We start from the raw sequence: 116,505 nt of genomic DNA, 5'->3' as shown, positions 1-116,505 counted from the left end.
TCTTTTTTTTCTTTTTCTTCTTTTTTTTTTTTTTTTGAGGCAGAGTTTTGCTCTTGTTGCCCAGGCTAGAGTGCAATGGTATGATCTTGGCTCACTGCAACCTCCACCTCCTGGGTTCAAGCGATTCTCCTGCCTCAGCCTCCCAAGTAGTTGGGATTACAGGCATGCACCACCACACCTGGCTAATTTTGTATTTTTAGTAGAGATGGGGTTTCACAATGTTGGTCAGGCTGGTCATGGACTCCTGACCTCAGCTGACGAACCTACCTCAGCCTCCCAAAGTACTGGGATTATAGGCCATGCCTGGCCCACCCTGTTACTTTACAAAATGATCTCCTGTTTGGTAAGAAATCTCGAAGGGCACATCACAGAAGGCCCAGAGAGTCTATGAGAAGCACAGCCACTGTCTAATGATTATGACTGTGGGAGACACACCAGACAGAATGCACTGTGGGGTTGGGCATATAAGGAAACAGCAGGAAGGGCAAGAGTCTTTTTCTTTTCTTTTTTCCTCTTTTTTCTTTTCTTTTTACTTTGTTGCCCAAGCTGGAGTGCAGTGGCATAATCATAACTCACTGCGGCTTCCAACTCACAGACTAAGGTATCCTTTAGCCTCTGCCTCTAAAATAGCTAGGACTACAGGTGCACACAACCGCACCCAGCTAATATTTTTCCTATAGAGATGGGATCTCACTATGTTGCCCAGGCTGGTCTCTAACTCCTGGCCTCATGTGATCCTCCCACCTCAGCCTCCCAAAGTGCTGGTATTACAGGTATGAGCCATTGCACTAGTTGACAGTTTCTTACATAGAGTCCCACACCATGGTGATGGATAGAGTCCACCCAATTTCTCAGTTTGTGCCAACTATCCCGTTAGTTTAACATTTGTTATTACCTTACCTCAGGCAGAGTGGATGAAGTCACAGCTCTTATTAAAGATAAAATCAGTGGTTGTGGTGGGGGAAGATCTGTATATCACACTACACAACCCGTTGTCACATTCATGAGTTGCTCAGGCTGAACCTGATTTATGGCAAGAGCAGATAATGTGCCACATTGACCTATGTTTTCAGAAAGCTCTTGAGAAAAACCATCAGGTGCAATGGTTAATGTAAAAGTTAGTTATGAGATCCACCATAATATGGAGGACCAAATGACCTGGGAAAGAAGACTAATTATTATTCTAAAATGGTGACATTCTTAGGAAGTATATAGATAACTTCTGGGGTTTTGCTTCCAAAAGTGGCTACCTTTTCTTGGACAGCCTCCGATAAGATAAACAAAAAAGTTAAGCAAAATATTTCAAACATCTGTTTGAAGGTGCGGAGGCCAAAGCAACTCGATCTTGGATGCTAATCCGCCATGCTGACATCTGATTAACTTTTTTCTGGCAAGTCCTCTAAGATTGCCAGTTTATCTATTTTACTTTGTGTAAGAGCACATGCACTGTAAATCTTGCCCTTAGGCCAAAACAACTTTGACGTTATTGCACTTTGATTGTTCTACACATGCCTTCTGAGTCACCTCCACACTATGGTATATAAACCCTGGGGCTGGGGATTAATGGTGCAGGGATCCACCATCTTATCTTGCTGCCACCCAAGACACAGGCAAGACTTCTGTTTATAAGTCCCTATTAAATGCTTCTAAGAAACTGGATTTGTCAGTCTTTTTATTCTCTCAGTTCGCTCAGACTTTTGGGAGTAGGTTTGCATAGTCCTGCCCACTGCAAAACAGAAAGACTTGAAAATCTACTAAGGAAGGGAAGATTTGTGGGGCAAACGTCTGGAAGAAGAAAGAAGCCAAGAGAGATTAGCCTAGCCTTTAAGGCCACTTTCCCTGCTTCATGCAGTTGTCAATTCTGAAAGTGAAAGCAGAGGCTGAGGAGCTCGGAAGAACTTTAGAAAGTTGCACTGGGACAGAGGGACAAAACCCAGAGTTCAGGGTCTTCGAAAAAGGATGGGATCTGGTAAACCCCCAGACATATGATCAGGGCCCTGAAAAGCTAGTGGGGTCTATGTAAGGATGAAGTAGAAGTACTCCAATACTCACAGGGCAAAATCTCAGTTCTAAACCAACTCAGTCCCTGATGAGATTGGGGTGATTGCCTGTAGTCCAACTATCTGCCAGAACAACAAGTGACTTCTTTCTGGAAAAATACATCACCCATGAGTGACACATATATGAGGTAAAATTCTGCCTCACTTGTGAAAAATGAATTCAAATTTAAAACAATGAGATTCAATTTATCTTCAGCAAAGCTAACAGATGAGGAAAATAACAAAATCTAGTGATGCTGATGTGAATTTTCTCATACTATATGATTACATTTGGGTTCTGCCAAGAGTGACTTCTAAGCTTGATCTTGCTGCCTTTTTGGGACACGTGACCTCATACCTTCTCAGCTAAGGATGATTGGACCAGGAGCACACACCAGTCCCAAGATAGATGGTGGGCATGAGAGGTCATGAAGATTTGGGGTAGATTGACATTTTACCTTGTTTATATGCCAGTAAGTCAGAAGCAAAAGCTGATTAGCAAAGAACAGCAGTATGAGATGTTGCACAGTTCCCTGAGAGATGAATTGGACAGCTTTAGGGGCCACAGTTCCAGGTCCAGAACCTGTTTTCCCAGCTGTTTTTGTTCTGCTTTTTGATATAAGTGTTTGGATATCTATAAGATGGACAAGTGAAGTCTTAAAATAAAACTTCTTTTATTAAATATGTGTCTTCCAGAACCGCACATTATGTCTCTCTTTTTTTTTTTTTTTTTTTTTTTTGTGGCAGGGTCTTGCTCTGTTCCCCACACTGGAGTGCCGTGGCATGATCACAGCCCACTGCAATCTCCACCTCCCTGGCTCAGGCAATCCTCCCACGTCAGCCTCCCAAGTGGCTGAGCCCACAAATATGTAACGTCACACCCAGCTGATATTTGTAGTTTTTGTAGACATGGGATTTCCAATGGTCTCAAACTCCTGGGCTCAAGCAATCTGCCTTTCTCACCCTCCCAAAATGCTGGAATTACAAGCATGAGCCACCACCCCCAACCCATGTCTACATTTCCTTATACACAATGTTAGCAATTAATAAAAAATAAACAGACCTTCCTAAAATAGATAACAACTTTTTAAAAAGGGGAAAATCAATATTAAAATGACTCATAGGAGATTCAGATGTTAGGGTTATTTGTTACGGAGTTTAAATTACTATAAATTAATTTGGATAAGAATTTATAAGTCAGAGAATTTTAGCAGAGAACTGGAAACTATGAAAAAGAATCAAATGAAAATTCTGGAACTGAATATTCAAAATATATAATTCATAACTCAGTAGATTATATTTAACAGAAGATTAGATAAAATATAGATAGAATTATTGAAAAGAAAATAGGCCAGAAAGAAATTAGGCTAAAGCACAGAAAAACCAAAAAAGAAAATACAGAGCAGAGCCAAGAGATTTATGACACAGTGTAAAGGTCTAAAGTATGTGAAATTAAAGTCCTGCAAAAAGAGGAGAGAGAAAGTGGTGAAGCAATATTTAAAGAGATAATGTTCAAGAATTTTCCAAAACCAATTAAAGACAACAAACTCCAATTCAAAATTGCTACAAAGCTCCAACCAGGACAAATATAAAGAAATCAAACCTAGAAGTAAAACTTCTGAAAAACAAAGACAAAAATCCTTATAAGCTGCCACACATAGATAGAAACTATATGGATAAATTAAAAGCAATTTCTTATGAGTCATTTTTCTATTGATTTTCCCCTTTTAAAACAAGTTATCCTTTTTTAGGAGGGCTGATTATTTTTTATTACCTGAAGGCACTGGAGCATAAACAAAGACAGCCAGATTCAAGCGGAAAGTTGACACTTGGGTCAAGAGAATGGCACAGGTGAATTCCCCATTTTTTACAGTTTATAGCCTAGGTCATGCCACAGTCATCACCTCATGCATGACTAAAACTTTTATAGAAATTTCACAGTATTTCCAAGAACCAAAGGACGAATTTCAAGACAACTCTAGACAATTTCAAGACAGGCCTCTAGAAAGTGAGGGAGAGAATCCCAGAAACAGCTAGAGAGAATTCCCGAATTCTGAGTATAAACTCTACCCAAATCTTCAGGTGGTTCCTGACCACCACACATTTGCAGAGTGAGTTGCAAGCAGCCCAGCTAAAGACAAAACTACTAAAATGAATTTTTAGTTGCCACTCAACAGAGTTTGCGATTTGAATTGAAGCAAATTAATCAACATTCTTTGGAGGAATTTGACATAATCCAGAGTTTCCACACACACACACAAAAAACACACTATGCAAGATAATATTCAGAATTATTTAATTTTTGAAGAACCCAAAAATATAACCCAATCTCCAAAGAGAAGACTATCAGCGAAGACTGGTCCTAAGGTGATCCAGATGTTAGAATTTGTAGACAAGAATTTTAAAGCAGTATCATTACTTGCTCCTCAATAATATAAAGAAAAATGTGATCATAATAAGTGAAATGATAGGAAATCTCAGCAAATAAATAGTAACAAGAAAATACAACTATGAGTGGAAATTCTGGTGCTCAAGAGATATGATACCTTAAAAAAAAAACTTACAGGGGAAATATTTCATGTGAATGAAGATACATCAATGAATGAATACAATATGAAGAACAGAAAAAATGAACATCACTTAGGGATCTATGTGATAATATCAAAGATTTAACATATATATAATTGGAGTTTCAGAAGGAAACAAGGGGAGGGGTGAGAAAAAAATAGAATTAAAGGGACTTCCCCAAAGTTGGTGAAATACATATATGTACATATTTAAGAAGCTCAGAAAACCCAAAAAAGGGTAAATATGAATAAAACCATGCCTAGGCATATCATAGTCAAACTGAGGGTAAATATGAATAAAACCATGCCTAGGCATATCATAGTCAAACTGTTGAGAATCAAAGATAAAAATCAAAAGCAACCAGGATTTTAAAACCCATACATATATACAAGGGAAAGACAATTTCACTACTACTGCCTTCTCATCAAACATAATGAAGGTCAGTACGGAACCAATACCCATAATGTGGTAAAATTAAAAATAAGCTTTTCAACTCAGAATTTCTATATCCAGTGAAAATATACTTCAAGAATAAAGGTGAAATTAAGACAATTTCAAACAACTGAAAATCATGACAATATGTTCCTAGCAGTCTTACAGTACCAGAAATGCCAAAAGAATTTCTTCAGGCTGAAGTAAAATCTTATCAGATATAAATAGTAAGAATACATGTTGATAGAAGGGAAGTAATTTAGTAATAAAAAGTAATCAAAATGAGGATAATAAAAGGAGACAAAAATGAATGTGCACGTATGATAAAGTAGAAAAATGGTAGATTTAAACTCAAATATATCAGTAATTACATTAATTACAAATGGATGAATTACTCTATTTAAAAGACAAAGACACTCAGAACAACAAAAACAACATCCTATGTGCTGCCTTCAAGACACAAATTTTAAATATCAAAATAACGAAATAAAAGAGTAGATAAAGATAGATCATTGCAAACATTAACAAAGAGAAGGCTGGTAAAACAATTCTAATATCAAAGTAGGTTTTAAGGCAACTGACATTTCTCTTTTTTTTTTTCTTATTTTCTTTAATTTGGACAATTTATATTTTACAGCATTAAAAATTTTTGCTTTTGTGTGAAAAAAAAATCCCACAAGCACTTAGAGTATCAAAGAAATGGCATTTCAAAAAGTCTATGCTAGCACTTTTTAAATCTTCTTATGAACATTTGCAAACATGCAATTACCAACACTTGACCGGTATTGTTTCATCTGAATCTTCATGTCTTCCCCATTAGAGGAGCTCACTGTCCCTGTTTTGTTTGTTTGTTTTGCTTTGTTTGTTTTTTTGAGACGAAGGCTCACTCAGTCGCCCAGGCTGGACTAAAGTGGCGCGGTCTCCACTCACTGTAACCTCTGCCTCCCAGGTTCAAGCGATTCTTTGGGCAACTGACATTTCTAAACATAACTCACATTATTAAAGACAAGGGGGGACACTTCATAACGGTAAAATGTTCAATCCATAGAAAATAGAACAATTCTGTTTTATGCACCTAATGATATGGCTTCAAAATATAAGAAGCAAAAAGTTATAGAAGCAAAGAACAAATAGACAAGTCTGCAATCACAGTTGAAGATACTAACACATCTTTCTCAATATCTGATAGAACAAGTAGACAAAGAGACAACATGGATATTCAACATTTAAATGACACACTTACAAAACTTGACCTAATTGACTTATACAACACACTACTTTCAACAATTTCAGATTAGACAATTTGTTAAAGTGTACACAAAACAGTAACAATACCAACCACATGCTGGAACAAAAAGCAAGTCCCAACAGACTTCCAATAAAGTACCAAGACAGCAACTCTAAATCATGGCCTTAGATGTCGGGACAGTGATGACCTTTGGGAAGGAATGCAATGATTGGAAGAGGACAGGAAATGGGTATCTGGGATGGTAATAATGTTCTGTTTCTTATACTGGGTACTGGTCGCATGACTGAATTCTGTTTGTGAAAATGTATTGCACCATGTGAGTTAGTTTACGTGCACTTTTATGTGTATAAATTTATGTGCACTTTTCTGTATGTTCTACTTAATAAGCAGTTAATAGCAGCAACACCTTCCTACAAAACAAAACAAAACAACAAAAAAAAAACCCACAACAAAACTTCAAGCCCAGTGAATTCTTCCAAACATTTAAGGAAGATATAACAGTACCTTTGGAAACTTGTTTTATAACATCAGTGTACCCTAAGAACTTCACAAAACAATGTTGTAAGTCAATTTCTTTTGTAAACTTAGGTGCAAAAGTCTTAGGCAAAATATGATCAAATTCAGCTGAGCAAAAATATAAACATCATCAAGTTGAGTTTATTCTAGGAATGAAAAGTTGGTTAACCTTTGAAAATCAATCAATGCTATCTACTGTATTTACAAAATAAAGGGAAAAATCATATAATAATCTCAGTAGACACAGTAAAAAAGATTTCATATGATTAAGCATTCAGTCATCTGAGAAATGCAAATGAGTAACCCCCCCACCCACCAGAGAAACACTTCTAACCGTAGAATGGCTAAAATTAAAATGACTGACAATACCCAGTTTTGGTGAAGCTGTGGAGCCACTACGTAGCTAGTAGAGTGTACTTTGGTAGAAATTCTATGCAGAATTGTTTGGCATTATATACTAAAGTTGAACATACATATATCCTATGACTCATTCCCCGCTAGGTATATATAGTACTCATCAGAAATGCTCGTATGAGTGCATCTAATGACATTGAAATGAATGTTCAGAGAAAACTACCCCTCAACAGCATAGATGATTATCACAATTTCAAAATCAAATAAAAGAAACCAGACACAATTCATTCCCTGTGATTCTGTTTATTTAAGGTTCAAAAACAGGAAAACTAACTTAAGGTGTTGGAAGTCAGTACACTGGTAACCTCTGAGATGGGGTGAGGAGAGAGTAATGGATGGAAGGTGGATTTCTAAGGTACTGGTACTAATTTGTCCTAGGGTGATGGTTATATAGGTTTCTTCATTTTGTGGCAGTTCCTCAACCTGTATATTTAATATTTGTGCCATTTTCTGGTATATGCATTCTACTTCCATAAAAGAGTTTATATTAACATGATAGCATACAAAGTTACCCATTTTACTGAAGTTCTAAAACCTTTGAATCACTATATAAGTACTGGTCATGTTTCTTGTTCTACATGTAAAGCAGCAACAATTTATCCTGCAACTGTATAAACCCTAATGTAACTCAAGAATGGGGCCAATGAGTACAACATAGAGCTTTAGATGTGGTATGGGAAGCATCCAGATAGATCCCTGAACTGTCACAATGGAATCACAGAGCTGTCAGGGATCTCAAAGAACAGGGGAGAGCAATTTTGGAAAATCCATTATGGGGTAGGGGCTTTGATGAAGGCTTGGTTAACAAATACCCTACAGAACTCCCTAATGTCCCTCTCCCTCATAGAGGGCACCTCCTGGATCACAAGCAATTGAGAAGAAAAGTTTGACACCAAAATAATCATAAGTAACATCTTCTGAGTGCTTTATGTGAGCCAGGCCCTGTTCTAAGCTCTTTGAAGGCAATAACTTCTTAGTTCTCGCTACACTATGAGGTAGGTGTTAGGATATTATTATTCTTACACAAAAATGTAGACGTTATTAATCTCATTACACAGATGAAAGCATGAGAGGCACAGAGTGGTTAAGCTATTTCCCCAGGATCACACATTAAATAATAAGAGGCAGCAAGATTTGAATCCAGGCAATCTGGCTACAGAGCCCATACTCTTAACTTTTATCCACATAGCTAGCTCTTCTAGGCTAATGAGCACCTTCACAAACTGCTTTTGCATATACACTCAGTAAGGGTATCAAATACCATTTTTTTAATGCAGTGGAAGAATGTTCTTTCTACCCAAAGAAAATATTGTGGTTTTTTTCCCTCCGTTGGCTGTGGTTAGAAACTCATCTGTGTGGAAAGCCTTCACTTTGGCAACTTTGTAATAGAAAACCCTTCCTGCAGCCTAGTCACAGGGGAAATGTGGAATCATGCAAAGCTGCTGACCAACTAGAAGCTTCTGACTTAAGAGGAGCTTGGGTGTGACAGTAAGTAATTCTCCTGATCACAGCAGTGGAAGGATCCCTTTCTTGGCAAAGCCCTTTTCTGCTCAAGGCTGGCCCAGTGTCAAACCCTAAGTCCCTGGGAAGAAGGGAGGTTATAGATTGAATGTCATTTTGCAACATCAGAGTTTTCTCATTGGGACCCTGTAAGTTCTAAGCAACTAAATAGAAAGTGTCTAAGGAATGTACTAACAGTTAAGATATTAGCATTTCCTACCATTGGACCCATTTCTTTCTGTAAATATGTGTTTCTGGAAATGATGGTTTAAAGAAACTAAGGGAAGACAAATAGAACACTGACCTGGCTTAGATTGTCCACAGGTGCCAGGCTGTCTGGGGACTCTATGGTTCCAGCCCAGGTAACAGTTAGGTGTTAGCAGATGGCAAAGTGTTTGCTAGAATGATGCTTGAATGAAGCCATCATGAATTTTTGTAACCCGTGCAGTATTTCTGCTTGCCTGGGCAGTGATCTCCACATGTGAGACCTGATAATTATGGCTCATCTCATGCAACTTAATTATATGCAGACTAATTTTAAGGATACTCATAGATGTTGACTTGGTGCCACAAACAACTCAAAAATTTTCAGTCATCAAATAAAGAAGATTCATAAAAATAACTCTTTTTATAGTAAGTCATCACTTCTTGACTTAATTTCTGTTTCTTAGAGGAGAGCTGTTGCAGATTCTCTCAATGGGACAGATTTAGTTTCTGTTGTTTTGATGCTATGTCCCCCAAATGCAGCAACAACCAACAACATATGACTGAGATGCTTTGCCTATTGTTCATGACTTAGCGATCAATAAGATTCTGTGTTCCTTACATAACTTTAAAATATGTTTCATGCTGGGCATGGTGGCTCACACCTATTAATTCCAGCACTTTGGGAGGCTGACATGGGAGGATCACTTGAACCTAGGAGTTTGAGACCAGCCTGGCAACATAGTGATACCTCATCTCTACAAAACCAAATTAATTTAACAAAATAGCTGGGCATGGTGGCATGTGCCTGTAGTCCTAGCTACTCGGGAGACTGAGGCAGGAGGATCCCTTGAGCCCAGTAGTTTGAGGCTGCAGTGAGCTATGATCATGCCACTGTACTTCAGCCTGGGTAATGGAGTGAGACCTTGTCTCTAAATCTATCTATCTATCTATCTATCTATCTATCTATCTATCTATCTATCTATCATCTATCTATCTAAAATATTGACTGGGCACAGTGGCTCAAACCTGTAATCCCAGCACATTGGGAGGCTAAGGCAGGCAGATCACTTGAGACTAGGAATTCGAGACCAGTCTGGCCAACAGGGTGAAACCTCATCTCTACTAATATACATATGTATATATACAGACACACACATATATATACACACACACACATATATATACACATATATATACACACACACACACACATATATATACATATATATATACACACACATACACACACACATCCAGATGTGGTGGCAGGTGCCTGTAACACCAACTACTCGGGAGGCTGAGGCATGAGAATTACTTGAACCCAGGATGTGGTGGCTGCAGTAAGCTGAGATCCTGCCACTGCACTCCAGCCTGGACGGCAGAGTGAGACCCTGTCTCCATTAAAAAACAAAACAGACTATATATTCATCAAAATAATAGATGAACACAGTGATATGAATTGTATAATTCAGAAAGTCTTCTAACAAAAGCCAAGTCATCTGTACCACTCATTCCCAGCCCAATCCACTCCTTAGCATATTTTTAATATTCAATCACTTTCTCATGTTAGTTGATGGCTTATTCTCCAATTATCTCTGTTTACTACTGAAACATTTTATTCATTTGGTTTACTGTGGTCTTGTTCTTGAACATTTTGGACTTTATTCAAATGAAGAATGAGCTGTCAGTGAAACTGCAAATTCACTACTGTTCTTGAGCCTCTCAGGGAGCAGTGGTTGCAGAGCAAGCAACTAACTTGAAATTTAAAAATCAACAGGCACATCCAAGGAGCAGTGGGCCATGAGCACTTCCTTGCCCAGGGCAGATGCTTCTAGATGCCATACAAGTTGGCAAGAAGAATTCAACTAAGATATTTAATTAATTGTTAAAGGCAGAGTATCGGGAGAACCCACTCCCAATGTTTAACGTGAGTTCTTTTCTATTTCCTAAGTGTCTTGGCTGGGTTGGGAAATAAAGGGAAAGGGCACGAGAGAGAGAAATTTAAAGCTGTGTGTCTGGGGGAGCCATCACATGTCGGCAGTATCCATGATGTTCCCCGAGCTGTAAAACCAGTATGTTTTTATTAGAGATTTTCAAAGGGGGAGGGAGTGCATGAATAGGGTGTGGGTCACAGAGATCATATACTTTACAAGGTCATAAAATATCACAAAGCAAATGGAGGCAGGGCGAGATCACAGGACCACCAGATGAGGTGAAATTAAAATTGCTAATGAAGTTTCGGGCACGCATTGTCATTGATAATATCTTATCAGGAAACAGGGTTTGAGAGCAGACAACCTGTCTGACCAAAATTTATTAGGTGGGAATTTTCCTCCTCCTAATAAGCTTGGGAGCACTACAGGAGACTGGGGCTTATTTCATCCCTTTGACCATAAAAGATGGCACGCTTCTAAAGGGGCCATTTATAGGCCTACCCTCAGGGCACATTCTCTTTCTCAGGGATGTTCCTTGCTGAGAAAAATAATTCAGCGATATTTCTCCTATTTGCTTTCGAAAGAGGAGAAATATAGCTCTGTTCCGTCCGGCTCACCAGCGGCCAGTTCAAAGTTACCTCTCTTGTTCCCTGAACATCGCTGTTATCCTGTTCTTCTTTAAGATGCCCAGATTTCATATTGTTCAAACACACATGCTCTACAAACAATTTGTGCAGTTGACACAATCATCACAGGGTCCTAAGGTGACATTCATCCTCCTCAGTTTAGGAAGAAGATGACGGGATTAAGAGATTAAAGACAAGACAGGCATAGGAAATCACAAGGATATTGATTGGGGAAGTGATAAGTGTCCATGAAATCTTCACAATTTATGTTCTTCTGCCGCGGCTTCAGCTGGTCCCTCCGTTCGGAATCCCTGACTTCCCGCAACAGCAGAGTGTGAGCTAGCATAATAATATAGAAACTTCAGAAGGTACAGGATTTGAACCCACTTGCAAGTTCTTCACTAAACCTGACCAAACACTCACAAGAAAAGTTAGGGCAGGTTGAGGATGGTTTATATCATGGCCAAGGAACATTGAGCTTAGGGAGTTAACCTCTTTCACAGCAAGCCTGCTCTCTGTCTGGGGGAAGATGTTTCCTTATCCCTTAGGCTCCTCTCTGCAAACATAACCCCTAGGAGTGGCCGAGACAGGCATGAGAGCCTCACACTCTTAGCATACCCAGCAAGAACTGGTGGGGACCCACATAACCATCTCCCCTCCCAGCATGTCCAGAACCAGTCTCAGAGGACCCTGCATGGGTAGTTTCTTCCATTAAATAAGGAAGTTATCTTTAAATAGGGATGATCCCTTTTCTGCCTGTGATGCCTGGGCCACAGGCTTGCTGCTGAGAATAGGAGGATATGAAATAATGGGAGGGAAAGATTGGAACCTGCCCCTTCCTGCCTTGAGGGATTGTGGGAGGTGATAAGAGAGGAAGTGAGATGGCCTTTCTCAATACAGAAGTAGACATATGGATTAGAGCAGACCAGGAAAATGCTGACAGCATCAGGACTCTGGGAAGGCAACCACCTCAGACACCAACATGGGGCCACCCCAGCCAAGAAAGCCCAGTGGTGCAGTGCAGTGAAGGAGAAGGGGGCTGGAAGCCAGCTGTCCAGAGATGCTCTCTGCTCCATTGTGGTGTGGCTTTGACCCAGACCCAGGATGAGAGTGAACTGGGCCTCATTTCTGTGCCTCCCTAGGTTCACCTGGCCACATGCTCCTGGACCCACTCATGAGGCTGTGGCCAGCCATGGGAAATCCTTTCCATTTCTTCCCCTCATTTCTAATTTTAGGTACCTTGGGCTAGTAAGGCTGTAGTTTGGCCAACTTGACCTGGAGGAGCATGACTTGCCCCAGGTGATGCTATTGACCTTACCTCTTAATGGCCTGCTGTGTGCCCTATGGGAGCTATTGTTGCTGAAGCCAGAGCTCCACCATGTTCAAAGTCAGATGCAACATGGTTCGACTTCCCTCAGTGCTGCCTAGAGAGGCTGGGAGCACAGACGTGCAGAAAAGTTTTGTGCATTACTTTGTATCTGCATTCCCTTGGTCCCTACTTTAGTTACCTTTTTTATTCATTCTGGCTTCCTCAGGATTGACTCCCACCCCACCCTAGTGATACACTGGCTTTTAAGTTTTACTGCAGACTCTTTTTCCAGGCAGCCCAGCCTCAAGTGGCATGTGTGTTGAAGTTAGTTAGGGGTTGGCCTGGGGACCTTGTCAAAGAGGATCTCCACAATGAGTGTCAGATGGCTGTAGGGATGGGAGTAGAAGAAAGTGAGAATCAGACTTCACAGGTCACAGTGCTTGTGGGAGTCTGGGTGGGGGCAGGTCAGTCAGGGGAGGTCACCAGGCCTTGACAAAGCCAGAACAAGTGACAGTTGCTTTTAGCCAGAGACTGACAATAAGATGAGCAGTCACTGAGCAGTCCAGCGACACCTCCTGCAAAGCCACCTCTGAGAAGCCCTATGCTTCAAAGCCTCAAAAACAAAGTGTGCCCTCATATATCCAGATGCCAAGCCCAGGAAAAAAAATGAAGCAGAAACAAGTCAGAGAGGTGAGTCATTCCAGGGAGGCTGCTTTGACCAGTCCTAAAAGAGAGAGTTCAGTGAATTTTTAAGATTAAAATTGGAAATAGAGATGAAACCATTTAGATTGGAAGTGATAGAAATATTTTTCATTGACAAGTCTCAGTTGTTTCTGCTATCCAGGGTGGTGGGGGCCCCAGGAAGACGATCAGTTATAGATGAAAGAAAGAAATTCCATTTCCTCTGCAAATCTGCGTGCCTTGTGAGTAATGTCATGACCCTGCTATAATTCACTGGAGTTGTAGAGGAGAGCCTTTGCTGTTGGCCAGGATTATAGACATGAGGAGCACCCAGAATGGAACTAGATGGGCAGGCAGGAGATGTGAGCATGGCTTTAACCAACTTTGTAACTGGGAGTGAATGGTTTCTTTCTCTTTAAACCTGGCCATTTGACCAGATCTGTGATTCTAAAGTCGGGGTTGCAAACTGCAAATGCCCACAGGGGGCAGGGCAGATAAGGTAAAAGGAAGAAGTGGAACAGATGGGAAATGGGTGAACTGGAGCCCCTTTCCCACCATGTACACAGGGCAGATGCTGCTTGACTCCTTCAGGAATAAAGTTTGGTGTTTGGAGATAATAGATTATGTTTACTAAGGGTTTAGTATGTGCTAAACAAATCAATGATCTCATTTTAAGCTCACAATAACCCTATTCAGGAGGTCCTATTATTATCTCCATTTTTCAGATGAGGAAAATAGCTGGAGTTCCTTCCAATCCTGAGGCACAGAGAGGTTAAATAACTTGATGAAGGTCAAAGAAGTAGAAAGTGGTAGAACTAGGATTCAGACCCAGGCAGTCCAGCTGCAGAGCATGCTTGATCATGACTGCACAGTTTTCCTGATTGTTCATGATTAGTGAGACATTGAGATTTTTAAAAACTTAAAATCTTGCAATTAAAAAATGAAAAGTTAAAAAAAACAAAAACTCAGTGAGCTGCAGAAGACCAAAGTGAAAACTCAGCCAGCTTCAGAAGGTCTGTGGGTTGCCAGCTTGTATTTGGCATTCCAAGGCAATGAGTCATGATATATCCTTGGAAAGCAATGATTTTGTGGGGTTGTTTTCCCCAAATATTCATACCAGAGTTTAAACTTGTAGATTTTCCTTCAGAGTAGTCAAGTCAGGCACCTATGCACTGTTTCAGATAATGCTTCTATGGCTCAAAATATTTTCGAAATTCCACATTTGGAATTGCCTTCAGAAATCTTCACATATCAGTTATATTATTTTGTGGTCAGATCTCATTTGGTGAGATATGGCTGAGAGTGTGTGTGCATGTGCATACACACCTGTGCTTATGCACGCGTGCACGCGTGCGTGCGCGCGCGCGCACACACACACACACACACAGTGTGGCTGCTCATGTTTTGCTGATGGATACACAGAGGCATGTAGAGAATACCACATTTCCAGAACAACAAAGAATTAGTGGAGGTTTCAGAGGTGTTTTAACCAGAGTGACTCCATCTTGAATAGGTGTGAGAGGAATCAACAGGACTAGTTTTGCAAGGTTCAGGCCACAAAGACCTCGCTGATCAAATGAGATGTGGTAAAGAGACTGGCCAAAACCCATCAAAACTAAGATGGCCATAAAAGTGACCTCTGTCATCCTCACTGCTCATTACAAGCTAATTCAAATGTATTAGCATGCTAAAAGACACTCCCACCAGTGCCATGACAGCTTATAAATGCCATGGCAACATGGCAATTGTTGAGGGAACACAAACATTCAGACCACAGCATTCCACCTCTTTCCCCCACTAAATGTATGTCCTTTTCACAGGCAAAATAGATTCATTCCATCTCAATAGCCCCAAAAATCTTAACTCTTCGAGGATCAACTCAAAAGATTAAAGTCTTAATCAAATTTGGATTGATATGGTTTAGATATGTGTTCTTTCTAAGTCTCATGTTCAATTGTTATCCCTAGTGTCAAGAGTTGGGACCTGCTGGGAGGTGTTTGTTTCATGGAGGCAGATCCTTCATGTTGGTGCTGTCCTTGAGATAGTGAGTTCTCATGAGATCTGGTTGTTTAAGTGTGTGGCACTTCCCCCCTCACTCGCTTGCTCCCACTCTGCCATTCGAGATGCCTGTTCCTGCTTTGCCTTCCACCACAAATAAAAGCTCCTTGAGTCCTTCCCAGAAGCTGAGCAGATGCTGGTGCCATGCTTTTTGTACAGCCTGCAGAACCATGAGCCAATTAAACCTCTTCTTTTATAAATTGCTCAGTCTCAGGTATTTGTTTATAGCAATGCAAAAAATGGCCTAATACAGAAAATTGGTATCAAGAACATGGAAGTGTTTTAGGAATTGGGTAGCAGTCAGAGGTTGGAAGAGTTTGAAAGGTTCAGAAGAGAACAGGAAGATGAGGGAAAATTTGGAACATCCTAGGGCCTGGTCAAGTGGTTGTGACCAAAATGTTGATAGTGATATAGGCAGTGAAGTCCAGGCTGCTGAGGTCTCAGATGGAAACGAGAAATTTATTGCAAACTGGAGCGAAGGTCATGTCTGTTATGCCTTAGCAAAGAGTTTGGCTGCATTGTGTTTATGACTGAGGGATCTGTGGAAGTTTGAACTTGAGAGTGATAATTTAGAGTATCTGGTGGAAGAAATTTCTAAGCAGCAAAGCAAGCAAGATATTGCCTGGCTGCTTTCTAACAGCCTAGGCTCAGATGCAGGAACCAATAAATGACTTAAAGTTATAACATATTTAAAAGGACAACAGAGCATAAATATTTGAAAAATTATAGCCTGACCATGTGGTAGAAAGAAAAGCCCATTTTCAGGGGAATAATCCAAGCAGACTGTGGAGCAACCACTTGCTAGAGAAATTTACATAACTAAAAAGGGGCAAGGTGCTGCTAGCCAAGACAGTGGGGAAAAGATCTCAAAGACATGTCAGAGACTTTTTTGACAGCCCCTCCCACCACAGACCCAGAGGCCAAGAATGGAAAAATGTTTCCATGGGTCAGGCCCAGGGTCCCTGCTGCCCTGTGTGGCCTTGGAACACTGCTCCCTGCATCCCAGCAGCTCCAGCCCCAGCCTCAGCTCAAAGAGCTCCAGATATAGCCATAAGCCTTGGTGGCTTCTATGTAGGGTTAAGCCTGCAAATGCTCAGAGTGCAAGAATGAAGGAGGCTTGGCAGCCTCTGCTTAGATATCAGAAGATGTATGTGAAAGCCTAGAAGCCCAGGCAGAAGCTTGCCACAGGGACACAGCCCTCACATAGAACCTCTACTAGGGCAGTGCAGAGGAGAAATGCTGGGTTGGAGACTCCACACAAATTCCCCACTAGGGCACTACCTAGTAGAACTGTGAGAAGGGGACTACCATGCTTCAAACTCAGAATGGCAGATCCACTGGCAGCTTGCATCCTGTGCCTGGAAAAGCCACAATCAACCTGAACCCATGAAAGCAGCCACGGGGGCTGACCCCTGTAAAGCCACAGGGGAGTGGAGATGCCCACACCAGTGTGCCCTGGAGGTGGGACAGGGAGTCAAAAGAGATTATTTTGGAACCTTGAGATGTGATGAATGCCCTTCTGGGTTTTGAACTTAAATGGGGCCTGTAGCCCTTTTCTTTTGGCCAGTGTCTTCCTCTTGGAACAGGAATGTTTACCCAATGCCTGCACTTCCATTGTCTCTTGGAAGTAAAAAACTTGTTTTGATTTTACAGTGCTATCTCCATTCGTTTCCAGATGACACTTTGGACTTTGGACTTTGGACTTGGAACTTTTGAGTTAATGCTGGAATGAGTCAAGACTTTGGGGGAACTATTGAGAAGGATGATTGTGTTTTGCAGTGTAAGAAGGATATGAGATTTGAGGGGCCAGGAGCAGAATAATATAGTTTGTATCTACATCTCCTCTATATCTCATGTTGAATTGTAATTCCCTGTGTTGGAGGTGGGACCTGGGGGGAGTCGTTTGGGTTATGGGGGCAGATCCCTCATGGTTTGGTGTAGTCTTAGAGATAGTGGGTTCTTGTGACGTCTGGTATTCTAAGTGTGTGGCACCTCCCCCCTCACTCTCTTAGTCCTGCTCTGCCATGTGAGATGACTGCTCCTGCTTTGATTTCTACCACAAGTTAAAGCTCCTTGAGGCTTCCCCAGAAGTTCAACAGATGCTAATACCTTGCTTCCTGTACAGCCTGCAGAACCATGAGCCAATTAAATCTATTTTCTTTATACATTAACCATTTTCACATATTTCTTTATTTATATATACTTTAAGTTCTAGGGTACATGTGCACAACGTGCAGGTTTGTTACATATATATACATGTGCCATGTTGGTGTGCTGCACCCATTAGCTCACCATTTACATTAGGTATACCTCCTAGTTCTATCCCCCCTCCCCCACCCCACGACAGGCCCTGGTGTGTGATGCTCCCCACCCTGTGTCCAAGTGTTCTCATTGTTCAATTCCCACCTATCAGTGAGAACATGCAGTGTTTGGTTTGCTGTCCTTGCTATAGTTTGCTGAGAAGGATGGTTTCCAGCTTCATCCATGTCCCTACAAAGGACATGAACTCATCCTTTTTTATGGCTGCATAGTATTCCAAGGTGTATATGTGCCACATTTTCTTAATCCAGTCTATCATTGGTGGACATTTGGGTTGGTTCTAAGTCTTTGCTATGGTGCCTCAATAAACATACGGGTGCATGTGTCTTTATAGCAGCATGATTTATAATCCTTTGGATATATACCCAGTAATGGAATGGCTGGGTCAAATGGTATTTCTATCTAGTACTAGATCCTTGAGGAATCGCCACACTGTCTTCCAAAATGGATTAACTAGTTTACAGTCCCACCAACAGTGTAAAAGTGTTCCTATTTCTCCACATCCTCTCCAGCACCTGCTGTTTCCTGACTTTTTAATGATTGCCATTCTAACTGGTGTGAGATAGTATCTCATTGTGGTTTTGATTTGCATTTCTCTGATGGCTAGTGATGATGAGCATTTTTTCGTGTGTCTGTTGGCTGCATAAGTGTCTTCTTTATCCATATCTTCTAGATTTTCTAGTTTATTTGCATAGAGGTGTTTATAGTATTATCTGATGGTAGTTTGTATTTCTGTGGTGTCGATGGTGATATCCCCTTTATCATTTTTTATTGCGACTATTTGGTTCTTCTCTCTTTTCTTCTTTATTAGTCTTGCTAGTGGTCTATCAATTTTGTTGATCTTTTCAAAAAACCAGTGCCTGGATTCATCGATCTTTTGAAGGGTTTTATGTGTCTCTATCTCCTTCAGTTCTGCTTTGATCTTAGTTATTTCTTGCCTTCTGCTAGCTTTTGAATGTGTTTGCTCTTGCTTCTCTAGTTCTTTTAACTGTGATGTTAGGGTGTCAATTTTAGATCTTTCCAGCTTTCTCTTGTGGGCATTTAGTGCTATAAATTTCCCTCTACACACTGCTTTAAATGTGTCCCGGAGGTTCTGGTATGTTGTGTCTTTGTTCTCATTGGTTTCAAAGAACATCTTTATTTCTGCCTTCATTTCATTATGTACCCAGTAGTCATTCAGGAGCAGGTTGTTTAGTTTCCATGTAGTTGAGTGGTTTTGAGTGAGTTTCTTAATCCTGAGTTCTAGTTTGATTGCACTGTGGTCTGAGAGACAGTTTGTTATAATTTCTGTTCTTTTGCATTTGCTGAGGAGTGCTTTACTTCCAATTATGTGGTCAATTTTGGACTAAGTGTGATGTGGTGCTGAGAAGAATGTATATTCTGTTGATTTGGGGTGGATAGTTCTGTAGATGTCTATTAGGTCTGCTTGGTACAGAGCTGAGTTCAATTCCTGGATATCCTTTTTAACTTTCTTTCTCGTTGATCTGTCTAATGTTGACAGTGGGATGTTAAAGTCTCCCATTATTATTGTGTGGGAGTCTAAGTCTCTTTGTAAGTCTCTAAGGACTTGGTTATGAATCTAGGTGCTTCTGCATTGGGTGCGTATGTATTTAGGATAGTTAGCTCTTCTTGTTGAATTGATCCCTTTACCCTTAAGTAATGGCCTTCTTTGTCTCTTTCGATCTTTCTTGGTTTAAAGTCTGTTTTATCAGAGACTAGTATTGCAACCCCAGCCCTTTTTTATTTTCCATTTGCTTGGTGGATCTTCCTCCATCTCTTTATTTTGAGCCTGTGTGTTTCTCTGCATGTGAGATGGGTCTTGTGAATACAGCACACTGATGGGTCTTGACTCTATCCAATTTGCCAGTCTGTGTCTTTCAACTGGAGCACTTAGCCCATTTACATTTAAGGTTAATATTGTTATGTGTGAACTTTATCCTGTCATTATGATGTTAGATGGTTACTTTGCTCGTTAGTTGATGCAGTTTCTTCCTAGCATTGATGGTCTTTACAATTTGGCATGTTTTTGCAGTGGCTGCTACCGGTTGTTCCTTTCTATGTTTAGTGCTTCCTTCCAGAGCTCTTGTAGGGCAGGCCTGGTGGTGACAAAATGTCTCAGCATTTGCTTGTCTGTAAAGGATTTTATTTCTCCTTCACTTATGAAGCTTAGTTTACCTGGATATGAAATTCTGGGTTGAAAATTCTTTCCTTTAAGAATGTTGAATATTGGCTCCCACTGTCTTCTGGCTTATAGAGTTTCTGCCAAGAGATCCACTGTTAGTCTGGTGGGCTCCCCTTTGTGGGTGACCTGATCTTTCTCTCTGGCTGCCCTTAACATTTTTTCCTTCATTTCAACTTTGGGGAATCTGACTATTATGTGTCTTGGAGTTACTCTTCTCGAGGAGTATCTTTGTGGCATTGTCTGTATTTCCTGAATTTGAATGTTGGCCTGCCTTGCAAGGTTGGGAAAGTTCTCCTGGATAATATCCTGCAGAGTGTTTTCCAACTTGGTTCCATTCTCCCCGTCACTTTCGAGTACACCAATCAGATGTAGATTTGGTCTTTTCACATAGTCCCATATTTCTTGGAGGCTTTGTTCATTTCTTTTTACTCTTTTTTCTCTAAACTTCTCTCCTCTCTTCTTTTCATTCATTTGATCTTCAATCACTGATACCTTTTCTTCCAGTTGATCGAATCGGCTACTGAAGCTTGTGCATTTGTCATGTAGTTCTTGTGCCATGGTTTTCAGCTCCATCAGGTCGTTTAAGGACTTCTCTACACTGATTATTCTAGTTAGCCATTCATCTAATCTTTTTTCAGGTTTTTAGCTTCTTTGTGATGGGTTCGAACTTCCTCCTTTAGCTCGGAGAAGTTTGATCATCTGAAGCCTTCTTCTCTCAATTCATCAAAGTCATTCTCTGTCCAGCTTTGTTCCATTGCTGGTGAGGAGCTGCGTTCCTTTGGAGGGATATTTTTAGAATTTTCAGCTTTTCTGCTCTGTTTTTTCCCCATCTTTGTGGTTTTATCCACCTTTGGTCTTTGATGATGGTGATGTACAGATGGGGTTTTGGTGTGAATGTCCTTTCTGTTTGTTAGTTTTCCTTCCAGCAGTAAGGACTCTCAGCTGCAGGTCTCTTGGAGTTTGCTGGAGGTCCACTCCAGATGCTGTTTCCCTGGATATCAGCAGCAGAGGCTATAGAAGAGCGAATATTGCTGCACAGCAAATGTTGCTGCCTGATCATTCCTCTGGAAGCTTCATCTCAGAGGGATACCTGGCCATGTAGGTTGTCAGTCTGCCCCACTGGGGGATGCCTCCCATTTAAGCTACTCAGGAGTCAGGGGTGCACCTGAGGAGGCATTCTGTCTGTTCTCAGATCTCAAATTCTGTATTGGGAGAACCACTACTCTCTTCAAAGCTGTCAGACAGGGATATTTAAGTCTGCAGAGGTTTCTGCTGCCTTTTGTTTGGCTCTGCACTGCCCCCAGAGGTGGAGTCTACAGAGGCAGGCAGGCCTCCTTGAGTTGCCATGGGCTCCTCCCAGTTGGGGCTTCCCAGCTGCTTTGTTTACCTACTCAAACCTCAGCAATGGCAGGTGCCCCTCCCCCAGCCTCACTGCCACCTTGCAGTTCGATCTCAGACTGCTGTACTAGCAATGAGGGAGGCTCCGTGGGTGTGGGACCCTCTGAGCCAGGAGCAGGATATAATCTCCTGGTGTGCCGTTTGCCAAGACCGTTGGAAAATGCGGTATTAGGGTGGGAGTGATCTGATTTTCCAGGTGCCATCAGTCACAGCTTCCCTTGACTAGGAAAGGAAATTCCCTGACCCCTTCCACTTCCCAGGTGAGGTGATGCCTCGCCCTGCTTTGGCTCATGCTTGGTGGTCTGCATCCAATGTCCTGCACCGACTGTCCGACAAGTCCCAGTGAGATGAACCTGGTACCTCAGTTGGAAATGCAGAAATCACCTGGGTCTTCTGCATCACTCACACTAGGAGCTATAGACTGGAGCTCTTCCTATTTGGTCATCTTGGAACTGCCCCCCCCACCCCACATATTTCTTTATAGCAGTGAAAAAATGGCCTAACACATGAGTGAAACTCAATATTCATCTTGAGGCAAATTGCTCTGATCTGCGAACCTGTGAAATCAAACAAGTTATGGGCTTTCAAAACACAATGGTGGAATAAGCATAGTATAGACATTCCCACTTCAAAGTGGAGAAATAGGATGGAAGAAGGGTGTAACTTTTACAAAATAAATCCAAAATGCAACTGGAAAAACAACATTAAACCTTAAGACTTGATCATCATATTCTCTGACTCCATGTTCTGTCTTCTGTACACCCTGAGGCAGGAGTTGGTCCCCCATGGCTCCAGGTGGCTGGGCTCATATCCATGGCTTTACTGGGCACCGCACACACTGCAGCCTTCATGGGTTGGAGTCATTTACCCGGGGCTCTCCCAGGATTGACTTGCACACCAGAGGGTCTATGCTTCTGAAATCTCAGGGAGGATCCACAAGATAATGTCTCATCATGGGGAGTGGAGGAGGGGATGTTCCCTGTGGGGCCCCACCATTCTGAGAGTTCTCTTCCTGGGTCCTTGAGGCTCTTCAGGGCATCCTTTGAAATCTGGGTAGAGGTAGCCTTCCCCACAAAGCTGCACACTCTGTACACCAGTGGAGTGAGCACTGTGTAGACACTGTCATGGTTACCACCTGTGACTTCTGGAGAGACAGAGAGGTGTCACACCCAGGCCTTTTTGAGTCCCACAGCTGAAACAGCCAAGGAGTGCTGATGTGGTTTGAATTCATGTCCCTGCCCAAATCTCATGTTGAATTATAATCCACAGTGTTGGAGGAGGGGCCTGGTTGGAGGTGATTAGATCACAGGGGCAGTTTTCAATGGTTTATCACCATCCCCCTAGTGTTGTCTTGTAATAGAGTTCTCCCAAGATCTGTTTGTTTAAAAGTGTGTAGCACTTCCTCCCACCCCTCTCTCTTCCTCCTGTTCCAACCATGTAGGACATGCCTCTTTCCTCTTCACCTTCTACCATGATTATACGTTTCCTGAGACCTCCCCAGTCATGCTTTCTGTACAGCCTGTGAAAGTGTGAGTCAATTAAACCTCTTTTCTTTATAAATTATCCAGTCTTAGGCAGTTCTTTATGGCAATGGTAGTGCTGTACTGGAATGTCTGGAGAAGAGCAATGAGATCATTCTCCCCCAAAATGCTGGCATTTTGGGCCTGTGATAGGTGGGCAGACCCAAAGATCTCTGAAATGGCTTCAGGGTCATTGTATCATTGTCTTGATGAACAGCATCTGTTATCCCCCGATCCATACTAATCTCCTTATCACATGATCACTTGGCCACACCCTTGGTCTTCTCTCTTGAACATGCTTCTTCATTCTTTACAACATGGCCAGGCTGAGACTTCTCCAAATCTTTAAGTTTTGCTTCCCTTTTGATTATAAAGTCCATGTTTAATTAGTTTCTCCTCACATTTTACTATAAGCAGTCAAGGGAAGTCCTGTCATGCCCTGAGATGAAATTTCAGGTTGAAATAATGCATCATAAACTTTTTAAAGATGCATCATAAACTGTTATCTTTCAGTGAAAGGAAGTGTTTAACAAACAAGCACTTGTCAATCTGAAATAATCAAAAGAGTCAGGATCCAGTTTTAAAGAGTTTATTCACGTGAAAAGCTAGGAATGGAGATTCTGGGACACAAAACTCCAGAGAAACAGGGTCAGTTCTCCAAAGTTGAAAGTTAATTTCTTGCGTGTATAGGAAGAACACAAAAAAATTTTTAACAGGGTTACAAAATGTTCTATACAAGACTAATTTAAGAATTACAATAAATTAATTAGTTACAGTCTGTCTTCCCCTTGAGGATTGTTTTCTCTTTTTTATATAGCTTGTCTTCATTTCCTTTCCAATTTAAAATAATTTAAGGCAATGTGATAGCCATGAATTCTTTGTTTAAAGAGTAAGAGAGAAGTTGGACTGTCATAAAAGTCAACCTTGGAGAGGAAAGAGGGTCTTCCCTGGTACCCTTAGGCCATTTACAATGTTTTACAAAACAATGCAGGTAAGGGAAAAGGCTTAATCTATAATCAAAGAAACAAAACATTACAGCTTCCTAGGTTACAGCTCCCTGTCACAGTGACTCAGGTTTGATAATCATATTTTTCTAAGGCTCAAAATAACTTACAGTTCCAACATCTTAGATTTTTCAAAAGTTTATTCACTTATTTTTTTAAAAGATGGTGTCTCACTATGTTGCTCAGAAGATGGTGTCTCAAATTCCTGGTCTCAAGTGATCAGGTCCTGCCTTGGCCTCATAACAGCTTAGATTTTGAATTACTTATTCTGACATTTTGCTTGGATATTTCTTCTACCAAATATCCTAGTTCATCACTCTTAGGTTCTACTTTCCACAAAACACTAGAACATAAGTATAATTTAACAAAGTTCAGTGTCACTTTATAATAAGGATGCCCCTGAGGACTATGTTATTGGAAACTGGAGGAGAGGTCATGCTCATTATAAAGTGGATCTTTCTGAGATCTCATCAGAAAGATCTACCATTCGTATTTCTACCAATATTCTGATTATGAAATCCTAGGGAATCTCTAAGAAGATTAAGGTATTTTCTCCAGCTCTCTTCTTTTTCTGACCTTCACCAGAGTCACCCTTTATAGTCCATTCACAGCTATACAGGCTTTTTCTAGCATGCACTTCAAAACTGTTCTAGCCTCGGCTGGGCGCAGTGGCTCACACCTGTAATCCTAGAACTTTGGGAGGCCGAGGCAGGCGGATCACGAGGTCAGGAGATCGAGACCATCCTGGCTAATACGGTGAAACCCCATCTCTACAAAAAATATAAAAAATTAGCCAGGCATGGTGGATGTGCCTGTAGTCCCAGCTACTCAGGGGGCTGAGGCAGGAGAATGGCATGAACCCGAGAGGCGGACCTTGCAGTGAGCCAAGATCACGCCACTGCACTCCAGCCTTGGTGACAGAGTGAGACTCTGTCTCTACTTGGTACTCAGTTACAAAGCTGTATCCACACTTTAAGATACAGTTTACAGTTTATTTATTTATTTATTTATTTATTTATTTTTAAATTTTATTATTATTATACTTTAAGTTCTAGGGTACGTGTGCATAACGTGCAGGTTTGTTACATATGTATACTTGTGCCATGTTGGTGTGCCATTTTACAATTTATTACAGCAGCATCCTATGTCTCAATTTCTATCTCAGTCTGTTCAGGCTGCTATAACTAAATACTTTAGTCTAAAATATTCTGAGCAACATAGTGAGGGGTATGAATATAAACAAGAGAGGGGTAGTTTATAAACAAGAGAAATGTATTGCTCAAAGTTCTGGAAGCTGGAAAGTCCAAGATCAAGGCTCCAGCAGGCTTGATGTCTGGCGAGGGCTGCTCTCGGTTTCATAGATACGGCACCTTCTATGTATCCTCACATGGTGGATATGTTGCCAGAAAAGTAGTCTTGATCCAGACCCCAAAAGAGGGTTTTTGGATCTTGTGCAGAAAGGAATTCAAGGTAAGCCACAGAGTGTGGTGAGAAGAGAAACTACTCAGATACAGGGTAGGGTATCCTCAGAAAACAGGAGGAGGAATGCATGGCCTTTGTTTTATACTCTCCTTATATAGTTGTTTTTTTTTTTTTAATCAACGTAAAAGCTAAGCGAAGTTATGACTATGTGTGAGTGGGCTGACAGCATGAAAAAAATTGTTACTTTGTTGATTTAAAGAAAGTTATCCTTGACATTTTAGTGCATAAGTACATCAAAGAATGACTATAATAATCTTAAAAGCATATATTGTTATGTAATATTCGGACATCTGGACATTCTGCTGTCATAGGAGTTTGCGCTTGTAGTCATTATGAGGCAGCTTCCTTAGCCGTAAACATCTTATGACCATGGGTTGTGACTGGCAGGGAGAGTGCCTTGCTAGTTTTAAGATGGAGTGGGTTTTAAAATGGTGTCATCCTGTCTCTCCTATTCTATTTCCCTAATAGATGGAAAAAATAGGTTTTCTCAAGCCTATTTTATAAGGGAACTAATCCCTCATCACCTCCCAAAGACCCCACCTCTTAATAATATTACATTTGAGATGAAGTTTCAACATATGCTCATTTTGAGGGAACACATTCAGACCACAGCAGAGATACCAAACAAGTAAGAGGTGGATAATAACAATAACAACATGGGATATCGTATCCCAGGTGTTTCCTGGGTATTGCACATACATTATGTCATTTAACTCACTACAATCCCATGGGGTAGGTACTATTGTCATCCCTATTGTATGGATGAGTATCTAGGGCTTAGAGACAGTGGAGTGCTGGTAAATGTTTAACAGTTGGCTTGGGAAGGGAAGGAGATACTGATTTGTACTGTCTCCCAATATCCATGGTGTAAAATATCACTATTGTGAGGTGTTAAGTGAGGTATTTGAGTTAGGTGTTGTCCAGTTTTGACACAGTAAAGGGGTATTTAGATAGGAATGGTGACAAGATTAAGTTTATTACTCACAGATCAGAGAGAGGAAGGCAGCAGAGCCCACAGGGTCAATGGGAAGAGGGGACTTTCCAGGACATGTAACCAGTCAGGGAAAGACAGGGAGGGATCTGTGGGCCGAAGACTTTATGGGAGTCCAAGGTATTACTTAGGTCGTTTCCTGTGACAGAGCTGGACTGGTTCATTTTCAGGTGGGGTAAGGCTAAGTTTGGGAACTTGGGAGTTACATTCTTGGGTTCACCAGACTTAATGCAGAAGTAAGGTAGTCAAGTGGTTCAAGGTATGGCCTTATCTATCTAGAACATGAAACGGAACTGGGTGCAGAGACTGTCTTACAATATGTAGGCCAAAGGTGACAAGCCAGGGACACAACGAGCAGATAGATGCCAAGGTTGCATTAATGTGAAAGAGAGTTATGACAATCACCATAGCTAATTTCAAGCTACCAACATAATGTCACCGAACATAGGATTGGAAAGAGATGCACAAAATTTGCTCCCATGTGCCAGTTAAAGCCATCTTTAGTACCTGTCTGCTTAGTTAAACAATTTCCTCAAAGCACTTCTCTGCACATTAATGGCAAAGCCGGGCTCAATCCTCGGTCTCACCCTGAAACACCTCTTAATCATTGCACTATAGCACCTCTGTGTTAAGTCACCCAGGATTTAAAACAAATCCACTTTGGAATGCCAGCAGTAGCAAAGAAGAGGAAAGGATGGAGGAGAGAAAACACTCAAAAGACAATGTTTTTAATTTTTTTCAACCCAGCAGTCCTAAAAGCAGAGTTCAAAGATCAATGATCAATTAGTATCTAGCTGACAAAAGAGAATATTGCTTTGCGTTTAGCAGAAAATAATGTAAACTATTCTCTAGGAAGAGATTTCTTAGGGAGAATTAAGTAGCAGTACTAACAGAATTCATTTGGAAGGAACTGAGAAAACTTTCATGTTTAATCCGTAGATTTGCACTTAAAGCTGTGGAGTTGAGCACAGAGGGGTAACAATATAACATCTCTTGAGATTATGGGATTAAAGAATCAGGTTTTTATAGGTATTTCAAAGTCAAACTCATTGGGGGTTATAGCAGGGGAGTGCTGGGGGGTGACTCCTAAATTCTTCTGTGTCGCCTTCTATGCTCAAACTTGTTGATGGCAGTAAAAGCTCTGGCTTCATTGAGCCATTGGCACATGGTGCTTAATTTGATGTATATGGTGCTCAGTGTGGCACATTGGAAAGAGCTTCGAAATGGATTCTAATCTCAGCTTTGCCATTACTGGACTGGCTGACTTAGGGTATACTACACTGGGCCTGTTTTTGCCATTTGCAATTCAAAAGGGTTGGACTAGATTGGTTTTTAAAGTCTGTTCCAACTCTATAAGGCTTTAATTTTGTGATACTTAAATGGTTTCATGTCCTAAGCAATATGATTCATGTAGAAACTTTGAAGAAGCAAGATTAACTTGGAAACAGAATAACCATAACAGTAAACATTTCTATGGCACTTCTTAGTGCCAGACACTGTTGTAAGTGCTTTACACATGTTAAGTCATGAAATCTTTACAACAATCTTCTGAAGTAGGTAATATTATTAGCTCCATTTTACAGATGAGGAAACTGAAACAAAAAGTAGTTACATAAGCCAACGCATAGGGGATATTCTAATCCTTACTATGTGGATGAGTAAACTAGGGCTCATAGGCAGTAGTGTGCTGCTAGCTTGTGGCAGAGATGGAACAGGTCCTGTGGGCTGGCAGCAGCCCCATGGATGGACTCAGGAGCACATGCCTAGGGGAACCTGGGAAGGCACAGAAATGAGGCCCAGTCCACCCTCATCCTGGGTCATTGTGGGATAAACCACACCACAGTGGAGCAGAGAGCAGCTGTGGACAGCTGGCTTCCAGCCCCTGTCTCCTTCACTGCACTGCACTGCTGAGCTTCCTTGGCTGTGGTAGCCCCAGGTTGGTGAGGTGGTGGGTGTCTGAGGTGGTCTCCTTCCCAGAGTCCTGATGCTGTCAGCATTTTCCTGGTCTGCTCTAACCCACATGCTTACCTCTGTATTGAGAAAGCCCATCTCACTTCCTCTCTTATCGCCTCCCACAATCCCTCAAGGCCAGAAGGGGCAGAAGGGGCAGGTTCTAACCTTTCCCTCCCATTATTTCATATCTTATCCTCAACAACAAGCCTGTGGTCCAGGCATTATGGGTAGAAAAGGGATCTTCCCTATTCATTGGAAGACACTGTGCATTCAGTCTTCTGAGACTGGTTCTGGAACTGATGGGAGATGCGATGGCCATGTAGGTCCCCGCAAGGTCTTATGGGTGTGCTGAATGTGGGGCTTTCACTCCTGTCTTGGCCACTCCTCAGGGTTATGTTTGCAGGGAGTAGCCTGAGGGATGAGGAAACATCTTCCCCTAGACAGAGAGCAGGCTTGCTGTGAAAGAGTTCTCCCTAAACTCAGTGATTCCTTGGCCATGACACAAATCATTCTCATTCTGCTCCAGTCTATTTGGTGAACTTGATGAGGTTTACTGAAATACTTTGGCAGTTGATGTGTAGCATTTATCACTTTTCTTACTGTACACAGCTTTAATCTGTAGTTGTGGTTGAGCCAGAACATGTACAAAGCCAGGTGGTTAATTATTTCTAGAAAGAACTAGTTGTTTATTGGCTTCCTGGCTCCAGACAATCTGATTCATGATTTAATATGACCTCCTACAGACTAGTTGGAGGAAGATGAAGCACTATGAACTGTGCTTGCTTTTAAAGTTTGCAAGAGTTTTTGTTTATTTGTTTATGCCAGGGGTAGGCAATATTCCTCCAAAAGATTGTTTTAAGGTAGCAAAGTGGACAAAGGTCACGTGTTAGATGCAAGAAGGTATTTGGTAGGCTGACTACACCCACAGTCCCAGTTTTGTGGAATAAGCCACTGTACCAACACAATTATGTAAAACTGCTCTTTACCCTTAAGGAATGGTAAAACTCCCGGCAGACCCATTGATGAGACCACAGAGGATTGTAATAAAAGCCTTCCACTGCTGTGCGACTGAGCCTTTGGGCACGTGTGCCATGCAGAAATTGGGGTTGTGTCAAAGTGTGGGTGAAAAGCCCAGGCAAGTACAGGACTTTGGTTGAAGCACTGGAATGTGCCAAGTAAGGTATGCAGACTCAAGAGACTAAAGTGAAGTCAAGGGTGAGCTAGATACCACCAGGGACCTAGAATCCCCAGGAATCCTTACCCAATTCCTTTAACAATACAATGACAGGTGCATTTCCTTTCACCAAAGCATATAAAAGCTTTGGTCAAAGCAACCACCTTCCAGTGGTGAAAATTGTCAGTATTTGGTAGCTCCTCCTCTACTGAAATTTTATGAAAATGTTTTAAGCAAAGAAAAAGACTGAGACTCAGGCATAGTAAACATTCTGCTGAGCCTTCAAGTTTTTGGAACATGGAGATGCTTCCCATAAAATCACATAAAGTCATTAATAGGGTCAGGCGTGGTGGCTCACACCTGGAATCCTAGCACTTTGGGAGGCTGAGGCGGGCAGATCACGAGGTCAGGAGATTGAGACCATCCTGGCTAACATAGTGAAGCCCTGTCTCTACTAAAAATACAAAAATGTAGCTGGTGTGGTGGCGGGTGCCTGTAGTCCCAGCTACTCGGGAGGCTGAGGCAGGAGAATGGCATGAACCTGGAGGTGGAGGTTGCAGTGAGCTGAGATTGCACCACTGCACTCCAGCCTGGGTGACAGAGTGAGACTCCATCTCAAAAAAATAAATAAATAAAATAGAAAATAAAGTCATTAATAAAGGAGATCGAATGCATTTTTCTTCAGTCCTTTCTGAATTTGGACAGTCTGAGACCTCATTCCCATCACTAATATGTGTGTCCTTTCTAATATAGTATGTTGAAAAGCATTGTTTCTATTTGGTTTATCTGGAGCCCAAATTTATTTGTTGAATCCACAAATGTTGACTGAGCACCAGTATACTGTGTGCCAGGCATTGTCCCTAGCCCAGGAGATGCTGTAGCAACCAAGACAAATAAGATTTTTACCTTTATTGGGAAGACGAATAATATACAAGAAAACACTTCAAAAACCAATAATTCTGTAGATCATTTTAGGGAGTAGGAAGACAGTAAATGCCAAAACATGATAGAGAATGTTTTGAGGTGAGTGTGCTACTTTAGACAGGGTAAAATGGAAAGGTCTGTGTGCACAGGTGAGATTTAACCTGAGATCTTTATTACAATAAGAAACTGGTCTAGGAAATATGGACAGTGCATTCCATGCAGACGAAATGGCAAACATAAAGGCCCTGTAATGGCCCCAGCTGGGATGTTCCGGGGCAGAGAGAAGCCACTGTGGCTGAAGCGGTGAAACAAGGAGAATAGCAGGCTGGCAAGGCGGTGGTGGGGCAGGTCACATAGGGTGTTGTGGCCCCAGGAAGAAGCTGAGTTGAAAGATTTTCTACATGACAGCCACAAGATCTGGCTACCCAGTGGAAAGTTTTGCTTTGTAAAGAAAATGATATTTGTTTGTGAATGGGCATTGTAATGAGAATATACATGCCATAGTAAACTATGTACGTATTCAGGACAGTAAAGGAAGACAAAGTGTTTTAATATAAAAATGAGGATTACTTAATTGTTTTGAGACAATTACTGTCAGCTACAAGGATCAATAAGACAGGCAGTGCCAGTTTGAGGCTGGATAGGCAGTTATTGGGTAGATGTCCTTGCAGAATTAGTTTTGGTGTGTAAGACTTTGATGGAAAGGTTGTGGTATTTGCAGAATCTTTTGTGATAGTTCTTGTTATCTGGCATTCATGCACAAAAACCCTGCATGCCTTCATGGCCTTCTCTGGCTCCATTTTGTCAGGGATTTTAACATAAGTGACTCCATTTTTATTTTGACAACTTTCACAATGGAAACTTGTGTGTGAAGGGCTGGCCTTTCCAGTTCAACTTGCAAAGTCCTTCACGCTGGATCTGTGTGCCATCTGCTGACAGGGAGTCTGTGGGAAGGTAGTACTTCTTGAAAAGTGCAGCCTCCTGCATGCCCATGGAGTTCTTCAGTTTCATGGTTGCTGCTTTAGGGCCTACTGAGATTTGGGCATTCTCCTTTCTCCTTCTTTTTTTTTTTTTTTTTTGAGACAGTCTTACTCTGTTGCCCAGGCTGGAGTGCAGTGGTGTGATCATAGCTCACTACAGCCTCCAGCTCCTGGGCCAAGTGATCCTCTCACTTTAGTCTCCCAGTAGCTGGGATTACAGGCATGTGCCACCATGCCTGGCTAATTTTTTTTTTCTTTTTGTGTAGAGACAGTGTCAGAACATGTGTTGCCAAGGCTGGTCTCAAACTCCAGGGCTCAACTGATCCTCGTGCCTCTGCCTCCCAAAGCACTAGGATAACAGGTGTGAACCACCAACCACACCCAATCCTATTCTTTTGAAATAAATAATATGGCAGAGGTTCCGAGCTAGCAATGTTTTAATGAAGAGTAAAGAAAAGCAATCTGTGCATTCACAGTCAGAATTCACAATTTTTTAAAGGAAAACATTTCATATTTTGTGTGATGATAATCTTATTTTTATACAAAGGAATGCACATTTGCATTTCTTCCGGTGTGTTGAATTTTGCTCATGTATTGCAGTTTGTAACATTACATACTCAAAGATAAAATTTCCGTAAGCTTTCATCTGTAGATTTAGACTGTCCAAAGTGGTTAGGCCTTCATAAACTAAATGTATATAAAAGCTGGTTCATGAGTTTGTAAATCGATTTTTCTTCTACTGACTCACATAGGGCCATAGCCCACTATATTCTAGTAGTTTGGGATGTAATTTAACATCTATTATTTAGATATGTGGCCTAAACAACACATTGGCATTACTTCTGCATAAATCTATATATTACTTTAAAATACAGACAAAAGTCTTGCATTCATATAGTCCCCACCTCCCTAGGCTCTCACTTTTACTTCCTCTCCTCCATCCTTCCCTTCCCAAACATGGAGTTGATCTCTCTGGGCAGCATATGTTTGTACTTTTGGTGTACAAGTTTGCCTTGGTGAGTCTTTCCGAAGGATTCTAAGCTCTTTGAGGGCAGGGCTGTATTGGGGCAGCCCCTACCTCCATTCTCTCTCAAACCTCACTCTCCTCTCATGGCTTGCATTGCATTTTGTGCAGTAGATGTGTTCGATTGAATTGAGTGGTGAATATTTTTCATGTGTGTGTGTACAATTGAGCAAGCCAATGTAGTGCTTATATTATTTTTTTTTAAATGCATCATGGAGTTAACTGAAAGTAATTCCTTCTAGGCCACTGAATCAGCCAGAGTAAGAGTGGCTGCATTTTGAAGTTGTGGGGATGGTAGTGGTGGAAATTACAGCATGCAAGATTCTCAGGAAGCCTCATCTTTTAAAATTCGCCAAGCTTTTACATAATCCACACTCTCCCTGAAAGTGACTCTCTGTTTCTGTGCAAGAAAGCATTTTTGCAAGTATTTTGTATTTTCATGTTTTATTTTGTTTTTCCTTGGCAACTGCAGGCAGTACTGAATGCTCTGGGTTTTCTCCCCATTGGATTTGGGTGTGAGTGAATTTATACTTTTACTGTTTTGTAAATCATTGCCTAGGCTTTAACAGAGGCACTTTTGTAGGCAGGGGTGGTATGTGCTTAGCATCTCATGCAGAACATACCAGACATGTAATCACTTCTTTGCTGCAGTGGATATAACTCAGCAATATTCACTTTCCTCCACCCTAGCTGGAACTGCAGAACCTTTCTGCACATTACATAGAAGGCTTTTTAGTTCATTTTATTTGAATACTAAAGTAGTATTGCCAGATAAAATACATTTCACCCAGTTGGATCTGAATTTCAGATAAACAATGAATAATACATTAGTATAAATAGTCTCCAAATATTGCATGGGAAATACTGAAATACTAAAAAAGTATTTATCATTTATCTGAAATGCAAACTCAACTGGGCATTCTGTGTGTTTATTTGGTAAATCTGGCAGCCCTAATTAAAATCACAGTTGCAGTCAGCACTGCTGGCTGATATTCTCCCTCAGTAAATGGGAAGAAAATGTTTGATGGAACATGCTGGGTTGAAACTGTCTTTAGCAGGAACAATTTCAGAACAAACACACTACAGCTACTTTTTAAAAAGGCAGTTGAAGGCCATTTTTTGCTGTTACTGCTCTTGTGAATGTAGAGATTCCCTGCTGCTGGCTGCAGGGTATGCCCAGGTAAACTCAAGGGAACGACTGTGTGGGAAAGGCATTGTGTGGAACTGGAAAGGGTGAACTGCAGGGAATGGTAGAGAAAGAAGGAGGATTGGGAAGTGCTCATCTTTGAAGCTGGCTATGTAGAGTCAATCTCAGATGTCAGAAAGATGAAAATTCAGGCTGGAACTGTGAACAGCACAGGCCTAAATACAACTGCATGATAACACCCACACATGGTGAAGGGAGCAGTTAGGCCATCAGATATGGCATTGCCGCTACAGGCAGCCAGTTCTCTTGGAAAGGAGTGTCACAGCAAGATGTTACAGCAAGTTACATGTGTACAGATGTACAGCAAGTGTTACAGCAAGATGCTGTAACATTGTGGATAGAATGTTTTCTAACTCCTGAGTGGCAGGGCTTTCCTATTAAGTGGGCAAGCCAGCAGGAGACAAACAGCAGGAGTGATAGATGCAAGGATAAAGATTGTCCTTATTGATGGGAGACATCCAAGGTAAATTCTGGTTGGAAACAAGAACTAGCTGGGTGACCTTGGGCCCATACATTTACTAATCGGTGCTTGGGTTTCCTCACCTACAGAATAGGTTGGTCAGAACGGTGGGCTCTTGAAAGTCTCATTTCATTATACAACTGGAAACTGCTCCAGATTGGAACAGCACTTCTTCACCATCAGTTCAGTTACCTACTTTAATCATAAGAAAGAGCAGAATGACAAGTTTGGGGGAAAAAGGGGGAGGGGGGTAAGATTTGTTATTCCCTGCATAATTCTCAACATTTCTCATCTTCCAGCATCAGAAGCTCATTCTCAGTGGCTGAAGGATGTGTGGATGACATTCAGGGAATTTGGTAAACATGAATGAATTGATGCTGAGGGAAAAGAAAAGATGTACCTATGGTGGTTTTGGTGTTTACAAGGTGTCCATAGATAATATTGTTTCAGATGGAAGATATTTGTGACACAGTATGCATATTTCCCTATGTTTCTGAATTTTATGGACACCTTGTATAACTACTTGATTTCATGTATATATATATGTGTGTGTGTGTATACAGATATATTTTTATATATTTATATTTATATAAATAATTTCTTGTTCAGAGACAGAAAAATATAATTAGAGAGACATAGAAAGAGAGGAGGCACATATGGCAGAAATGTTAGTGAATGTCAAAATAGTCAATGAAGGTATAGCTTTAGGTTTTCCAGAGGTGTATTCAGGTAACTACTACTTACATGGTCATAAAATTGAATTTGTATGCAAAAGCAGCCTTTAAATCAATGAGCTAAAATAAATGACTGCAATATTAAGGACAAGTATAGAGAAAGATGACTTTACATGAATTCAAATAATTTATGGAAAATAGCTAGTATTAATAAAATGTTCTCCTTTCCAATAATAGACACTGAAGGAATAATTTTTGTTGTTTTTGTGGTTCATTTTGGAACTTTATATCTTATTTGAAAAGCATTTCCAATCCCTACACCAACATCTAGGCAACGTTGTAGGGATCATTGGGTCCCATTCCTCTCAACTACATCTGCATGGAGTGAGTCACAGTGCTCAACCTAGAATCAGTTAAGGCTCTGCTAATTCTCCTTGTTTATTAGCTAAAACCTTGCTGCTTTTCATGAAAACTAAGTTTGATGAGATAATTTGCCAGATCAGGATTATTTGAAATTTGGCCTTTCATTGAGTTCTGTTTTATATGTGATACTGTAATGTAGAGGGCAGGATAAATGTGCAAAACGTGATCCTTGCTCTCAGTGACCTTGCCGTCTAGATACTGGAGGACACAGGTGACACTAGTCCGAGAACTGAAGTTTTAGTTCCAGAGATGAAATTGGAAACAGGTTGTTTATCCTCTCCTTTCCCTCCCTCCCTGGCTACCTCCTTCCTTCCTTCCTTCCTTCCTTCCCTCCTTCCCTCCTTCCCTCCTTCCTTCCTTCCCTCCCTCCCTCCTTCCTTTCTTCCCTCTTTCTTCTCCTTCTTTCCTTTCTTCCCTCTCTCCTTTTCTCCTTCTTTCCCTCCTTCCTTCCTTTTCTTTCTTTTTTTTTTGAAGCAGGATTTCACTCTGTCATGCAGGCTGGAGTGTAGTGGCGTGATCTCAACTCACTATAACCTTCATTTCCTGGGCTCAAGCTATCCTCCCACCTCAGCCTCCTGAGTATCTGGGACTACAAGTATGCACCACCGAGCCTGGGTAATTTTCATAGTTTTTGTAGAGACGGGGTTTTGCAATGTTGCCCAGGCTGGTCTCAAATTCCTGGACTCAAGGGATCCACCCGCCCCAGCCTCACAAACTGCTGGGATTACAGGCATGAGCCACCACGCCTGGCCAGGTTCTTTTTTCTCTAAAAGAGTGGACCTTTATGCTACCCCACAAAGAATGAGTAAAACCCAGCAAGTTTCAATGCCATAATTCTAGGCTTTTCAGAGAGAGCATAGTAGAGTATTCGCAAAGAAGGGAAGGTATTCTATGGTGTGTCTGTACCACCATGGCACACATTTACCTATGTAACAATCCTGCATGTTCTGCACTTGTGTCGCAGAACTAAAAGCAAAACAAAACAAAAAAAAAAACAAAAAAAAAAGGAAGAAGAAGAAGGAAAGGGAGAAGGAGTTGTTCTAATAACTTGAGACTTCCAAGCATTAGCAGTGGGACCCAGTGCACATCCTGTTGCCTTGAGCTACTCTGCAGAGAAAGCAGAGAGCCCTGTCTATTTGCAGGGTCAGTGGTGTACTCCTGGCTAAAATCAAGAGAAACCAGGTTTCAAGGCCTGGGTGGCCCCAACATAATAGCACACCTGCCTATAAAAATACAAAGCAGGAAGTCAAATTCACTCTTACATTTCAAACATAACATTAGGGCCTAAATTTAAGCTACTATTGTTTTCCAGTTGCAAACTTTTTTTACTTATTTATTTTTTAGAACAGTATTTATTTATGTATTTATTTTAATTAATTAATTAATTAATTTAAATTTTATTTTAAGTTCCAGGGTGCATGTGCAGGATGCACATAGGTTTGTTACATAGGTAAATGTGTGCAATGGTGCTTTGCTGCACCTATCAACCCGTCACCTAGGTATTAATCCCAGAATGCATTAGCTATTTTTCTTGATGCTCTCCCTCTTGCCACCTCCCCACTCCCACAGGGCCCAGTATGTGTTGTTCCTCACCCTGTGTCCATGTGTTCTCATTTTTCAGCTTCCACTTATAAGTGAGAACATGTGGTGTTTGGTTTTCTGTTCCTGTGCTAGTTTGCTGAGGATAATGGCTTCTGGCTCCATCCATGACCCTGCAAAGGACATGATCTCATTCCCTTTTATGACTGCATAGTATTCCAGGGTGTATATGTGCCACATTTCTTTATCCAGTCTATCATTGATGAGTATTTAGGTTGGTTCTATGTCTTTGGTATTGTGAGTAGTGCTGCAATGAACATATGCGTGCATGTATCTTTATAATAGAATGATTTATATACCTTTGGGTATATACCCAGTAATGAGATTGCTGGGTCAAATGGTATTCCTGGTTCTAGGTCTTTGAGGAATTGCCACACTGTCTTTCACAATGGTTGAACTAATTTACATTCCCACCGACAGTGTAAAAGCATTCCTATTTCTCCACAGGCTCTCCAGCAACTGTTGTTTCTTGATCTTTTAATAATTGTTATTCTGACTGGCATGAGTTGATATCTCATTGTGGTTTTGATTTGCATTGCTCTAATGATCAGTGATGTTGAGCTTTTTTTCATGTGTTTGTTGGCCCCATGAATGTTTTCTTTTCAGAAGTGTCTGTTCATATGCTTTCCCTACTTTTTAGGGAAAGCATATGTTTGTTTTTTTTGCTTGTAAATTTGTTTAAGTTCCTTGTAGACTCTGGATATTAGACTTTTGTCAGATGGATAGATTGCAAAAATTTTCTCCCATTCTGTATGTTGTCTGTTTGTTCTGATGATAGTTTCTTTTGCTGTACAGAAATTCTTTAGTTTAATTCGGTCCCATTTGTCAATTTTTGCTTTTGCTACAATCGTTTTTGACGTTTTCATCCTAAAATCTTTGAATGTGGCTATGTCCTGAATGGCATTACCTAGATTTTCTTCTAGGGTTTTTATAGTTTTGGGCTTTATATCTAAGTCTTAAATCCATCTTGAGTTAATTTTTGTATAAGGTATGAGGAAGGGGTCTAGTTTCAATATCCTGCATATGGCTAGCCAGTTTTCCCAGCACCATTTATTAAATAGGGAATCCTTTCCCCATTGCTTGTTTTTGTCAGGTTTGTTGATCAGATGGTTGTCTGTGTGCAGTTTTATTTTTCAGTTCCCTATTCTGTTCTGTTGGTCTAGGCATCTGTTTTTGTAGCAGTACCATGCTGTTTTGGCTACAGTAGCCTTGTAGTGTAGTTTGAAGTTGGGTAGCATGATGCCTCCAGCTTTTGTTCTTTTTGCTTAGGATTGTCTTGGCTATATGGGCTCTTTTATGGTTCCATATGAATTTTAAAATAGTTTTTTCTGATTCTGTGAAGGATGCCAATGGTAGTTCAGTTGGAATAACATTGAATCTATAAATTACTTTAGGCAGTATGGTCATTTTCACAATATTGATTCTTCCTATCCTTGAGCCTGGGATGTTTTTCTATTTGTGTCCTCCCTGATTTCCTTGAGCAGTGGTTTGTAGTTCTCCTTGAACAGGTCCTTCATTTCCCTTGTTAGCTGTATTCCCAAGTATATTATTCTTTTTTTTTTTCTTTTTTTTTTTGAGATGAAGTCTCACTCTGTTGCCCAGGCTGGAGTGCAGTGGCACAATCTTGGCTCACTGAGACCTCCGCCTCCCAGGTTCAAGCGATTTTCCAGTCTCAGCCTTCCAAGTAGCTGGGACTACAGGTGCATGCCTCCATCCCTGGCAATTTTTTTTTTTTTTTTTTTTTTTTGTATTTTTAGTAGAGATGGGGTTTCACCGTGTTCCACAGGCTGGGTTTGAACTGCTGAGCTCAGGCAATCCACCCGCCCTGCCCTCCCAAAGTGCTAGGATTACAGGTGTGAACCACCATACCCAGCCTATTTTATTCTTTTTGTAGCAATTGTACATAGGAGTTCATTTGTGATTTGGCTGTCTGCTTGCCTGTTGTTGGTGTATAGGAATGCTAGCAATTTTTGTACACTTATTTTATATCCTGAGATTTTGCTGAAGTTGCTTATCAACTTAAAAAGCTTTTGTGCTGAGATGATGGGGTTTTCTAGATATAAGATCATGTCATATGCAAACAAATATAATTTGACTTCCTCTCTACCTATTTGAATATGCTTTATTTCTTTCTCTTGACTGATTGCCCTGGCCAGAAGTTCCAATACTATGTTGTATAGGAGTGGTGTGAGAGGGCATCCTTGTCTTGTGCCTGTTTTCAAAAGTTATGTTTTCAGTGTTTGCCCATTCAGTATGATGTTGGCTATGGGTTTGTCATAAATAGCTCTTATTATTTTGAGGTATGTTCCTTCAATATCTAGTTTATTGAGAGTTTTTAACATGAAGAGATGTTGAATTTTATTGAAGGCTTTTTCTGTGTCTATTGATATAATCATGTGGTTTTTATCTTTAGTTCTGTTTTTGTGATGAATTACTTTTATTGACATGTTTATGTTGAACCAGCCTTGCATCCTGGGCATGAAGCCAACTTTACTGTGGTGGATACACTTTTTGATGTGCTGCTGGGTTCGGTTTGCCAGTACTTTATTGAGGATTTTTGCAACAGTGTTCATCAAGGATATTGGCCTGAAGTTTTCTTTTTTGTTGTATCTCTGCCAAGTTCTAGTATTAGGATGATACTGGCCTCATAAAATAGGTTAGGGAGGAGTCCCTCCTTTTCAGTTGTTTGCAATAGTTTCAGAAGAAATGGTACCAGCTCCTCTATGTACCTCTGATAGAATTCAGCTGTAAATCTGTCTGGTCCTGGGATTTTTTTGATCGGTAGGCTATTTATTACCGCCTCAATTTCAGAACTTATTATTGGTCTATTCAGTGATTCAGCTTCTTCCTGGTTCAGTCTTGGGAAGGTGTGTTTGTCCAGGAATTTATCCATTTCTTCTAGGCTTATTAGTTTATTTGTATAGAGGTGTGTATAGTATTCTCTGATGGTTGTTTGTATTTCTGTAGGGTCAGTGGTGATATCCCCTTTATCATTTTTTATTGTATCTATTTGATTCTTCTCTCTTTTCTTTATTAGTCTAGCTAACAGTCTATCTATTTTATTTTATTTTTTTTCCAAAACAAAAACAGCCCCTGGATCTGTTGATTTTTTTTTTTTTTGAAGGGTTTTTAATGTCTGTATTTCCTGCAGTTCAGCTCTGATCTTGGTTGTTTCTTGTCTTCTGCCACCTTTGGGGTTTGTTTGCTCTTGGTTCTCTAGTTCTTTTAGTTGTGATGTTAGGATGTCGATTTGAGATCTTTCTAGATTTTTGATGTGAGCCTTTAGTGTTATAAATTTCCCTCTTAACACTACTTTAGCTGTGTCTCAGGGGTTCTGGTACATTATCTCTTCTAATTAGTTTGAAAGAACTTCTTGATTATTTCTGCCTTAATTTCAGTATTTCCCAGGAATTATTCAAGAGCAGGTTGTTCAATTTCCATGTAGTTGTGTGGTTTTGAGTGAATTTCTTAATCTTGAGTTCTAATTTGATGTACTGTGGTCTGAGAGACTGTTTGTTATGATTTCAGTTATTATGCTTTTGCTGAGGAGTGTTTTACTTCCAATTATGTGATCAATTTTAGAGTAAGTGCCATGTGGCGTCAAGGAGAATGTATGTTCTCTTGTTTTGGGGTAGAGAGTTTGGTAGGTATCTGTTAGGTCCACTTGATCCAGAGCTGAGTTCAAGTCCTGGATATCTTTGTTAATTTTCTGTCTCAATGATCTGTCTACTGACAGTGGGGTGTTAAAGTCTCCCAATGTTATGGTGGAGAGTCTATATCTCTTTGTAGGTCTCTAAGAATTTGTTTTATGAATCTGGTTGCTCCTGTATTGGTTGCATATATATTTAGGATAGTTAGCACTTCTTATTGAACTAAACCCTTTACCCATTATATAAAGGCATTATGTAATGCTCTTCTTTGTCTTTTTTTTTTTATCTTTGTTGAGTTAAAGTCTGTTTTGTCAGAAATTGGGATTTGCAACCCCTGTTTTTTTCTGCTTTCCATTTGCTTAGTAAATTTTCCTTTATTCCTTTATTTTGAGCCTGTGTGTGTCTTTGTATGTGAGATGGGTCTGTCTAATATAGCACACCAATGGGTCTTGACTGTTTATTCACCTTGCCATTCTGCTGTTTTTTAATTGGGGCATTTATCCCATTTACATTTAAAGTTAATATTGTTATATGTGAATTTGATCCTGTCATCATGATGCTAGCTGGCTATTCTGCAGACTTATGTGGTTGTTTCATAGTGTGATTGATCTGTGTACATCAGTGTGTTTTTGTAGTGGCTGGTAATGGTTTTTCCTTTTCATATTTAGTGCTTCCTTCAGAAGCTCTTGCAAGGCAGGTCTGCTGGTAATGAATTCCCTCAGCATTTGCTTGTCTGAAAAGGATCTTATTTCTCCATCACTTATGAAACTTGGTTTGGCCAGGTATAAAATTCTGGGTTGGAAATTTTTTTCTTTAAAAATGTTGGACATTGGCCCCCAATCTCTTCTGGCTTGTGGGGTTTCTGCAGACAGATCCACTGTTAGTCTGATGGGCTTCCTTTTGTGGGTGACCTGGCCTTTCTCTCTGACTGCCCTTAACATTTTTTCCTTCATTTTGACATTGGAGAATCTGATGATTATTTGTCTTCAGGCTAATTTTTCTCATGGAGTATCTTATTGGGGTTCTCTGGATTTCCTGAATTTGAATGTTGGCCTGTCTTGCTAGATTGGGGAAGTTTTGGATAATATCCTGAAGTATGTTTATCAACTTGGTTTTGTTCTCTCTGTCTCTTTGAGGTACCCCAATAAGTCATAGGTTCAGTCTTTTTACATAATCCCATAGTTCTTGAGGGTTTTGTTTGTTCCTTTTCATTCTTTTTTCTCTAATCTTGTCTGCCTGTCTTACTTCAGCAAAATTGTCTTCAAGGCTGAGATTCTTGCCTCCACTTGGTCTGTCCAGCTATTGATACTTGTGGTTGCACTGTGATTTTATTGTGTTGTGTTTTTCAGCTCCATCAGGTCATTTGTGGTTCTCTCTAAACTGGTTATTCTGATTAAGAGCTCCTGTAACGTTTTATCATCGTTCTTAGCTTCTTTGGATTGGGTTAGAACAAGCTCCTTTTGTCCAGCAAAGTTCATTATTACCCACCTTCTGAAACCTACTTCTGTCAGTTCATCCATCTCAGCTTCAGCCCAGTTCTGTGCCCTAGCTGGAGAGGTGTTGTGATCATTTGAAGGAGAAAAGGCACTCTGGCCTTTTGAGTTTTCAGCAGTTTTGCATTGATTCTTTCTCATCTTTGTGAGCTTATCTTTGAAGCTGCTGACCTTTGGATGGGGTTTGTGTGGGATCTTTTTTGTTGATGTTATTGATGTTATTGCTTTCTGTTGTTTGCTTGTTTTTCTTTTAACAGTCAGGCCCCTCTTCTGTAGGGCTACTGTGGTTTGCTGGAGGTCCATTCCAGACTCTATTTTTCTGGGTCCTTCCCACACTTGAAGGTGTCACCAGAGGAGGCTACAGAACAGCAAAGATGGCTGCCTGCTCCTTTTTCTGGGATCTCCATCCCAGAGGGGCACTGACCTGATGCCATGGGAATGCTCTTGTACAAGGTTTCTGACAACCTCTGTTGTGGGGTCTCACCCAGTCAGGAGGCACAGGATCAGGGACCCGCTTAATGAAGCACTCTGGCTGTCCCTTGGCAGAGTGGGTGCACTGCGTTGGCAGCAAATGCCCCTCGTCCAGACTGCCTGGACTCTTCAGAGCCACCAGGCAGGAAAGACTATGTCCACTGAACCATGGAGAATGTGGCCACCCCTCCCTGCAAAGGGCTCCATCCCAAGGAGGTCAGAGTTCTGTCCTTAAACCCCTGGCTGCAGTTGCTGAAATTCACACAGGGAGGCCCAGTCTGGTGAGGAGGGATGGATCTGGTTCCCACCTAAAGAAGCAATCTGGTCACGATCTGCCATAGCCGCTGTACTGTGGGGAATTCCTCCCAGTCCAAACTGCCCAGTCTCCCTGGTACCTGCAGGGAAAATTGCCGACTGGAGCTGCAGTGATGGCTGCAGCCCCTCTACTCCAGGAATTCAGTCATCTTAGGCAGTCTCCAGCCTGCTGCCTAGAGTCTGCATAGCTATGTTCTTGGGACCCAAGGTCATGGTGACGTGGGCTCATAAGGGGATCTCTTGATCCACAGGTTGCACAGATCAGTGGAGAAAGTGTGGTTTCCCAGGCAAGGTAGCACCATCACTCACCCTTCCTCTTGGCTGGGAGTGGGAGCTTCCCTCTTCCCTGTGCAGGTCCTCGGTGGGCTGTCACTCCACTCCACCCTGCTTTTCCTCACTCTGCATGGGTCCCACCAACCACCTAGTCAGTCTCAGTGAGAGAACCTGGATATCTCATTTGAAGGCACAGGATTCATTCGCCATTTTCGTTCTTTTCCTGTTTACTTTTAATTTAGAAATAAACATTGTACATATTTATCACATGCAGCATTATATTTTGAAATATATACATTGTGGAATAGCTAAATGAAGTTAATTAACATATGCAATACTTCACATACTTATCATTTTTTTGCGGTGAGAACATGTAAAATCTATTCTCTCCGCAATTTTCAAAACTACAATACATTGTTGTTAACTATAGTCACCGTGTTGTGCAATATATCTCTTGAATTTTGTTCTCTAATCTAACTGAAATTTGTATCCTTTGACCAAGGTCTCCTTCACCCTACAACCACCCCATACCCCAATCCATGCTAACCACCATTCTACTCTCTATTATGAATTCAACTTTTCTATGAGTTTTGGGTCTTATATGTAAGTCTTCAACTTTTTTTGGATTCCACATACAAGTGAGATCATATAATATTTCCCCTTCTGTGCCTGGCTTGTTTAGCATCATGTCCTCCAGGTTCATCCATGTTGTCCCAAATGACAGGATTTTCTTCTTTTTATAGTATGAATAGTATTCTATGTTGTATTTTCTTTATCCACTCATTCATTGATGAATACTCAGGTTGATTCCATATCTTGGCTATTGTGAACAATGCCACAGTGAACATGGGAGTGCAGATATTTCTTCAACATATTGGTTTCATTTCCTTTGGATGTGTACCTAGTAGTGTGATTGCTGGATCATATGGTAATTCTATTTTTTATATTTTGAAAAACCTCCATACTATTTTCCTTAATGGCTCTACTAATTTACATTCCCACCAACAGTGTAAAAGGGTTCTCTTTTCTTCACATCTGTTCCAATGTTTGTTATCTTTCACTTTTTTATAACAGCCGTTTTAACTTGTGTGAGGTGATAGCTTTTAATTTGGATTTCTCTGCTGATGAGCAATGCCGAGCATTTTTTCATAGACCTGTTAGCCATTTGTATGTCCTCTTTTGGGAAATGTCTATTCACATTTTTTGCCCATTTAAAAAATTGGGTTATTTGTTTTCTTGCTATTGAGTTGTTTCAGCTCCTTACCTATTTTGGATATGAATCCATATTGTATTTTCTGCAAGTTGTTTATTCACTCTTGATTGTTTCCCTTGCTGTGTAGAAGCTTTTTAATTTGATATAATCTAATCTGTCTCTTTTTGCTTTAGTTGACAGTGCTTTTGGGGCCATATTAAAAAAAATCACTGTCAAGATCAATGTCATGCCATTTTTCCTCTATATTTTCTTATAGTAGTTTTATAGTTTGGGGGTCTTATATCTAAGTCTTTAATATGTTTTGAATTGATTTTTGTATATGGTAGGAGATAGGGGTCTAATTCATTCTTCTATAAGTGACTATCTGATTGTCCCAACACTATTTATTGAAGAGACTGTCATTTGCCCACTGTGTTTTCTTGGCATCTTTGTTGAAAATCAACTAACCATAAATGTGTGCATTTATTTCTGGGCTCTATTCTGCTCCATTGGCCCATATGTCTGTTTTTATGCTAGTACCACATTATTACTATTATTATTATTTCTCAAGATTGCTTTGACTATTCAGAGTTATTTGTGAGTCCATCACATTTTAGGATTGTTTTCTGTTTCTGTGAAAAATGTCCTTGGAATTTTGATACGGATTCCATTGACTGTAAATTGCTTTGAGTAGTATGGACATTTTAACAATATTAATTCTTCTAGTCCATGAATATGGAATATCTTGAGACCATGAACAGGGTCTCTCTCTGTCACCCAGGCTGGGTTGCAGTGGTGGGATTGCCCCTCACTATAACCTTGTACTCCTGGACTTAAATAATCCTCCCACCTCAGCCTCCTGAGTAGCTAGGACTACAGATGCATGCCACCATGCCTGGCTAATGAAGTCATCTTTTAAAATAAAATGTCTGGCATACAGGCTGGAACGTAGGGGACAATTGGAGCAAGTTGGCAATCTCTGTCTTCTTGTGGCTTCTCCACGTGACTAAATTGGTCTTCCTTATATATGGTGGACTTAGGGCATGGTGACTGGCTTCATCCAGAATGAGCATTTCAAGACACCCGGGTGGAAGCTGCAAAGCTTCTTATGACAATCTCAGAAGTGCTGAAGTATCACTTTCTCTGAACTCTATTGGTTAAAGCAGTAACAGGTCATTCCTCACAGAAATAGAAAAAAAAATTAAAAATTAATATCGAAACCACAAAAAGACCTTGAATAGCCAAAGAAATCCTGGACAAAAAGAATAAAGTTGGAAGCATCACACTAGCTCACTTTAAAAAAATGACTACAAAAAAGCTTTGTAGTCAAAGCTATAATAGTCAAAACATCATAATACAATCATAAAAGCAGACACATAAGCCAGTAGAACAGAATAGAAAACCAAGAAATAAACCTACATATGTACAACCAACTGATTTTAGACAGAAGGGCCAAGAACATTCACTGGGGAAAGGAAAACCTCTTCAATAAATGATGCTGGCAAAACTGGATATTTATATGCAGAAAAATGAAGCTAGCCCTCTCTCTCTCACCATATATGAAAATTAACCCAAAATGGATTAAGAATTAAATGACTACAAGACTTAAATGACTAGAAGAATGACTAGAAGAATTAAATGATTAGAAGAAAACATAGGAGAAATGCTTCAGAACATTGGCCTAGGCAAAGATTTCATGGAGAATATCTCAAAAACACAGGCAACAAAAGCAAAAATAGACAAATGAGATTATAACAAACTAAAAACCTTCTGCAAAGCAAAGGAAACAATCAACAGAGTGAATAGACAACTTGCAGAATGGGAGAAAATGCCTGCACACTATTCATCCAACAAGGGATTAATATTTAGAATACACAAGGAACTCCAACAGCTCAAGAGCAAAAAAACAAATAACATGATTAAAAGTGGGCAAATGAGCTGAACAGACGTCTTTAGAAATAAGAAATACAAATGGCTAACAGATATATAAAAAATACTCAACATCACTAATCATGAAGGAAATGCAAATCAAAGCCACAATGAGATATCATCTCATTCCAGTAACAATGGCTGGTATCAAAAACACAAAAATAACAAATAATAGCAAGGATGTGGAGAAAGGGAAACTCTTATACACTGTTGATGGGAATATAAATTAGTACAGCCATTATGGACAGCAGTTGTAGAGGAGCCTCACAAAACTAAAATTAAGCTGAGTGCAGTGGTGTGTGCCCATAGTCTCAGTTACTCTGGAGGCCAAGGTGGGAAAATAGTTTGAGACCTTCAAGTTGGCAGTGTGCAATGATCATGTGTGTGAATAGCCAATGCATTCCACCCTTGAGTCATGTGGCAACATAGTGAGAACCAATTCTTTAAAAAAATAACAAATAAAAAATAGAACTACAATATGATCCAGCAATCTCACTACTGGGTATATATCCAAAGGAAAGGAAATCAGTATGTTGAAGACATAGCTATACTTCCATGTTTATTAAAGCAGCGTTCACAATAACCAAGGTATGGAATCAACCTACATGTCCATCAACAGATGGATAAAGAAATTATGGGGACTGGGTGTGGTGGCTCATGCTATAATCCCAGTATTCTGAGAGATTGAGGCAGGAGAATCACTTGAGGCCAGGAATCCAAGATCAGCCTGGGCAAAAAAGTGAGACCCCATCTCTTCAAAAAGGTTTAAAAAATTAGCCAGGCCTGGTGGCATGATGTACTTGTAGTCCCAGCTACTTGGGAGGCTAAGCCTGGAGGATGGCTTGAGGCTAGGAGTTTGAGGCTGCAGTGAGCTATGATCATGCCACTGCACTGTAAAAAAAAGAAGTGAAAAGAAATTGTGGTACATATACACAATGGAATGCTATTTAGCCAGAAAAAATAACAAAAATGTCATTCATGGCAACATGGATGAGCTCGGAGGACATTGTGTTAAGTGAAATAATTCAAGCACACAAAAAAGATAAATACCACATGTTCTCACTCATATATGGAAGCTAAAATATTTGATTCATTGAAGTAGAGAGTAGAATGGTGGTTCCTAGAAGTTGGGAAGGGTAGAGGATAGTGAGGGAATAGCTAAAGGTTGGTTAATGGAGGAAGAAGCTCTAATGTCCTATAGCACTATAGGAGGACTATAATTAACAACAATTTTATTTATTTATTTTATTATGTAAATTAAGCCATTTATCATAGACTAGTGATGTCTCAAATTGTGGACCTTCTATTGGTCTTCCAATTTCTTCAGTATTCTGATGGCAACTTTACCATGACAGTAGAAGTGGTGTTATAGGTCCAGGCACCACCAGCTACCATTTCCATGCAGGAACCACAGTGCCAGGTTCCCACAGTTTGTCTCTTTATCTTGATTTTGCCACAGAAGGAGCAAGTGTCCTTGGCATGCTGGTAAATTAAAATTTTCTTCACTATTTTCTGGAGGGAGGTACCATAGTGGGTCCTGTATTCCTGTATTTATTGATAATTCTGACTTTCTTATTAGCTTTAATCATTTCACCACCAACTGGGTCTGAGCCCAGACAGCAACAACAATTTATTGTATATTTTCAAATAGCTAGAAGAGTGGATATTGAATATTCCCAAAACAACAACAAAAAATGTTTGAGATGACAGATGTGTTAATTACCCTGATTTGATCATTGCACATTGTATACATGTATTGAAATATCACCCTGTACCCCATAAGTAATTATTATGTCAATTAAAATTAATAATAAAAGGGAAAAAAGCAGTCATAGGTCAGCTAAGATTGGAGGTGAAAGAATAACCTCCCCCTCTCAATGTACCTTGTATGGTCAAAGACAGAGGTAATTCATGATTTCACAAATTCATGTGTTTCTAGAATATGATTAGTTCATATGTGTAGAGAGACTGATGTCTATGTAACCGAGAAGTCATGTTTGATCAGATCAGGTTTCTCCTGGGCAAGGGGAACTAGAAGAGCAGGAACAGAATCACAACTTTCAGCAGGAAAGGGAAAATACCACATCTCAGCTGCTGTTCTGGGACCAGGATTCTTTTAGCTGCATTTTAAGAAAATGAAAAATGACTGCCAGCACGAGGCTCTCTGGGGAGGCCCCCAGTGGTGTCCCAGCCTTGGGCAACTCTTGCTTGGTGCCTGTGCCCTGGGAGCTTCTGGCTTCGAGTTCCTTCAGTGTGCATTGTTCCAGCACCCCCAGCTCTGCTCTCACAAACCTGTGGTCAGTGTTTCCTCTCACTGGTTTAGGTGAATTTTTAGTCTCTACAGTTGTAGTCTCTAGCCATGCCCAGCTGCCTATCTGGAGCATCCAACCTACCAAGGATTGTTTTTCTTAGTGTTCTGGTTACAAAGTTGACTACATGTGGAGTGGTTTTCCCCACTTCATGTACCCCATAAGCTCTGTGACTTTTAGTGTTGATTTTGCAGAATGTGAGGCTTTTCAGTAATGTAAATTTTATATGATAGCAGAAAATTCTGAACTATTTATTCACCATTCATATAAAGCACCAGCCCTTGGAGAGAAGCTGCTTCCATTCTTGGGGTAATATTCTAGACTGGTTTGGAACATTTTTTGCCACAAAGAAATGATGCTTTAGAAATCCTGGAGAAAGATATAAAAACCAACTTAAAGGAGAATCCTATTGGCCAAGTTCTGATAATTTAAGTATACAAAATAAAATAATTATAGTTAATTAAAATATGTTGGGTCATGAAAAGCCAAAGTCAACAGTATTCAAAGAAAAATGAGAGCTTTCTTTTAAAATAACACATGATATACTTGGATAGCATTTCTTCAAATGAGCAAAGATGTTATTGACTTTTAGTTGTATGAATAGTTCAGTATTGTAGATACACACATACACACACAAACACACACACACACACACACACACACACAAGTGGACAAAATACATGTCAGTCAAAGACTAAAAAGATTTTATGCCCAGATATGGGACGTCCTTGTTCATTATGGCAACTGAGATACATTCATCATATGCTGAATTATTAAGACAATCTGCAAAGCCTTAAAATTCACCAACACTTCCATATCACCTAGAAATTATAGGTAGCAGTAAAACATTAAGGTAGGAATTTGAAAAAAATAAACTGGCTAAGATATTTGCAGAAACTAGACTCAGACAGAGGTCTTGTCCTCAAGCTGTCATGAACATGAGATTATCAGGCAACAGAAAGATGGGACTCTTCCCCTTACTCTTGAGTGGACAGGCTCATGAAAGCACTTGCTTTCTTAAGCCTGTGGCCTGCCACTTACATTTATTTGATGGCATATTAATCTAGTGTAAAGCACTAATCAAATTCATCAAACCTTTTCACTCATAAGATGTAAGAACCCTTTCTCCCCCTCCTACATTTATCTCTCTTGGATCTGAAGGTACTCAGATAAAACGTGTATCCTTGAGTGGAGTGGATTTTATCTTTTAAACAGACAAATACATGGACATCTGCTTGCTGGCATTTATTTGCTGTTTTGTGATTCTAGCAGCTATTCCTGGTTACTCTTGGTTACTCCCTTGATTTTTTCCCCTTGTTGTGCATGGTCACCAAAAAGAACTGGACAAAGACTTCCCAGGAAGAAAGAGAGAATCTCAGGCCTCACACCCTGGACCACTGTAGAGGGATAGGGAAAAATTTTGTCCATCTAATCCCAAAATGACTTTATGGAACCTGAAGGGTTTTTAGGGAGGAACATTGAAAAGACAATTCATGCATGGCATTTGCTGCTCTTCAAGGAGAATAAGGTTTTAATGTTTCATATTTTGGGTTTGTGCCCAAAGGACCAAGACATATAATGGTTTTAGGAACATGTGAAGGTAAATTATACCAGAGATTTTCAAAAAGTATTTCTTGGACTAAAATATGCTGATACAGAATTGTTAGGCTCATAAAAACGTGTTTGAGTTACTCTGATAAAGAAAAGGAAAGGGGGAATATGTTTTAATGAAAAAATTAAAAAGGAATATGTTTTAAAAGTCACTTATGTAATAACTAGAGACATAATTGAGACAAGTGAAACTAAAACAGAGGGGAAAACTGGGATAAAGGGACTCTATAGAACTTAGGTAAAGTTTGAGGCAATTTGAGAGCAGAGTCCAAGGGTGAGACATTAAAAATCAGAAAGTGGAAGGCTTCAAATATCACTCACATCAAGTAATTTTAGCCAAGCTTATGGCAGGCATAGTGACAAGGATTTTTAAAATTTGTTTTTGCAAGAAACAAGAGGCTTGCTGAGAAATCTGCAACACCTACACTATAAACTGTGACATTTATGCCACGCTACCAGATGCTTCTTTTGGAAGTCTAAACAAAACAAACAAAAATAGTGGATGCTGTATATTCCTTTTTTCTCTGTGTTGATGGAATAGGAAGTAATTTTTCACTTTATGAAATACCTGCCAGCTCTGAGATGACTTTATGGACTCCACATTGGGAGTGAACTCTTTGCAAAACTGAATTTCACCTGAGTTGGAAGTTGGCCAATAGAAGAGTCTCTAGCAGATCTCAGTAAAGTCATGTGAAGCCTTGTTTCTTTTATAATACACAAAACGGTACAGTGGAGATCCCAGGGAAGAAGGAAGTGATAGATTCTACTTGGGTGGAATGAGGTGAGAAAAACTCATGGAGGAAATAATCCACAAACAGATTATTCAAAGAAGAGCCTCTAACCATGCCCAGCTGCCTATCCGGAGCATCCAAACTACCAAGGATTGTTTTTCTTAGTGTTCTGGTTACAAAGTTGACTACATGTTGAGTGGTTTTCCCCACTTCATGTACCCCATTTGCCAGGCAGATGAGATGGAACTTGGTGGGGAGGCCAGAGGTACCACCCAGAAAGCAGGCAGCAATATAGGCCAAGACATAGTCGAATGATATATATAGTCTGGTGAGTTTGTAACTGTAAGCAGTTATACTTGGTGCACCGGCTTGAACTTTGGATGTTAGGAATGGGGCAAAGCACCATGAAATACAATCTGGGTGGTAAGCAGGGACAGATGCTAGATGTCCTTGTACACTGCACTAAAGTTTGCTCTTTCATTTATTTAATGAATGCATGTATTAAGGACCTACTCAGTTCCAAGTCTTGGGGAGACAGACACAATTTTTTTGTTTGTGTGGCACTTACAGTATTAAAGGGGCAGACAGACATTAAACCTAATCATATGACTAATTATTTATTTTTACTTGTGATAAGCTCTCATGTAGGGAGGCCAATGCTGTGTAATGACAGAATTTGTAACAGGGAAATCTAACTTAGTGTGGGGTCTGAGATGTCCTCCCTGAGGAGACAACAATATGGCGGACACCTAAGTGGGAATGTGTCAGCTAAAGGAGTGCTTGTTTGTGAAAAAGTGCTTTGGGCGGAGCAACATGGACAGGAACGGGGAGATGGACAGGCATATGTATAACCAAGTACCCCCTCTTTTCTAAGAGAAAAAGAATGGATTATGTTTTATTTTTTTCCTTCTTTTCTCTTCCCCCTTTTCCCTTGTTCCTCACTTCTTAGCTCTTTATAAATGAAATTATAACCTTTACCTTCCCTTCACCAGACACTTCCTACAGAGCAAGCTTATCTATTAGCTTGGTGCCAAGGTAATCTGGCAAAAGTAATGGCAAAAACTGCAATTACTTTTGCACCAATCTAAAAACTATGCACCAGAGAGGGAATTCTCCCACCAAGAGATGGCCTCAAGAGACAACAGTCAATTTACAACCTGAAGGGTTCTCGCAACAGAGCTCTCTCTCACCTGGAGTGGATCTCAAGACGGTGGCCACCTTACAACCTAGCTCTGCCCACGATGGTGCCAGCTTGGTAGATACAGCACCAAAGCGAGTCATGCAGACCCTACACCTGCTTGCTCCCTCTCCTGCATGCCATTCATGCCAAGTCCCTGCTTAAAAGCCTCTGCTTTCTGCCCCAAAAGTGAAGCGATATCCTTAAAGGCAGGAATCTGTACTTCTTCCCCTAAGCTATGCTTTTGAATTAAGTCACTTTCTTTATGTCAGACTCAATCTTGTTAATTGGACTCTGCAGGTGGTGAGTGACTGAACCTCTTTCAGTTACATGTGGAGATTTAGGGAAACAAAAAAAACTATAGTCAATGGATGGTGTCTACTCAGGGAAGCCACATAATCATATTTGCATTTTAGAAACCACCCCCTGGCTGCAGTGTGAGGAATAGTAAAGAGATGTAGGGCGGGAGGTGTGATGGTTAATTTTTATGTGCCTACTTGATGGGAAGTGATGCCCAGATGGCTGGTAAAACATGGTTTCTGGGTGTGTCTGTGAAGGTGTTTCTGGAAGAGATTAGCATTTGAGTCAGCAGCCGAATAAAGATCGCTCTCACCTATGTGGGCAGGCAGCACCCAATCCATTGAGGGCCTAAACAGAACAAAAAGGTGGAGAAAAGAGGGCTTTGCTCTGTCTTCTTGAGCTGAGACATTATCTCCTCCTGCTCTTAGACATCAGCACTCCTGGTTCTCAGACATTTGGACTTAGACTGCAACTCACAACACTGGCTCTCCTGGTTCTCAAGTCTTTGGGCTTAAACTGGAACTCTACCATTGGCTTTCCTGGGCTTTGATCTTAGAGACAACAGATTGTGGAACCTCTCAGCCTCCATAATTACATGAGCCAATTCTTCATAATAAGTATTTTTCTATCTGTATGTATCCTATTGATTCTGTTTCTCTGGAGAATAATGACTAATACAGAAAATACAGAAAGCACTGTTACGATAGATCTCAGAGTGTCAAGGTGAAAGCTTGTCAAGGCAAAAGCTGTGGCAATGTGGACAGAGAGGATGGGATATGTTTGGAAGGTACTTAGGAGCTAGAATTGGCTGTAGTTAGTGACTAATGAGTTAGATAAGGGAAAGGAGGAGAGAGACATCAAAAGAATGACTCAAATTTCTGGAAGGAGCAGCCGGGTAGCTAGTGAGATGAGAACACAGAGGATCAGATTCTGTGAGTGGGGAGGGTTAGGGAGAGCTGACGGGTTTCGTTTTGTATACACTTAGTTTGAGGTGCCCATGGAGATAGCTAATAGACAACTGGATGTGAGTGTAAAGCTCCAGAAAGATTTCAAAGCTAAGAGTTATAGAAAGGGGAAATATCAACACTTAGCTAGTGGTTGAAGCCATGATGATTGATAGCTCACATGGAGAAAGTGAACTGAGTGAAAAGACCAGAGGACCAAAGACCAAGCCCTGAGAAACACACATATTTATGAGGTTAGTATAAGAAGAGGGGTCAGAAAAGGAGCCTGAGAAAGAATCACAGAGAGCCAGAAAAATTAGGAGGAAGTGTGCACTGGATATTCTGTTTGCCCCTCCAAATCCACTATCCTTCTCCATCCTGCTCTGTGGCCTGGAAGGCTGCTTGCTGTGGATCACATCAATGCCTCTCTTGTCCTCTGGCTTCAAGAGTTCAGCCACTTGGGGTCATGGCCAGGAGATTGGAGAGTGAGAAGAGAAAGGCTGGGGTGATCACCTTCTGGCTTCCTTCTGCTGTAAATGGATTGTTACTGGCTATGGTCTGCCAAAGACCAGGGCTCCTGCTAGGCAACCTCATGGTTGCAACTTTGCCTTATCTCTACATGTCTAAGGGTGTCAAGGCTGTCCCCTGCTGCTAGCCTATAGGTCCATCACCTTCCCTTGCTAGTTTACCTTAATCCTAGATCTTTGCAAATGATTCCTTCATTAAACTCTCTTCAGTCATCCCTGTTTCTTGTCATCTGTGTACTCCTGAGACCTCATCTTTACAGAGATGTATCACAAAAGCCACTGAAAATGAGTTTCAAGGTGGGAGTAGTCAACGGTGGTCAAAGAAGGAACCTATACTTCTTCCTTAAGCTAAGCTTTGGGGAATGCTGAAGAGGTTTTCCTTGGTGAAGACTGAAGGGCCCATTGTATGTGGCAACTGGAGGTTGTTGGTGACCTTTACTGGCACAGGTCAAAAGAAAAGTGAGCCAAAGTCAGGCTGCAGTGTGCTGAAGAGGCCATGGCGAGTTGCTGACCATCACTTTGAGACACCTAGCTATGAGAGAAGAAGGTGGCATTTTGAGGGAGCTGCAGGGTGGCATTTTCTTTTAGTATCCAAGGGACTTGAGCAGGCTTATCCTGTGGGAAGAATACATTAGATAGGGGGAGGTTGGAAGAGCATGCAAGAGAAACATGAATGGACCCATGACCTTGGGTCATGAGAGGACATGAATGATGGTAGGTGTGCACATAAGAAGTGCACATAGCTATGGAGTAGGTGAGTGAGGAGCTTCTTCCTAAATATTCTCAGTGAAAATTCAAGGACAGTGAAAGTTCAAAATAGCAATTGAGGAGAAATTGATAAGGGGCCCAGAAAAGGTCTAAAGGGTTTGCTGAAATAAATAAATGATTAATGTTACATGACATAAACCAGAATGTAGAATGTGCAGTTGAGTGACAATGTGATGAGATGAAGTCGGAAAGGTAGGGTGTGTCTAGATTATGGAATTTGGTTTTTATACAGGCAGTGGGAGTCATCAAACATTTTTGAGCAGGATCATGATGGGTTAGATATAAGATTATTTAGGGGTGAATGAGGGTCAAGGAGAAGTACTAAAGGTCACAATAATCTAGGTAATAGACAAGGGATGTGCTTTATTTGGGGATTGAGAGCACATGTAACAAAGTTAAGAGTCATTGAGGAATTAGATCTGGTTGGACTAGTGATGATGCCAACAGGTGGACTAGGGGGCTCTTAAGGCCCTTCCACAGAACCCCAACACCTTCAACCTTAGTCTACCCTAAATAAATATACACTGTAAGTAAAAACAGTGTGTATTCTATGCAAACAATGGTTTAACACAAATTGGCTAGCCCTCCTCCATATTATCAAGCCTAAATGTCCACCTGTATAGACATTCAGGAACTTCCACCACACAGAGCTTAGAGGCTGCTCAGATATAGAAAATGAAAAGGAGACAGATAAGTCAGAAATTTTAACTGGGTTTACTGGGTGGATGTTATGATACTGTTGACCAAGAAAGGGAATATGAGAGATTATATTTGTGAAAGGAAAAGATGAATTTGGCCAGACACAGTGGCTCATGCCTGTAATCCCTGCACTTTGACAGGCTGAAGCAGGAGGACTGCTTGAGCCCCAGAGTTCAAGACTAGTCTGGGCAATATAGGGAGATTTTGAGTCTATTACTATTTTGTATAAAAAAACAACAATGAATTTTAGATGGTCAGATGACCTATATGAATTTGGGCAACTAGGGTTAAGAATGCGAGTCTGGAGCTTGGGAGGGAGGTAGGACTTGCCATGCAGGTCTGGCGTATCTGTGTAGAGCCGGTTGCTGAGGCAGTGAGGTTCAAGGAGAAAGGAATCATAAAGAAAGACTAGGAATAAACAAACACCCTTGAGGAGTGCTGTCTTTAAGAGGGCAAGCAGAGGGGGGATATCAAGAAGGAAGATGAGAAAATATTGTGAAGCAGAGGATGAACAGAAGGACACAGCTCATGATGGCTAGAGTGTAGCAAGTCATGCCAAGGAAGGGCTAGGCAAGGATATGCCAGAGAATCTTTTTCTTTATAGAAATCATCAATTCTTTTCTTGAAAATTGATTTTTTAATTTACACTTCGTTCTAAAAAGTGGTCCCACTTCTCTTTTAACATAACTTATTTAAAACCATTTATAATTACTCAGAATTTTCTCAATTTTGCAGTTTCATGATCAGCCTCCAAAAAGTTGTGCTAGTGTGCGTTCAGAATTCATTAAAATCTATCCAGCATTTCCACTTAAGTGCTTCAATATGTATGAAAAAATGTCACTTGAATTCTCTTTGATGATAAAGTTGAACATCCTTGTCTTTGTCATCCTAAAGCTGTTCTTTTCAGAGAGCCAAATCCCATCAGATTGCTCCACGTCTGTATTTGAGAAGGAAAGTTAGAATCATTTTGTCTAACTGCAACAGATTATCTTCTGAATATTTATCCCAACCTATTGATGAAGTGCTCCTGTGTTCTTAGTGAACTGGTTTCATTTGGGAGCTCTTGTAATAATGGTGCATGGTTCTTGGAATGATCTCAAAATATTCCCCTCTTTCTCTTTCACACTGAAGAGCAGGTTCATCCCCACAGGATGTTAACAAGTGTGTTTAGCTTATAACCCTTCTAGAATCATCCTCCTCAAGTGGGCCCACAAAACCCTCATTTGCATCAGTGTCCACCTGGTTGGAATTCATGTTGTCTCCTTCAGGATCTTGTTGTGAAGGTTTTAGTTTTCCCCTGCCATGATCATTAAAGGAATATTGTTTAGAGCTGTGAATATTTCCTTAATGAAAGTTTCTTATTTTAAAATGTCTGAGTCTCTTTCATGGAAGGCAGCCTTATCAGGGTCTGAGGGAACTTCAGCAGAACATGGTGGTGTTTGTTGTAAAACATCCATATTAGAAAATTCTAAGTCTCTAAGTGAGCAATGCCATTCTGCTGCCTTGGATTGAAAAGCTGTGTCATAATTATAAGTAAACATGCCCGGAATCTTATCCCCTAAGGCACTATTCCCCAGTGACCTGGGCCAGGGTGATGGGCCCTCAGATCTGTCAGTGTCAGAGGCATTTTCCAGATGAGTCTTGTACACACCAGAGTCTGGAGTGGAAATGAGAGATTTTTCAAAGTGATCTTCCTGATTCTTGCATTTCCCTGGAATTGTTTGGAAGGTGACATTGTCCTCAAGACTGTCTATAGCCGTCACATTGTCCTTGCTTGCCCCTGAGCTCTCGTCCTGCAGGGGCTCCTCGTCAGGTGCTGCCTCTTCAGTCTTGCTCCTCGCACCTTCTGAACTTATGGAGCTCAGAGTGAACAGAGACCCCTCATCAGAGTCACAGTCACTCTCCAACTCACAGCAAGTGTCAGAAAGAGTGGATTTCTGCACTGGTTCCTTGTTAGCAGGAGTGATATCCAGGCCACCATCCCATCTTGGAGGAAAGACTGATGGGTCCGTGTCTCTTGGGTCACCGTGTGGAACCTCGCTGTAGTGGGCTGAAAGTGCTCCCTCAGCTCTTGCCCCCGAGAGCCTTGGCTGCTGTATGCTCAGCAAATCAATGGACGAACTCACTTGCCTTTCCTTAGAAAATTCCATCTGCAAGTCCCAAAGTGACTGTTCAGTGCCCCCTCTTTCCTTACTGTCTCCAATCCTCTGTGCTTCTGCATGTGTTAGCATTTTACAGAGGGAAGCTGTCATTTCTCCGGAGAGGGACGGGTCTAATTCATTGGAATCATAACAGCTTGAGCCAGAGACAGCGTGAGAGGAGCCAGAGACAGCACGAGACGTGCCAGCTACAGAAGAGACGCCCACTGAATGTGCACTGAGAGACTCTTCCTGGGCCACAGTTTCATAAGTCCGTTCTCCAAGAACATCATTCCTATGGATGTGATCCTGTGTTGCTGACATTAGTTCATGGTTACCAGCATGTGGGTATCTCTGGAGAATGGAATAGACTGCACTATCATTTCCACTTCCTGTCCCGGTGTTGTCCCCGCACTGTCCTGAGCTCTGCGGACTGCCAGGATCCTTCCTGCTGCTTCCCAGAGTTCTATCAGGAATTATGGTGGCATGTGAGTGTGGCTGTGTCGCCCAGAAAGGGGTCTGGTTCTTGTAGAGGCTTAGATGAGGAAATGCTTGGCGCAGATGGGACTCTGGGTGTGGTGTGTGCCCCACAGCTTGGATGTCATCGTAAAAGCCCTCGTTTGAACACGCGTTGTCCAGGCTAGGGCTTTTGTTCTGGCACTTTTGTTGCCACAGTCTGTCAACATAAGGCCTTGTGAAAGCCCCCAGGCAGAAGGCGACAAGGAATGTGATGAACACTGACAGGCACACTGCCAGAGCCAGGTCCTGGGGAGCGTCCTCCTTTCTGCCGGCAGCCTGCACATCGCGCCTGCTTCTAACACTCCTTGGCAGCCATCTCTGCTTCTCCCTGAGACCAGAGCTGGTCCTTGCCTTCTTCCCCAGAGTGGAAACACCCATGTGCCTTCCTCCCTGGGGCCTCTCTGCTTTGCTCCTTATGAGGCTTTTCACGGGATGCAGATGAATGGGAGGAAGGCTGGTTTCCCTGGAAATCCTGTTCTGGGGAGTACCCCCATTGGCCTCCTCACTCCCTGAAAGTGGGATTAAAAAAATACACATTAAGCAAACATTGAAATAAGATTGCAGGGACTTTTCTTCTTTCTTTTTTTCAGAATTGGGGTCTCTGTGACCCAGCATGGAGAGGGGTGGCACAATCATAACTCACTGAAGCCTCAGATTCCTGGGCTCAAGCGATCCTCCTACTTCAGCCCCCAGAGTAGCTGGGACTACAGGTGTGTGCCACCACGCCTGGGCTGCTTTTTTTTTAATTTTCCATTTTACAGAGACAAGGGTTGTAACTACGTTGCCAAGGCTGGTCTCAAACTCTTGGCATCAAGCGATTCTTGTCCCTTGGCCTCCTGAACAGCTGGGACTACAGGTGTGAGCCACTGCCCCCAGCTCCAGATTCTAGGGGTTTCAGAAGCTTCTGTGAGTCCTCCTCAGTCCTTATCTAGCTACATGTTAAAGTGTACATTACATCATGATCAGCAGTTTTAAAATATTGTTCATTCATTCGTTTTTGTTTAATGCCAACAGCATGTTTATGGTTGTATGCATTTATACATGGCTATCAGGCTGAGGTCTGTTGCTGAGAGGTCCTGGAGGTTGTATGTACCTTAGGCTTCCTGCCTCACTGCTGCCTGTGGGAGGAAGAAGCCAGACTAGAGGGACAGCCACATGTACATGGCTTCTCCTTCCTCCATAATCTTACCTACTCCATGTACTAGTAAACAGCAAAAATATTCCGTTTTCTTTATTGGTTCCTGACATTTCGCTCTCTACCCTCAGAATGTCAGTTGTGGAGTGAAACAAATGTAGCTGATGACATTAAGACTTCTCTCTGATCTTCATGAACTTCCTCTAAACCTGGTAGGCATGGCCATGTTCCTACTTGAATGGCAGTCCTGAATAGAACAGAATCTATGACTCATTTTTTTTCATGGACTTTTTTTTTTTATATATATGAGGTTGAGATTTAGCCAAGGTAGTTAATGTAAAAAAAAGCTTCCCAGAATGTTCAACCCCAGTAACATATTCCAGCACTTTGGGAGAGGGGCAAGGAACAAATCAAAGGAAAATATGCTTTTGTAATATGTGTGTGTGTTTTGTGTATATAGAGGATCGCACCTTTAGAATGTTAGCAAACATCTAAAATAATTATATTTCTAATTTTAAAAGTTCTTTCTTTAATAGGTTATTTGTTAGGAATTTGGATAAAACTGTGACATTAAATTTTACTCAATTTTTAATTCTTGTCTAATGCCAACAGCCTGTCTAGGGTTCTTGAGAATAAAGTTTGGTGTGTCAGAACAAAACTCTCTTCTAGTGGAATTCCTCCTTTTGACCAAATCCAATTGATGCTGAGTGAGTTGAACTGTGTTTCTTTGACCACATGAAGAAAATAATTGATGAACAGAGGAAAACAGTTATTTGGCACCAGTGATTTTTCTATGACACAGACTGACTGATGCCAAGGATCAGCACTTTTGCTTTCAGGGGGACTGTCATTATTACAAATAAGACTAAAATGTTTATGTGCATTTTTCAGTATAAACGGAGCCTTTCAGAGAGACGTTACTGACTTACCTATACACCTGTTGCAAATGACATTCCACATTTTCCTCCAGGATTCAGAAATAAAATTTTGAAAGACTGTCACACTATCATCACACTGCCAGTGATTATCAGCCAAGTCAACCACTAGATGGGGAAATTCTAAAGCTATGATCATCATTGGTAGGATGGTGGACAGATCATTGTTGCTGAGGTCTATGACCTGTTTGAGAAGAAAGAAGTTTAGGATGGTCTGTGGATAAAGACATTTAGAGATAAAATAAATGAGTTACAGAAAAATACTGTTTATGTCTCTGTGGAGGCAATATGGATTTGACACTGGTTTACAAGTCACGGAATAGTGGGTTTTAAGTCTCTGTTCTACCCCTAAAAAGTTTACAAGTCTTGACAAATTGTTTACTTTCTATAAGCCTCCCTCCCAGGGTTGCTGGAAGCATTAAATGTATGTGAAAGCTTTAAGTATCATGCCTATATTTGATGCTTAATCATTTTCTCTTCCTTCTTTCCTGAGTGTAATTTGTATTGTTAAATAAAACCTAGATGCTCATGTTATCAAGGTCTAGAATTGGATACCAGGTCAAGAATTTCTAGAACTACACCAATCTTAAAAGCAGCAGAAAATACTGGATGATGAAAATGTAGAACACAGAACTGTGGTTGACCAGAAATCTTATTTATTTATTTTTTCTGGTAGAGATGAAATCTCACTATGTTGCTTAATTGGACTCAAATTCCTGGGCTCCAGTAATCCTCCCAAGGCCTTGGCCTCCCAAAATGCTGGAATTACAGGCATGCACCTGGCCTCAAAGAGAGGTCTTTTGAATCAAATATTATCTCAAGAGTAGTAATACATTTCTCTGCATCCGTGGCTATTCAGTACATGCAGTATGACTAATTTTTCTAGTCTGATCAGAAATCAAGGGGAAAGGGGAACAAGAAGGATCCAGTGTCTCTAGAAACAGAAAGCAGGATCTGTATACGTCGGACATGACAGGAGCATGACATAGCAGGGAAAGCACAGTTAGGAGGAGCTTTAGCTGCCATTTGCAGAGCCCTGCTGGGTCCCAGATATGCCAGTAGGTACTTCACATACATGACCTCTGATCTTAACAATTTCCTCATTTTCACCTATTATACAGAGGAAGAAGCTGGGTTAAGTCACACAGTATATCCTACATAGACCCTAGCACCTAGTACACAGCAGGTACTGTGTAAACAACAGAAAGGAAGGAAGGAATGAATGAAATGGTAGAGCTGAGATCTGATCTGGCTTCATAGTTGTGTGCCTTCCACTGCAGAACATACCCTCTTGGAGTCTGAGCCCCTGCAGCACTTGAGTGAAGGAAGGGCTGTGTTGAGGAGGCCTGGGGCAGAGGCACCAGAGTGGCTCATGAGGTTTGGCGAGAGGCAGATGGTTATTAGGAGAAGAGAAAATCATAAAAATGAAAATACAGTCCTTGCTTTCAAAAAAGAGGATGATGAATAAAAGCTAGAAAGGCTGACTGTTATCAAGGCCAATTGTTTTATAGACACCTGGGAAAAATCAGCACTTACGTTTTGGGTTATGTAAATTCCTAAAGAAGGGCTTATTCAAGCAAATAATCAAACAATGCCACAAACAAGACCATTACATACAGAATCACAATTTTTTTGTGAATTTGGGTAGTAAGCGTGAATTTTCCATTAATGAATAGCCAAGCAGTGTTGACTCTCAAAAGAAGGTTGCCAGAAATTGGAGGTAGGAGACTGTGGGATTGGAAAGAAAAAATATTTGGCTTTAGCCTCATCTTGGTGAGGATCAGTAGCTTTCTTATATATTGCTTGACAACAGATTGAAATATTCTGATTTTTTCAGGTAATTATTTTCTTTTAAGTGCATGTCTGCATTTATTTTTTGTCCTAGCATCTTATTATATTACAAATAATGGAACCAAAAGCAAAACTGGAGGGAGGATAGAAAAATTAATAAAATGACTCAGGAGGAACAATTTCTGAGAGAGGAGTAAAACAGAATGGTACAATTTGGCTAAAGAAATACCCATCTATCAGCATTTGAAAGGGGTATACATTATGGAAAGATTGGGAGAAACATATATAATATTGCTTCACAAATCACTGCATTTAAGAATGGGATAAGATTAGGAAAAGAAGTGCTAATTTGAAATGTCAGTGAAACTTATTTCATCCATCAAAGCATGGTGATGAATTTATGCTTGAAAAATCTATCTGGCTTCTGAAAAGATTTCCACATGGGAAATCACATAGAATAGCGCAAGTATTAAATTCATTGCCCAGAAGACAACAACATCCATTTTGATATTCAGCATTTTTGGTACCAAATATGTTCATCATGTTCCAAAACCAGTTTTTAGAGATATTGCCAAACATGCAGAAGGGATATTAGAGGAGAAGAAATGGTATGATTCTAGGGCAGTTACAGTGCATTGAGAATTACAGCTGTATATAAAACATCCTCGAGGTTGACTTTTAGTCTGGCTGTGGCATCCATTACCTGTGAGCTGCAGAAGACTCATAGAGCACAATAAAATGCACAGGAAATACAACAGATGAAGGGCAAATTACATATGCAAGGAGTATACAATATACTACCGATTAACTACCAAATTAGGTGGACCTTTCCATCTGTCCTCATGACTACTGTAGCAGACACACTCTAGGATGGTCTCCAATGATCCTGCCTCCTTGGTGATCAGGCCCTTGAGTACTCTCCTCCCCTTGGGTGCAGGCAGGACCAGTGATTTGTTTCTAACCAACAGACTATGGAAAACAATGGAATGCCACTTCCATGATGACATTTATGAAGAATTATAACATTCTTGCTAGCAGACTCTCTCCCTCACTGGCTCTGAAACAAGCTGCCATATTGTGAACTGCCCTATGGAGAGGCCCACATGGCATAGAACTGAAGGCAGGCTTTGTCCAACAGCCAGCAAGAAATTGAGCCCTTACTCCAGCAGCCCACAAAGAACTGAACCCTGCCGACGGCCACATGAACTTGGAAGAGAACCCTTTTCTAGCTGGGCTTTTCAGTTAGATGCTAGCCTTTGCCAGCACTTTGATTGCAGCCTCTTGAGAGACCCTTAAGTGGAGACCCCAGGCAAGCCATGCCTGGATTCCTGTCTCATAGAAATTGTGAGATAATCTATGTTGTGGTTTTAAGTTCGTAAGTTTGTAGTAATGTATTATGCAGCAATAGATAACTAATACTCCTATCCATGTCCATCACCAATTTATTCATTCCTTTGTTTATTTGATAAGTATTTTAAAATATGTGTTAGGTACCAGGCATATGCTAAGCATGGGAAAAGAAAACAGATACGATGTATGTCCTCAAAGAGTTTACCATAGGGTAGAAGGGTGTGAGGGCACAGGCATTAACAACTAATCATACCTAAAACTAAGTAATTTCAGCTGGGACAAGTGCAATGAGAGGAAATGTATAGCATATTATAAGTGTTTAGGAAGGGGAATTAATTTAATCTGGAGGCCCAGGGAAGGCCTCCATGAGGAAATAATATTTTAGCAAAACTGACAGGATTAACAGAAGTTGGCTCCAGGCAAAGGACCAGCAAGTGGGGAGGAGTTGAAGTGAAAACAGAGGCAGGAGTGCAGACAGCCAGGGAAGAGGCTTGAAAGGAGACTGGAGAGGCAGTCAGGGGTCAGATCCTTGCAGTGAAACCTTGGAAGGGTTTTAACCAAGAAGTGGCAGAATCAGATTTCTATGTTAAAAGAGCAGGAGACAGTGGCCATTTTAAAATTTCTATACACAGACTACATTTATAAAGTGCTTACTGTATTCTAAGCACTGCTCTAAGCACTGTATATGTATTAAAACAATTCTCACAAAACTCTGAGAGGAACTAAATTATCTTCATTTTTCAGAAGAGAAAAGTGAAACACAGAGAGATTTGATAACTTGCTTAAGATACTGTGGCTGGAAAGTGGCTGAGGTTAAGTTTAAGCGCAGGCAGCTGGCTCAAGGCCACACTCCCCATCACTGCTTCACTAGTCTCCCTTCTGCAGAAGAGGGATTCCAGGAGCCATTCTGGTTGGAAGTGGGGAGTTGGAGGCTTATCTTGCAGCTATGCCTGAATAGCACTTTGCAGAACACTGGGAAAACCTGTTTTCTATGTTGGCATTGCTTAATATGATAGCCACACCAATAGATGACTAACACACCTATCCATGTCCATCAGCCACTTATTCATTCCTTTGTTCATTTAACAAGTATTTAAACATATGTATCAGGTACCAGGCATATGCTAAGCACTGGAAAAAAAACACATATCATATATGTACTCAAAGAGCTTAAACGTGGCTATCGAGCAATTAAAACAGGGGTGGTCCAAACTGGGATGTATGGTAAGTGCAAAATATCCACCAGGTTTTGAAGACTTACTATGAAAAGGGGATATGGGGGGGTGCACCCAAGATGGCCGAATAGGAACAGCTCCAGCCTCCAGCTCCCAGCGTGAGTGACACAGAAGACGGGTGATTTCTGCATTTTCAACTGAAGTACCGGGTTCATCTCACTGGGGCATGTCAGACAGTTGGCACTGGTCTGCGGCTGCAGCCCGACCAGCGAGAGCTGAAGCAGGGCGAGGCATCACCTCACCTGGGAAGTGCAAGGGGGAAGGGAATTCCTTTTCCTAGCCAAAGGAAATTGAGACACACAACACCTGGAAAATCGGGTAATTCCCACCCTAATACTGTGCTTTACCAAGGGTCTTAGCAAATGGCACACCAGGAGATTATATCCCACACCTGGCAGGGAGGGTCCCACGCCCACAGGGCCTCCCTCATTGCTAGCACAGCAGTCTGAGATCTAACTGCAAGGCGGCACCGAGGCTGGGGGAGGGGTGCCCACCATTGCTGAGGCTTAAGTAGGTAAACAAAGCCACTAGGAAGCTCGAATTGGGTGAATCCCACCACAGCTCAAGAAGGCCGGCCTGCCTCTGTAGACTCCTCCTCTGGGGACAGGTCATAGCTAAACAAAAAGCAGCAGAAACCTTGGCAGAGGTAAATGCCCCTGTCTGACAGCTTTGAAGAGAGCAGTGGATCTCCCAGCATGGAGGTTGAGATCTGAGAATGGACAGACTGTCTGCTCAAGTGGGTCCCTGACCCCTGAGTAGCCAAACTGGGAGACATCCCCCACTAGGTGCAGACCAACACCTCACATCTCACACGGTGGGGTACACCCCTGAGACGAAGCTTCCAGAGCAAGAATCAGACAGCAACACTCACTGTTCAGCAATATTCTATCTTCTGCAGCCTCCGCTGTTGCTACCCAGGCAAACAGGGTCTGGAGTGGACCTCAAGCAAACTCCAACAGACCTACAGCTGAGGGTCCTGATTGTCAGAAGTAAAACTAACAAACAGAAAGGACACCCACACCAAAACCCCATCAATACGTCACCATCATCAAAGACCAAAGGCAGATAAAACCACAAAGATGGGGAAAAAGCAGTGCAGAAAAGCTGGAAATTCAAAAAATCAGAGTGCATCTCCGCCTCCAAAGGAACGCAGCTCATCACCAGCAACAGAACAAAGCTGGATGGAGAATGACTTTGACAAGTTGAGAGAAGAAGGCTTCAGTCAATAAAACTTCTCAGAGCTAAAGGAGGAACTATGTAACCAGTGCAAAGAAACTAAAAACCTTGAAAAAAGATTTGACCAATGGCTAACTAGAATAACCAATGTAGAGAAGTCCTTAAAACAATTGATAGAGATGAAAAACATAACACGAGAACTACGTGACAAATGCACAAGCTTCAGTAACCGACTCGATCAACTGGAAGAAAGAGTATCAGCGATTGAAGATCAAATGAATGAAATGAAGTGAGAAGAGAAGTGTAGAGAAAAAAAGAGTAAAAAGAAATGAACAAAGTCTCCAAAAAATATGGGATTATGTGCAAAGACCAAATCTATGTCTGATTGGGGTGCCTCGAAAGTGATGGGGACAATGGAACCAAGTTGGAAAACACTCTGCAGGATATCATCCAGGAGAACTTCCCCAACCTAGTAAGGCAGGCCAACATTCAAATTCAGGAAATACAGAGAACACAACAAAGATACTCCTCGAGAAGAGCAACTCCAAGACACATAATTGTCAGATTCACCAAAGTTGAAATGAAGGAAAAAATGTTAAGGGCAGCCAGAGAGAAAGGTCGGGTTACACACAAAGGGAAGCCCATCCGACTAACAGCAGATCTCTCAGCAGAAACTCTACAAGCCAGAAGAGAGTGGGGGACAATATTCAACATTCTTAAAGAAAAGAATTTTAAACCCAGAATTTCATATCCAGCCAAACTAAGTTTCATAAGTGAAGGAGAAATAAAATCCTTTACAGACAAGCAAATGCTTAGAGATTTTGTCACCACCAGGCGGGCCCTACAAGAGATCCTGAAGGAAGCACTAAACATGGAAAGGAACAACACATACCAGCCATTGCAAAAACATGTCGAAATGTACAGTTCATTGATGCTAGGAAGAAACTGCATCAACTAGCGAGCAAAGTAACCAGCTAATATCATAATGACAGGATCAAGTTCACATATAACAATATTAATCTTAAATATAAATGGACTAAATGGTCCAATTAAAAGACACAGACTGGCAAATTGGATAAAGAGTCAAGACCCATCCGTTTGCTGTATTCAGGAGACCCATCTCACATGCAGAGACACACATAGACTCAAAATAAAGGGATGGAGGAAGATCTACCAAGCAAATGGAGAACAAAAAAAAGCAGGGGTTGCAATCCTAGTCTCTGATAAAACAGACTTTAAACCATCAAAGCTCAAAAGAGACAAAGAAGGCCATTACATAATGGTAAAGGGATTAATTCATCAGGGAGAGCTACCTATCCTAAATATATATGCACACAATACAGGAGCACCCAGATTCATAAAACAAGTCCTTAGAGACTTACAAAGAGACTTAGACTCCCATATAATAATAATGGGAGACTTCAACACCCCACTGTCAACATTAGAGAGATCAATGAGACAGAAAGTCAACAAGGATATCCAGGAATTGAACTCAACTCTGCACCAAGTGGACCTAATAGATATCTACAGAACTCTCCACCCCAAATCAACAGAATATACATTCTTCTCAGCACCACATCGCATTTATTCCAAAATTGACCACAGTTGGAAGTAAAGCACTCCTCCGCAAATGTAAAAGAACAAAATTATAACAAACTGTCTCTCAGACCACAGTGCAATCAAACTAGAACTCAGCACTAGAAACTCAATCAAAACTGCTCAACTACATGGAAACTGAATAACCTGTTCCTGAATAACTACTGGGTACATAATGAAATGAAGGCAGAAATAAAGATGTTCTTTGAAACCAATGAGAACAAAGATACAACATACCAGAATCTCTGGGACACATTTAAAGCAGTGTGTAGAGGGAAATTTATAGCACTAAATGCCCACAAGAGAAAGCTGGAAAGATCTAAAATTGACACCCTAACATCACAATTAAAAGAACTAGAGAAGCAAGAACAAACACATTCAAAAGCTAGCAGAAGGCAAAAAATAACTAAGATTGCAGCAGAACTGAAGGAGATAGAGACACAAAAAACCCTCCAAAAAATCAATGAATCCAGGCACTGGTGTTTTGAAAAGATCAACAAAATTGATAGACCCCTAGCAAGACTAATAAAAAAGAAAAGAGAGAAGAATCAAATAGACGCAGTAAAAAATGATAAAGGGGATATCGCCACTGACCCCACAGAAATACAAACTACCATCAGAGAAGACTATAAACACCTCTACGCAAATAAACTAGAAAATCTAGAAGAAATGGATAATTTCCTGGACACTTACACTCTCCCAAGACTAAACCAGGAAGAAGTTGAATCCCTGAATGGACCTAGAGCAGGCTCTGAAATTGAGGCAATAATTGATAGCCTACCAATGACAAAAAATCCAGGACGAGACGGATTCATAGCTGAATTCCACCAGAGATACAAGGAGGAGTTGGTACCATTCCTTCTGAAACTATTCCAATCAATAGAAAAAGAGGAAATCCTCCCTAACTCATTTTACGAGGCTGACATCATCCTGATACCAAAGCCTGACAGAAATACAGCAAAAAAAGAGAATTTTAGACCAATATCCCTGATGAACATCAATGCAAAAATCCTCATTAAAATACTGGCAAACCGAATCCAGCAGCACTTCAAAAAGCTTATCCACCACGATCAAGTGGGCTTCATCCCTGGGATGCAAGGCTGGGTCAATATATGCAAATCAGTAAATGTAATTCAGCATATAAACAGAACTAAAGACAAAAACCACATGATTATCTCAATAGATGCAGAAAAGGCCTTTGACAAAATTCAACAGCCCTTCATGCTAAAAACGCTCAATAAATTTGGTACTGATGGAACGTATCTCAAAATAATAAGAGCTATTTATGACAAACCCACAGCCAATATCATACTGAATGGGCAAAAACTGGAAGCATTCCCTTTGAAAACTGGCATAAGACAGGGATGCCCTCTCTCACCACTCCTACTCAACATAGTGTTGGAAGTTCTGGCTAGGGCAATCAGGCAAGAGAAGGAAATCAAGGGTATTCAGTTAGGAAAAGAAGAAGTCAAATTGTCCCTGTTTGCAGATGACATGATTGTATATTTAGAAAACCCCATTGTCTCAGCCCAAAATCTCCTTAAGCTGATAAGCAGCTTCAGCAAAGTCTAAGGATACACAATTAATGTGCAAAAATCACAAGCATTCTTATACACCAGTAACAGAAAAACAGAGAGCCAAATCATGAATGAACTCCCATTCACAATTGCTTCAAAGAGAATAAAATACCTAGGAATCCAACTTACAAGGGATGTAAAGGACCTCTTCAAGGAGAACTACAAACCACTGCTCACTGAAATAGAGGAGGACACAAACAAATGGAAGAACATACCGTGCTCTTAGATAGGAAGAATCAATATTGTGAAAATGGCCATACTGCCCAAGGTAATTTATAGATTCAATGCCATCCCCATTAAGCTACCAATGACTTTCTTCACAGAATTGGAAAAAACTGCTTTAAAGTTCATATGGAACCAAAAAAGAGCCCGCATTACCAAGACAATCCTAAGCCAAAAGAACAAAGCTGGAGGCATCACGCTACCTGACTTCAAACTGTACTGCAAGTTTACAGTAACCAAAACAGCATGGTGCTGGTACCAAAACAGAGATATAGACGAATGAAACAGAAGAGAGCCCTCAGAAATAATACCACACATCTACAGCCATCCGATCTTTGACAAACCTGACAAAAACAAGAAAAGGGGAAAGGATTCCCTATTTAGTAAATGGTGCTGGGTAAATTGGCTAGCCATAAGTAGAAAGCTGAAACTGGATCCTTTCCTTACTCCTTATACGAAAATTAATTCAAGATCTATTAGAGACCTAAAACCATAAAAACCCTAGAATAAAACCTAGGTAACACCATTCAGGACATAGGCATGGGCAAGGACTTCATGTCCAAAACACCAAAAGCAACGGCAACAAAAGTCAAAATTGACAAACGGGATCTAATTAAACTAAAGAGCTTCTGCACAGCAAAAGAAACTACCATCAGAGTGAACAGGCAACCTACAGAATGGGAGAAAATTTATGCAATCTACTCATCTGACAAAGGGCTAATACCCAGAACCTATGAAGAACTCAATCAAATTTACAAGAAAACAACAAACAACCCCATCAAAAAGTGGGCAAAGGACATGAATAGACACTTTTCAAAAGAAGACATTCATACAGCCAACAGACATGTGAAAAAATGCTCATCATCACTGGCCATCAGAGAAATGCAAATCAAAACCACAATGAGATATCATCTCACACCAGTTAGAATGGCAATCATTAAAAAATCAGGAAACAACAGGTGCTGGAGAGGATGTGGAGAAATAGGAACACTTTTACACTGTTGGTGGGACTGTAAACTGTTAAACCATTGTGGAAAACAGTATGGCGATTCCTCAAGGATCTAGAACTAGAAATACCATTTAACCCAGCCATCCCATTACTGGGGATATACCCAAAGGATTATAAGTCATGCTGCTATAAAGACACATGCACACGTATGTTTATCGTGGCACTATTCACAATAACAAAGACTTGGAATCAACCCAAATGCCCATCAGTGACAGACTGGATTAAGAAAATGTGGCACATATACACCATGGAATACTATGCAGCCATAAAAAAAGGATGAGTTCCTGTCCTTTGTAGGGACATGGATGCAGCTGGAAACCATTAGTCTCAGCAAACTATCGCAAGAACAGAAAACCAAACACCGCATGTTCTCACTCATAGGTGGGAATTGAACCATGAGATCACTTGGACACAGGAAGGGGAACATCACACACGGGGTCCTATTGTGGAGAGGGGGGGAAGGGGGAGGGATAGCATTAAGAGATATACCTAATGTAAATGACGAATTAATGGATGCAGCACACCAACATGGCACATGTATACATATGTAACAAACGTGCATGTTGTGCACATGTACTGTAGAACTTAAAGTGTAATAAAAAAAGGAGGATATAAAATATTTCATTAATAATTTCTATATTGATGACATGTAAAATATAATATTCAGTAAATAACACCACTAAGATGAAATTCACTTGTGTATTTTAACTTTTTCCGTCTAGCTACTAACATTTAAAACATTTCACTCTAACTACTAACATCTAACATTTAAAATTGCATGTGTGGCTCACATTCTATGTTTCTATTGAATGATGCTGGCCTATATAAAGAATGGGAGTTGTGGTGGAGGTTATGGAGATGGAGGACTAAAGACTCTTCCAAACCATCTCGTAGTGCTACACTGCAGGCCACTCCGGTGTTGCTAAAGGACCACTGAGAGGAGATTTTACAACATTCTCCCAAAGGGAAGGGTGTGGAGAAAAGTGCTTGGAGGAGAAGGGGTGAAGCTGCCAGACCTAGAACAGGGCTTCAGGAGTTCCTTACGCTTACAGCTATTGGCACCTTGGCAGATTAACTGCGATGTGCCAGAGACAGGAGCTATGGGGCCAAAATGTGACATAAATCTCCCCAATATGGGTTTGGACATTTAGAACTACATGTGGCACATGTGTTATACAAGTAGGGAAATATTATCATTATCATTTTTATTGTTTTGTGTCCAATTTTGAAATGGAAGCAACAGGGTCACTGGGTTTCAGAGGCCCATCTAGTCCTGGGTCGTTGACATCTTAGCATCAGCCAGGTTGGTTTACAGGGGCCTCCCCAAGTGTTCCATATTGCATAAGACCCCTGAGACCTTTCACCAATCTTGTAGCTTAGGGAGACAGCCTTACTAATAACTAAGATTTAATTTCTTGCCAACTGGTAAGTGGAATGTAGGAGTCGGATATAATTTGACTTAGAAAAATAATGTGTCAATTCTTGCTGTTGAGTATTATGTTGGAGTAAAATTCATGTGCCTTATTGTGGCCTTTGATTTTTGAGGCAAGAAAGAGACTTGAGCTCTTTAAGGGATCTTAAAATAGACTAATAGTTTTTGATTAATAGCCAGTACTACTGGACATGAAGAAACTCTTCAACAGAAATATGCTTCTAATGTAATTGCCCATGTGTCTTCCTTATTCAAATATTATAAAAATGATTTTAGAACCTGTAATTTTTTGAGGTCCTTGAAGGCTTGTGGGTGAATTTTGAATATCTTGTTGCTCTTTAAATAGAGATTCTCCAGTTGCAGGCAGTTGTGAAAATCAGACCACCCTATTTGCAATATCCCATTGAATGACAGATCCAAACTCTGCAATGACTTCAGTTTCCACAGTCCTGTTAAAATGAAAAAGTAAGTTAAAATCTAAACTGGTGAAATTTACTGCAGCACTGTTTGTAATGTTGAAAAATTGGAGACAACATTAAGAGTTCTCAACTGAGGTATTGCTAAACAAAGTTTAGTATATTAATACTATGAAATAATATGTAATCTCAAAGGATAATGAGAGATCAACATGTAAACTGACTGAACAGGAAGAAAAAAGTTAAGTACAGAATAGTATAGAGTATAAGTCCAATGTCCTTGGGAAAAAGAGCCATATGCAAACACATACATAGATTTTGAGTGAGCAAGAAAAGGCCTGGCAGGAGATAAACTCAACTACTAGTAGTTACACTTAGGACTAGGATGATTGAGGGAAGTGAAGAGGGATAAGAAAAGAAACGTTGTTTTGAACACTTTTGAATTCTTTCTTTCAATGAGCATGTACTACTTTTAAAATAAGAGAATCACTTCTTCTCCAAGAAAACACCAAATGGCAGATGACGCTGGTGCAGCGGGCGGGGAGCCGGGGGGGGCGGCCCGGAGGCCCTGGTGGCTCTGGGGTGGGGAAGGGCGGTGGCTTCCGCAGAGGTTTCGGCAGTGGCATCCGGGGCTGGGGTCCCGGCTGTGGACGGGGTCCGGGCCGAGGCCGCTGAGCTCACAGAGGCAAGGCCAAGGATAAGGAGTGGATGCCCATCACCAAGCTGGGCCACTTGGTCAAGGACATGAAGATCAAGTCCCTGGAGGAGATCTACCTCTTCTCCCTGCCCATTAAGGAATCTGAGATCATTGACTTTTTCTTGGGGGCTTCTCTCAAAGATGAGGTTTTGAAGATTATGCCGGTGCAGAAGCAGACCTGTGCTGGCCAGCCCACCAGATTCAAGGCCTTTGTTGCTATAGGGGACTACAATGGCCACGTCGGCCTGGGTGTTAAGTGCTCTAAGGAGGTGGCCACCGCCATCCGTGGGGCCATGATCCTGGCCAAACTCTCCATTGTCCCCATGCGCAGAGGCTACTGGGGGAACAAGATTGGCAAGCCCCACACCGTCCCTTGCAAGGTGACAGGCCGCTGTGGCTCTGTGCTGGTGTGCCTCATCCCTGCATCCAGGGGCACTGGCATCCTCTCAGCGCCTGTGCCCAAGAAGCTGCTCATGATGGCTGGTATAGATGACTGCTACACCTCAGCCCAGGGCTGCACTGCCACCCTGGGCAACTTCGCCGAGGCCATGTTTGATGCCATCTCTAAGACCTACAACTACCTGACCCCTGACCTCTGGAAGGAGACTGTGTTTACCAAGTCTCCCTATCAGGAATTCACTGACCACCTTGTTAAGACCCACACCAGAGTCTCCGTGCAGTGGACCCAGGCTCCAGCTGTGGCTACAACATAGGGTTTTTTATACAAGAAAAATAAAGTGAATTAAGCCTGAAAAAAAAAATAAGAGAATCAGTTAAAAATATAACCTTGATTGAAAGATATGAAAAATATTTATTTGACTGAACTATATAGTAAAACTAAATAATCTTGCTAAACAATAGAGGAAAAAAGTTGTTTTGATGCTTTATTTACATGGATAAATTCTTCCAGTTTTAAGATTTTTCTTATTCTATTTTTTTCTGAGGCAGAGTGTCACTCTGTCACCCAGGCTGGAGTGCGGTGGCACAATCCCCACTCATTGCAACTTCCACCTTCCAGGTTCAAGTGAGTCTTCTGCCTCAGCCTCCCGAGTAACTGGGATTATAAGTGCCTGCCACCATGCCAGGCTAATTTCTTTTTTTGTATTTTTGGTAGAGACGGGGTTTTACCATGTTTGTCAGGCTGGTCTTGAACTCCTGACCTCAAGTGATCCACCGCCTTGGCCTCCCAAAATACTGGGATTACAGGCATGAGCCACCACACCCAGCTGTCTTACGCTATTTTGTAGCCATGTCCTTTCTTGTAGCTACTTATTGTTGACATTATGACTATTTCCTAGGCATTCTTGTGTTTTCCAAAGGTAGTAAGTTATAGCTAGATTTTGTTTTCCAGCAAAATAATCAAATTGAATTTTGGTCTCTGCCTTTGTATTTCACTTGATTTCAGAGAGTAATCAGGAGGTCCATTTGGCACTGAAAATAAATAAAGGTTCAGAAGGAGGTGCTAGTCATAGCTGTCTCTCAAATTTCATTTCCCATATGGGTTTCAGAAGGAAATGTTTGCATTTTTACATTTCCTTCTGCTCTGTTCTTGCATGTAGCCTGTGTCTTTAATCAACAGAACAAGATCAGGTTGGTTCAATTACAGGAGGCTTTATTCCTTGCCTACTGTCTGCAAGCTACTTATTGTAAGATTGATTATACAGGGAGATGACTTAATTGAAATGGCTGCATCATCAAGATTGTCATATGTTCATTTAATTGTATACATGCTAAGCAAGAGATCATCAGGACAACGAATCGATCAAAACATTATGGGCAAGGCAGTCAGTGCTGAGGACAAGCATGGACAACATAGAATCTTTACTCTTAAAAGAGTTTAATCTGATCCAATGATAAGACATAAACTCAAGGTAAAGTTATTAGTTATACAGAGTAGTTCATCACATGGACCGTCCAACCATAAAATTAATTTTTATTTGTTTGTTTGCCTATCAGATGATCAAGTCCTCTCAGGGCAGAATTCACATCTTTGAACTTTTGCAATGCTTGGTGGAATATAGTATACATTCAATAGGCCAGAGGCCACCATGTCTGGCTTGCATAGAGATTTAAAAATCATTGTACTGACATTAAAAATTCAATAAAAATTTGCATTTCTGGCTTCTCTTAAGAAAACTGGAAGTTCTAATTGGCACAAGATGACATTTGGCTGGAGCTGAATGAAGGCTGCCTGCTGTCGACGAGGGTATGAGCTTATAGAAGATTATCATTTCTTTGTACTCATGTCTCTGTCAAAAACAAGAAAACAGACTGGGCACAGTGGATGATGCCTGTAATCCCAGCACTTCGGAGGCTGAGGCGGGTGAATCACTTGAGGTCAGGAGTTCAAGACCAGCCTGGGCAACGTGGTGAAACCCTGTCTCTACTAAAAATACAAAAATTAGCCAGTGTGGTAGTGTTTGAGTCCGGGAGGCAGAGGTTGCAGTGAGTCGAGATCCATACCACTGTACTCCAGCTAGGGCAACAGAGTGAGACTCCGTCTCAAAAACAAACAAACAAAAAACAACAACAATGACAATGACAAAAAAACAGGAAAACAAAGGATAGGCCAAGAAGACTTTTTTTTTTTTTTTAAATGGGAGAGAAGTAAGACATATTCAGCTTATTCTGGTAAAAAATATTTCCATATTGGTTTGGAAATGACCATTGCCGAAGTCCCTGTGCACTACCCTGCTGCCCTGAGCACTTACTTCAGTCTATCTTCTCCTTGCCCCCGGTCCAGCTGCACCTGGCTCCAGCACTACAGCCAGGAGGCATCCAACTGTGGAGCCCAGGCTGAAGGCCAGTTGTTAAATATTTTGAACATAACCTCTGGAGAAAAATGTTTCTTTGTGCATAGAAGCATATTCCTACATCTTTTAATATGCAAGCATATGGGTCTGTCAGAAAAAAATGCAAAATAAGACACCAATATGAAAGAAGCTACAGCGTTCTTAACATTTTCAAGATACCTGCCTGGCCTATATAGGGATGCAAACTCATGATTCCTAAAATATCTCAGTGCTTAACTGAATTGAGTAAGTGCCCTAGGAGCTCAGTGGAGGCAGCGATCATGCCTAGCTTTAAAGTGACGGAAGAAATTATTTTTAAACTCCTAATTGTGTACTCTTTATGCTCTAAGCATTTCACAAACATCTCCTTTTAGCCTTCACAAAGCCTGAGGAGTTATCAATATTTTACAAACGAAAAAAAACTAGGTTCAGCAAAGTTAAGAACTTTCTCAACAACACCATGGTGGGTGGAGCTGGAATCAAAACCCAGATCTCTTAACCATTACCCTTAACCATGCCCATCTTTTATTAACTAAAAACAAACAAAAACAAACAACCCTCCCTCAAAGCCACAAAAGGGTGGTCTGGGTCATGGAGTACACAATGAAATTGCCAGATGTATTGGGGGTTGCTTAGTTAATCTGCTTGTGTCACGGAGTAATAGGGTGCTGGAGAGGAACTTAAGAGACTGAGGTTTATTCCACCTTTATTTGTGAGTTTTTGTTTGGTTTTGTTTTGAGACAGGATCTTGCTCTGTCACCAGGCTGAAGTGCCATGGCACAATCATAGCTTACTGTAACCTCGAGCTCCTGGGCTCAAGCGATTCTCTTGCCTCAGCCTTCAGAGTAGCTTGGACTACAGGTGTATGCCACTATGTCTGGCTATTATTTTTTTCTTTTAATTTTTTGTAGAGATAGAATCTCACCATGTTGCCCAGGCTGGTCTCAAACTTCTGGCCTCAAGCAATCCTCCCACTTTGGCCTCCCAAAGTGTTGGGATTACAGGTGTGAACCACTGCTTTCAGCCCTGTTTGTGACTTTTGATGTGAGCCAAAGAAAATCACTTAAGGCCTCCATGCTTATTACATTCCTTAAAAATGGTTTCTCATAGCTGGAATTGAGACATGTCTTTGATTACTATGATCTTCAAGCTTTTGGAGTTCAGTGGAAGCCAGGTCCATTAGTTTGGATGATTGTTCATCAAATATTTATTGTCTTGTGGGCCAAATACACTTCCCCATCCCACTGAGTTGAGTTTGGCCATGTAATTTGCTTTGGCCAAAGGAATGGCAGCAGAGGTGGTGTGAGCAAAGATCTGAAACACGCTTATGTGGCAGGGCTTGCTTTCTTGGTTTCTGCTAGTGTCATAAAAATAACATGGCCTGGTAGCCTGCTGGTCCAAATGAGGGCCTTGTGGAACAGACTAAGACCCATGTGTAACTTTCAAGATAATAGGGATGAGCCCTTGAGGGATAACAACTAACTATATTAGAGCAGGGTTAGAGCTCTTGACTGTCTTTTTTTTTTTTTTTTTTTTTTTAATGTATAGAATCGAAGTTGTTTAGTGAGATCTGGCAGGAGTTCTACTAGCCTCAGGTGACTGTGTGTGAATTATGCTGGATTAAGTTCTGTTAAATTCTGACACTATCTTGTGAATGGGCTGATGCTAGGATGAAGATGAAGACAGAATCTGTTTGATAGGCTAGAATCGAAGATGGCTTCCCAACTCTGGTCTGCAGAAAATTCAGGGCATGATACCTAGCTGGCCCTGACTAGTGGGGATGAGATGCTCTGACATCAAGTTTTCAGGAAAAGAGCTCCTGATTAAATAATTTGACCTGGGTGAATTCCAGCGATCCGCTGCAGACATTATTATAATCTCCACACAACAAAGTAAATTTCAGTTGGATTATAAGTATAATATGCCTGAAAAATCTTCTCTGACAATTTTGCCATCCATGGAGTTAAGGTACATATAAATAAAATATTGGTGTAGCTGCACATGGGGAAAGCTGTTTTTGAAGATTAAAAAAAAGAAATTATGAAGGAAAATATTAGTACATTTGATTGCCAAAAATTTAAATTGAGTGTATATCAGGAACACTATAAAAAGAATAAAGATAAGGATGAGAGTAGATTTCTTATTGGAAATAATGCAAATTCAAAATAATGGAGCAACATTTAAACAAACTGAAAATCTTTAAAAAGGTCAGCCTAGAATTCCTTATTGAGTAAAAATATACTTGAAAAACAAAGGCAAATAAAGACCTTTTTCAATACAGATTTGAAAGCATTCATCAGAAGACCTAGACTAGAAAAAATGTTCAAGGAAGTCCTTTAGAAGAACAATGAAACCAGATAGAAGTCTGGATATAAGAAAGGAACAAAGAGCTCCAGAAATGTATGTACATTAATTTAAATATTTTTTCTTATATTTAAGTTTCTTTAAAAGCAACAATGAGAAGCAAAGATAGTAAAAACATATGGTGGAAATTATAACATATATAGGGGTAAAATGTAGGAGAATACTTGCACAAAGGACAGAAGAGGGGAAAAAATGGGAGAACGCCATTGTAAGGTTCTTATGTTATAGGCAAGTAGTATAATACCAAATAAAAATAGACTGTGATCTTAAGATATATATTGGAAACCCCAAAGCTAGAACTGTAGGATATCCATAGATTATTGGATATTCATAACACACTTCAAAATAACCCATGGTACAAAGAAAAATCAAAATAGAAATAAAGTATTTTGACTCAACTAAAAATGAAAACATCACATATCAAAATTTGTGGGATGTAGCTAAACCATTTTTAGAGGGAAATTACTAATTTATTATTAAATTGCACTAAATGGCTATTAAAGAAGAAATGCCTCAAGTCATTGACTTCAGCTTCTCCTTTAAGAAACTTGCAAGAATGAATGAAATTGAAAGTAAGCAGAAGAAAGGAAACAATAAAGACCAGAGAAGAAATAAAGTAGAAAATGTAAAAATAATAGAGAAAAATCAATAAAACCAAAAGCTGGTTCTTTAACAACAATAAAATTGATTTAAAAAGACTTCTAGTCAGGCTGATCAGAAAAGATAAGATATAAATTATCAGTATCAATAATAAGAGAGGTGGCATTACTACAGAGTCTATAGATATTAAAAGGATAAGGAAACATTGTGAACAGCTTTATGCTAATAAACTACCAATACTCACTCAAAAAGCAATAATGTGAATACCCCTGCATCTATTAATGAAAGTAAACTTGTAATTAAATACCTTCCATGAAAAAAACTCCTGTTCAGATAGCTTCACTGGGGAATTCTATGACACATTTATGGAAGAAATAAAGCCAATTCTAAACAAACACTTCCAGAAGACGGAAGAGGAATAAATATCTCCCAACTCATTTTATGAGGCCCGCATTACTCTAATACCAAAACTAGACATCAACAATATAGCAAAAGAAAATAATAACCCAATATTCCTCATGAACACAGATGTAAAATTTCTTAAAATTTTAGCAAATTGAATCTAAAATATATAAAAAAAGATAATAAATCACGACAAAATAGAATTCATCCCAGGAATGCAAAGTTGATTTAATATTAGAAAACACAATTCTCCAAATTAACAGACTGAAAAAAACCCCATATGATCATCTCAATGGATCCAGAAAAGGTCCTGGGCAAACGGGGAATAGAGAGAATTTCATTAACCTGCATACAGCATTTATGAAAGATCTAGCAGCTTTATTTTTAATAGCTAAAAAGACAACCTAAGTGTCCATCAACAGATAAATGAATCCTCAAGATGGAATTCTACACAGCAATGAAAAGGAATGAACTTTTTCCCCACAGTTCACAGAAGTTTTTCTTTTTGTCTTATTTTTTAAAATAATGTCAACTTTTATTTGAGAGTACATGTGCAGGTTTGTTACATAGGTATATTGCCTGATGCTGCCAGGTAGTGAGCATAGTACTCAATAGGTAGATTTTCAGCTTTAGTCTCCCTCCTCCCACACTCCTCCTCCTTCTAGTGGTCCCCAGTGTATATTGTTCCCATCTTTATGTCTGTTTGAACCCAAGATTTAGTTCCCATTTATAAGTGAGAATATATGGTACTTGGCTTTCTGTTCCTTCATTACTTTGCTTAGGATAATGGCCTGCAGCTACATCCATGTTGCTGCAAAGGACATGATTTCCTTCTTCTTTAGAGTTCTGTAGGGGTCCATGATGTATATGTACCACATTTTCTTTATCCAATCCACTGTTGATGGGCACCTAGGTTGATTCCATGTAATTGCTATTGTGATTGGTGCTGTGATGAACATATGAGTGCATGTGTCTTTTTTGTAGAATGATTTATTTTTCCTTTGCATATACACCCACTAAGGGGTGTGCTAGGTCGAACTGTAATTCTGTTTTTAGTAGGAATGAACTTTTAATATACAAAATGACATGGATAAGTCTCAAGATAATTGTGCTGAAAAAATAAGTTAGACCAAAAATAAAAGCATATATTGTATAATGCCTTTTATATAAAATTATAGAAATGCAAGTGAATCTATAACAAAACAGAAAGATCAGTCATTACCTGGGTTGGGGAGAAGGGATGGGTGGAAAAGATAGATTACAAAGGGGGATGAGGAAGCTTTTGGGGTAACAGATAGTTCATTATCTTGACAGTGGTGATGGTTTCATGAGTCAATGTAGTTCAGAGAGTCAGAGGACAGATCAGAAAGTGCTCAGAAAAAGGAAGAGCAGGGGCTTCCAATATTATGCAGACCTATATTAATATCAACAGAGGCACCAAGACTGTTGGCAAATACTCTAAACATCTGAAGACAGAGAATGAGAATCCCCTTTAATTATCTATTGTGCCTGAAATCAAGGAAGTTACCATTATAGTAAAGACCAGGGCGAGAAATACAGAATTAAAGACTCAGGACAATCAAGTGGCACTAAAGAGGAACTAACACTTTTGAACACCTGTCGTGTGCCAGGCACTATGAGAGATGTTTTACATGTATCATCACTCTATGTGTTACAGTCTTGATATACACTGTCTCTAACCCTCACACCAACCCTATACATATAATTATTCCTAGTTAAAGATAAGGACCAGGAAGCTTTTTTAGGTTAAGTGACTTGTTTAAGGTCAATAAACAAGTAAATAGAGTAATATAAGATGTGTAAAAGAATTATAAGAGTAAATAGGCTGAGGATGGTGGTTGATGCCTGTAATCCCAGCACTTCGGGAGGCTGAGGCAGGTGGATCACTTGAGGTCAGGAGTTCAAAACCAGCCTGGCCAACATGGTGAAACTCCATCTTTACTAAAAATACAAAAAAAAAAAGAAAAAAAAAAAAACAGTTAGGTGTGGTGGCAGGCGCCCGTAATCCCAGCTACATGGAAGGCTAAGGCAGGAGAATCTCTTGAACCCAGGAGGCGGAAGTTGTAGTGAGCTGCAACCATGCCATTGCACTCCAGCCTGGGTGACAAGAGTGAGACTCCGTCTAAAAAAAGAAAAAAAAATTAATAATTAAAAAGAATGGGAACTGAATATACCCAAGCATGTGGGGAGAGGGTGATTTTGATTTTGAATGCAGTTATTAGAGAATCCTCTTATTTAACTCCCCTCATAATATCAAGCCGAGATTTTCCAAGAGGAAGGTACATTTCTTCTGGAGATGAGAATAAAGACCAGGAAGTTCAGTTACTCCTCCTGGATGAAAACTTTTCCTTTACTTTCAATTTTAGATAATTAAGATTTTTTTTTTTTTTTTAAGGGAACTGGTTTGGTCCTTCAGATAACCTGGTTTGTTTAGGGTCTCTCAAGATGGAGTTGGAAAATTTAAGAAAACTCTTTCATGGTACTTGATTGCACTTCTCAATGGGAAAATGTGTTCTTTTAATATTTTTGCTTGGTGAGCCAATGTTCAGAGGGTAGTCAAATGAGTGAAAGAGGCTGTATGGTGCATTCATGGCTGGGGCTTGAACATCAGGGGTAGATTTTATGTTTCAAGAGAGGACAGTTGAATGCCGGGAGGAAAATATAGAGGTACTTTGTGGAAAGGGAATTATTTATTGAACTGCCTTCTAAAGATTACAAAGGCCACAGTAGGCAGGAATTTTATTAGCCTTTGCATTTAAGTGGCCAGAGGCAGTTTTATTATTTCCAAGAAATGATCTATCAGAAAAAAAAGGCCACAGAAAGGATACTCGGACATTACACTTAGTAAATACACCCTCTGTACTATGAACTTCTTAAGTGCTCTCCCAAGTGTGATAACCTGATAACATAAAACAACAATATTCAGGGATTGTGGCTTTTAGTCCAAAGAGCAGTAAGAATTGGAATAGAGTCTAGAATGGTCCTGGGTAAGATATTTGATTCATTAGGTCAGATCTTACTGTGGTCAAATTATGTAGGTGAGCCAAAGGCCTTGCCTTCTTAGTTTAGTGTCTTACATACTTTTTGTTTCTTTAGAACCTGAATTAGTTGTCAGTACATTGCTTATTGATAATTCCATAATCCAGTAGCAATCAGGATGAAATCTTTAATTTTCTATGAATAAAGGAACACAATATACTTTACTTTTTAATAATACATTGTGTTTTTTTTTTTTTTTTTAATTCCACCAGTTTCAAATGTTAGGTACTATTTCATCTTATTTCTAACACACTTATCTCTTGGGTTCTGGAACTTAGTTGGTTAATGTGAGGCTGCTACATTTGGTCTATCAACCTAACTGGAATCCCAACAAGATGTTGTTCCTGCTACATTTCCAGTTACTCTGTGAGCACTCCAGAAATACTGCTTGATGAAGGTAAGCCAGATTAACCAGAGACTGATCCCATTGTTTTCATGTTTTAAAACTAGTTTTTCAATTATTGATGCTATACTCCAAAAATATGGGAGGAAGATGGAAGTATTATTAAGATTAAATTCATGGTTGGCTTCTGTTCTATAAATTGCATTGGCCAGCACCTCTTCTGGGCGTTTTCCCAACATGAAGCTTATTGATGACACCACAACTGACTCTGAAGACAGGGTTAGTTCATGTGATATCTCGCCCTTACAAAAGTGGGCTTTCCTGAGTGAAAGAAACTTTTCATTGGTTCTAGAAACAGTCCCCATTTTAAAATATGTGGTACATAGTTATGAACGTTGCTTGACTGTTGCTTTCTGAGATGTCCCTAATTTATTATTATTATTTTAGATGAATGCAAGTGCCTATATAGTCAGACACAAATAATTATCTGCTCATGAATTATAGTGGGCTACTACTGCAATAATTGTTTAACATTTTAAAAAATAACTTGACGCCGGGCACGGTGGCTCATGCCTCTAATCCCAGCACTTTGGTACGCTGAGGCCTGCGGAGCACCTGAGATCAGGAGTTTGAGACCAGCCTGACCAACATGGAGGAGCCCCTCTCTCCTAAAAATACAAAATTAGCCACGTGTGGTGGCACATGCCTGTAATCCCAGGTACTTGCGAGGCTGAGGCAAAAGAATCGCTTGAACCCGGGAGGTGGAGGTTGCAGGGAGCCGAGATCATGCCATTGCTCTCCAGCATGGGCAACAAGAGTGAAACTGCATCTCAAAAAACAAAAACAAACTTGAGATTTAGACAAAAATTAATTATTTGTTTCTAAATATACTGTTATTCTCAATTTATGACAAGAGAATAATAAAAACTAGTATTTCCAAGATAAATCTTCAGACAAGATTCTGAAGTACTTTTCACATATTTAAATTATGACAGTTTATTATGCCAAATACCATGTTAAGTTAGGTCTTTGAGATACATTTTTTCATTTAATCCTCACAATGATCCAATGAGTAAATCTTATCTTATCCAGATGTCACCTATAAATAGACTTAGAGTGAAGAATTAAAGAACAAAGAAATAGGCCAAAAATAGGGTATGCCCTAGGCAGCATCTCTCTCTTACCAGCAGTTCCCTTCAAAATGAGATTTCAAAGTCAGAGCAACCCAGCCATAGTCACAGAATCATAAAATAGGAAAAGCTGTTAGATGAGACTCAACCTAGTGAAAACTAATATGATGATTATGGGAAAATAATTTAAATAACAAAATACTATAGATAAAAGGACTCTGAATTATATCCAGACTCATGCCTTACACTGAACTTCCAACATTTATATCTTTTCATTCATCTCTCTATGACTTCATTTGCTAGAATTTTAATAGAATTTCAGATATAGAATTTGCTCACTTCACTTCTTTTTTCCCCCTCCTCTTCAAGTTGAACATTTTTCTTGATCTTTTGGGAGGCAATAGCTTAACTCAAAAAAAGATGGATCTGTATCTGCATTTATAGGGATATTTGGTCTTTAAGTGGAACTGTATTAGTCCTAATCCCCAGTTAGCTCAGGGGAATTCATTTGCCTTAAGGAGAGAAACTCAGCACTTCCCTATTTACTCTTGTGGTGGGATCATATTTTGACCTGTTAATCTCTTACCTTCCTATATTTTCCTCTTGCTCTTTCTCTCCATTCACACAGAGACTAGGCTCCACGTTCATTGTCCCAGGGAAGGCACATGGCAAGGCAGAAAGTAGCTGAGTCTACAAGTCTTTCTGGCTTTCGTTATCCAAAACCGTAAACCTTTAGAAGAAAGTGTTTGCCAGACAGAGGGTTTTGAAGAAAAAAAAAAAAAACGGAGAAGAAATTTTCTCCAAACTGAAGAGACTGAAAAGAAATATTCTCTGGCTAGCAGGGGTAAGGAACATTCACACCTTGATGACTTGTTACGAGTATACGACTCTTGAGCTGGGTACAAATCCGGGCAAAGGCAGAGGAAAGCTGATGAAAGACTGATGTTAAGTATCCCTACGACTCCCCCTAATGGGGGCTCAGAATCAGAAATTATGTTACTACAGACAATAGAAGGTTATATCTCTAGTACACTTAAGTTTGTGGATTGAGATTCACATCTACCATACCAGTTAAAAATTTTTGTTATATTACATGTCTATACGTAGCTATAATGATGTCCATCAAAAAACAAAACCTGGAAATAACCTAGTGCTTGATTAAACCAGTTATGATATATGCATATATAAAAATTATTCAACTATTTGAAATATTTGTGAGGTGGCTTAATTATATAAAGATATTAAAATATTCTATGATATGAAAATACAAATAAGAAATATGGACAGTATGATCCAATTTCAAAAGAAAAAGGTACAAATAGGCATAAATAATAAACTAGAAGAATATATATAACATGAGTGACTTTAATTTTTCCCTTTAAATTTTTCTTCAGTTGTTAAATGTTCTATAAGTAACAGGTATTCTTCTTGTAATAAAAACAATACAATAAAAATCATAAAATAAAATGCATTTCATTTACACTGAAAATATGACACACTACTTTTATGGAGAAGGTCAGGGACAGAAGACTCCAACCCTTCTCAAACAATTCTGCTGACATGGTGACTGTAATAATTCCTACACCTGCTAGGCTATTATTGCCAAAATGATGCTTAAAACAAAGCTGGAGAAAGAGCATGAAAATAAAAACATGAAATGTCAGAACTGGATAATAAGAAAAAACAAATATGCGCAACTTGGAATGGAGAAAGAGAACAATATCCTTATACATTTTTTTGTATAATGTCTTATATAAAGTAGGTGCTTAGCAAAGAGTGAATGAGCCTGGAAACAAACAAGGAAAGGACATTAATTGTCTAGCACTCTGGAATATAAAAAGGGCAAAGGAAGTTTTGCTTTATTAACTTGATATATTTTCTAAAGAAAACATTGGTGTTTACTGTTAAGGATCTCCAACATGGAGACTATTGAATGTCAGATGAGAATTTATGATAATAGGAGGCTATTTGGAGTATCCTGTTAGAAACTAGGATAAGGAATTCTGATTTTGACTTGATAACCAGAAGATTTACATACCAATATATAATATTAGGATACTTCTGCTGTACTTTTGGAGGACAACTAGATAGACTGAGGCAAAATGTACTCAAAGAAGAAAAATATTATGAATATGACATTTAATTTGAATTGCATTACATATTAAATATATTTGAACTAGTTATTGCTCAGTGCTTTTCTATATTAACAAATATATGATAACCAAAGTAGGTAACTTAGAATCACTCATTATTATTTAGCACTTACATACTTCCTAGTGTCTCGATAACTGCACATAACATTAATGTCAGATATACTAATGGGAGACTAAATTTCATTAGCTGTAAATTCCACACACTATAACTTCCAATGCCACTAAGAAACTTTATTATACATACTCTGATCAAATTGCTTTACTTTCGGCTGTGTCCTTGAAGCTGAAAACAAATGTGGAATTCTTATGAACATGAAACACCTCCATATAAGCATTGTTTCTCTGCCTAGTTAAAATTGTACTCACCCTTGGGAGCATCACTGAGTTTATTTCTTTGAAGAATGAGCACCTTCAGCAATGGAAACCTATTTCTGAAGCTGCTTCTGTGGCGTTTCACCCATGAGGACTTACGACTGAGTAGATCCAAGGAGAGGGAGTGGATGGCATTGTTGCTGAGGTTTAACACTTCCAAAGCATGTAAGTATGCAAAAGGGCTTAAGGTTATTTTTGATATGAGATTGTTACTGAGGTCCAGATGTTTTATTTTCCACTCTTCTTTTTTCATGTGAAACTGTAAGATAACTCTAAAGAAACTGAAACTTACATCCACAGTGGCTGCTGTTTGTGGTATGTCCACAGGTATATCATGCTTTCCGGTAAAAGAACAATTTGTCAGAACATATTCATTCCATTGGCATTCAGAATTGAATAAAATATTACTTTTTCTTGATGCATTTGTCATTATTCCAGTAAAATAAAGACCTATAACTATGGTAATGACTCTGAAACAGAGGTTTTTCATAATGCCTGGAAAAAGGAAAATGAATTGACTTATTCACAATAATATAAAAAAACTAACAGCAAATAAGCAGAAATTTTAATTTTCAATTTAAGATTTAGGAAAGTTATCCTGGTTGCCAATTTAAGCGAATGTTTGATTTCTTACTGGGGCATGAAAATGTAGCTACCAAAATGACATAGCCATAGTATAAAATTACATTTTTGTCACATTTTAAAGGACGGACTCCCCTGATTTTTCAGAAAATACATATTCACTTAGGCCTTACCTCTGCATCTGCTTTTCCAGTATTGTTCACTCTGCAGTGTGCTTTGGGATGAATGAAACCTTACCAAGATTAAAGACTTCCCTGTTTCCTTGCAGGCCATTAATACAGAGCAAAGTCTACTATGCTTATCTACAACATCATAATCAACCATGCGGTTTATTACATAAATGACAACCAGTTACACTAAACCATGACCCTCCATAACTCTACGACTAAAAAGTTCAACTCACAAAAGAGGCTCTTATTTTTCATAACTAGAAGAATTACAAGCTTTGCTGTGTGGCTTTTGTGACTTTTCAAATCATTATGAAATCATTTAGATATATACAACATAATGTGTTATCAAATACATGTTCTGGCTCTGAACCATGAAGATGTAATAAGATACAGAAACACTGAGTATCTTTTGTACCAAAAATTTTTGAGAAGAAATTGAAAGTTTTTATAAAAGAAATGTGTTACAATTCCTGAATGTATCATAAAAGTAATTTTAAAAATGGGTAATTTTTGTGATGTTTTAAACTAAATTCCACTTAAAAACCACTGTGTACAAATAATCCATTAATGAGTATATGAGTTTCCAAGAAATCATCCCTTCCTCTGTTCTAATGGCACTCAGTTTAGTTTTCATCACTGCAGCAGTCTGAAACACTAAAATGACTTAACTGAGTTTCTTGCCTCTGCCTCTTGACTTTTCTTCTTCGTGATCCATCCTAGGTGACTCCAAAGGATTATTTTCCTACAATAATGTTTTCCCTATATTATTTCGCCTATAGTCCAAATCCCTCAGGTTGGTATTCAAAGCCTGTGTTATCTAGGTAAACTTATGACCTAGCTTGATAAGTTCATGTGGAGCCACTAAAAGATGTGGCTTGTGCAAAGAATGATCTATGCATATCGCATGCTGAAATTCACTTTCAGTTCATTCCCAGTTCCAAGTTCAATGCCTTTTCCTCTGAGCCATAGTCTTGAGATGGAGTTTCGCTCTTGTTGCCCAGACTGGAGTGCAATGGCACCATCTCGGCTCACCACAACCTCTGCCTCCCGGGTTCAAGCAATTCTCCTGCCTCAGCCTCCCGAGTAGCTGGGATTACAGGCATGTGCCACCACACCCGGCTAATTTGTATTTTTAGTAGAGATGAGGTTTCTCCATGTTGGTCAGGCTGGTCTCGAACTCCTGACCTCAGGTCATCTACCCGCCTTGGCCTCCCAAGGTGCTGGGATTACAGGCGTGAGCCACGGCACCCGGCTAGCCACAGTCTTAAGTATCCTTCCAGGCTCACCTCACATCCTATGTCCTGGTCATTTTTCCTGCTTTAGCCTCCATATTTGTCTATTTTTACAGAAATCTTTCAGTAAACACTGAAGGAATGGATACATATTAGTAACATTCAGCATTGCGATTGTTTTGCTCTGTATCTGTTCTGAACTCCTAAAAAAGAGAACATTATCTATCTATCTATCTATCTAATGTTTTATATTTTTAATAGTCTGCAGTCTGTCACTGGGTTATGCTGTTTCTGTGTAAATGAATGCATGGAGTGAAGTGAATGAAATTTACAATATAATTTTAAAACTTTTGTTTCATACAAGGTCAATCCTCCCATATTTTCAAGGGCATTTAAATTCAGGTACACATGGCCATGAACAGCAAAGGTGCCCTACAGCATGGAGGAGTGATTTATTTTTACAGTGTGCTTCTTATGCAATACTAGAAATTGAATTGATTTGCCCAGGAAGAAAGACATTTTTTCTACATTCAAAGCTGAGATCATTATATATACAACTGTGCACCAAGCTAATGTAACAAAATCAGCAACAAAAAAATATAGTCACCACTCACAGGTACATTACTTTGTAGTGTTGAAGAGAAAGACATGGTTGAAAAATACTTTTTCTTAAGTGGACATGAATTAAAATTGCCCTGTTTCTTTTTAAGCTGAAGAGATTTATACATGATAGGTTTGAGTTCAAAACAGCTAGACAAGGACAATCTTATATCTTAAAGTGAAAGGTGTTAATTTGTTAAAAAGTTATACTATTTATAAATTTATACGTATTAGGTAAGGAACCACTGTGAACTCCAGAAAAAGTTGCTTAGGAAACTGGCAACAATTAGGCAAAATGTAAATTTCAAAAGGGACATAGTCAAGCTGAAGTATGAGGAAGCAGTTAGAAATACTGGGTGTGTATATTTGTGTGTCAGCTAGTGAAAGACAGGAAGAAGGCAGCAGAAAAAGCAAAGTATTATAGAAAGGAAATGAAGAGTTCATTTACACATAAAAGAAAGAGGGTGGGAAAACTGAAGGAAAAAAGCAACAGAGGCGACTTCAGGTAAGGACAAGATCTGGAAAGTAATATTGCTTCTAAGACATACCTTTGTATACTAAGTGGTTTTCAAATGGGTGGATTATCTGGATCAAGCCAGGTAGGGATTTAAGACCTGAACCTTTGAGGCTCCACCCATCCTGCCATCAAGGCTGCCCAGTGGCCAGCCCTCATCCTTTCATCTCCGGCTTTGGCCTCCTGCCATGGTGACAGTGTGCACTTTCCGCTAGGACACCAGGGAAGCACGACTGGAGAGAAGCCTTTTGCAATGCACAGAGGGGAGGGCATTCAAAACTGGGAATGTACAACTTTCTAACTTTGAGTTCTAGGAGTCCAGAGAGATTACATAAACACTGACCGTGTCCCATTCTCAAGTCATATTTAAATTCATCACGTTTGCATGACTAAATAGAAAACAGTTAATATATAACCATTAAATAACAGCAAACAATTTACAGAATTTTTATTGTAAACAGAAGTTCATAACTAGTTATTACAAACTGAATCAACTGAAACACAAGTTAGCAATGTGAAACACATTTATAGGCTTATTTTTGTATGGCATAATTGGTAATTTTTGCCCCCTCAATACTTTTAAGAAGACTGCTAAAATTTTCAGCATTTCAATGATCTCTTCTTTGTCAAGTTTAGCTCCATGACATTCTCATTACCTTAAAAAAAAAACTCATTCAAATATAGGTAGAACTTCTACCTTTCATCATCAAAACTATCACACAAAATTTATTTTTTCACAATGCAAAAAGAAGACAAATGTATATTTTAAAACATTATCAGCAGACCCTGTTTCATGTTGTTTTTACATTTTTTCCATCTGCCCATTATTCTCTAAGAAATCTTGCACTAATTTCATTTGCCCTCCTTGTCATTGCAGACCGCCTCTAGAATACTGTGGTAATTGAAACTAGCATGTACCTGCGCCCCCTCCCAGGGTCCTATCTTTGTCACCCACCTCCCCCATGGCTACTGCTTGTCATATCTGTGCTCAGTGCAGGGATGAGTGTACAGCTGGAAGAGGCGAAGTCAGCATTTCAGTTTACAGAAAAATACCATCTGGTGGACAGAATGAGTTGTTGAAGATTTACTGTGAATAAAAATAAGCCGGCTGGGCACGGTGGCTCATACCTGTAATCCCAGCACTTTGGGAGGCCAAGGTGGGTGGATCAAGAGGTCAAGAGATCGAGATCATTCTGGCCAACATGGTGAAACCCCATCTCTACTAAAAATATAAAAATTAGCCAGGCGTTGTGGCACATGCCTGTAGTCCCAGGTACTCGGGAGGCTGAGGCAGGAGAATCGCTTGAACCCGGGAGGCAGAGGTTGCAGGGAGCCGAGATTATAGCACTCCAGCCTGGCAACAGAGCGAGACTCTGTCTCAAAAAAATAAATAAATAAATAAATAATAAAAAAGCCATAAGTAAAATTGAGAGTTTGCCCCTGTTCTGCTTTCTAATAGATTTTCCAAGTCTACATTTCAGAGAAACAGCCAGCACTACTGTAAAGTATCCTAAAACGCTATGCCTGTTAACCATCATTTGTATAAAAACATCAAAATAGCCTCTCATGTCAAAAGCACTTCATGGAGATGTATCAAAAACACAAATATTTCCCAAAAAAGAGTAAAAATAGATTATTTCATGAATTACATTTAATAAATAATATTTTGTAATATAGCGTTTTCTGGGTTTTATAAAAATATTTACTTAAACTTTTAAAAGAAATCTAAATAGAGCAGACAAGTAATGAATATGCAATTTACAGAACATCTGAATGAAAATTTCGGCAACTTTTTTCTAAATTCAGATATTAAATGATATTGAATATATTCAAATGAGTTCAAATATCACTACAATGACACTCAAGAGGTTATAAATCTCATTCTTTTCATTTAAAAACTGCACTCAATGTTAGGTAGTAAGTCAATCCAATTTCAGTACAATTTAATGACTTCATAATCTCTAAGGTATTTGATTTTTCTACCAGAGAGAAATGTGACAATATTGAATACAAATTGTTTTTTGTATTGGTTTTCTTATGTACACAATTCAAAGTGACCCCGATAGAATGCTGTTACACTTGACTGCAGGGTTGTGCCCATGCCACATCTCTACTGCCTATTTTACAGTAAACTCCTTTGGGGGCCCTGTCCCTGATCCTGTGGGAGTCTTAATAATACCAGAGAGTTCTTTTCCAATCAAATATATTAAAAATCAACTAGCTTGAGGGTTATAAATAATTACAATGAGATAGTAATATTAGGAGCAGAGATAAATTATTATCCTTATCTAAAAATTATGTGTATTATTTCCTGTATTAGCACTCTTTAATCCAGTGCTTCTGGACTTATTTTCAAGGCATGGTGTACTTACCAGGCCATGCCTGGCCCAAATAACTTGTTTGGGTCTATGGCCTCCCCACTTTCCACTGTGTTGCCCCGAGTGCTGAGGGTATAAACATCTTGGCAACTCTGTTATGTATTGTTAACTCCAGTGTGCCAAGGTCCATTGTTGGGAAACTGAGATAATTCACAAGTAGGTAAATTTGACCTCTGCATCGTATAATATTTTGGAATTGGCCCAACATAGTTTAAAATCGGACAGTGATTGGTCCTTTCTGGGTCTGACATGAGGTTTATTTTCTTTTTAAGTAGAGTAAGCATACCTGTTTTGTTTGACTCTCATCTTCTTATGTAAGTTTAAATTAACCTTTGTTCATCTTTCTAGAGTTTTAAATAATTAAAAAGTCAGTGCAGACAGTGAAAACAACATGGCATTTGGAATCAAGTACATCCAGGTTTGAATCACGCCTGAATTCCAATCCCATCTCTGCTACTTACTATGTGATGTTGGCCAAGTTTCTTCACTTCTCTGAGCTTCAGTTTCTTAATGGGTAAAACCTGGATAATACCACCTACTTGCAGGGTTGTGGTAAGAATTGGGGATATAAACATGCAACGCCTAGGACAATCAATGCCTAGGATGTAGAAGATGCTCAATAAAAATAGTTATCATTATTATTTAAAAGTTAAAGCTGAGATGGTATTTTAATTTCTACCACATTGTGAACAATTGATAGTTATCATTATTTCAAATAAACATTATTTTACAAAATATTTTCTTCCTAGTGCAAAACTAAGGAACCATTGTTTCTATCTCACATATGTAAAGTTCTTTAATGACTTCACTTACATGTGAGAATATGGCTCAGGCTTAATGCACTAGAAATCGGCATCTTTCCTTTTAGAAGCCAAAAGGCAGAGCATGAAACATTGATTTAAATATCCTAAGTGGATCTATCCCCATTAGAGTTACCAAAGTATACTTACAGTGAGTCTAAACAGCTGCTTCAGCCTTTTAATCTTTAGAAAAGGGATAGTGGACTTTTAAAAACACTTCTTTAAACATGAATTTTCATTTGCTTCTCATAATTATTTTAGGGAACAATAAATATGAAGATCAGCGTAAATTAATAAAATGTATTAGAATTTAGGCTCTCTGAGAAGATTTTAACTATGTAGATCATAAAACAGATACAGCAATGCTATGCCATTAAAATAATTATGAGTTATTACAAACTCTGTAAAAATAATGATTTGCATGCATAAAAAAGTCAAGTCAAGATATAAACAAGTTGGTGACCTCTGGGGTTCTTCTAATGAGTGTTTCCACAGGGGTTGTCTGAGATTTGGCAGCCCATGTTCTGGCTGGTTACTTGCACCTTGAAGAGTGTCCCATCAGCACACACGCAGAGCTTGTATCGCACCCAGTCACCACTACCCAACTGGTCTCCACTGGAGGAACTGGGTAGGCGGGTGGTGCTGACCATCACAGATCCATTTAGGATGATACTGTTTTCCTATTAGGAAAATACTAATATGATTTATTTACCTCCATGAGTGGGTACAGAACAAAGTCAGTAAACAAAACTTACTGAAATATCAATGAGAAAAGAAGGCAGTAAGAAAGAGTAAAGACACAAACAAAAAAAGAGCAACAACAAAAAACAAACTCAATATCAGGATTCAACAAGTGACTTCTTCGCTTCATATATCCATAATGTATGTAAATAAATCTGCAACATAATTTCTCTATTATTAGTTAAAATTACATCAAAATTCCTAGGTGCATAATAAAACTGATGTGGATAAAGTGTCAGATCATTTTCAGTTTTAAGTCCTAAGAGAACTATAACAAAGTTACTGATTGATAAGTTTGTGATCATGAGTACGAAAAGACTTTTCCTCCTTAAGGGAATTAATTTTAATTTCCAATGTTTTTGCAACACTGCAAATGAAGATTCAAACCATGTAATTTGAAGACCAGGCACTTCCAGTCTGGAGGTTCTTCACGCCCACTGTTCCAGAAACATTATTTTATTAAAATCCTTCTTGTTAGGGACTCTTAGGCCTCTCTTGCTTTCTCCCTTTCCTCCTTTCTTCTTTTCATTCACTCAACAAATAATTACTGAGTGCCTGCTCCTGCTACACGCCAGACACTATTCTAGGTGCTGGCGAATACAACAGTAAGTAAAATAGGCAAAGCCCAAGTTCTTATTGAGTTGATGTTTAATGAGGTAGGGGGAGACAATAAAAAAAATGAATAGTAAAACACATAAGACATCAGGTGGGATAAATCCTATGAGGAGAAATAAAGCAGGATAAGTAGAGAGTGAGCAGGTGGGGACTGAGTTTTACATAGGACTACCTGTGGTTTGATAAGGTCACATTCCAACAGAAACTAGAGGAAGTGAGGGAGGAAGCTGTCTAGGTAACTGGGGAAGGGTACTCCAAGCAGAAGTAACAGTGCCTGCAAAGGCCCCGACGTGAAGATGTGGCTGGATTCCAGGGACAGCTATGAGGTCAGTGTGAAAGAAGCACGGAGAGTGAGGGGGAACAACTGGTAGGAGATGAGTCAAAGAAATACCTGAGGATCAGACATGTAAGCAGGGAATAGACTTTAGATTTTATTCCAGATTACACGGGAAGCTTTGGAGGATTCTAAATACAGAAATGACTTGATCTTTTTAAAATGGCCACTCTGGCTGTTGGGTAGAAAACAGACTGTGGGAGTGAATATTTGGAAGTAAGATCAGCTAGGAGGCTGTTCCAACCATCCAGGCAGGAAATGACAGCAGTTTACACCAGGGTGGTGATGGCGAGAGGTGGTGAGAAATAGCCAGACTCTGTATCTTCTGAAGGTGGAGCCAGAAGGCTTGCTATGGACTGATGGGTGTCATTTAATGGTACAGGAATACTGAAAGAAATGCATGCTTGTGGGTAATGGAGAATCTAAATTTTCAACTATTAAATTTGAGATGCCTATCAGATATCGAAATGGAGAATGTAAGTAGGCAGCGAGATATGTGACTCTGAGTTCAACGGAGAGGTTAAAGCACAATTCCAAATTTGGGAGGCATCAGCTTACAGAGGGTATTTAAAGCAAAGAAAGAAAATTGGTTATAAACAATGGAGATGGCTAATTGATTATGCAGTGGTAGCATATGGAATAGACAGCAATTCTTAAGTGACTAATTTTCCAATTTGTTCCAATGCTGCCATCTTGTGGTCATTTAATTTTACTTTCTGTAAATTTTTTTTTTTTTTTTTTTTTTTTGAGACGGAGTTTTGCTCTTTTGCCCAGGCTGGAGTACAGTGGTGCAATCTCCACTCACTGCAATCTCTGCCTTCCGGTTTCAAGCAATTCTCCTGCCTCAGCCTCCTGAGTAGCTGGGACTACAGGCATCCGCCACCACGCCCGGGTAATTTTTGTATTTTTAGTAGAGATGGGGTTTTGCCATGTTGGCCAGGCTGGTCTCGAATTCCTGATCTCGTGATCCACCTGACCCGGCCTCCTAAAGTGCTGGGATTACAGGTGTAAGCCATCGTGCCCAGACTAAATTGTTTCTTAAACAGCTTTTTCAAAAAAGCAGTTTAATTGATAAAATTATTTGTAATGATTGGCTTATACACTTTAACCACTGATATTAACAAAGTTTTAAAGCTAATTATCTTTTTAATACTAGGTTCTTTTCCTTTAACAGTGAAGAAACTGATATGTGTATATGTATATTTCAAAGTATTTAAATACTTGTCATATTAACTACAAGGTAGAATGGGACAAGAAGTGGCAGGTAGAAAAAAAAAAGGTGTGGTAAGTTGCTAATGGTCTCTATACAAATATCTTGCTTCTGTGACTTTCTACTGCTGAGAATAGCAGTCGTACTGTGGCTATTCTCCAACAGTGTTCTTAGAAGAATGGCTTCTTACACCACAATATACGTAAAAATTAACTTGGTAGGTAACTGAGTTTCTGGCAATAATTACATTTTATGTTCATCTTTACTATTTAGAGATGGTATTATGTGTTGTTGGGGGGAAAACTGCTTACGAAAGTAAAACAGCTACTTTTAAACAGTGTTTTTCCCAAGAACTATGAAATTGAAATTTTTTTAATAAGGAAGAATGATAAGTCCCTATGTTTAAGTTCCCTTTTGTCATGTAATGCTTGGTAAGACAAATTTAATTCGCTTTAGTTAAATAATATAGTGTAGGTACCCAAAGCCATTTTGAATAAGTATACTTTGACCAGAATTGTGAGCCATTAAAAAGTTTTTGGACTTACAGCACATGAAATACCATAACTGTAGAAGTTCAGATATAATCTGTTAAGCACAAAGAAAATTCACTTTCAACAGCCACAATAAAGACAAAAACCTTTTTCCTTTACAATTAATAATAGATTAAAATACATTTTTAATAAATATGTCTAAATAAAATAATTTTATACATTTGCTAATTGTTTTTTTTTTCACATCACTGGATATTAAACTCAGGAAGGGATCTGAAAAATCTTTAATTAAAAACAATAACTCCAAGGCATGAATATTTACTTTGATCTTCCAGAATTCTCTTTTAGAAGGTTTTTGGGTTTGTTTGTTTTTTTTTTTGCCTTCTAAAACAATACAAGCAATCATTATACAAGAAAAAAAAATACAGGCTACTAGAAATAAAAATAAAACAAATAATCTGTTATCTTGCTATCCATAACTAAATATTGTTGACATTTTGGCATACCCTGCCAGGTTTTTATAAACATACATATGTTTTGAAGAATGAAAATGTATTTCACGAACTGTTTTGTAACTTTCTTTTACTTCACAACCCACTTTGAACATATTTCCATGTCAAAAAATAGACAATTATATCATTTTCAATAATTGTGTACTATTCCATATATGGATTTATGTATCCAAGAACCTAATAATTCTCTTAAGCTCTTAAAAGAATACTCACCGCCTTTAACTCCATATTACCACCCATGTGAAATTCAATGGTTTTGCCCATAATGAATACTCCTTCATTTCCACGCACAATAGCACGCCCATCAACTTTTATATTTAAATCACTGGTAGCATTGCTGGTAATCTGAAAATTTAAAAAACAAGTACTAAAAAAAGTTTCTAAATTAATGTGAGAATTGTTATCAGAGGTAGAGAAACAGAAGTTTCAGTCATGAGACATGAAAGTCAGATGTTTCTATTAATGTTTTAGAGATGTGGAAACTGAGATAAAGATGACTTGATAATGATCACACAAGCTAGTTATTGACAAATCTAGAATTAATCCTTTCCAGTGTTCTGGAATATATTCCTTTATACTACTTTAAAACAGTACAACTCTCCATCCACTTTATAACTGTAGAGAGTAACTCTCTCCCATTAGTAAAGCAAAGCCAATAAATCATACCCTTTCAGTAGATGCTTTTTGAACATTTAAACTTTTCACTCCGCTTGGCAAGTGAAACTCATGAGTTTCATAGTCTGTGCTGAATAAGATATTTTGAGTCCTCGGGTCAAAAAACTGCATGCCGATGTCACTTGTAATAGAAGTTTTGTTGTTTTCTACACTGAGCTTTGTTGTCCCTTGCTGAAAAACAATCTTAAAAAAAAAAAAACCGGTTAATTGTGAATATATTTTCAAAGAAGACTGCAAACAAAATTCCTGAACAATATATTTAAAAAATTACAAAAATTACAGAAATTTAAAAACCACAATAATAGGCTAACTTCAAATACTTTTAACTGTGTCTGTCTGTCCTCCCTCCATCCACTTGGAAGAAGAGTTCTTTAGAATGAAGGCTTATACGTTTATTTGCTTATTAGCGATGCAAAAATACATGAGTCATGGAGGAACATGGCCCAAGGCCTAAGATAGGCAGGGGTGGTGGTAAGAATACCTCCTTGAGGTTTTATTCAGTTGAAAACTATGTTTTCAACTCTTGGCATGGGATGCCACTGACTAGATTGGCATATTCTCTTCCAGAGCCCCCAAAACTACAGAGTATTCTCACTGGGGAAAGTGCTTTCTTAATGGCTTCCTCATATGGAGAAGCAAATAGTAACCTATGTATTCTCATACTAATTACATCTGTCATAGAAAATGCTACCATTGAACAAAATCTCAAATATTAAGAAATCATCTAATTTTAACAGATTATAAAAGCAATAGTATTATTAAATATTAATATTTATGGATGTTTTAAACTGTATTCACTATATTCATACATTGATAGATATATTATAAATACACTAATTTTTCCAAGGGAAAATATCTCTTTCCAATAATCAATCTAGGTTTTTGCAAAGTATTTTTCTCTAATGCCCCTCTCCTGTTTGCATTTCTTTCAGTTAATGTGGCAACTTACAGGCTGGTTGTTGCCAGTGATGACCAAATTTTCATTTCGCCTTCCTCCTACTGTGCTTTTATAAAGAGGATGGATCACTCCCATGTCAGATACTTGCTTAAATCGAAGCAGGCCACTTTCATGAAACTCCATACTATCACAGCCATTTGGTCCAATGCGAATCACAGCCCAAATAACAAGTGTTATCTGAAAAAGAACACAAGTCCACTGTTGGTAGGCTGCATACATTTAATGTAATTGGAAAACAAATAGAAAATATTATCGCCAAAACGTTAAAGACCTCCTAAAATGTTTAATCAGTGAGGTAAATATATCAATTAGTTTTCCACTTATAAACAAAACCAATTTTATTTTTATTAAGGTATTACATGCAAATAGCTAAAAGTCAAAATGTGCTAAAGGTCTATAATTTAAAAAGAATAGTTTCTTATTTTTTCTACCCTCTCCATATCTCATTCCCAAGAACAACCACTTTCAACAAATTTAGCTATTTCATCCAGAGTTTATCTCCTTAGTTCTAAATATATATATTTCTTCTAAATATATGTTAGTTTTTCAATTATCATAATTTAGGTTTTATCTATTCATTTTCTATTTTAGCAGATGAGAAATTTAGCTCATTTATATCTCTTTTCTTTTCCAGCTCCAATCTCAAGTTTTAATTAAATCCAAGGTCATTATTTTCAGTATTACAACCATGTAAATATTGTTCATTACCAAACCAAATACTGTCCTATAATGGCAGTTTCTTTCCTGTACCTTGTCTCTCAGAGTTTAATACTTCGTTTTCCTTAGTTTCTTTAAAAATCCAATTAATCTCAAATCCTCCAATATTTCTGTAAAATCTCTCAATACAATATTCTGTAGGTCTGAGCCTCTCAGATAATGTATTAGGTCTATTTTTCTCTCTTGGGAAATCTTTCTGGAACCTTTATCTTTCTGGTTTGGTCTGTGTGGGCTGGACTGGTCTGTATGGGCCCCCTGCACAGCTGTAATCATAAACTTTCCCTTACTTTCATGCTGAACTTCCTTTTGTTCTTCTCCTGTGACAGACACCCAGTTTCCTATATCCTCGTCTTTCTTTTGGTAGAGCACATCCTCCAGTGGCTTCTCAGCAATGAATGTATGAGAAGTAAAAATTTTTGGAAAGTGTGCATGGCAAAAATATGTCTTCATAATTCTACACATTTGCTTGCTACACTGGCTAAGTTTACAGTTCTAGACGGAAAATTATTTTCTTCCTGAATTTTGAAAGTCATAGATTTATTGCCTTCCAGGTCCCAATGCTGCTTTTGGGAGGTCCTATTCCATTCTGATTTTGTATTCTTTATAGATAACCTGTTTTTTTTCCTCCTCTGGAAGATATTAGGATCTTTTCTTTATTACTGGTTTTCTTAAATTTCATAATGGCCTTGTGTCTTTTTATGCATTACACTGGACCCAGATGGTAGTTTTCAATCTGTTCTAGGAAATTTTCTTGATTTATGTATTTGATCATTTTCCCCCCAGTGTTTTCTGTGCTCTTTCTGAAACACCCATTAATAGCATGTTAGAGCTCTGGAGTTGATTCCTTAATTTTGTTGAAATTTCTGGAAGAGTTTTTTTTTTATCCTCTAATATCTTCTGTCTGTCTGTCTGTCTGTCTATTTATCTATCTGACTACTTATCCATCTTCCCACCCACCCATTTATCTCTGTGTGTGTGTGCATGTGTGTGTGTGCGCATACACATTTCTATGAGTTATTAATTGTTCCTTTTGATTTTTGATTGTTTTGTTTTGTTTTTTGGTAGAGACAGGGTCTCACTTTATCAGGCATGAGCCACTATGCCTGCCTTGGTCCTTTAAAAAGGCATGTTATTCTTGTTTCATTGATGCAGTATATTCTTATTTATCTGAAAATACTGAATTCAGGTTTGGTTTTTTGGTGTTTTTTTTTTTTTTGGTAGTTTTTGTGGCATTTTCTCTATTCCATGAGTTTCTACTTTTCCCATGGTTTAGGTGTTTTCATCTCTATCATTTTTCAATTCTTCCCACTTTCCTCAAAAGTCTATTGATCCCCGGCTCAGTATTCATACTTAGTGATGAATTCATAGAAAAAGGGGTGGGGCTTGTGACTGACAGGTGTCATAAGAGGGATATCAGGTGGCTTTTTCACTGGGACTTGCCAAATGACAGTATCTTCAGATCTTTTTCCTACATGCATCAGGAATCCCAGAGAAGGCTCTTCTGTCTCTTGCCTGGCTGCCAGGGAGCTGAAGGTGGAGGATGAGAATAGAGTGTGGGAAAGGAAGTCGCAGGACCGAGACTTCCCTGTTTCAGTATGGAAACCCAACCCCTACCCTCCAGTACCCTCAGGCAGAAAGAATCCTCTCTGGTCTAGTGTGTCCAGAGACATAGTAGTTTTGTGTGACATTAGGAGGGGTAGCTGTCTAACTGCTGGCTGGAAGGGAGAGGAGGCCTAGGGATCTCACAGCTTCTTATACAGATTTTTCAAATGACTTCTCTGTTTTCAGTTCTTGCCTCACTTCTGCTTTTCAAGGTACTGGAACTTCTAATTCCCAGGGCTTTTTAGGGTTTTACAAGGTACTTCCACCAACATCCCTTCCCCAACAAGCAGATTCTCCTCTCTGATAAGTTATCTGCCATTGTTCCTCCTACTTTGTATCTTCATATATTATGGTTTAGGATTTCAGTTGCTTCCCACTTTCTTCAAAGATATTTCTGTTTCTTGACATTGTTACTTTGGAATGAGCTTTTTAGAGAAAAAGATAAAAATGTCTTTATGCTGCCATCTTGACCAGAAGTCTCCGATAAATTTATAAAATGAAATCCATTCAGAATTTGTGCTCCTAGTAAAAATGTACATATCTAATATGAAATTTATGTAGGAAGAGGTCTTTCTGATTTGAGTGAAGAATTAGACAGAAGTACTTTAGACATACATAAATACAAAAAGACTGCCTTGCATGCATTAGAAGTAGAAAATAACACAAAAAGAATCACTTTAAGACTGCTGCAGACTACGTTCATGATCTGAAAATATCTGTACAAGCACATGTCAGAGAGTTTCAAATTTAACCCCCAGATAGTGACAACTTCAGATTAAAAGGATTTCTTCATTAAAAAAGCAAATATCTTTGGAAAAGGCATCCTATCAGGTCCTCAGCACTTCAGTGCAAATCCGTCTACCAGATCCTTGCATCCTTGGACAACAGGGACTTAGGACTATAAAATATAACCTTTTACTGCCATCAAAGGTTTTAAAATTTTAAAATCCAGCTGAGGAGGCAACATTAAATGTAGGAAAAGTTAAATGAAAACAGAAAGGATTATATTTTTAAGGACATGTGAAAGCAATAAAATCATCTTGGCAAAGTTCTCTTCTATTGAGTTGATCCTATCCTTATTAAAAGCCTCATGCTCTACCGACTGAGCTAGCTGGGAGCTACACAATTCTACCCTTGCTAAAAGTTAAGTCCATTAAAGGGATAAACTCATGCACATTTTTTTCTAAATGAAATTAATATGTGAAAATATTAGCACACTAGTTTTTTATAAAGTATTCATTAAAATTCAATAAGAGACAAGACGTATAGAAAAGGAGAAAATAAAGTCTATGATTTCACTATAAAGCAGATAAAAAATTCCCCATGGCAATTAAAAGGAGTATTCTGTACAATATACTCACAATTAAATTGATGACAGCCAGGATAAACAAGAGGATAATCACACAGATGGCTAAATTGCCCTTTCTTCCTCTCAACCCTGTTTTGTGGAGACGATCTTCATCAATCGGAATGTACCCAGCTTTAAAGTTACTGTTGTGCTCCTTATTGACATTCCTTCTCTCAACAGCCTTCTCACGCATGGACTTCTTTACAGGACCATTGGAACTTTGCTAAATATGAAATACAACATAATGGAACAGTTATACCCTCTCATTTTGTGCATTTATCTATTAGGTGCAAATTCATACCTATAGCAAGCTGAACTGGTTACTGACACATTTTCCATGAATAAACTGCAAGTCACATTGAGTCGCAGTTCCAACTAAGGGCGTAACTGTTCTTAGAGGAGAGTATAGAAGAAACTTCAAGGTCACTATCTGATAGTTTTCCTCTCTGCTTTCAACAGTCCCACTGTCAAAGTATACAGCTTGTTTCTGAGCAGAGTTGTTATACATAACCTATAGTGAGTAACTGCTTTTATTAATAATTTATTAATTTTTGTATATATAAATCTGGCCCTCCATATCCATGGGATCCATATCCATGGATTTAACCACTGTGGATCAAAAATATTTGTGGCCAGGCGCAGTGGCTCACGTCTGTAATCCCAGCACTTTGGGAGGCCGAGGCAGGTGGATCACAAGGTCAGGAGTTCAAGACCAGTCTGGCCAAGATGGTGAAACCCCATCTCTACTAAAAATACAAAAAAATTTAGCCGGGCGTGGTGGCACGTGCCTGTAATCCCAGCTACTCCAGAGGCTGAGGCAGAGAACTGCTTAAACCTGGAGGGGCGGAGGTTGCAGTGAGCCGAGATCGCACCACTGCACTCCAGCCTGGGCAACAGAACAAGACTCCGTCTCAAAAAAAAAAAAAAAAATTGGAAAAACGGTGAATGGTTGCATTTGCATTTGTACTGAACATATGCAGACTTTTTTCTTGTCATTATTCCCTGAACAATACAGTATAACAACTGTTTACATACTATTTACATTGTGTTCAGTGTTGTAAGTAATCTGTAGATGGATTTAAAGTATACAGGAGGATGTGCAGAGGTTACATGCAAAAACTACACCACTTTATATAAGGGACTTGAGCATCAATGAATTTGGCTAACCTTTGGGGGTCCTGAGACCAATCCCCCACAGATTCTGAGGGACAACGGTATACATTTTCATTTATATGAAAATAAGACTGGGAAGGCTGACACAGCTTTTTACTTATGATTTCACTGACTAGAGCTCACATTACCCTAGATCAGTAGTTTTCAAATGCAGAATGGGGAGTCCTGGGAGGGTTCCATGAACCCCTTTGGGGATCTGTATTTTCAAAATAACAATAAAACAATAACAGATATTGTTTGCTGTTTTTACTCTCCTAGGCCCATGAATGTAAAGGCTACATGACCAACGTGATGACATCATCACTCAATGGAATGTGTGCTTGTATAGCCCAGTACTTTAAACATTTCTCCGTTTTAACTTCTCCTATAGTGAATATCAATGAATATAATGCACATAAACCAAAGCTCTTTGGAATCCTCTGTTTTTTAAGATTGTAAAGAGAACCTGAGACCAAAATGATTTGAGAACCTCTAACCTAGACTATGGTTGAATGACATTTTGGGTAATAATCTTGAATATCAAGAGCACAAAAGAAGTGGGCAGAAATGGATACTGTCCTACCTATTTCTTAGAGCTCTGAGAAAATTCAGTTGTTGAATATGCGTGTATTAAGCGCTTTATGCTTAAACACTAATTCCATAGATACGAATACAAAAGAACTATAGGAAAGGGTCTTTATCCTCTATGTATTAACAGATATGATTTGTGTACATGTTAACATAAAATAGTTAACAATGCAATAAAGCCTGCTGTATGTTCAGGTGCCAAAATTAATAGTCTAGGCAATACACGCTGCAGAGTTCAAAGGGAGGAGAGACAGGATGACCTGGAGTTGTTAGGAAAATGGGGAGAAGTAGATGGATCAGATATGGCAAGGCAGGGAAAAGAAAGTTGGAAAAGTAGGGCCAGGCCGTGAAGGTTCTTGGACAGCAGGGTACAAATTCTAGTCTTTATGTTCTATTTAATTGGGAGTCACTGGAGGTTTTTGAGCACAAATTCAGAATGTTAAATGTGCAGGCATTTGTAGGAGAGGGAAAAAACAGGAGTACCAGTAAGTAGGCTGCTGGGGATGTTGTAGTAATGGAGGATTAAGGTAAGAGGACCTAAACTAAAGTGGTATGAAAAAGGACAGATTAAGAAGATACTTTAAGAGAAGACCTAACTGAATTTGTAGTCAAGTTCCAAAAAAGAACCTCAGTATGGGCTTCTGACAACCCTAATAGATGGGCAACTTAAAAGTGTTAGCCAGAGTTTGAATATAGGTCCCATGAAAGACAGAAAGGACAAAATTCATCCCTCCTGAGACATAGTCTTTACTCTTCTCTGCCAAACCATGCACATTACTGTCTTCATCTTGATGCATTTAACATTTATTGAATAGTTACTATAAGCCAGATGCTCCAAGCTACCAAGATGAACATAATGTCCACCCTCAAGGAGCTTAATTACAGGCCAGTCAGGTAGATGGACAAGGTCACTAACAGTTCACACAGCATGGCAAGTGCTGGAGTGGAGCAATGCACACAATACAGAAAGGGTACAGAAGAGGAATGCATCTCCACCTAGTAGGCAAGGGCATCAGGGAAGGGTTCTAAGAAAAGCTGAAGGTTGAGTTGACTCTTGAAGGATGGACAGGAGCTAACCAGGCAAGAGAGCTGAGAAGGTCATTCTAGGCAGAGGAAGAAGCGTGGAGACTTCGAGAGGCAACCATCTCTGGGAGAACTAATTTTGGTCACTTTATGTGGATGGTGAGAAGGATAGGTGTAGGGAGAAGCAAGAAATACAGTAAGAGATGTGCTTAGGGGCCAGTAAGCGACATAAATACCATGACAAGAACAATGGACTTTATCCTGAAGGCAAAGGGGAACTACTGAAGAGTTAAAATAGGTTCCCTATACAATCAGATTTGCACTGTAGCAAAATCACTCCAAAAAGAGATGAACTGGAACTGAAGAGCCTAGAAATGAAGATATCAACAGCAAGTTTCTCTAAGAGTCCCAGTGAGGTACTGACTGAGGTTTGACTCTGAAGCTGAAGTCTGGGGAAAGGTGTTAAGAGGCAGAACTGTCAGGATTTGGTGATTGTTCGGATATGAGTGTGGCACAAAGAGGTCAAAGATGACTCCCAAATAGGACTGGCTATATAATTTGTGGGACCCTGGGGAAAAAGGAAATGTGGGGCTCACTGTTTAAATCTCAAGACCCGGACAGCAGAACATTAAACCAAGTGCAGGTCCTTCTCAGCTCCCTTAAACTGGCCTTGGTCCTAAGTTTCTGGCTAGGTTAAACAAGTTAATGGAGGGTTGTAGTCTTTTTAATAGTAAGTATGACAGAGTCCAGTTTTGAACATTTTTGAGTTTGAGATCACTGTGGAAAATTCAGTTAAGTTCAGGGCTGGAGATGTAATGCGTAAATTTGAAGTGGAGACTGAGAAATGGGTCAGACTGCCCCACTTATGTGTAAAGCAAAAACAGAACCAGATGGAAAAAGAATCATCTGAAACAGAAGCCGATAACTTAGGCGGGAAATGAGGAAAGCCAAGGCACAATTCAAATCCCAACAACTCCAAGAAGTTTTGTCTCCTTTCAGTTTCACTCATTCCTCTACGTTTTATTTTACTGTTACAAATCTGCAGCCTGCCTATTGTCTTTAGCTGATTTTTCTGCATCTATTTGGCTGTATGACTTTAAGCTTCTGGAAGGCAGATTTTCCGTCTTTTATCTTCAGAATGAGCCCTCCAGTGACATTTATCTAATAGGTCTCTAAAAAGTTAATTATCTAAGAAAATGGTTCCAAAGGTCAAAACTTGACTCATTTTTTTCAACAATGTTTTAGAATGAGACTTTTTCAAGAGAAACTACTATAATTGTTCAAAGGAAAAGTAAGTTAGGTAAGGGCGAAAGTGACTGAAAATTATTTGTATTATAATAAATCACCCTAGCGATTACATGTATGTATATATTAATACATATATATTTGTGCACGCACACACATATGCATGTACATGTATGCATACGGATAGCTAGATTTTGGGGGGATAAGAAGCCTTTTAAACCATTCTAAGTTACAAGTTTACAGCGCAGGTCAGGAAACCTTGGTTAAATAATTTTTAAAAGTGGACAGCAGATAGTTTTAGACTGGTGACGAAATCTTCAAAAACCAAAGCGGGAGGGGAAATCTGGGACGTCTGCATATTGGAGATGGCAGAAACAAAAAGCGGCTGCAAGCTGACACCCGGGCAACAGCTGACCCGTTTCTTGGCTAGTGTCAGGGGAGCCTTCTCGCTGGGGCTGAGGTTATTTTTATCCGAATCGCTGCTGGCGGCTGAACGGGGTACGTCCCTGAAACGTCCCAGCGCAGGCTTCCAGGCTGGCTCCACAGCCTCCCAGGCTCTCTGGACGGAGTCTCCTCCTCACCCAACCCCGCCGAGGGTCAGCCAGGCCAGGCCGAGCCGAGGCCGAGGCCGCTGCTGGCTCCTTGTCCCCAGCTTGTGCCAGCATCCTCGGCGGGGGACAGCTCCTCCTGCCCCGCACCGATCGGCCCCGCCTAACCCAGACCCTGCGGCCCGCGCGCCCCGCACCCCCGGCCAGCCCTCCCGCGGGCCCAGCCGGCAGGACCCGGCCTCCCCAGCTCCTCCAGCCCCCGGCTGGGGCGGTGCTCACAGACCTGCTCGGCAGCCGCTGCCGCCGCCGCCATCTTCCCGCGCCCGCCGCCGCCGCGCTCCCTGCCGGGCCGTGCCCGCCCCTCTGCGACCGCACCCCGCGCGGCTGCGCCTGCGCCCTGGCGGTGGGACTCCGGGAACCCGCTGCTCACACCTTCTCCTCCCCAGCCCGCATCCCAGAAGATCCATATCCCGGCCCTGCGGGCTCAGGTTCCGCCGCGGCCCCTGTCCCTAGGACAGTGGCCTCGGGCGCGTTGTATCGCGCAGGGGCCAGAAGGGGCCTATGGGGATTCTGCGCCACCTCGGGCCACCTGCAGATTCCTCAGAAAAGGCACCCTCAAAAACCGAGGACGCTTCTCCCCGTCCCCTTTGTTCCCCACCGCTGAAACCTGGGCACCATCCGGTGCCAAAGAGAGCTCTGACGCTCTCTTTGCTTCTCGGACCAAGGTCTCCTAGGCTAAGGTGGGAGGGGCCGATATCAAGACCACAAGTGGACGCGGACCGGCGTGGTGACTGCGTGGGCAGAAGTGAACAAGTGGTCACTTAGGCAGCTGGAGTCTTGAAGACAGAGTCATCAAGGAGGAAGTTGAATCACTTAGGGCTGCTTAACTTTGGAGGCCTGTGAAGTCTGATGTTTTTATCCTGCGATACTGGGGATGCATTTTTCATTTAGTGTTGGAGATAGTGTTACCATGTATATCCTTGGGAACCTAATTGAACGGACATTTACCGAACACTGGGAAGCCACTCAGATGTACGAGTTACTTGGGTAGATATTCATTGTTCCCTGTTGCAGATATAATCCAATAATTATTTTAGCTGAAAAAAAAAATGCAGTGAAGTCAATAGCAACTGTTCTTCATGTAGCTGAATCACTTCTAATAAGCATCTTTGGGCCCTAGTACTGTCTAATTCAGTAGGAGTCAGTACCTAGCTGGTCATCAGTCTCTCTGCATTTCTTTTGTCCCAAATGCTGGAACCACTTGACTCATATTTCTAGACTCACTCCTCTCTGAATCTGTGGGACAAATCTGCATTTTAGGCAGGAAAACTCTTAAATTAAAGCCCAATGATGCAGGAGTCAGCAGTAAGGCTCTGTGTTAATATTCTGCCTGTGGTCGCCTTGATCAATTTGCACAACTAGGCTCTTAACTGATTCTGAGTTCCTGTCTCCTAGTCCTTAATTCCTACGCTTTGCATTTTTCTCTCTGCTGGGAAAGTTCTTCTTTCCTGGCTCGCACACTCTTATTCATCCTTCAAGAATCTATTAAACATCGTATTTTCTGTAAAGGCTTCAGAGGCTCCCACAGATTTATTCCTTAACTCTGTGCCTAGCCTTTTGTAGCACTTCAGATTGCATTCTATTTTTATCTTGTCTACCTGCTGACTTCATTCAAAAGATGGTGTGTTCTATCTGGAAGGTAGGTGTCTTACTCATCGTTCAATCTCCAATGTCTGGCACAGTAATTAAACTTAATAAATATCTTAGAAATCTGCCCAGTATCCCAATTTCTAAGCCCTGACTTGATTTTGCCAGCCTCCCTCCCACTTAGGTGGTAAGACACCTGGTAGCCAATTTTCCTGAAACCAAATGCCCCTTTGGCTATCTGAACATCCACTTCCCTTGGATTCTTTCCTCATTGCTGATGTCCGTCTCTGACAGGACATCCCACTATTCTTAATGCCAATTTCTATTCTCTTTTAAAGAGATCCAATTTACTCACATGACCACATTTTAATGTGGGTTATTTTCAAATGTACTATTGTCAGCTTTTTTTCTCCCTGAAATAATGACATTTAAAGTCAACTATGTGCCTGGCAATGCCTCTTTTACAAATGAAGAAATCAAGGCTTGTAGAGGTTAAATGGCTGACCATATTTTCAACTACTAAGGAGCCAGTATTGAATCTAGGTTCATCTGACTAGTCTTTGCTCTTTCTGCCATACATCACAGCCTTTAATTTTGCGCTTTTTTTTTTTTTTTTTTTTTTTTTTTGCCTTTTGCATGATATTAGCATTTGGAAGCACAAAACAGAGCTCCCCAGGGCTGGAGTATGAGTCAGATTATGAAGACACTTATACCTTTGTTCACTTTTCAGTGGTTTGAATAGTGCCCTGCAAAAAGACATATCCAAGTCCTAACCTCCAGTATCTGTGAATGTGGTGTTACTTTGAAACAAAGTCTTTGCAGATTGTTATAGAATGAATGTTTGTGTCTCCCCTGAATATTTCATATGTTGAAATCTTAGCCCCTAATGTGATGATATTAGGTGGTAGGACCTTTAGACGCTGACTTAGTTCATTTTGTGCTTCTATAACAGACTATCTGAGAATGAGTGATTTATAAAGCACAAAAATTTATTTTCTCACAGTTCTGGAGGCTAAGAAGTACAAGCAGGTTCAGTTGTCTGACAAGGATCTGGTCTCTGATTCCAGGATGTTACCTTGAACACCTTGTCATCCTGAGGGGAGGAATGCCATGTCCTCACATGGCGGAAGGGAGATAATGGGTGAAAAAAGACAAGACTCCATCAAGCCATTTTGTAATGGCATTAATCTATTCATGAGGGTCAAGCCCCCATGACCTAAACACTTCCCAGAAGGCAACACCTCCCAATGCTGTTGCATTGGAGATTAAATTTCCAAACATGAATTTTTGGGGACACATTCACATTATAGAAGGAAGTGATAGGTGATTAGCTATGTTCTCATGAATGGGATTACTGCCTTTATAAAATAGATCCAAGAGGATGGGTTTGTTCCTTCCACGATGTGAGGACACAGTGACATCTATGAATCAGGAAACAGGCCTTCACCAGACACTAAATCTCTAAGCATGTTGATCTTGGAGGTCCCAACCTCCAAAGCTGTGAGAAATAAATCTCTGTTGTTTATAAGCCACCTAGTCCATATTCTGTTATAGCAGCCCAAATGGACTAAGTCAGATGTTATTAAGGATCTTGAGATCACTGTGAATTTAGGATGAGCCCTTATCCTTATCCTTATAAGAGGACAGGACGGCAACATACACAAAGGTGATATGAACATAGAAGCAAAGATTGGAGTGATCACTCTACTAGGCAAGGAATACCAATAATTGCCAACTGCTACCAGAAGCTAAGAAAGAGGGATGGAGCAGATATACCCTTAGAGCCTCCAGAAGGCTCTGATTTCTTCCTTCTAACCTCCGGAACTGTAAGACAACAAATATCTGTTGTTTAAAGCCACCAAGTTTGTGTGTTACAAATACACACTTCAAGCCCAAGAACTCAAAATCTTTCTTCCCAGTCTGGTCCCCCTACGTTCCCTTAGTGAATGATATCACCATCTAGTCAGACACCTCAAAGTAGTTCTACACTATTTCTAGAATGATCTTTCTAAAATACAAATCTGATCATGTCACTCCTCACCCTCAAGCTTATCATACTCCAAATAAAATTTAAGCTCCTTATATTAGTGCATAAGGTCCTTCACCAAAAGTTTAGAACCTTTTGGTCCTTCTGCCCCTTGTTAGCCTTGTTTCCTGCACGTCCCACAAATACATCCAACTACAGAGGAGTCAGAGAATCAGAGACAAAGTAATCTATCCCTTTATCCATGTGCAATATTTGCAGCCCCCATCTAGTTGCCTGAGCTCATCAAGTTCTTAATGGCTCTGTTCCTTTGCTTATGTGGCTCTTTCTCCTTTTAATCTAGCTGTTCTCTACTTGTCCACTAAAACTCAGATCAAGGGATATCTCTTCTGAAAAGCCTTTCTTAAACCTTCTCCCAGTCATACATTTCTGATTTGTGTGCCCCTCTCTGTGATCCCCAACCATGCTGCTATTGTCACATCACACTATACTGAAATTTATGTATTTGTCCATCTGTTTTACTTATCTGTGAATTCATGCCTCTCCAGATTCTTCCCATTTTTCAGGACGAACCTCAGTCCTATCTCCTCCTGACAATTACAGCCTGTCCTTATTGCTCTTTCCTTTTAACTTTTCACTAATTTGCTGTAACACCCCATTTAATACTTAATGCAGTATCTCATTACTTTACTTTTCATGATATACAGTTTGCTTCTGATTAGACTGAGTTCCTTACAAAGCAGAGGCAATGTGTTATTATTTTCCATGTTGCTCTAAGTCCTGAACACATTAAGAACCAAGTACATAATACATACTTAATAACTCTGATGAATATTAAATTAATTTTTTCTACTGGGTAAAAAATATTACTAGCATCTAAGTATTTCTGACGTCGGTGTCTAATACTCACCATACCGTACCCCAGAGAAGGCCACTAGACTAACTCTCATCTCTTTGTCTTCTATGTGCTCTTTCTGGGTCCAGTTCTGCCCCTTCCATACTTAACCTCTGTGACCTCCAATGTGATATAAAAGAGACCCAATCATACAGTTTTTCTGTTTACAGCCCTTTGCTGCCTCCCCACTGCCTATGAAATAAAGATCAATTCCTTTAGCCTGATATATAAGTTGAAACCAGGACTATCTTTGCAGTCTTGTCTCTGATTCCCTGACTACTCTGTAGTTACATTGGACTACTATTTGTCATTTTCTGCCGCTCCATTCAATTTCATGCCCCTTTGCTATGATTCCTCCTGTTTCAATTTGCTCTTCTCTTCTTGGTGAACGTCTCTCCATCTTTCCAAAACAGGATCTAAACATCACCTTTCTATGACTTTCCCTGATCCTTTTTCAGAAGATGGGAAAGGAGGCAAAGGAGGAGTCATTGTTTCTGCAGAACATTTATCTACTCTAACTGATCACATTGAACTATGGTTGTTTTTCTCTCTCTTGAATAGATTATGAGATCCTAGGGAGCAGAGACTGAGCTTAATTCTACCCATGCTTAAGGCAGATGGTTGTGTCACACTAGAAATCCAGTAAATGTTTATTAAAAGTGCTGAAAAGGATCTATTTTAACATTACTCATCCTAGGGATTGTCTCATGCTATCCCATATCCCTCTCCCGATGTGCTTAAGGACATCTTGCAAGGTAGACCATACCCACCGTGTCTCTGCAATAGCTTAATGTGTCCTGAGCTCCTCCTCTGGGGATTTTCACATAACCATGACCTTGCCATTGCATTTAGCTAGCAGAGCTGAAAAGATGGAGGGTGAGGACGCCTTCTTTTCTGAAAAACCTGTGATGTAAACCTGGGTTGCGATAGGAAAAATAGTTTTCAGCTCTCTAAAATCACACTACATCTACCTTGGGTTTTTTCTCCTTCTAATCTGTATTTGTTGCAAATGTTCTATAGTTTATTTAGGTGCTAAGGTGATACACTTGTGATATATTTAAAATTTCCTCTTGTTTTTATAGTTTAATCAATAGTGCACATGAAATAATTGTACAAAAAAATTCTGAACTGCTGCTCTGAGTGGGTAGTGCTTGATATGACACAGGAACCAGCATTCTTGCTTCTGTCAGTGGGGTAACCTGCCTCCCGCTCAGTTCCCAATAAATTCATTTGTTCTCCAAGGGGTGTTTTTTAGAAAATATTTTCCTTTCCCTTAATGTGTCAGAGAAAAGGACAAAACAGAACTCCTGAAAGGAGAACACAGAGCACTCAGGTTAGAAAACACTTAGTGGACAAAGAAGTGTTTTGCTACCTACAAGAACGAAGTGCCTCGGAGCACGAAGGGCCTAAGCATTACCTTGGATAAACATTGCATTTAAAGGCAACTTTATGCAAGTGGGTCAGCAAAGACTAAAAGATTTTCTTCAAATAGTAATACAGGCCCTGATCCAAAGACACAAAATCCAAACACAGACAGCAAAAGGACAAGAATACCATGGCTCAGCCAGGAAAGGATGAGGAGTGCTTACAAGAGCATCCAAGCCAAACATAGGTTGTTCTTATCAGTCCCTTGGCTAAGGGTTAGCAACTGTCCTTAGGAAGACTAGAAATTAAGATGAAAATCCTACTGCATAATATAATCCCCTGTAATTTATTGCATATATTTATGTTTGGTGTAGTGTGAACTAAATATACATAGCTCTCACTTCAGCTCAGTTCAGGCAGTGGATTCAGCTTATCTTTTGTTGGCTTCTTAAAATACCCAGTTAAAAATCTTTTAAGCTGGCTGATGTAGGTAAAAATCCAGGGTAGACAAAATTAAAATCTATTCCAAGGCTGGGCATGGTGGCTTACGCCTGTAATCCCAGCACTTTGGGAGGCTGAGGCGGGCCAATCACTTGAGGTCATGAGTTGAGACCAGCCTGACCAACATGGAGAAACCCCATTTCTACTAAAAATGTAGTTAGCCGGGCGTGGTGGTGCATGCCTGTAATCCCAGCTACTCGGGAGGCTGAGGCAGGAGAATCGCATGAACCCAGGAGGTGGAGGTTGAAGTGAGCCAAGATGATGCCATTGCACCCCAGCCTGGGCAACAATAGTGAAACTCTGTCTCAAAAACAAACAAACAAACAAACAAAAACCCTGTTCCATCTAGATACTCAACACATTACCCTTTCTAGAACAAATCACTCCTGGCTAGATAGTAGAATTATGACACCGTAAGAAACACCAATTGGCTGTTAAAATTGCCTTCTATCTCAGTGGATTATGACATCAGATACAAAGCAGCCAATCGCATCCTTTCCTTTCCATTCCGTTGCCTTTTCCTTCCTCCTTTCCTCCTCCTGGCCCCCAACTTGTTTCTTCTTTCTTATGTGCCAGTTGCTGTGCTGAGGATATAAAGCTAAATAAACCTCTCTCCTTTTCTTCATGAAACTCAAAAGCTTAGATAGGAAGTAAATAAATATAATATAGCATGATAATTACAAGAATATTAACATGTCCAAAAGTTAAAGAGAGAAAGCATAAAGGAGAAAGTGATGAGCTCTGAGGGTTTGAGGTAATTAGGAAAAGTTTATCAGTTTAAGCTGGGTTTAAATTTATTAAAAATGCAACTATAGAGAAATTCCTTGTTTATTGACTGGAGGTTAGAAATAGTAGTTATTCTAGCAAGCTTGCAGAATAAATTTTACTAAAAAAGGGTGCCCAGCTTTTGGTGATTGTCTAATGCGCTCAAAATCAAGGCTTGACCTAAAGTGAACTGTCAACCAAAAATTGAAACAAAGAGCAAGATTTGCTCAATCATGAACCTAATCAGTATGGCAAAACAGTATTAAAGACTGTTAGAACTGCAGGGGATCTTGCAGCTCATCTAGTCCATATTACTCATTTTATAGATGAAAAAAAAATGTCTCCTAGTGATTAAAGATTTATATAAAGTCATAAGAATTCACTAATTGGCAGAGTGTGAGATAAACCAACAGTGTTCATGTTTTGAGTTTGCTGTTCTTTCAACTTCTCCTAAAATTGCTTAATTAGTAATATCCTAAAATAATCAAATTGGGACAAAATTTGAGCATCAAAATATTCCCCAAAGAGAATCATTACTTATCTGGTATTTTCTGTCATATGTGAAAAAAAGGAGACTTATCAACATACATTCATTCATTTATTTATTTATTTATTTATTTATTTGAGACAAAGTCTCGCTCTGTCACCCAGGCCAGAGTGCAATGGCGCCATCTTGGCTTACTATAACCTCTGCCTCCTGGGGTCAAGTGATTCTCATGCCTCAGTCTCCCGAGTAGCTGGGACTGCAGATGTGCACCACCTAATTTTTACATTTTTAGTAGAGACAGGGTTTTGCCACGTTGGCCAAGCTGGTTTCAAACTCCTGGCCTCAAGTAATCTGCCTGCCTTGCCCTCCCAAAGTGCTGAGATTACAGGCATGAGCCACCACTCCCGGCCAAGGCTTATCAACTTTTAAAATAGAATCGCAGTCATATTGACTACATGCTTATAATTTAAAACACATGGACTCTTTAATCAGAAATATAAGCTATTTGCACTCCAGGCTTTTGCTCTGTCTTAAATTGATTGCTATTTAGCACCCACCCATCAAAAGCTCTGCAGAGGGGACCATCATTAAGGGCACTTATGAAGACATCCACTTATTCCAACAGGTATGCAAATTCTAAGCTTGTATCAGATGACATCACCTGAGAACTAAAAATGGGGTGTCAATTACTTGGCCTGCTCTTTGATGCTCTTTCTAGCATTACTCTAGTAATGCTCTCTAGCATTTCTCTCTAGTAATGCTCTCTAGCATTTCTAGTAATGCTCTTTCTAGCATTACTCCTTCAGCATTGATCAAAGATGGTTTCACAAAACAATAATATCAAGATTTTTTCTATATATTTTTTAAAAAGGTTTATTAAGATATCTTTCATCTAGGTTGTCCAATACTCTTTGGAAATGAGCAAATACATTTTACATTGGTACCAAGAAAATGAGTTTTAATTGAAAGAGCTCGTATGTATACTTTAAACATCAATCATTATCATAAAACTCATTTTCCTTTCTGCTTTGCCTTCCACTAAGCCCAGAAAGAAATATGAAATGTGGCTTTTAGTACATGGGCATACATTTTGAGCATATTTGCTTTTTCCTCTAAAAAATATTACTAATCTGACAGTATTTTCAAGTGTCTTGCTATCAGCCATCTCAGACACTTTTTTTGGAAGTACTGGGGTAGGGAGGGTAAATAATGAATAAACATGTGAAACATTTCCTGTATTTTGATCATCAGGAGAAAGACCAATGCTTCTTATCATAAACACAAGTTCCTGCTATACACAACACATCTCTTGAATTCTAGTGAAGCCAGGATGTACATTAAATGACTGCAAGCCTTAAAGGTCTTGAATCTAATTGTGAAGCTGGGGCATATGTAGAGATAAATATCAGGGAGCATATGCTAAGGTGATTTCAAAGATCCGTTCTATCTTAAGACACTGTAAGTCTAATTATTAAATGAGCAATACAGACATTTAGTCAAAGCATGTTCTGTTTTGAGGGAGCTGCTTAAATATTGATATTTTAGCTGACATTTTTCTTTCTGAGAGTGGTAAAATTTTGGGGTAACTGTATTAGTCCATTTTCATGCTGCTGATAAAGATATATCCAAGACTAGGCAATTTTAAAAAGAAAGAGGTTTAATGGACTTACAGTTCCACATGGCTGGGGAGGCCTCGCAATCCTGGCAGAAGGCAAGGAGGAGCAAGTCACATCTTACATGGATGGCAGCAGGCAGAGAGAGCTTGTGCAGGAAAATTCCCCTTTTTTAAAAACCACCAGATCTTGGGAGACTTATTCACTATCATGAGAACAGCATAGGAAAGACCTGCATCCATGGTTCAATTACCTCCCACCGGGTCCCTCCCATAGCACATGGAAATTCAAGATGAGATTTGGGCAGGGACACAGCCAAACCATTTCATTGCGCCCCGACCCCTCCTAAATCTCATGTTCTCACATTTCAAAAGCAATCATGTCTTCCCAACAGTCCCCAAAAGTCTTAACTCATTTCAGCAGTAACTCAAAAGTCCACAGTCCGAAGAAGGACTAGAGAAGGCAAGTCACTTCCACCTATGAGCCTTTAAAATCAAAAGCAAGTTACACGTTGTGCACATGTACCCTAGAACTTAAGGTATAATAAATAATAAAATTAAAAAATAAAATCAAAAGCAAGTTATTTACTTCCTAGGTACAAAGGGGGTACAGGCATTGGGTAAATACAGGCATTCCAAATGGAAGAAATTGGCCAAAACAAAGGGGCTACAGGCCTCATACAAGTCTCAAATCCAGTCGGATAGTCAAATTTTTTTTTTATTTTTTAAATTTTTAAATTTTTTTTTCTTTTTGAGACAGAGTCTTGCTCTGTTGCCCAGGCTGGAATGCAGTGATGTGATCTCGGCTCACTGCAACCTCCATCTCCCTGGTTCAAGTGATTCTCCTGCCTCAGCCTCCCAAGTAGCTGGGATTACAGGCACCCACCACCACACTCAGCTAATTTTTGTATTTTTAGTAAAGACAGGGTTTTGCCATGTTGGCCAGGGTGGTTTCAAACTCCTGACCTCAGGTGACCTGCCTGCCTCGGCCTCCCAAAGTGCTGGATTACAGGTGTGAGCCACTGCATCCTGCCAGTCAAATCTTAAAGTTCCAAAATGATCTCCTTTGACCCCATGTCTCATATCCAGGTCATGCTGATGCAAGAGGTGGGTTCCCATGGTCTTGGGCAGCTCTGCCCCTGTGGCTTTGTAGGGTACAGCCTCCCTCCGGGCTGCCTTTACAGGCCAGTGTTGAGTGTCTGTGGCTTTTCCAGGCACACAGTACAAGCTTTCAGTGGATATACCATTCTAGGGTCTGGACGACAGAGGCTTCTCACAGCTCCACTAGGCAGTGCCACAGTAGGGACTCTTTGTGGGGGTTTGCCCCCACATTACCCTTCTGCACTGCCCTAGCAGAGGTTCTCCATGAGGGCCCCACCCCTGCAGCAAACTTTTGCCTGGGCATCCAGGTGTTTCCATACATCTTCTGATATCTAGGCAGAGGTTCCCAAACCTCAACCCTTGACTTCTGTGCACTCACAGGCTCAATACCACATGAAAGCTCTGAAGGCTTGAGGCTTATACTCTCTGAAGC

At 39.9% G+C, this 116,505-nt stretch overlaps 2 protein-coding genes and 2 pseudogenes across 3 annotated transcripts; 1 reads left to right on the top strand and 3 right to left on the bottom strand.

Annotated features, from left to right (window-relative positions):
* Positions 1-47,473: 47,473 nt before the first annotated feature.
* Positions 47,474-47,759, bottom strand: LOC112625286 (annotated as a pseudogene).
* Positions 47,760-55,853: 8,094 nt separating this feature from the next.
* Positions 55,854-86,171, bottom strand: LRRC66 (leucine rich repeat containing 66). Its single transcript, XM_025385852.1, has 4 exons — positions 85,675-86,171; positions 71,631-71,800; positions 59,958-60,147; positions 55,854-58,402 (listed from the first exon to the last, which is right to left on the bottom strand). Exons 1-4 carry the CDS (start codon positions 86,168-86,170, stop codon positions 56,595-56,597), a joined length of 2,664 nt encoding a protein of 887 aa, XP_025241637.1. The 5' UTR covers position 86,171; the 3' UTR covers positions 55,854-56,594.
* On the top strand, positions 72,280-73,209 carry LOC112624830 (annotated as a pseudogene).
* A 3,040-nt stretch (positions 86,172-89,211) lies between the features above and the next one.
* Positions 89,212-106,614, bottom strand: SGCB (sarcoglycan beta). 2 transcript variants are annotated; one of them, XM_025385853.1, is made up of 6 exons: positions 105,999-106,614; positions 101,173-101,382; positions 97,484-97,669; positions 96,526-96,717; positions 96,073-96,204; positions 89,212-92,636 (listed from the first exon to the last, which is right to left on the bottom strand). In XM_025385853.1, the coding sequence occupies exons 1-6, from the start codon at positions 106,026-106,028 to the stop codon at positions 92,433-92,435; spliced, it is 954 nt and encodes a 317-aa protein (XP_025241638.1). In that variant the 5' UTR covers positions 106,029-106,614; the 3' UTR covers positions 89,212-92,432. The 2 variants fall into 2 exon arrangements, with proteins under 2 accessions (XP_025241638.1, XP_025241639.1); XM_025385854.1 differs by lacking the exon at positions 101,173-101,382 and having other exon boundaries at positions 92,177-92,636; positions 105,999-106,044.
* Between the last annotated feature and the right edge of the window lie 9,891 nt (positions 106,615-116,505).

The sequence above is a fragment of the Theropithecus gelada genome, chromosome 5, assembly GCF_003255815.1.
Source record: "Theropithecus gelada isolate Dixy chromosome 5, Tgel_1.0, whole genome shotgun sequence".
Lineage (NCBI taxonomy): Eukaryota > Metazoa > Chordata > Mammalia > Primates > Cercopithecidae > Theropithecus > Theropithecus gelada.
The sequence above is the reverse complement of the archived record's forward strand: the minus strand, read 5'-3'. Positions and strand labels throughout refer to the sequence as shown.

Excerpts from the sequence above, each read along its gene's own strand:
- LRRC66 (XM_025385852.1), bottom strand. The coding sequence starts at position 86,170 with ATGAAAAACCTCTGTTTCAGAGTCATTACCATAGTTATAGGTCTTTAT. Across the intron at positions 60,148-71,630 it reads AGGACCTCAAAAAATTACAG|GTCATAGACCTCAGCAACAA; the intron begins GTTCTAAAATCA and ends CTTCTCAAACAG. Across the intron at positions 58,403-59,957 it reads CATTTGCAACAGGTGTATAG|GGAGTGAGGAGGCCAATGGG; the intron begins GTAAGTCAGTAA and ends TCCCACTTTCAG.
- SGCB (XM_025385853.1), bottom strand. The coding sequence starts at position 106,028 with ATGGCGGCGGCGGCAGCGGCTGCCGAGCAG. Across the intron at positions 101,383-105,998 it reads CGGCAGCGGCTGCCGAGCAG|CAAAGTTCCAATGGTCCTGT; the intron begins GTCTGTGAGCAC and ends TTTCATATTTAG. Across the intron at positions 96,205-96,525 it reads AAAAAGCATCTACTGAAAGG|ATTACCAGCAATGCTACCAG; the intron begins GTATGATTTATT and ends TTAAATTTTCAG.